This window comes from Perissodus microlepis, chromosome 1, assembly GCF_051167445.1.
Source record: "Perissodus microlepis isolate ML-2025 ecotype Zambia chromosome 1, ASM5116744v1, whole genome shotgun sequence".
In the NCBI taxonomy this organism is placed as follows: Eukaryota; Metazoa; Chordata; class Actinopteri; order Cichliformes; family Cichlidae; genus Perissodus; species Perissodus microlepis.
Window position 1 is genome coordinate 34,217,038 of NC_140461.1, and position 144,179 is coordinate 34,361,216.

Genomic DNA, 144,179 nt, shown 5'->3' on the forward strand with positions numbered 1-144,179 from the left:
ATATATATATGTATATATATATATATATATATATATATATATATATATATATATATATATATGTGTGTGTGTGTGTGTATATATATATATGTATATGTATATATATATATATATATATATATATATATACATACATATATTTGGATAACATCTGTTCTTTCCTTAAAATGTAAACAATGTTTTTAATGCCTCTGGAGGAGACAGAGCTGATGCATAACACAGGTATCTACTATCTACTTTTGTTTACAGTAAGCAGTAAGTTGAATTTACTTCCAGGAATAGTTTATTGTACTTACGTTGGCTCCATGGTGTAGTGGTTAACACCTTACATGTGACAGATGCTTAGTTAAGGACCAGCAGGAGACACAAACCAAGCCTCAGGGGCTCACAAGCTTGTGTACTCCTAATGCTGGATATTGTGGTCTAAGTCTTGTACATTTAACTTTAATTTTCTGAAGTCAAGTTTATGTTCACACAAGAAACAGACAGAACAGTGTTTCCCAGTCAAGTGAGGCTGTGGGCCTCTTTAGAAATAAATAAATATTTGTGTAATGTCAATTTTTAATGTGTTATCAATCACAGGGTTGAATTTCTACAGAAATTCACACCCACATTTACTTTTAATACATCAGACAAAATGAAACATAATTACTTTTCAGTTTTATTTGTAATTAAGTATTTTCACTGTGTTCAAAAAAGATTTTCACCTTGTGTGCTGTATTTTATAAATTGGTCGTTTTTCTTCTTTTGAATTATAATAAAAACTAAACAAGCAGCTCTCCAATACTGAAGCGAATTTCCCTTTGAAGTACAGTTGAATACACGTACAGTGCAGTATGAAATTAAATAGCCAGTCATAGATAGTTGAGTAAATGAACCGTGTTACATTCTGACACTTAATAGAGTCGAGTCTGTCACCTAAAAATAGTTTCCACGTCTCCCTGACCTACGAGCTAAAACATTCAGCATCGTTCCTGTGTGGATGTGGACCTCATTAACTGTGGCTTTGGAAACATTTCCTTTTCTTACATTTTCTTGTAGTTTCGTCGCTGGTCGCCCCCCTAGACTATATCTCTCTCTCTATTTTGGTGCTTCCTCGCGCTGCCAAACCCCTGACGTAATGCTCTGCTGTTAATGATTAGCATGTGGAAACGGGCAGAGCGAGCCCCCCTTAAGTCAAGGCGGCCGAAACAAGGCCGGATATCGACTGCACCGATCTTCAAAATAAAAGCAGAATGCCTATCACAAGCGTCCACGAATGTGCTAAGTAACTAAGTACAAAAACTGATCAAATACTATTCAGAGGCATCTTTCAGAGAGTACTTTAGCTGAGTATTGCGTCTTCATACTTGTCCTTAATTACATTTCAGAAGCACTAGTTTTTAACTTTTAATCCCAGTACATTCATACAAAACAGGTTGACTGTCATGGAAAAAAACATCTGATAATTATGAAAATTAAAGTCAGGATTTTGGCAAACAAATCAGTTTTTGAGGGGATAAACGTCAGATTTCTAAAATAAGCAATAATAAAAGATATAAGCTAAGAGATAATAAAAGAATCAGAATTCTGGGGAAAAAATCTTGAGAAAAAACAGAATCCAAAAATTCTTACTTTTTCTCTTTGAATTCTGACTTTCCTCGTGAAACCTATATTCACAGTTAATCATAGTATGCACTAAAAATACACGATCTTAAGTTGAAACTACTGTAGTAGTTCAGTGACGTTTTCTAAAAAAAAATGCTCACCGCCACTGCTTAGCTTTATTTTGAAAAGTGTTGAGGGAAGTCGGTGTCACAACCTTACTGCTCACTTAACCGTGGAGTTTTAGGGCAGTGGAGCCCGTCTGCTGGGGGAGAGACAGAGGAAAAGTTAGTCAAGATGGCAAATCCCACAGACCGGGAGTAAAGGGGCACCGCTCCCCGAAAAAGCCGAGCCTGCCGCCCGTTCTGAGACAAACCCAACGATGCGAACAGCGCCAGCAGGTAGGAACCTTAAAGTTCGGTGTGTGTAATAACCGCTTTCCCCACAATGATTAACACTCAAATTGAAGTTTTTAGCTAAGCTGTTTCCCTCCGTTGTTTTATCAACTCTACCCCAGTCTTTAAATGAAAATTACACAGTTTTAGCGGTTGACTAAGGACTTTTCAAGTAATGTCGCGGGGAATGTGGAATTCCCAGCCATTAAATTTTATTCGCGGGGCTAACACTGTTGGGAAATTTGCTAACGGTAACTTGAGTTAAATTTACAGCTGATACGCGGTTATTCTATGGAAACGTTCTAGATAGGAACGTGGATAAATGTACGGATCTGTTCCCTAGTTTTCCGTTTCACAACATTTTACAAACTCCTCGTACACTCTAACACACGCCGACAGTCATTCCCTGTGTGCTGATGAGGCAAAGTGACAGTTTTAGACAGCGGTAAAAGCTCGGGAACCTGGAGTCGGCTCGTAGCCTGCTCTGCAGGGTTTTTACAGCTGAAAGCTAGCCTTCACTGCCGGATCTCGGTCTCCGATACGAAGTAACCTGTCATTAGAATAACGGAGGGAAGTCGGTGCTATCGTCTGTGCTGCACACAGGCGTGCCAGTGGCCGCCGTCGGTAACCCGGCGTCCTTTTTGGAAAATTCCGGGATGTAGCTATACTAGTACCGACAGCTGTATTTTTAAGGAATGGGTGGATACCAAAAAACGCAAATTATTTATTTTTGTCCCGGTGGTGAATGCCACAAGCCTGTTCGCATAGCGACGGCGAGGAGGAGACCTATAAAGTATGAGGGTTTTTTTTCTCTTTTTTTCTCCCTCTCTTTCAAACTACCCCACTGCAGCTGCAAGGCTGAAGCAACAGGGACACCGTCGCGTTTCTAACCATGCTCAGTGTGCTGTAAAAGTCACCGTAGAGGTCTGATAAGAAGGGAGAGACCTACTTAAGTAGAAGCTGAGAGCAGCGTGGGTTAAATGTTCCCTTTATTCCCCTCCCTCACTTAACATCTGACACCCTCTTGCAGGGCTGAGAGGGATTCCCTGAAGAAAAATGCCTGTGAGGCTGAAGCTGATGTGACACAGCCTGTGCTGGAAGAAAGCTGACTCATCAAATATCAATCGCTCCGAGAGTGACTAAGCAGCAGCAGGAGTTCGTTTCACCTAATGGCCAGCAAGAAGAGCAACTAACACCCCCCTCCCATCTTCTCTCACCCTTACAACCCAGAGATTATCATACAGGAGAAGGCTCCACCAGGAATACTGGCAGAGACCGCTGACCTGACTAATAATAATAATAATAATAAAAAAGCTTAGAATGGTAACACAGCGCCACAGCTGAACAGAGACGCCAATAACCGCTGTAAAGCTACCGTTCAGTCTTAAGAGCAGATACGCTTCAATCCACCAGCCTTCAACCCCCCTGTCTCGCAGACCATGATGTTTCGTGATCAAGTGGGTGTGTTGGCCAGCTGGTTCAAGGGGTGGAACGAGTGCGAGCAGACGGTGGCCCTGCTGTCCCTGCTGAAGAGGGTGAGCCCAACCCAGGCCCGCTTCTTGCAGCTCTGCCTGGAGCACTCGCTTGCCGAGTGCACCGAGCTGCAGGTCCTGGAGGGGGAGGCCAATAATCCAGGTAGGACTACCACATGCTTGGTTAGATGCATTTACAGGCACTCACGAACACTACGATTACTTGTTTGTTCTTCACACTGCACTCTTCTCCTTCAGCAACTTCACTCTTCTTATCATAAAGGAGTGAACTGCGAAATTGGAAAAAAAAAACAACCCAAAGTAGATTTTGTGCTTTTAGATTTATTCAGGCATATTTCTGAAATCTGGGAGTTGGCAGCAGTTATTACAGAAGAGGAAAGAGTGATGCATCTTCTCCACTTACAGAGCTGGAATCCATTGATGCAGCAGTTATCACAGTCACTGTGACAGTTTAGCTGTTTCTGGTCAGGTTTTTCACTTATTTAAAACGAAATGTGTTTTTTCCATTGTTCCATTGTAGTTCTCAATCTTGTAACAGACACTAGACAATCATGGTGCAGGCATCCCAAGGGCATTAGAATAAACTTCCTGTGTGAGGTGTTCCTGTAGATACATCAGGAGTGGTAAATTGCTGAATCATTGATGGTGTTGTGCTGCACCCTGGCTGGTCAGTAGATGAGAGTGAGAGGAGGTTGAGAACTCGCACACGTTACCTCAGCTGGCACCACGAGTGGTTGGAGATGGCAGTCGGTTAGTGTGCCAGCTTTTATTGCCATGGTGGTCCCTGGGCGGGTACTGGGCCAAGACAACTGAGGTGTTGGGGAGCGGGTGTGCGTTCTGGTTTGGTTTTTGTTCCATCAGACTGCAGTGTGGCCATGGAAACTAAAACCCTGGCAACCGACTGAGCTCATGAAAAATAGAATGAAGCAGTGCTGCTGCTGCTGCAGCAGCAGAGTGAAAGCGTCTCCGTGCACCTATGGCAACAGCTGTATGCGGTAACACTGGGCCATCACAGCAAACCTGCCTGAAGTGATACTCACAGATATTACAGAGTTTCTATCAGGGTGTACCACAGTCAGGGGCTTCGGTTAATACTGGTCTTTGTTATTGTTGAGTAAAACTGGAGACATCAAAGTGCAGTTTATGAAATTCTCTTGGTCGACCCCTCCCAAAGTCAGGCTTGTTTATAGTGTCAGAGATCAGAGCAAAATGAGGACAGAGGCGATGGAGGAGGGCTGATGTCTTCTAATTCATCAGCTGTTCCTCTTTTATTTTTTTTATTTTTTTACTTTTCAGAATGTGCTCCATCATGTGAGATAGACTTATGGTCTTTGTGGTGATATTTAAGTCAGTTATGTTCAGTGTGGCTCCTAATTTTACAGCTAGCAAGACATTGATTTTATTTATTTATTCTCACAGGACAGTTGAATTCCTAACAAAGGAGGCTGGAGAATTTTTCATTTGATTAATTTTCTTAAAATTAGTCTAGTTTAGCATTATGATCTGTTATATTTACCAGCCAGTGTAGTTTTCAAGTAATCTTCATCCATGTCTGTGAGTGTTGGACAGGAGACCCCTGCAGGAGCTACCCCAAATACGGGTATTTGTTAGAGGTGTGACAAAAGTGCACAGTATTGTGTTGTGACTCTGTCTTTATGTATTGTGAGACTCTGACTTATCCTAATTGGTCATGTGGAGCTGTTAATTCCTGGTTAAAACATCCAGATCTAATGGAAGCTGACCCAGCTAAGAACAAGTGATGATACTTGTTTTATTTCTCATTTGTTTGTTTTTCTCAACAAAACAAAACATAAAAGCCATACAAAAACAGAGGTAAATGGATGTATAAGTAAAAAACATTGATCTGGAGAATTGTCACGTCCCACATTTTTAATAAGTCTGTGTATAAACAGTTGCAGGTTCAAATCCCCGAACTGCTGATTGAAAAAACTAAAACACATATTGGTGACAGAGTGTGGATCTATGAACCAGTCTTTTCAGATCAGTTTTTTGTTTACTTCAGCACTTGACAGTGATAGGAGCAGGTTGCAGGAGAACCAGTGTAACATTGAGGAAGCTAGCAGCAAAGTGTCATTAGTTTGGGAATCAAGCGTTAACATCCCCAATCTCTTCCTCACAGTATGCACTGATATCAGATAAGTGAACAGTATCGACAGATACTCTGTGTGAGAGAGGGATGCTGAGAGGAAGCATGTTGTGTAATAAATACTCACAAAGAAAATGGCGGCCATTACAACCTATGTCTAAAAATGCAGTTTCATGCATCGGTCAAAACATTCTACTCCAGGTTCATGACGCCCAGCTCAAAACACTAAACCCAAGTCGAGTTGCCCGAGATTCACAGAATTTACAGAAAATGTAAAATTTTTGTGATATATATCGTTGTCGGGATGATAAATTGTCTTATATCGGGATATGAGATTTTGGTCCTGTCGCACAGCCCTAATTTGTGTAACTAGGCAGGGCAGTAAGGATTCAAGGAGCTTTATTGTCATTTGCATCACATGTTAACATGAGGTGGAACGAAATTATGTACACACGGTCCTGGAGCGAAAAGAAACAAAATATTGAAGAAACAGAGTTTTTTTCTTAGAAAGTAATACATAAATATTTGGGGTTTTTTGGGTTGTTTTTTTTTTTCTTAACCAACAGAATAACAAGTAATAAAACAATACGATAAATAATATGATAACTAGAGTCCAACAACCTGAGTACCAGTATGGATATAGAGTGTAGGTATAAATAAATACTTTAGCAGCAAAGTGCATGATGACCAGCATTGATAAAGTGACAGTGTCAGTAGTGATGAAGGTGCTACAATAGCAGTTCTTGTCCATTTATGCATTGAGAAGTCTCACAGCTTCTGGAATGAAGCTGTTTCTCAGTCTGGTGGTTTTGCATTTAATGCTCCTCAGCCTCCTGCCTGAGGGGAGCGGGACAAAGAGTGTGTGTGCTGGGTGAGTGGGGTCCTTCATGATACAGGTTGCCCTCTTCCTGCATCTGGAGCTGTATATGTCTGTGATGGTTGGGCGGCTTCACCGCCCTCTGTAGAGCTTTCCTCTCTGCCACAGTGCAGTTTCCGTGCCACACGTTGATGCCGGAGCACAGAACACCAGTTACAAAGAGAGGAGCTCAGTCCAGAGTCAGTAATTTATCAACAAGTGTCTGTGGGATCATTGTGTTGAAAGCAGATGAGAAGTCCACGAAGAGCAAACGGACGTAGGAATTCTTCTGCTCCAGGTGGGTGAGGGTGGTGTGAACCACAGAAGAGATGGCATCTTCTGTGGAGTAATTGTCTACCAGTCACACAAACCTCTCGATCAGCCTCTGCCTAATTATAATCTATAGTAGTTCAAGAGAGTTGGTACCTACCTCTGTACCCAAATATTTGATCTACTACTACTACTACTGATGATGATAATGATAATAATTTTTTAAAAGAAATATATAGAATACTCGTTTGATTGTTACCAAAGTCTCCTTTAGAGTGAGGCACACACCTCACCCTCCATTCTGTTCACAGGTGTTCTAGCTTATGTGCTCTGTTGATTTTACTTCATTTAGTCAATAATGCTATAAATGTAAGGATTTCCTCAATTTTACTGACATCTTAGACAGATCAGGGACAATTGCACTGTTCAGGTTTGGTGATTCAAAACTGAGTCTGTTTATCTCAGTGTCATCAGGTCAGGAATTTACAAAGTGAAGTAACTCTGTGGTTTTGCTACATTTACAGAAGCACACACATTTGAATAGTAACTCAAGAAAAGTCTTCTAGAATTTTCTTAATGCTTTTAAACTGATCAGTTGGAGTAAGTTTGTAGTTATTAGTATAGAACATGTCAGAACAGCTGCATTTTATTTAGATTTCTATTAAAACAGATCATTTTTCACCCCTTTTCCGGTCAACATTAAAGGTAATGATGCTTTTATTAAGAAAACATATCATACTATTGTGGAATGACTTGGGAAAATTGGGTAATTTGGAGTTTCTTTCTTGACAAAGTCCTTGGTCTGAATCAGAGTATTCTGAATAGTTAGAAGTTATCAATTTGATATATGTCAGCTCTGCGTGTTCAGTTTGCACCTCTAGTTCACTGGAATAATTTTAAAGTTATTAAATGAGTTCCTAACTTCTGTAAATCCTGGAATTTGACGTCGTGCCCCTCAGTTTTGTCACACCTCAATCATCTTGTGGCCATTTCTAATCTGCTGATTCAGCTTGGTAACATGAAATCCGTGGCCCATTTCAGCTCTGTGGACCTAGCTTCAGAGCACATGCAGCTGAAAAGAGGGAGACTGGGAAGATTGTCTTGTTACATGATCCCTCTGGTATGTTGTGGTAGCTTGTTTGAGTGCTTATGTACTAGGGTAAGGCTGGTAGATCAGTTAGCTGTTTTCTTTTTGTTTGTTTTTTTGTTTGTTTTTTTCTGAGTTGGTATGGGCAGTTTATTGGTTTTTGAGTTTCTCAGTTTTAAAGTTGTTTTCAGTGACTTAAAAGCTGCTTCCCCAAAAGCGTTTTAGCACATAGTTCTGTGAGATCTTTTTTTCCCCTTCATGGATTTGACTAAAACACAGAGTACACTTTTGAAATTAAAACAAGCTATTATATACATACAGTGTGGGCAGGATAAAAAGCAAATTCACTAATCCTAAACTGAGTCAAAACTTCTGAGTCAAAACACTAATTACAGACTGCTTGTGAATCAGGACAGTGGGATTTTATGCTGATACAGAAATGAGACCTGCAGGCACTTAAAGGGTTAACATACAGCTGGAGGTCTTGGGCTGAGTGGAAAAGCGCAACTATTTGGAAAGCGCTGTACAACTGAATGGAATCCTCAGTGACCTACTTCTCCAAGCGGCTCAGAGGCAGGGTTTTTTCGGGACCCTGGAAGTGACTTGAGATGTGGCCCCAGTCAGTGGGATCGCTGAGACCTGCAGAATTGCATCACATGTGATTTATGATTTATTCCTCTTTGTTATTGGATTAACATGATTTTATCACTCTGGTTTTGGTTACTTTATAGAGTTTTTGTGTTTTTCAGCCTCTTTACTTTAACAGTCCAGCACAGATGTGTAAAAGGAGTCCTGCATCCACTGAGTTTTCAAGTCAAGCTTAACAAAAGTCAACAAGTGAAGTGCCAATTCAAATCATTCTTATCACTTCACCTTGCAACTTTGGTGGCTTTTGGTGCAGAAATCATAGGGGAATTTGGAATACTGGTTTTACTGTTTTTATTAGCTGTCTGCTAATAAGCAGCCAGCTGCATTTTTGTTGTGATTAGGAAAGAATGTAGCTTCCTGTTTTTCCTCCCCTCCTAAAGAGAACAAAACTTCTTTTGAGGCAACCTCAAGAGGGACAATATTGGATTAAGTTGAGAGGACTTGAATAGTGTGCAGAGCACTATCTGAAGGATGACATATGCACACATGTGTAGGGGTCGTGTAAGAGGTGGGGTTAGGGCAGGACAGTGGGCCTGGTGTTCTGAATGACTAGCTTCATTTTTGTGTGGTGTGGTGTATTGCTGACCTGGCCTGCACGGCTGTTTGAGCTGGAAGGAGGCCGCCGGGGATTGAGAACATACAAGCAGCAGCTGTGTTGGAGAGGTGGACAGAAGTAGAACTCTGTACTTGAGATGAGTTGCAGCAGCCAGCACTTAGTGACACTGTTTTTATATGCAGTTCTTTTGTTTTGGAGTCCGTCTTTGTTTTGGTTTTTTTTAATGCTTTTGCACTGGTTGTTTTCTTACTGCTCAAAATGAATGTGATTTGAAGGTTGAGCAGAACAGTACAGCACAGACTATAGTAACCACAGTGATGGCACATGTAAAGTAGCTGTTAAGTGTAATGGGAAGTTAACCACTTCATTTACAGTTTCCAAGATAAAATACCCTGTAGGGGTTTGTTTGTTTGTTTGTTTTTTTAAAAACACCTGTGAGCTTCTCACTCTTTGTGATCTGTGATTATTAAGCTGAACTGTTTTTAAGGAACTGGAGAAAAACTGTTGCACATGTTAAAATTAATGTAAAGGGAGTTAGCAATGGACACCGCTCTATTTTTAAAAAAAACAAAAACAGTTTTCATATATTATCTTTGAAGGAGAGGCGAAAATTCATTCATATGTGTGGAAGGCAATGTCAATCAAAAAATCTCAGCCAAACACAGTCAGTCAAGTCACAGTCAAGTCCTATCAAAATAAATGATTTCACCGTGAGCTTCTATGCACTATTTGGAGATCCAAATGTACAGTTTGTGCTGTTTTTGTAACCAGCTGCAAGAAGAATGAAAGGTGTTTAATAATTTTTGTTCTGTTATTTTCTGAATTTTAATGTAGCATTATCTAAGATGGGTATAGAGAGCTGATCAGTCCAGTCAAGCTTGAAATCAGGTATGTGAAAGCTCAGAGATTTTCAAACCTGTTCCTGCTACAGCCAGCCAACCACAGCGGCATATACAGTACTCTAAGAAGTCACATGGCTGATCATGTCCCAGCCCTACTCTCTGTGACTGAGTAGAACATTGGTTAGATGGTCATGCCATTGTGTCACAGCCTAAAGTTTACCTGTGTTAGATTTGGAGGGATGTAAATGCTCAGAGTTGTAGTATGGATATGAATTTAAATTTCCATTAAAGAAAATATGTAAAAGTATTACAGGAACTTTCCCAGCCAAATGGAAAAAATACCTACATTTGATAGTTTTCAGTTGCTGTTTAGTTTGTGAATGGCAGAAGTGCAAAATGGAAAGAGACGTGAGTTTCTTGCGGCTTTTTGGTAATTTGAAAGGATTAGGCGAAGCAAATGGAAAAGCACTTTTCTTAACACCTTTGAGCCTTAGATCAGCAGAATGTAAGAATTATACAATGGATGAGGGGATTTAACGTCAGTGAAGAATTTGAATTCAAAAAGCTGTTTGAATCTAGGTCAAAATATGGCTTCTGGCATTAGCCTTGTATCTGTTATTGTAGAGAGAGGGAAAGCAGAGTCTCTGTCAGTCTGTCTGCAAGGTGAGTGACGGGGGGGGGGGTCTCCGTTTTTATTTTTTAATGGCTAGTATTACTCAGTGAATTCCTGTTGCACTCTCTGCCTAAACTAGGTCTGATGAAAACCTGTACTGGAAATCAGCATTCCTGACTGAGGCGGTAAACGGTTCTGGTGTTGGGGATACTGTCTAGGAATGTGGGCACGTAGGAGCACACTTGAGTCAGTAGCTCAGTGTGAGTTGAACATGGGCTTTTCGTGTGTGTGTGTGTGTGTGTGTGTGTGTGTGTGGCGGGTAGACAGTGGAAAGAGAAAAGTGATTCCACTCTCACTAGAGCTAAGGTCTCCTAAGTACACCATGGTGTGGAAGAGAGGAGGGGGAGGGGATGGGATGGGTGGGGCAGAGAAGGGAGAAGATGAAGACTCAGGAATACTGCTGCCATTTACAGCTGCCATTCACTGCTTTCTCTGTCTGATATGGCTTTCCAAAGGCTTTTAAAGTTATGTTATTAACTTTATATTAACAGACCTTATGGCTTCCAGCCTCAGTTGAAATGAACAGATATGTTGATCAACACCGTTTAGCAGCCCAAGATGTTTTGGAGTTTTGTGGGGGTTTTTTTGAAGAAGACTTTCAGGGTTTGTTTAATGAGATCTAAAAAAAACATGCCTGAGTAAGATGAAGATGATGAGTAATGTTTATAAGAGCTATAGCATACATTTTAAAAACAAAAAAAAACATGGATGTCAATCTAATTTGAGCCTAATGTAGCTGGCCTGTTCTGCCACATGAGTATCTATAAATACGGTCTCCCACAGAGATAAAACTTAAAAGTGGAATTTTCTTTTTTAATACACACCCATAGAAGCTGTGTTTGTCATCAGCCTTTTGTGCCTTTTTGAACGTCTGTAGAGGGAGAGGGGAGAGAGAAAAATCTTGTCTCTGGTTTGAGAGCCAAACTATTTCATCGCACCCACGCATGAGCAAACAGTTTATTTCTGGAGGTTGACGGCGTGTTCTGTGAACTCGTACTGAAACTCAGGAATGGGGACAGACAACCTGCCAAAATGACCAGAGGGGGAAATAAAACTAGTCTTTTCCACCAGACCTCTACAGCAAATGCTTTTCCTTGTTGCTTGAGTACAGTTGGGTGTGTGTGCGTGTGTGTGTGTTTATTTGTATAATTAGTATTTTTATAGTTTACGTTTTACTGTATGTATGTGTGTGAAAATAAGGGGATTTGCAACTGCCAAACAGACTCCAGTGGCTAGTTTGCTACTAGCCTCAGACATGTCAGCCTGTTGATATTATCTATGAGAGAGGCAGATGTGGTGTCAGTGATAGCAGGGATTATGCAATTAAGGGCTTCATAAAGGCTCAAGGTTTAGTTTCTCACTCACCCTTCTATGCTTGCTTCTAACTTTGATATCTTAGCTTCACCTTCTGTAACATGTTGGATTATTGTGCCATATGCGTATCTACGTTCATCTAGCCCAAACCTAAAGCACATGCTCTGATTGATTGTGGTTGAATGTGATTGAATAGCCAGTCTGTTAGTGCTGAATGTTTTGTGCTGAATTCATTCTTAGATGATTAGAAAATAAATACTTTTACATATACTTTGGTCTAAAGACAGGTATTCAAACTTCTGTAAATGATAAAGTTTAAATAACCTGCAAGTTCTACTATATTTCCTAGTACAATTACACTATGAAATAAACAACATTGTCATCCCCTATGTAGCCGGTGTATCAGAAAAACTTAGGAGAGTTTTCTCCAAGCATGACATCCCGGTGCATTTCAGACCCAGCAACACACTCAGACAAAAACTGGTTCACCCGAAAGACAAAACGCCAAAACACAGACTTAACAATGTGGTGTATGCTGTACAGTGCAGCGAGGAATGCCCAGACCTCTACATTGGAGAGACCAAACAGCCACTTCACAAGCGCATGGCACAACACAGAAGAGCCACCTCCACAGGACAAGACTCAGCAGTCCATCTGCATCTTAAGGATAAAGGACACTCTTTCGAGGATGCCAATGTTCACATTTTGGACAGAGAGGACAGATGGTTTGAAAGAGGAGTGAAAGAAGCCATCTATGTCCACTGTGAGCGACCATCTTTGAACAGAGGCGGGGGTTTACGACACCAACTCTCTGCCATCTATAATCCAGTTTTGAGATCCCTTCCCAGACGCCTTAACGCCCACTCACATCCTGGGCCATCTGACCTCAGGAATTCGCATGATAAGGTGGGGCCAGGTTTCACAATGAACACACCCGAAACTCTGGCTGATTGGGACCCACACCCAGTTTCACACCTTGGCTCAGGCGATTAGAGGATCATCAGGGGGTCCTTTTGTCCCTCTGTGGGGGGATACTCCCACTAGGTTTATATCTGGGACTCTCCACCATTTGACCTTAGAACTGAAGAAGCTTCTCGGATGAGAGGTGAAACGTCTTCAAGTAACTTAAAGAAGTCCAGACGCTTTTCTTTGCAAGCTCCTTTGACTACGATGACCTGGATGACTGAGAACCTTCACAGACACTATGAAATAAAGTTAACAACAACTGTTTGTGTTTTTGAATGCTTACTCACCAAACCTGTTGAAGATGTCTCACTCTCCAAGCAGAGAATATGCTCTGAACCAAGGTCTCTGATCCTTTTTTGGATTGGAAAAAAAAATCTGCAACAAAAAATAACAAGTAAACAAACAAAACACTTGAAGAGGAATCAAGCAGCAGCGATACGATGTGGTGACCAGAGACCACAGAAAGTCAATAACAGTCAGCGACTTCAAACAATGAAGGCGAAATAAACAGCGTTGACACAAAGTAGGAGGGATTCTCGGCTTCCAGTCAAGTTAAGGAAATGACTATCAATGAGGGTGATCGATATTTGACAGGATGGTAAACACGACAGGCAGCTAGAGCCAGGTATGTCCATAAGAGACCAGGCATCAGTAACAACGTGATTGCAACAAGCAGATCGCTTCATAAAGGCTCTAAGTTGCAACAATGAGGTGGACTGAAACATAATTGGTGTGTGTGAGAGGGATGTCATGCAGTCATTTAAAAATATGAATAACCTGAATTGTTATGTAGCATAAAAGTACAAGTTATGCATTGTCAGCTGAACCTTTTGGAATGGTAGGTGGCCTGTGTGTGGTATATACAGTCTGAAGGTTTTATATATCAGGACAAATGTTATCCAGTTCTTGCCAGGTTTTAAATTGGGTCAGGAAAACCTGAGAAGTACACCCCATGTAGACATGGCATGTAGAGCCACCTTTTAATAGCAATAATTTCAAATAAACATTGTTTTAGTTCATTGAGGTTTGCAGGCATTCATTTATACACAGCTCTGTAAAGGACCCATCACAGCATTTCACTCAGATTGAGGTCTGGACTTTAATCAAGGTGTTGCCATGACCCAGTTTTGTTTTGTTTTTCAGAGAAAATGGGCTTTTGCCCGGCAACCTTTTCCAACACGCTGTACTGTTTCTAGTATGTTTCTAGTTGTTCTGGCATGCTGCTTTTCCTCTTAGTTTGTATGGAATCATTAAGGGTGTACTCAGTTTTTCACAGGACTGCACAGAGTCTATGAAATCTTTCTTTTTCACATAACTGTATATACAGTGTAACTGTGGTGTAATTAAATCGTGATCCATTTAGCTTATTTAAAATGCCCTGCTGGGGATCACATGCAGATCTACCACAAACAGTCTGTCCTCCTAAATTCTAGGTTTAAATTCAAACTGATCATGATATCAGTGCTTACATTTTCCCCTTTGCCTGCACATGTTCACATAAGAAATTAGAGCAGTTAAGTTCCACCTTAGCTAAGAATGATGGTTAAATAAGAATAACTTTATTTATCCCGAGGGAAATTCTTTTGTCATGTACATGCTCAAAGCAGCAGGAGAGACAGAGGAACAGATGAATAAGATATACAATAAGAATGGTAGTATACAGTAATATACAGTAGGATAGTGCAAGACATGGTATCAAATAACTAACGAAGTAATATATATAACTATATCCTGGAGAATAAATAACTTAACTATCAGTGCAGGCGATTCTAGAAAGTGACATAGTATTGTGCAATAGAATAAAGGGAGTAGCATATGATGGGGGGATGAAACAAATATTCAATAAGGTACTGTTGGGTAATATTGCACGGTCTGAAAGGGAACAGAATAACATTGGTAATAGTCTCAGGAAAATCACCTACAGAGTGAGGAAGAGTTATACAGTCTTATTGCCACCGGCACAAAGGATTTATTGTGGCGGTCAGTTCTGCATTTCGGGGCAATGAGTCTTTTGCTGCGTTTGCTCCGATGGTCCACCATGGGGGCATGCATGGGGTGACAGGGGTTGTCCATGATAGAAAGAAGCTTTTTTTTAGCATTCTCCTTTCAGACACCTCTTCCAGGTTCTCATGTCCGAACTCGGACCGAACTTCAGTCAGGAGAACAACTGAGATAATCCATCCACAATAGGTTAGTCATTAATATACTGCAACAACATGGGAATAGAGCAGCTGTGATAGAATACAGCATTAATGACTCAATGGTACAGAAGTGGAGGAAGCAAGAGTTGAATAAAGTTTGATTTATCTGACTGCTTTCTTTCACTTAATGCGTATAATCCCGTGCACCTTATGGTCCGAAAAATACGTATTTGACTTTTTTATTTGGCACACTGCAGTTTAATGTTGCAAAGCACCTCTTTTTAACTTCAGTGGATATTATACATGGTTATGCTCAGGATATGTCAGCCCATTTCTACTGGAAATGTTTTTTGGTTAAACTTTCAGCAAGGAATTTGCATTTGCACTGTTAAAATTTTATATAGCTTTAATGCATATAAAAAACAGCTGCTTGTTTAAGTGAAAATAAATGGATGGGGTTTTTTTTGTTTGTTTGGTTGGTTTTTTTGCGCTAGTAAAGTTGTGGAGTTGTATTTTGTCTCGTCAGTTATATCGTTATCACAAATTTTCAAATCTATGTCGTGATAATTATTTTTGGCCATATCACCCTGCTCTATTATATAGTAAACTTCTTTGGTATGGGGGCTAGGGCTGGGCCATATCATACTGTTCACGGTAATACCGGTATAATGTTGGGCAACGATAAGAAAATGAAATATCGCGATACAATATGGGTAAAACGCGCATGCGCAGTGCCTTTGTTTTCATACGCACATGGCGGAAAAAGCATGGCGGCGACGGAGAATGAGAAGGGCGAAAGCGGAATGTTGAATGAAACGGATGAATCAGAATTGGTTTGTAAAAATGCTGCAACTTCAGTGGTGTGGAACTGGTTTGGCTTGCGTCCGTCAGATACACAACAAAGCACTATTTTTGGTAGAGCATGCTAGCGGGTCGTCGTTATTACCGTGTTGTTTGGAAAATACGGCACACTTAAAATCAATGCTTTGATTTTTCTGAAAGTCGACAGTGCCCCTTATAATCCTGTGCCTTATGTATGAATTCTGGTTGTTTACTGACCTCGAAACGATTTTATGTGGTACACGGCGCTTGAAAATCTGTCAAATGTTTTAGTACGACTTTGCTAAGCTACGAAGCCGCACCACTTGATGGATTGTCGGAGCATTACGGCTATTGTAGGCAGGAGCCTCGCGGAGTGATACGTACTGTGCTTCAACATAATATTACCGTATTGTGTGTGTATAACCTCTTTTTAAGCTTTGTGGATATTATACATGGTTATGCTGAGGATATGTTGGCCAATTTCCACTGGAAATGCCTTTTGGTTAAACTGTCAGCAAGGAATTTGCATTTGCATTGTTAAATTTTTATATAACTTTAATGCACATAAACAGCTGCTTGTTTAAGTGAAAATACATTGATGTTTTGGGTTTTTTTTTTTTTTTGTTTGTTTTTTTTTTTTTTTTTTGCAGTAATAAAGTTATGGAGTCGTAAAGTATTTTGTCTAGTGTCAATTATATCGTCAGTTATATCGTTATCCCAAATTTTCAAATGTATATCGTGATAAATATTTTTGGTCATATCGCCCTGCTCTAATGGAGGGTGTTTAAGGTTGGGAGCAACCCAGTCTCAAGTGTACTGACAAGCCAGCGCAGCCATTACTATAGAAACCAATAAAGATGCTTTTAGACTGTACACTGTCCCACTGTATTAACTAGTTTATCTAATAATTACAAGGTGTTTGTATAAGGTATATGTGCAGTTAATTCACTGTACATTTTAACAGCAGTTGTAGCTTTAGTTGTTCGGTTTCTTACTCTCCTTAGAAACACCTGAACTTTCTTTCCTGTTAAAAACAAAAGTTATAGATTCAGATAAATTCATTCATGCCCTAAAATGTAGCAACTCTTGTTGATGCTTACAAAAACACCTAAAGAAAAATACTGCATCAGTACTTCTTTAGACATGTAATATTCTCTGAGATTAAAGGGTTATATTTCAGAGGAAAAAAATATTCTTAGATTAGTCAAGAAATCATATCTCTTGACTTTGGAAGGTTTGATTAACCTTATCAAAGCAGTACATACTAGATGGATAATATTTATTTATTTGAAATAAAGCAGGTGTTTCTTTTTCTAAATAAAAGAACAGCTCATCACCCCTCTACTCCAAAACTTAGATTTACCAGTTCTTGCACTAATAAATTGTGCGGAAATAATCATTGTATGCAGGTTTAAGTATACACATTTATAAGATAGTTTTACGTGTAGTCAGATTGCTTTGTACTTGTGTGTATATTGACTCACGTCCTTGTGACTCCTCAAACTGAATTCATTAAAGTACAATGGCAAAATGTGATTACTATGTCTGTTCATTGCAGACATGGTACTCAGCAAGCAGCAGTCTCATGTATGACAAAGGTAATCCAACCTTGCAAACTTAAGAGATGTACTACTATGAGGAATAAGGTTATTGTTTAGAGTTCATCTCTGTTAGATTGGCAAACCTTAAGTGGTTTCAGTCCATTTACAGTTCGAACACCTTCAGTAGCTTAATATGTCTTTTTCTCTGTCAGGTCTTATTATAAATCAGATCCCCCTTGTAGCTAAATTTTCTATTTGTACCAGATAAGTAATTTAAACCTATACACAGTTTGTGAATCAATGTGGTGTCAAGTGGTGTTTGACAAATTATTACCACAGGGGGAAAAAAAAGATGTGTGATGAGGCAATGTAAGCATTGTGATATAAGCATTAGATTGAGAGTTTTTTAACATAATAATTCCTCTTACTCATAAAACAGCATTAATGAAAGGCATAGACAACTTAATATGTGATTGCTGCCAGAGACATTTTTAGTTTTCTAGCCAGGGGCAGTTGAGTGTGTGACTCCACTCCGGTCTCAGCTGTGTCTCTGATTGTCCTTTCTGTCCTCACATGAATGGACGATGACAGTGGAGACACAGCAAGGCGCCGCCGGCTGAACCATTTATTTTGAATTAGTTGACACACCGTTGGCTGCGAAAGACTGAGTGACATCAGCAGAACCCGTCGCCATGAGAGCCCACCATGGCAACAGTTGCTGTGACGGCCATACAACAGGACTTTTTAAGTCTCTGGTGGGTGGAAATGACCTCACCCAAACCAGATTCCTCCAGGAAGCTGTATCTCCCAGATTTGCAACCTCAGTCCAGGTGTCACAGTAAACTCACTTTGACTCATCCTAATAGGAAAAACCTTTTGAAACGGCTTCATTAATAATGGTCCTGTCCCACTGCGTAGCCCAGGAAGGCACTCCAGCAATCCAGTGCATCAAGTATAAAACCTTGAATCTGGCTCATTTAAATGGAATTGAGCCTTCAATAACGTTAATTATACCTGTGCTCGTCCTTTGATATTTCAACCAAGTGAATACAACACAACTTTTCCATATAAAATGCAAAGATGATTGTAATATATGTTGTCAGCAATAAACCTGAGGGCAGAATGCTAAATAGTATCCAAAGAAAGTGCAAACTTTAAGTTTTCACACGGGTTTTCCAATAAATGTTTAGCATTTTCATGCACAGTGCCCCATTTTCAAAGGTTTAGAAGTAATTGAACAAACTGCCAATTTTAAACATCAGGATTGTTTAAAATACTTAAAAGGAAAATCAATCACCAACTGAAGTCTACAACCCATGGACCTCACTAAATGTTGGGCTTCTTCCCTTGAGATACTTTGCTTTACTGCAGCCACTATCACCTGCTGCTTGTTTGAGGTTCTCTGTGCATTCAGTTTTGCCTTCAGTGACTGCAGCTTAAAACCTTTAAGCTTTAATACCTTTCTTTAACTGGTGGCTTTTTTCCCCCTCTGCAAGTAGACTGTTGTTTAACAGACCACAGCACTAAAGCACTTTACAAAGCTGCATCCCTATTAAGGTCACAAATGTACCGGAAACAATTACCCAAACCACACCACCAGTGAGTGGTTGGTACATACACTTGTCTGCGTGTGTGTAAATGTGTGCTACTTCTTCCAAGCAGGTATGCATATAAACCTTTCTTGCACAAAGGAAAATAATTGTATAAGGAAAGAAATGTGGCATTGACCAGCAGAAAAGACAGAAACGAAGAGGCAAAGAGAGCGGCTGATGGGCCCCTCACTGCCATTTCCTTAAATAGAGTTGTGGGCTTCTCCAGCCCAGTCCTGGCAGAGCAGAGGCTCACATTCCCAGCATAGCTGCGGCTGCCACATTCAGAGCCTCCCCAACACTGTAGTGCTACGTACACATCTACAGGTAGACTAAAAAGTCACTTGCCCTGCTTTCAGCCGCCAGCCTGCTTCCTCCAGACCTATATCCACTTAATACATGTTGGGAAAGACTTGAGAGGAAGTGTGAATGGAGGGGGGTTGGAGTAAAGGATGGCAAGGAATTGTCTCCCATTCATACAGCAGCCGTTCTATTTCCAAATTTCCCCCACTGCTGGGGACAGAAATCATCACAAACTAGTCTTTACCAAAATAATTGCCCGAATAAAGAATAAATTGAACTTGTGATGAGGTCGAGGAGCACCTTACAGTCCTGCCACCACTTGGTTTTCTTTACTTGGCACACTTTTTAATTGAGGGTCAGCGCGACTGTGAAATAATGTCAGACAATGTGAGCTTTGCTCTTCTCTGATTAAGCCGATGAAGCAGGATGTCTGCATCTGAAGTAATCACAATGATGCTTTTCCTTTTTCCGAGGAAAGGAGTCACAGCGCACACACGCCCACACAGACACATGCACAAACGCAAACACACACCAACAGTCGGGCAGGTGCTTCCCGCTTTAAGCACATACACGCATACTCACATCAGCTACTGTTTAAAACATTAAGCAGTATAAATAAATAAGCACCAGAGAGGAAAAGACATACTTTACACTTACTGCACTCCAGTGCTAGTGAATACACACACAGAGACTCGCACACAATGTGCTATGTGATAACCAGATGAGAGCAGTGCTTTGTATTATGTTCTATAATTTGACCAGGTGTCCTGGCTGTGTCAATTTAAGACTGCTACAAAGGTGATGCTCTTCCTGTTCTATTGTGAGTTACAGGAACCTGTCACAGCTTCTTTCTCTGATTGTTGAAGCACATTGGAGGGAGAGAATAATCTTTCATTCAGGAATAGTGACCTGTGTGATCTGAAGACAGGAGCTCTAAGTATTTCTTGTGGTCTGTTTTCTAGAGTTAGCCTGTGTAATTATTGTTATTGTTTTTATTAGTCTTATTTTTTTAGGGAAAATTTAATTTGGAATTTTTTAGTTTTGTTAGTTTTTTTTTTTTTTAAATCCTTTAGTATGCATTTGTCATCATTTCATCACCAGTCTTTATTTGTAAATGGAAAAAAAATCTGCTTTTTTTTTCTTACATCAATTTAAATATAGTGTGTAATCACTGCTTTTTACAGTGTTAGACCATCTATTCACTCGTGGATTGCAGACGTAATGCAGAATGCCCAAGCTGACAGTAACCAACACTCCTGTTGTGTCTGATTGATGGAAACCAGGCTGCATGTTAACATGGAGCGGATGCATGTCAGTCATGTTTTTATTTTTTTGTTTTTTTGTAAAGCAGTCTATTGTTCAAATACCCAGATCAGAGGAGCATGTATGCAAGCGAGAGTCAGCAGTGAGAGCGGTGTAAATCACCTGCCGACTGGTTTCCTGACAGTTTGACTGCCTGTTTCCTCTCATTGAGCCTTACGTGTCAGGCACAGCAATTATTTAGTCCCCAAATCACGGCTGAAACTGAGAGGAGACCGAGTGTTCTCTATCATGGCTCCTAAGCTTTGGAATAATCTTCCTCTTCACATTAGGCAATCGACATCAGTGCTGGTTTTTAAATCCAGATTGAAAACGCATTTTTATTCACTGGCTTTTGACTCAGTGGTTAACTGACTTGTATTTACTTTTATTTTATTGTTTTCGCTATGTTTAATATTTTATCGTATTTATTATTCTTATGGTATCTATTATGTTTCTATTGTTCAGCACTTTGGTCAGCCTTGTGTGTTTTTTAAAGTGCTATATAAATAAATGATGATGATGATGATGATGATATTTAGACGGACAGGGATAGATCTTCTCTCTCTGCTCTCTTCTTCCTCAGTTTCAGCAGTGGACTTGTTAGGTTTCAGTTCTGAAGTTGAACCATAAGTGATTATCCTGAACCATCAGTCTGTGTGCTGTCAGGTGCAGCTTTATCCATATACACCAGCCTTTCAGTAGTAGTTTAGCCGCAAAAAGTTCACCATATCATTAGTTTTAAAAGCTGGAAGATGTTTTTTCCTACTGTTGATTAAAATCTGTAATACATCATGAATGTGGGCTGTGAGGCTTTCCTTTTGGGTTATGAAAGCCATTGTGGGTACTGCAGTAAGAGGATGCCTCCTCTGATGCCCTTATTCATATATATGTCAGTAGGTCAGGCTAACCCCTGGCTTATCCCTAGTTCTAGCTTTTTTTTTTTTTTTTAAATTTGCACTCAGTTCTTTTGTTTCTCTCACCCCTTTGATCATATATGAGGGATAGACCTGTTTTGTTTTTGTTTGTTTGTTTTTTTGTTTGTTTTTTTTTAAAAGCCAAAATTTATTTTTAGTTACCATGATTTCATATGTATGCAAAAGGCAAATGTCATCCTCCAATTTGTAAAAGTGGAAGTGAGCGTCTGCTGTTGTTTGTCTGTCATTTTTAGATGTGTTCTATAATTTGCTGATTTTTGTGAGACTCATGGCCTAAAACAAACATAAAATTTTTAATTGCATCACCCATCATTTCTGCCATGTTTCAAACATTCTCACATGATGCTCACTGGTGAATTACTCTGTGTGAACAAAGTGTATCTTGCGCAGACTTTCCAAAAATTCTTCTTGAAAGATTTCTTGCTTTTAGCTTGAACGTCACTGATGTGTCAGGATGTTCTTTGTGTAGTCTCCTTGTCTGTTGTGGTACGGCACTTGGCATGATGTTTATCACAGTTACCAGGTTGGGTAGCTTGGTGCTCTATTTGTCACCCTCTTCCTTTTCTTTCCCCGTGTCCTGTCTGGATTTGGGATTTGGGAGCTTGCCTGCTCTTTTTGTCACAACATGCGCTCTCTCTCATGCAATTCACTTTGCTTTATTTGCATAAATTTTAGGTGAGCAATATTGCCGGGGCATCAATGATACAATTTAGAAATATAATAGCGGGAGTCAGTTCTATAATTTAAAAGAAAATAAATGCATACAGTACTGTGTTCATGTCTTGAGCCAATTCTTTGTATTTTGCTTCCAAGGAGCATTTTCTTGTCATTTTTAAAGTGGTCTTGATTGATAGTTCTCCAGGATTTCTTAAGGTCTTTGGCTGCTTTTTCACTCATTTATTATATATATATATTATTTTATTTTATAAAAAACACAAAAAAAAAAGAAAAAAAAAAAAGAAGACACATTACAATCTCTCTCTATGTATGTGTGTGAGTATGTATTCATATCATTGTGGGGACCAAAAATTGGAAGTTTATTATACTTGTGGGAACCAACAGCCCTTATTGGGACCAAAATCCCAGTCCCCACGAGTCTGAAGGCATTTTTGAGACTCAAAATCTGGTTTTACTGTCAGGGTTACAATTGGGTTATGGTTAGGTTGTACTTGTGTTAATAGACATACTCTGTCATTATTTTAAGATTGAGAATAATTGCTTTTTAATTGAATTTCATACATATTTTTGTGCTTCACTGAAAGTATACAGTGACACGAGTACTTTAATGTGTTTGTATATTTTTGTAGACACTTGGTATTTCAAAAATCCCATTGTTTATTAGGGGTGGGGGGAAAAAATCGATACTGTGTAGTATCGTGATATTTTGTTTGCTAATAATGTATCGATACAGGGACGGCAGAAATCGATATTTTGTTACAAAAAAGGTTTTTGTGCTCTGACTTCAGAGCATGTTGATCCTTTTTCTGAGCAAGAATCCTGACATTCCTTCACTGTCCAAATGTGTTTAACTTTTTTTTGGCAGCAATAAACATGACAGTTTACTTATTTTAATTTAAGACATGTTTTATTTTAATTAAGTTTAAAACTTTTTTATTTAATGTAAAATTATATTTTGTTTTAATTTACTTTCAAATTCTTCAGTTGCTGAATGGGCTGCATAGTTTTCATAAACTGCATAGTTCAGAATAGCTATAATTGTACCAGATGGTTGCGTTCAGTTAAGTTGGACTAGACTGTAATACAAACCGTTCAGTTTGTCAACAATAAAACTGACTGAAATGAGAGAAAGACTGAGTGTGAGACTTTGATATTAGAGAAAATGAATATTGATAAAGTTTACCTTTACGTACAGAATCTGAATATCGCAAAATATTTTAAAAAATTGCAATAATATTGTATCGTGGGTTAAGTATTGTGATAATATCGTATCGTGGGATGTATGGTGATTCCCACCTCTATTGTTTATGCTTGTATGTGCTTTGGTGCTGAAGCACGGTGAAGTGTCATAGTTATGATTTTGTCATGTACAGTAGTGGTAGTGCTGACCATATCTTATGTAGGTCTTTTGTGTAAATGACTGGACATGGTGATATTGCGAGTGACTAGAAAGTGGAAGCTTTGGTGTGAGTAGGGAGAGGTCTGGGGCTCGGTCTGCATGTCTGTTTGTAAGAGAGAGAACTCAGATCCATTAGAAATTGCTGCATTCTTCAGCAGCAAGCCCTGTGGTATGCCAGCACATTCCCCACTGCTGAGCTGGAGAATCCACCCGGAAAGCAGGAGCAGGAACTTTTCCTCAATACCCCCCACCCCTTACTTCCAATATCTACTACTCAGCCTTTCTTAACATCATTCTCCTTAAGTAACCCCCACTAGATCCTTTCTCAAGACTGCGTTTTATACAGATTATTTCCCTGGACACGGAAATTTTTGTGAATCCATATGTGTTGTTTTCTGTCCAGGATTTAATTTTTTCATGTGTCTGTGGTTTAAAAAGTTACTGTAGGACTTTTCACTCAAACATTTCTGTCTCCTCCCATCTTTTGTCTCTTCCATTGTTTAATTTTTAGCCCTCTTGGTAGGTCCTTTCCTAGCTAAGTCCTGTTCTTTTTATTGTTGGTAAGCTCTCTCTTGTTTGCTGTGCTCTTGGTTGGTTAAGGAAACATGACGAACAAGACTATGTGTTGGATCAACAGCAGCTATAGCAAGCTGCCAGAAATGGGACAAAGTGAACCAGTCTTGTGTTCGTTTTGCTAACAGGAGAAGCACAGGATGGAGGTTTAGAGGCCAAACTCGCACATAAAGTCTTTAACAATGTGAGGCTTGTAGGATTTTTCTTAAACTAGATGCATTCCCTAGCCTAGTTGCTTACACATCAGCTGTATCTGTGTTATCATTCCATCCTAAATGTAATCCTAATTTTAATTTAAAACCTCAGACTCTTTTTATTACAGAAATCATCAGACACCCACCAACTCATACACAATGTTCTTTTCCTCCCTTTCCTCACCGTTAATGCACAAATACAAAGCTGGTGTCATTGTAAGGATGATTGGGATTTTGTGTCCCTTTACTAACCACTAATATAGGCTTATCTGTTGTGCTAGCTGCCTCGTTGTGGCTTTGTATGCTGTTGACCCATCTATATTTAGAATGAGTTGAATCATGTGCCTTCACGTGTGTGTGTGTGTGTGTGTGTGTGTGTGCTCATTGGGGGGTGTTTGCACATAACCAATGTGTAACAAATGAGCTAAATCAATCACATTGTTTCCATCACTGTTGCCTGTGTCTTGTGATCAAAGTTGGTTGTGAAGAGGACACACTGTGTCCAGCCCAGGGTCAGAGTTAAACTCCCCTTTCCAGGAGAGCCAGTTTTATTGGTATTAATTGAGCTGACTTCCTGTAGTTGTTGTTGCTATCCTGGCTGTTTGAAGTGTTATTTTCTTTTCTTTTAGAGCAGAAAAACTGTGCATCTCAAAGTAATGAGCCAATACTACCTTCCTATTTGTCAGTGATTAGAATCCTATAGTGAACTACTCAGTCACTGGGCTGAAACTTGTAGTGCAGATGTTCAGTTTTATACCTTTTTAATTTGGACAAACTGAACCGAAGCTATGTTAGCAGCATAATGCGGTTGTTTCCTGGATGCAGTTTTCCGCTTTACCATTTATCTCGTCCATTTGTGCGATAAAAATAAATGCCCATATCCATTCTCTAGACTGTCGCTATTTTCCTTCTCTGACACGCAAACTAAAATCAGCTGATTGTAGTGCGAGTGCAAGAACTGATAAGCGGGATTGATAGGCAGGCAGACTAACAATTCCAAGGAATTGGACTACTGGGAATCGGTTTTCTACAAGAACTGGTTCTTAATTCCCATCCCTATTAAATAGGCTGACATGCATTTATCTAAAGAAGAAACAAATACATTTTGAGTGGAATAAGTGGTTAATTAATTAATTTGATTAATTATTAACAAATAAATGTCATGTTTCATTGGTTAAACTGTGCAATTTAAATGGACTGAAATCTCTCTAAAAGGCCTAAAAGCCTGTCTACAAGAGACTGCTCTGCTTTTCCACAAAGATTTTTTTTTTTTCTTGTGTTACTGTGGGGTTTTCCAGGGCTGTGGCTGTGTTGAGAAACATGTTCATGTCTTATTTTGTGAAAAGGGGCTTTAAGTTTCTGAAGTGGATACATTTACTCACAGAATTGGAGTTGAACAGTCTTCTCAGAACAAGAGAGAACTTGTTGCATTCAGATTTGTGCTGTAGCTGGACAGTGTTGTATTGATAGACTTTGCTGGGGGAGATGTTTGGGGAAAAAATGAGTCACACCCCTTACTCCAAACTGCTTTATTTTTTTTATGCTGGTTCCAGCCTTTCGATTTGCTGGTTATTGTTCGTTTACCATTCTTTAAATATGGTGGAACAGCCACATTAAAACATGAAGACAGCCAAATGTCTTCATGTTCCGCCATATTTAAAAAACACTAGCAGGATCACCAAGAACTTCACGTACTATATTGTGAATGGGAACAACTTCTTTGTGGCATGATTACTAACGATTTTTATGTAATAACAAGAATGCGATTGCAGGCTAACAAATAAAAACTGGTGTTGCGTATGTAGACAGTGATCTTGTTACAGTGATCTCCTGTTTTTCCTTTCTGTGTATCTGTTGTACCTCCTGTGCCAGCACAGTGGCTGTGTTGTGGGAGAAAGGTGGGCAGTTTGATATGAGGTTGACAGTGGAGAAATTATACTATGAAGCAGGGCTGTGTTGAAAGCAGCACCTTTGTCTTGTTGCCAGAGAGGGTGTCAGAGGGCAGTGCCAGGGCAGGGATGGCACACAGAGTTCACATTGTTCACATCTGGGAAATGCTGTGTCAGCCTCTCTCCCTCTGAGCTTTCCCTGTGTGTTTGTGTCTGACTTTCTTTTTCAGCATTTCTTCGCAATGATTCATCATCTCCCAGCATGCCCACGACTGTGCCTACTAGTATAGGAGCAAAGCTAACATACCTATGTCTCATTTAAAATGACACAATGCGCTTCTATCACTTTGTTTTGTGTTGTTTTTATTGGTTGTCTCATTCTGATTGTCTCACGCCTCTCACATTTTTATTTTGGCTCTACACACACACACACACACACACACACACACACACACACACACACACACACACACACACACACACACACACACACACACACAGTAGGTTGCTATTCATGGAGCTCCCTTGCATCTATTTACAGAAACAGGTGTTTGAGGTGTGTTTGTAGAGGTGAAGAAGTTTGTCATAGTTCCAGTGAAGCTCTCAGTGACTCTATAATGACTCATGTGGTGAGAGAGCGTGGATTCACTGTGGGAGGAACTGACCTCTTGACCTTTTTAACCTTGGAGTAATTGCCCAGTAAGCTTGAAGTGGGATCCTGATTTCATGGTGTTAAGTTTTCCAAGCTTTGCTCAGTGTTTGTCTCCTTCTTTAGCCATGGAACACAAAAACACACACACACACACACACACACACACACACACACACACACACACACACACACACACACACACCAAGCTTCTGGCTAGTGAATCGATCTGACAGTATGTATGTGTTAGTGGCATCCATTCATTGCTGATGTAAAACTCATTCTAGGTGTAGTCATCTGCATTGGAAGCGGGTTCATATAGTTATATCAACATTCTTCCAAACATTTGAATGATGTAAAAGCTTCTTTATATACAGATGTTTTTCAGTGTTTTCTTTTGTTTTGTCTTTATGTTGTAGTTTGTGGGAGAACAGGAAGCTTTTTGTGTTGTGAAGGGATGCGTGGTAAAAGAAGCATGTACATCATTTTTAATCTCAAACAAAATTACTCTAACAATGTAGTATTTTTGATTCGTCTTTGACATGTTTGTTTGACACATTTTACTTGCTGGTGGTTAGTATTGCTTAGTCAGGCCTTGTTATGGACTCGTTATGTAAATTTTGATGGTTCTCTTAGTCTGCCCGAGTCAGTTCAAATATTTGACAAAAGATTACATTTATGTAGTAATTACTTTTTAAGCTAGCTATGCACCACTACTTCTGTAAGTTTAACCAAAGTATTCAGGATTTCTGCTTTACATCTTAATGTTTTCCAGTCATTTGGATATAACTGAGTTTTAATCATGGAACAATTCCTGTTCCCAGATGGAGTAAGGCTTGTCTCATTCATAGGAATGAAAAATTACATCATCCTTGGAGCAGAGTGGAGTAACTCCAAGGCTCCCTTCACACACCTCACTCTCATTCCTTCCATCTATTCCCCCACCCCATCCCAAGTTTCTGCCTCCCTCTTACCCTACCTCCTCCCCCTTAGCTGTCTTACTCTAAGTGTAGGCTGTCTGTTTCTAGACAGTTTGGTCTGGTGCAGTATTTATTTCCATTCATGGCATCCATTCACATTAGCTGATCTCCTTACTAAAGGCATCTGAAACCCAAATCACTAAATCAAGCACTTGTGAGTGGGGCCAGCTTTGCTCACAGATGCAAAGAGAGAGTGTGGGTGGGGTTGGTCTGATGAGTGGAACAGAAAAATCTGAAGAGTCATTCATTTTTGATAGATTAGAATACTGATGGTGATCTACCAAAACATTAGGTAATTCACACACAGCAGTTCTCCTGCTGTTGAAAACATTGTATTAATTTTTAGAATAAAGAGTGATAGTGCACTCGGCTTCAAAACTTGAAAGGACGTATAGTAGTGGTGCAATGGATCACGGTTGATCCGTAATCCGAACCGATCCCACTCCACGGTTCGGCACGCACGTGATCTGAAGATTTGAAAAAGAAGAAAAAAAAAAAAGTATGCGTATGGTACGCGTGGTGGGTCTGTCAAGCGATAGTTATGGCCAGCGCTAGCGGTCCAAGTGGAGGAGCAGAGGAGTTTGTGGTATTTAAGCAGCCCTTTGCTGCCCAATCCGACCGGGCTAAAGCTATTACAAAAGCTACTGGGGTGTTTAGCTGCAGATGGGAGGCCGTATTCCGTTGTGCAAAACAAGGGGTTTAAGCTATGATGAACGTGCTTGAGCCACGCTATGATATCCCGTTCGCGCCCACTTTAGTGGCAAGATTGTTCCAAGCATGTATGAGCAGGAAAAGATTTAAGTTGTGGCTGAACTGTCCCAGGCATCTTCTGTTGCCCTAACTGCTACAAATGGGTGGACCTCCAGGGCAACGGAAAGCTACGTGACCGTGACAGCTCATTATATCACAGCAGAATGCGATATAATGAGCGGTATGTATTATTGTAGGGTCTACCTTACAATATAAAGCGCCTTGAGGCGACTGTTGTTGTGATTTGGCGCTTTATAAATAAAATTGAATTGAATTGAGTGGTAGATACAAAGACTGTACTGCCCTATATTGTACCATAATTTTTTTTAATAATTGTGTGGAATGAGTCTTGAGTTTAATGTTTTTAACAGGCAAAAAATACTTCAATAAGTAAATGTTAAATTTTTGTCTTTTTTTTTTTTTTCCTTTTTTTGCTGATCCAAAAATTGATCCGATCCGTGACTTAAAACCGTGATCCGATCCGAACCGTGAGATTTTTGATCCGTTGCACCACTAACGTATAGGGTGGCCAGTATAGGAGAATATGGAAAAGAAAGAGCACTGGCTTACCTACATTTATTACATGACAAAAAGACCAACACACTAGGGCTGGGCGATATGGCCTAAAATTCATATCACGATATAATTTGAAGCATGTGTGGTAACGATATATATCACGATATATTCTTTTCTTCTGTATAATGTATTTTCCACACTATAAGGCACACTTAAAATCCTTTTAATTTTCTCAAAAATTGAGAGTGTGCCTTATGTATGAATTCTGGTTGTGCTTACTGACCTCGAACTGATTTCTGCGTGCAGAAATCAGTTAAAAAATGTTTTAGTACAACTTTGGTAAGCCGCACTGCTTGCTTGATGGATTGTCAGAGCATTACGGCTGCCGTAGTGAAAAGCTTCGGAGTAATCTGGGTCCAAAACTCCGTCCAGTTCAGATCCCAAAGTCAAACGAACACTAAGAGTTAAAAACTGTCTAAATTCTTTCGTCTTTAATTAAATCATCAGCGTTGCTGCTTTATCGGGTGTAACAATTAAGTTTTACATCCATGCATCCATGAAAACAGAATTTATTAAATTTAACGGTTTACACCTAAACATTTCATACCATGTTCTGACTGAGAGATTTTTGAAACTAATTCAAACGTACAGCTCTGCTACCACTTCCAACATAAATGAAGACAGAAAACTAAACAGCAGTGCCGTTTGTAGGGTTACTGAAGTTGGACTAAATGGTATATAGTGTTGTGCTATGTGATTGCTAGCGACACAGCTCTGTTAGCATAACATTAACACAGTGAAGCTGGAGGATGAACACCAACTTTTTTTTCCACTCGATAAAAGTTAACGTGAGGGATTCTGGTGGTCAGGGACAAATGCAATCGCATAGCAGGATGCTATACACGGGCCAAACTTCAGTCAGGAGAACAACTGAGATTATTCATCCACAATACGGGGTTAGTTATTAATATACTGCAACAACATGGGAATAGAGCAGCTGCGAGAGAATTCGGCATTAATGAATCAATGTTACGGAAGTGGAGGAAGCGCAGTTTTTGGCTTTCCCCATATTTCAAAAGTGCTTCATCTCTTTGCTATGACTGTCGCCCGGCATAATTTGCAGATGATAATGGTTTTAGCTGCTGCGATGCTTTCGACCAAAACAGGCGCAGCTTGATGGCATCATCAACATGCGCTATCGCGATAGAGCGGTATAGTCAAAATCTCTATCGTTGGCCAAATTTATATCGTTTCTATCGTATATCGTTTATATCGCCCACCCCTACAACACACCCTCATCAGACTGTAATTTAATCAAATGGCAGTCTCAATATAAGAAGGATTCAAACACGGTGTTTGCCACCACATTTTCTCCTTTATCTAAAGAATTTGAGGAAAAGGTGGATTTATGTGCTACATACAGAACACTCTGAAGTTTTGAATGTGAAGTTGTTGTTTTTTTTTGTTATAGGTGCTTCTTTTTGTGATATTTCATAAAACATTTATTTCACTTTAAAGAGCTTTTATTTGTTCTGTGTATATTTTTCTATGTTCCTGTTTCTAGTAGTTTTGATATGCTGCTGGTTGTTACTATTTTGTTAAATTATGACAGTATATTATGATGGTGATTATGCCCTCTGGCACTGGAGTCTCACCTGGGTTTTATGTTTTGATTGTCGTTTGTCTTAAACTACACTGATGTTGGCTTATTGCGGAAACATGTCTGTCTTTTAGCCTTTGTTTGTAATTGAAGTCTTTATTTGTTTTTAACATATAACCAAACAAAATAACAACAAAAAACAAACAAAACCCCCCAAAAAAAGACTGCTTCCAATCCCATGGTTAATTCACCTTTGCATTTTGGGTATATTTTTAATAGTTACTAACATTCAGTACTCAAAAAAAAAAAAAAGGGACAATAAAATCAAATTCTTAAGTTATTCCTTTACTGAGTGCCTAAACAAACATACAACACAGCAAGCATAAAATTTAACAAAAGATAATTGTATAATTGCCCAGACAAAATAAAATCCATCAATCTCAGCCAAAAGCACATGCCCATGATTTGTCAGAACCCTCCATATTATCATTAATCCTAGCTAAGAATTTTTCATATGAAGCCATTTTCAGCATATTTTCTTCTCACCTATTATATTCTGGAGGAACCCCTACCTTTATAACCACAAAATCATATTTTGAAACCCCAGGTAACACAGGCCGATCCCCTAATAAGCACAGTCTTGGTGACAAGGGTATTGTCAAACCAATCCACCTTTCTATTTTGTCCAATACTTTTTGCCAAAAGGGATAAACTTTCCCACATTCCCAAATAGCATGCATAAATGTCCCTGGATCTGAGCTACATTTCCAGCATATATTATTGGGACTGATTCCCCATTCTATAAAGTTTAAAGGAGTTAAGTACCATCTGTGTATTAATTTGTACTGAGTAAATTTACCCCTGGCCTCTCTCATATATTTATTGGAGAATGACAAAATTCTACACCAATCTTCTTTAGAAATTACACAACTCAAATCTCTCTGCCATATACAGGGAGTGCAGAATTATTAGGCAAATGAGTATTTTGTCCACATCATCCTCTTCATGCATGTTGTCTTACTCCAAGCTGTATAGGCTCGAAAGCCTACTACCAATTAAGCATATTAGGTGATGTGCATCTCTGTAATGAGAAGGGGTGTGGTCTAATGACATCAACACCCTATATCAGGTGTGCATAATTATTAGGCAACGTCCTTTCCTTTGGCAAAATGGGTCAAAAGGAGGACTTGACAGGCTCAGAAAAGTCAAAAATAGTGAGATATCTTGCAGAGGGATGCAGCAGTCTCAAAATTGCAAAGCTTCTGAAGCGTGATCATCGAACAATCAAGCGTTTCATTCAAAATAGTCAACAGGGTCGCAAGAAGCGTGTGGAAAAACCAAGGCGCAAAATAACTGCCCATGAACTGAGAAAAGTCAAGCGTGCAGCTGCCAAGATGCCACTTGCCACCAGTTTGGCCATATTTCAGAGCTGCAACATCACTGGAGTGCCCAAAAGCACAAGGTGTGCAATACTCAGAGACATGGCCAAGGTAAGAAAGGCTGAAAGACGACCACCACTGAACAAGACACACAAGCTGAAACGTCAAGACTGGGCCAAGAAATATCTCAAGACTGATTTTTCTAAGGTTTTATGGACTGATGAAATGAGAGTGAGTCTTGATGGGCCAGATGGATGGGCCCGTGGCTGGATTGGTAAAGGGCAGAGAGCTCCAGTCCGACTCAGACGCCAGCAAGGTGGAGTACTGGTTTGGGCTGGTATCATCAAAGATGAGCTTGTGGGGCCTTTTCGGGTTGAGGATGGAGTCAAGCTCAACTCCCAGTCCTACTGCCAGTTTCTGGAAGACACCTTCTTCAAGCAGTGGTACAGGAAGAAGTCTGCATCCTTCAAGAAAAACATGATTTTCATGCAGGACAATGCTCCATCACACGCGTCCAAGTACTCCACAGCGTGGCTGGCAAGAAAGGGTATAAAAGAAGAAAAACTAATGACATGGCCTCCTTGTTCACCTGATCTGCACCCCAATAAAGTTGAATTCTATTCTATTCTATTCATTGAGAACCTGTGGTCCATCATCAAATGTGAGATTTACAAGGAGGGAAAACAGTACACCTCTCTGAACAGTGTCTGGGAGGCTGTGGTTGTTGCTGCACGCAATGTTGATGGTGAACAGATCAAAACACTGACAGAATCCATGGATGGCAGGCTTTTGAGTGTCCTTGCAAAGAAAGGTGGCTATATTGGTCGCTGATTTGTTTTTGTTTTGTTTTTGAATGTCAGAAATGTATATTTGTGAATGTGGAGATGTTATATTGGTTTCACTGGTAAAAATAAATAATTGAAATGGGTATATATTTGTTTTTTGTTAAGTTGCCTAATAATTATGCACAGTAATAGTCACCTGCACACACAGATATCCCCCTAAAATAGCTAAAACTAAAAACAAACTAAAAACTACTTCCAAAAACATTCAGCTTTGATATTAATGAGTTTTTTGGGTTCATTGAGAACATGGTTGTTGTTCAATAATAAAATTATTCCTCAAAAATACAACTTGCCTAATAATTCTGCACTCCCTGTAATCCTCAAGTTTTCACATATCCCTTTTTTTAGATTGTTAAACAGTTTGTAGAAAACAGCTGCTCTGTGCTGTTCTGGACAATTATAAAAATTCCACCACCGTATTTGTGCTTTGAGTAAATTTTCCTTTGGTAATACAATCCCTTATTTGTAAATATTTCCAAAAATTATTTTCTTTTATCAAACCATATTTTTGTGTTAATTCAGCGAATGACATAAACGCTCCCCCTGAGTAAAGATCACTTATCCTGTGTATGCCTTTGACAAGCCATTCCTTCCAGTACACTGTTTTTTTCCTAATTTGTACAGCAGTGTTGTGAGGTATAAGGTTGTCCTAAATGAGATGCTCCACACATTTTGTGCACCTCTACCCAGACAGCCTTAGAATGCCTGAGCACTGGGCTATCATGAAAGTCTTGTCCATTAATAGCTGAGCCCTGTGAGAGAACATCCAAGGGTGTAAAAGGGCTCACTAGTTCCTGTTCGATTTTAATCCAGCTCAGCTCAGAGTCTGATCCTGTCCAGTGTTTGCCCAGTCTTGACATTTCAAATGCTAAATTATACAACCTCACATTTGGAAGGGCCATTCCCCCAGTGTCTTTAGAAGCCCACATTTACTTTATATTCACTCTTGGCTTCTTGTTATTCCACAAAAAATCTTTAATTAGCTTCTCAAATTGACTAAATATGTGTAAAGGAATTCTTACAGGTAACATCATGGAAACATAATTGAACTGCGGGGCCACCATCATTTTAATCACATTAATTTTACCCCATAATGTAAGATTCAATTTACCCCATTTATCCAGATTTGTTTTTATCTTTATGAGGGGAGGATCCATATTTGAAAGCATAATATCCTCTAAATACATTACTCCATTCAATTTTAAGTATCTAGAATGACATGATGCTGATAGTGGCATGCCTTCTGATTTGTACCAGTTTATCTTATAACCTGACAACCTTGAAAATGACTCAACTCATGTGAGTAGCACTGGTAGAGACTCCATGGGATCCGTTAATACTGCTAAGATGTCATTAGCATATAGAAATAACTTGTGCTCCATACCCCCTGCGTGAACACCTCTGATATCCCTGTTAGCTTGAATAGCTAAGGACAGTGGTTCCAGAAATGTTGTGAAGAGCAGCGGGGACAAAGAACACCCCTGCTGGGTCCCGTGAGTGAGATGGAAAAACTCTGACACCAATCCATTTGTCAAAACTGCTGCCCTTGGACTTGAATATACAGTTTGACCCAGTTACAAAATCATAGGCCCAAACCCAAACTTTGCATGGGTTGGCATAAGGAAGCCCCATTCTACCCGGCCAAAAGCCTTCTCGGCATCAAGAGAGAAGGCCGCAACCGGGGCTAGACTAGATTTGCTTTTGTGCATGAGATGAAGAAGTGATGATATCTGGTAATATTTGATCTAAGCGGAAGGCCAAAACCTTTGTCAAAATTTTGCAATCGACTCCTAAAAGGCTTACTGACCGGTAATTTGCTGGGTCTGATATATCCCTATCCTTGTTAGGAATAAGGGAGATTAGTGCATCATTAAATGTACTCGGTAAGGAGCCTATTTCTAGTGCCTCAAGATAAACTTTATGCAAGACTGGAGCTAAAATATCAATATATTTCTTATAATACTCAATCGGGAAGCCATCCAAACTTGGCGATTTCCTATTTTTCATTGATGAGATTGCAGCTCTGACCTCTTCTTCATCCAGTCTTGTTTTTTGTTCATCAGAAAGAGTAGATAATTGTGGACCTGGAAAAAAATGTCTTCACCTCCTCCTCATTAAGTGCACCAGCAGAAGTATACAAATCTTGATAAAATGATTTGAAAATTAAATTTATTTATTTTGATGAGGAGATTTATTTCACTTGGCTGTCTTTCTTAACTTAAATAATATATCTATGATTATCTTGCTGCTTCAGTTGCCTCGCTAATAGTCTACCATTCTTTTTGCCACCTTCATAAAATTTTGGTTTAAGCCTAAATACGGCATTTCCACCTTTTTGTTATAAGTGTCATTCAGCTGGTATTTTAATTTACAGATAGTCTGGTATTTATCATTTGAGTATAGTCTTGCTAAATCCTTCTCTATTTCATGTATTTCTTTATCTAAAGTTTTTTCCCGTTCTAAATCACTTTTCTTAACTTTTGTCGCATATGCAATTATCTTTCCTCTTATGTATGCTTTAGACGCTTCCCAAACTGTGGCTACTTTATGTGTGGAACCCATATTGATTTTGAAGAAAATTTAAGATCTTTTGTTAATTCCTCACTAAAACTTTTGTTTTGCAACAACATCGTGTTAAGCCTCCAGCGACCCCTTTTTGTTCTATCCGTGTTTAAATCAATTTGCAATAGGGCTGGGCCATATTATACCGTTCACGGTAATACCGGTATAATGTTAGGCAACGATAGGAAAATGAAATATCGCGATAGAATATGAGTAAAACGCGCATGCGCAGTGCCTTTGTTTTCATACGCACATGGCCGATTGTTGAGTGAAACAGATGAACCAGAATTGGTTTGTAAAAATGGTGCAACTTCAGTGATGTGGAACTGGTTTGGTGTTTGTCCGTCAGATACACGACAAAGCACATTTTTTTGCAGAACATGCAAGCGGCCGTCGTTATTGTCGTATTTGTCGGACTAAGATGCTCTTAAATCTGGGAGTAATCTGGGTCCTAAACTCCGTATGCTTCAGGTCAAACGAACACTGCAGCATCACTGAGAGTTAAAAACTGTCTCAATTATTTCATCTTTAATAAAACGATCAGCATTGCTGCTTTACCAGGTGTAACTATGAAGTTTAACTTACAGGCATCCATGAAAACAAAATTTATTACATTTAACGGAGTTAGAAGTTAGCAGGAAGCTAGCGGAAGTTAGCTCGCTAGTTTCGCTAGTTACCTAAGCATGATATTGCATGTTCTGACTGAGATTTCTGAAAATATTCAAACGTACAGCTCTGCTATCACGTCCAACATAAATGAAGACAGGAAACTAAACAGCAGTGACGTTTGTAGGGTTACTGAAGTTGGGCTAGCTGGTATATAATGATGTGCTACCTGATCGCTAGCGACACAGCTATGTTAGCATAACATAAACAGTGAAGCTGGAGGACGAACACTAACACTTTTCCACTTATAAAAGTTAACGTTAAGGTTCCTGATAGTTAGAGACAAATGCAATCGCATGGCAGGATGCTGTAAACGGACCAAACTTCAGTCAGGAGAACAACTGAGATAATCCATCCACAATACAAGGTTAGTCATTAATATACTGCAACAACATGGGAATAGAGCAGCTGCCAGAGAATTCAACATTAATGAATCAATGGTACAGAAGTGGAGGAAGCAAGAAGAATGAGTTTAATAAAGTTTGATTTATCTGACTGCTTTGTTTCGCTTAATGTGCCTTATAATCCCGTGCACCTTATGGTCCGAAAAATACGTACTGCACACTGCAGTTTAATGTTGCAAAGCACCTCTTTTTAACTTCAGTGGATATTATACATGGTTATGCTCAGGATATGTCAGCCCATTTCTACTGGAAATGCCTTTTGGTTAAACTTTAAGCAAGGAATTTGCATTTGCACTGTTACATTTTTATAAAGCTTTAATGTACATAAAAACCAGCTTCTTGTTTAAGTGAAAATAAATGGAAGGTTGTCTTTTTGCGCTAGTAATGTTGTGGAGTTATATTTTGTCTCGCATCAATTATATCGTCAGTTATATCGTTATCGCAAATTTTCAAATATATATCGTGATAAAGATTTTTGGCCATATCGCCCTGCTCTAATTTGCAACTCTACCGTGGCGTGATCACTAATGGCAATTGCACCAATCTCACAATCTACAACTGAATCTACCAAAGATTTTGATATTAAGGCGAAATCTATCCTTGAATACATTTTATGAGAATTGGAGTAAAATGTATATTTCCTTGAACTAGGATTAACTAACCTCCAAATGTCTACTAGGCAAAGATCCTCCGTCAGCAATTGAATAGCCTGTCTGTCCCTGGGTGTAGACCTACCCCTTGGTTTGCTCTTATCAATTATCCCATCCATCACCTGGTTGATATCTCCGGCCAATATTACCTGCCCCTCACGATCACCTATTATCTTGTTAATTCTGTGAAGAGAGGAAAAAAAAAAAAAAAAAAAAAAAATCTGGTTCATTCTTTATTAGGTGCATAGATATTACACAAAACCATTCAAACCCCATTGATTAAAGCTTCCAAGCATATAGTGTGCCCTTCTTTATCATTATATTTTTTCAGCAACACAAAGCTTAATTTTAAATTAATAAGGTTCAAAACACCATTTTGTTTACTTGAGTATGAATTATGAAAAACGGAGCCCACCCAGTCTCTTTTAAACTTTTTTGCCTCTTCTTCTCCAGCAATGTGGGATTCCTGAATAAACGCTATATCTGTATGTTTATGTCAGAACCTTCCTCCTTTAATTGGGTCCCCACATCCTTTTATGTTCCACGATATTATTTTGGTATACCTGTTCATCTCTTTCTAATAAAAAATGGGGGAAGGACACTCCCTGTGCACTTTACAACACAACACAAATATATACATAGGCACTCAATATTACAAAACCCATCTGGTCCCATCAAACTAGCTGTCTTAAAAAAGACAAACCTGAACAAAACGAACACCCTTTGCATAACAACCCAGAACAACGTTGCTAAGCAACCCCTCCCTCCCATTCTATACAAACCCTAACTAACTTGAACTTGAGTCACTAAACTTTCCTTGGTCCGTGAGACACGTTAACTGTCCGACAGCAGCACAGCCGCCGCAGCCCCGTTCTACCCATTGTTTATTTGTTACCTTAGTTTTTTTTTTTTTTTTTTAAATTCACATACATTTCTCCAATTTGTTACATTATGCCCTGCACTCCTAAGTCGACTCCTGCAGAAATTTCTCAGCCTCCTTTCCGTCTTTGAATGTTTTCTTTTGTCACGTAAAAATAAGTGTTGCAGGATACACCAGCCTATGCTTCACTTGTAGCTCTCGGAGAAGCTTCTTCACCGGGTTGAATGCTTTCCTCTTCTCCGCCAGCTCTCTTGTAACATCTTCAAAGAAGGAAAGCTTGGCGCCTTGCCAGTCGATTCCACGCTTCTCTCTGGCCACCCGTAGTACTTTCTCCGTGGCAGATGAACGTAGAAAGCGGACATGTATGGCCCTGGGAGGCTCGTTAGATTCCGGCATTGGTACAGGGGAACAATGCGCACGTTCAATTTCAAATTCACTTCCAGAAAGTGCTTTGGCCAGAATCTCTGTTACATTTTTATCCACTTTCCCGGGTTCCTCCACGCCTCCTTTAAGTCCAATAATCTGTACATTGTTTCTCTTACTACAGTTTTCAAGGTCCTCCACTCGTGACCACAACACCTCCAACCTTTTCTCAGATTTGTCCACTGTTGCCTCAGTAAGCACGCTGGTATCTTCCATGTCTAATATACGTTGTTCCGCCTCTCCTAACCTCAATTTTATCTCTTCCACTGAATCTTTTAGTTCTTTAGTCGCTTCTTTAATAGTGGTGACATCTTTTGCTACGACCTGAAGAGTAGCATTCATTTTCTTAATTTTGTCCTTTTAGCTCTCGCTCCCCGTACCTTCCTCCGCTGCGGCTGGAGAGGCGGCATCAGATGCAGGTGTGTTTTCGGGCAGCTCCGAAACGAGGCTAATGCTAGCTTGCTTCTTCCTCGTGGTAGCTTCTTTGGAAAAAGTTTGCTTTGTTATTACCTGCCTTTTTTCAAAGGCTGTAATCCTTGAAAAACTTCAAAGTCGACAAGGGGCGTCCACTTTATGACTACAACTGAAGTGTATGTTTCCAAATTCAGAACATTAATCAACAGGCTTTAGGAGCAGCCATCTTCCTCGGCGGTCCCACGTGACTCCTGTCTTTTAGCCTTTTAATAGATATAGGGAGGTTTTTGTTTTTTTTTTTTGTTGTTGTTGTTGTTGTTGGGTTTTTTTTCTTTCTTTCAGAGAGTGCCAGTGGCCTATTTGTTTTCTATTGTAGAAACATCCCTTAAGGTATTATTGTGTTTCTGTGGCGACTACAGGTCACCGAGGGGTTGCAGAGGTGGGATTTCCTCTCAGTCAAGCAATTGATTGCAGGATTGGAAAGTCTAAAGAACTTTTGACCATTGTGTTGGGAGAAATTTTTGCCACCTACAGAACTCTGTTAATTTGAGTTTGGCAACAGAGCACAGATTTAGTTTTCAGAACAAATCTTAGATGAAAAGATGTCTGTCCAAATTAAAGGTATAAACTGAATAGTTGTCTCTCATGCATATTTGCCTGTTCAGGCACAAAGGACGTGGTGTTTAAGAGTTCGTTGCTGTTACTGTTAACTTGAAATGTGAAGGTGCCGACGTTAACAGTGACCTTATATTTGGTGTCTCTTTTTTGGATGCTCTGCCTTAAATCCTACTAAATGTCTCATTATCAGGTAAAAATGAAAGGTTATAGATTATGAGAGAATTTTTATAAACCTGCTCTGTAAATAACAACAAGGAAGTCTAAAAGCAAACTAAATCGTCAAAATACATACCAGCCTGGAGTAAATGTGTGTATTCACCTGGTCATCTTTCATTAGGAGATTGTGGCGTGGGTGTGGTCTCTGGCCGGCTGCAGAGGAGGGGTGGCGCAGTGAGCTCCTGGGGCGGCGCAGAGGTGGGGTGAACAGGTGTGCTGGGATGTGAATGTGATTGTGACTCTTTATATGTTCACAGTGACAGTTGGAGAAAGGAGAGCGGACGTGATAGAGGAGCGGGAGTGTCTGTGTCCCATTGCAAACCACAGTATTTTTACTGTTCAAATAAAGAACTGCTGTCACCACGTCTGTGTCTTGTACGTGTGTAAAGGGTCCAACTTCACAGAGATGTAAACATGAGCCTTGTTTAGGGGGCTTCAGGGTTTACGGGTCTTCCATCTGCCCAGTCAGAGCTGCATCTGTCCACTTGACAGGGCAGAGAGAGCTGTACATCACCACAGTAAGACCTTGGGATGTCTTTGAACAGGAGGATAAGCTGATGGATTTTTTTTTTTTTCTTCTTCTGTTTTTTCCCCCCCTAGCTCATGTGTGGGATTTCAAAGTAAGACATGTTTTGTTAAGAATTACTACTGTGGACAGATCATACAGACGTGTCTCACAAGCCGGAAGTGAAGCCGGCCTTCTTAGTGCCTCGTGTCTCTATTTGTGTGGCTGTCAGAGTTGTTGCCCTGACCTGTTTGTATCTATAGCCCTGGTCCAAGATGATAGGAATGGACCTCTTATGGCCTACTGACTGGGACAACAATAGAGCTCCATGACCTCCACGTTATGTCCAAAGCTGTATTGCCTCCGTTAGCAATCTACAGACCTGGGTGTTTTTAGAAAGAACAAAATAGAACGATGATGGTGCAGGGTCTGACATCATCTTGGTGTCTTCTATTTTCAGTCATACATGTGTTCACTAATTCATCTGTCTATCTATAAATTACATTCCCCTCTGCTGCTCCTTTAGATATCATAAAAGAAATCTTACTTTAAGCACTGTTCAAACTGGTGAATTTTTCATTTCTGTTCCGTGTGTGTGTGTGTGTGTGTGTGTGTGTGTATGTATGTATATATATATATATATATATATATATAATTTTTTTTTTTTTTTTTGTAATTTTCTCCTTCATTTTGTCCTGCAGGTATAATTAGCCAATGGCAGAGTGAGCCCAAGGAACGTGTCATCTCCCTCGTCCTTACCCATCTTCCGCTGCTCAAACCGGGAAACGTTGAAGCTAAGGGAGAATACATGCGCTTGCTGCCTCGCATCCTGGCCCACACGATCGAGCACGGCCATCACCTGGAGGAGTCTCGGCAGCTCCTTTCCTACGCCCTCATCCACCCCGCCACCTCCCCTGAAGATCGCGCTGCTCTGGCACTCTGGCTCAACCACCTGGAGGAGAGAGAGAGAGACTCATTGGAAAGGCCTCCTCCTGCCGGGCCTCACCATCACCACCAGTCTACACCTCCTTCGACCCTGACCTCATCTGGATCTTGCTCTTCTACCAACACCTCTTCATCAGGCATTCCCTACTTGCATCACCACCAACGTTATGGCTCAGATGACCGCCTCAATGGGTGGCAGAGCTCCAGGGATTCAGGAATAGGTGGAGGCTGGCATCAGCATGGCTGCGAAAACGGACACCTCCCTCTCTACCCATCATCCTCTGTGCCTGCAACCATCAATACTGTTGGAATTGGCGGAGGCAGTAACGCGAGTAAGTGAAAACCTGTCCTGTCTTTCCTCTGTTTCTTTCATAGGAGCCACAGACTGGGGCATTTAATGATGTAATAAATATTGTAATACAGTGGGTTACATTTCTGCAACATCCTGTAAAATCTTTGCTAATTTCAGATTTCAACTGATAACTTATTATTCATTTCCTTGTAATCTGTCAGGTAATTATTAAAATTATAGATGTTCATATTAAATACAGCAATAGTTTAAAATTATGAGATCAGCTTATATTCCTATGAGCCAAACGCTGAGGTTTGAAGCTTGTCTAAACCCTCTATTTAAATCAGAGCCTGACAGTTTTATTGAGAATAAGTGCCCATATATGGTCAATGTGAGCATCCACTTTTCCTCTGAAGACAGAAGCCCCACCCACCTGTTGTCCAAACCACTTGTTTGGTAGGAGTGCCCAGTCACAAGAGAGTTGGTTTAAAAAGATGGGGAAGGGAGCTAAAATTGCTTTCTTTTTCAGAGTTGATGAACCGAGTAGTTTCATAAGGGCCCACTAAAGAAATCGCACAAAAAGCACAAAAGCATCTATAACAAGGCACAAAAAAGGCAGTCCACATTTAAAAACAGTGTTTTTAAATACTTGTTTCATTATAAATAAATTAAACAAATGTATAAGAAACACTCTACACTGAACGTAAACAAGTACTGACCAAATAGTCACAGCAGTTAATACACCCTGACCAGACCGAGTACACTCTGAAGAACCCACACAGCAACTACAGAGGCTGAGTGTTGGCTGGAAGACAACACACAGGGAGGGCTGGGCTGTTGGAATTGAACATAACTATGGTCAGAGCAGGATATTTCCAGACAAGAATGCAAGAGCTCTGTTTTTTTGTTTTTTTTTCTTTTTTCTTTTCTTTTTTTTCCTGGGAGATGAAAGAAACAGCTGAAGGTTTATAAATAAAGGCACATTTAAAGCTCTGCTTGCTGCTCCAAGAAAGATCCTCTTGTATGTTAGACTGCTAACAGCTTGGGTCCCAAACAAGATCATAGGATTTCACAACTGATAAAACTAGAGTTACCCCAGCTACCAGTACAGGATTGGTGGCGACAGAGAGCATAGGTATATTTTCTTGTGTGTGTTTGTTTTTTTTTAATATAAATGTAAAACGAATAGAAGCATTGGACACACTCAAAGCAAATTGGTATTTATGTGTTGGCATTTAGAGTTATAGAATGATCACGGGGAGGTGGTTCTGGCATCAGAAAAAGTCAGTGTTTGGCTTAGGTATTTAATTTGAGTTATTAAAAATTATTTTTACATTGTTGGTCAACATGTGGTTATGTCTTTATCTGGTCACATTAAGGGCTATAGGAGTATAATGGTCCAATCACATCAACCTGTGTTCTACTGAGAGAACACCCTGATGACACCCCACACATACTCTAAGCTTTAGTCCAAACCACAGCAGCACATACCACCCATCCTTTCCCTTGTAAGGCAGCCTTTGTGGCAGACTGTATTTAGGGAAAATGGCTAATATTTAGGGACTGGAACTTGAAATGTTAGCTGGGCACCTATTTTAAACGGAGCCCATGAAGTCCTATACATAGCGCCAACAGTAAGAGCACCACATATAGGAGGAGGAGAGAGAGCCTGGACAGTTTACCCTACCAGACAGGCGACACAAAAAAGCTGTTTGCTCTTCTCCACCTTTTCATTCTCTTCATCCACTTCAGCAGTCTCAGGAAAATGTGTGATCCTAGAACTGTTTTGAGATGAAAGTATTGCTATTTTAGTAGTAATGGTAACCTTGGTTTGACCCCGTAAGAGTAGACTTCACTTACTAAGATGAAGAAATGAAGAGGAAAGGCTTTTCAAGCAAATGGATATCTTGGTCGATGGATTTACTTAAGTTATTTATACAGTGGAAAAATATTTCCTCAGGTCATTGAACAGGCATTGTTTAGTATGTTGCTTGGAGGTTGAAACTTCAGATATTAAATCTAAATAACTACTTATGTCACAGATGAGCTGTAGTTTATAGTGAGCAGGAAATTCTGATTTTGAGTACTCTAATAATACAAGATGATTATGATTAATGTAAGCCCTAAAGAGGCATGTTGTGTGCTACTTTTTTTTTTTTTTTTTTTTAGCCAACTATGGAATTTTTGAGGGCTCTATATAAAGGATAAATTTACACACTGAGAATGTACACTTGGATAAAATCCCAGGCAGAAAATGCAGTGCATATATTAAACAGGCACAACATCATTTGAGACGCAGCACAAAGGGGAGATAAACCTGAGAGTCGTATGTATTTTCTGTTTTGCAAATGCAGCCGCATTCTTCCAATAGCACAAAAAACACTTCATTTTACTTTAATGTCTGAACTACTTTGTGTTTGGTCGCTTATTTCTTTGTTGTAACAATGCTTCTTGGCAATAACTGGTGTCATATTTGTAAGGAAAATGCATTTGGCGATTGAGTGGAGTACATGGGTTGTGCCAATGGAAAAACTTGCCAAATCTTCTCTGCCACTGCCAAACAGCTTATTCAGCTATTGACTGTTGGTTTGAGATTCTGGAATCCCAGGTGCTGAGAAACAGGTGTCCAATTAGTCCCTGATAAGCAGCACCTGTGAGCTTCGACCTTGCTACAGTGGAAAATTGGTGTCTGCTCCAGGCATGCCAAATTTGACTGATCTGGACAGGGTGTGTGCCATAGGGGAACTTCAAGCTGATGTTCTGTAAAACAAAGATGCAGCACGATTTGAAGTGAGAGCTAGTACCGTCTCCCAATTAAAGTTCCATATAACAGGAAATGTTGGAGACAGGCTGCAAATTGGGCGTCCCAAGAAGATGGCAGTCATCTACAGATTTGCAGTTAGGATGATATGGCCGATGGGTCTCTACCCAGACAATCCAGAACAGACTACACACAGCCCGTCTCATAGGGTGGTCAGGAGGCCTGCTATGACAGCCAGCCTGCGGAAGGATCATTATTGGGGTGGCTGTAGCTCAGGAGGTAGAGCAGGTCACCTACTGATTGGAAGGTTGGTGGTTTGATCCCTGGATCCTCTAGTCTGCATGCCAAGTATCCTTGGGCAAGAGACTAACCCCAAGTTGCTCTCTGATTCATCCATCGGAGTGTGAATGTGTGTGAATGTCGTTAGAAAAGCACTCAGTTTAGAGTCAGTGCTTGTGAGATTGGGTGTGTGTGGCATGTTGTATAGAGCGCTTTGAGTACTCCAAGAGAGTAGAAAAGCGGTCAATCAGTCCATCTGTCACTGTCGGACCCATTAGCGCTGATGTCGGCAACATGTGCACCTTAACATGTCAAGGAATATTATGTTCATCTATGAGTACAAATTCTGCCTAAGACAATTGGAACTAAGAAGCAAAGCTTAGAAAAGAAGCTGTTGCTCAACATGAGGAGGAGGTGCCATGGGGTTGTGGCTGTTCATGGTTCTTCCACATTATACTGAAGCACCTGGTTGCTACATGAATAAATTCTTAAATTGCCTCATTTCTTCAGACTTCAATCATCCATTCGAATAAACGACACCAAAGAAGGGTCAATAGCACAATAAACTGTTTGACAGTGGCAGAGTTAACAATTATCTGCATTAACTGTTCAGGATCTGCAGCTATTTTTATACACAGTCCCCCATTTTTAGAAGCTAAGACATAATTGGGCAATTGACTGACCGAGGAGTTTCATGGTGTTGGTCTTTTATTTGGTAGCTATTTACTGGAACTCTCAATATGAGGTCCAAAGAGATGTTGATGCAAGTGAAGGAGGCCATTAATAGGCTGAAAAACCAAAATAAACCAATCAGAGACAGCAAAAAGTTTGAGTTGCCCAATCAGTAATCTGATACATTGATTTAAAAAAAAGAATGCACACACGAGCTCAGCAGCATCAAAACATAAACATTTAAAATGTTAGTTTGCCTAATTAATTTGAGGCACTGTGTACAAAAATAGCTGTAATTCCTAAACAGTTCATTAATTGTTTTTTTTATTTATTTAAAAAAAAAACAAAGAACAAAACAAACAAACCCTTGGATCCAACCTTAAGGTCTGGGCTCAAGTCACATATTGATTCAAGTCAACTGTGGTGGTGTACACAGTCATTGTCATTGTCCAAATACATATGGAGTAGAAGCCTATAGATCGCCAAAATGTAAAGAAAATGACTTCATGTTCAGTGTTCTTGAACACAGGAGTGCGTGAACTATATAATGTTCCCAGTCAGTCTGAGTGACTAGTGGTGTTGTTGGTTTACAGTCCTTACAAGTGGAGGTGGCAGCCAACAGCACAGTCCCTTAAAGCGCTCAGTGTCCCTCACACCCCCCATGAGTGGCCCCAACAACCAGCCTCTGGGTCACGCATGGCTTTCCCAGGAAGATCTTCGGACTGCTAGAGGCCCAGCCCCAGACCACGCACCTCTCTCTCCACAAAGCAGCATCGCCTCCTCTGGCAGTGGAGGCAGTGAGCATCTGGAGGATGCTGGTTTAGGAGGAGGTTCAGGTCTGCATCGCAGTTCCTTTCATGAAGAGGGCAGTGGCATGAGGGGTGAGTAAGAAAGAGACCTGTTCAATATTCGTGACCTACTGGATTATGGCAAACATTGGAGTGAGGTGGCTGACTCGCAGTCGAAATGCGCATAGATGGATAACAGTTTCAAGGGAATAAGGAGAACTCCCGAAATAGCAATGCCAACTCTGGGACAGAGTCACTAGATATTGGATTTTAAGATAACTTTATAGATTTAATTTCCAAGAATCAAGAGACAAATTAAGATGTCGGAACTAACCACTGATTTTGAAGTCCACACTTGCTTTCACAAAAATGAAACATGAAAACAATTTATCAGTGAGGTTAAATGGGTAATGACAGGCTCCCCTATTTAGATCAAAAGTACTCTCCTAGGTTGACTGATTTGGTGGGAATGAGTATTGAGACAGACTAGGTTCAATACTATAGTCAGCCGAGCTTTCAGACATTCACTACTACCGGTAATTGGATGTGATTCAGGTGGAAGAGCAGGTTGTCCACTAATCAGTCCCACTATATTACAATATTAAAGTGTCTTTGGCAAAGAAACTTTCTTTATTTACATCACTTATTTTCTTTTGGTTCCTCCATCACTGATATGGACCACTTCTATGAGGAAACTTATGACTGTCTGCTGTTTGTGCTTTACAAGCATTCAGTAAAAGGGCGTGGCAAGTTGTTAATCCAGTCGTGCAGTTTGTGAGAGGAAGCAGAGGTCAGAACTAATGACCTTATTGACCTTACTCTGAGGCGATCACTGTCTGCACAGCATGAAACCCTTTCTGGTCGTCTGGTCTTTTTTTTTTTTTCTTTTGAAATGCAGTCATTCAGATAAATAGGAATGCAGTTCTGACAGTTTTCATTGATAGTTCTAAGAGAACAAACTGTCATTTGTAAAATCTGTTTTAGAGGGTTTTATTTTTCAGTTGTCTGTTGTTGTTGCTGTCATAGTCTAACAATGAAATACTGCATTACAGACTTGGTTTTGGACTCTTTTATCACATTATTCATGATTCAGCTAAATCGAAAAGTGCCAGTGATCAAATGCTCTCAAAGACCATCAAACTTTGTGTAATCACAAGCCACATCACACCAGGCAGGGTAGGTGGAGATTGAGGGTGGGTTTTCGGTGTGCCTTTTTGGTCTCTGAACTTCTGCAAATCAGTCCTCAAAACAGGCAAAAAGTATTGCATATTTTAGAAAAGAAAAAAAGCTAAGCCAGCAGCCCTTATTATTCTACGTTAGTACAAAGATGTGTCAGTAATAAGCTTAACATCCTCTGTAGTTTGACCCATTTGTTTGGTTGTCTGCAGCAGTGATTATGTGATATGTCTTTGTCCCTCAGATGTTCCTGCTTGGCTGAAGAGTCTCCGTCTCCATAAGTACGCCGCTCTCTTCTCCACAATGACCTACGATGAGATGATGGCACTGACTGAAGAGCAACTAGAAGCACAGGTAAACACATGTGCACCCACGTACTTGTAGACAAAGTGAGCTGATGTAGTAATAATTTCTACAATTAGTATAGCTTTTATTCTGGACACATTTTATACAGATACCAACTTTATATTTGCACAGTAATTCAGAAATTGCTATTTGTATGCATGGCAATAAGTCTGTGTTTAAAAAAAAAAAAACAAAAAACAAAAAAAAACCCCAAACAAACAAACAAAAAAATAGTAGATGAGCATGTACCTCTGGGACATAGGGCTCAGAATTGCAAAAAGAGAAACATGTTAATATCCTGGACTACAAAATCAGTGTAGTCTACGTCAGATCTACTCAAGTTGAAACCTGATAATGTTGTATTAAATGGTACAAGATATTTAGTTCTTGATGCTTGTGTGTAAGGACATGGATAGGCTATTCTGAAACAGCGGATGTAGCTAAAATTAACACAACTCCGTCCACTGGGAAGTTGCGTACTTCCTCCAGGTGCTGCTAATTCGTTTTTAGGCTGAACCTAATGAAGTGCACATTTTCACTGAGATGTTGTGAACAAAATGTCCAAGAGGAGTCATCATCAACAAAAATTTCCAATCTCCAAATGAAAGGCTAATGTAGTCTAAACCAACAGAGCATTTTAAGTAATGAGAATCTGTCCTAAAAAGACAGGCCTAACTCATGTTTATTTAAAAAATAAGCACAAAACCTCTTTCCATTTGGAAAAACCTTATCACACTGTGTTTGTAAGAGAGCTATCATTGCATTAGGCCTGTATTGTCAATGAGAAGAGATGTTTGATGCCAAACTGTTTCCTCCAACAGAAAGTCACTAAAGGAGCACGGCACAAGATTGTTATCAGCATTCAGAAGCTCAAAGAGAGGCAGAACCTACTCCGGAGCCTGGAAAAGGTCAGAAGGACTACATGTTCCATCCAGTCCACCTCAAAGCTTGTTGGTGGTGTTGGTGTTATGTATCTGAGATGACAGCTAAGGGAACACCTAATCCAGGAAAGAGACTTTTAGGCTCCTAATTTAAACCCGTCTGCCTCCCCCACCCCTGCACTCTTTCATTCAGCCTTCAGAGCAAGACAATGACGCTCAAGGGCACGCCACAACTTCTTGAGGCAGCTAAATTCAGGCTTAACCTTTCCATTAATGATTTCATCAATGACGAATCATTTTAAAAGCATGTTACTGTGCATTTGAAGAGCTTGGGAAACAAGACACCTGCTGCTTGGTATTTTGAGTTCACACAGACTTGTCTACTGTTTTGAAGTGTGTAGTGTGGGAGGTAGGCTGATATGACGTGTGTGAATATAAGTGAAGGAAATTAAGCTGTATTTTTCCCTTTTTTGTACAATTTTGAACAATTTGTTGTGTGATGATATGGTGGAGTAAAGCATACTTATCAGAGAATAAAGTCACACTCCCTCTATCTGTGTTGTAATCTGAGCTTCTGTGTTTTGAAGCCAGACACGCCTTGCGTGCGTGTTGTTGCATGTGAGTCCTTCTGTTTGAAACGGTTGGCTAATTATCCTAAAAAGAAGAGAGTGAAAGTGAAAGTAAAACTGAGATGGCAGGGTGCAATCTGGAGCATTTGGTCAGTGCTCCTGAAGAAGAAGAGCACTTATTAGTCAATTGATTTATCCAAATCTAGGTCATTGGGGTAGGATTTTAAGCAGCATGTTTGCTCCATCTCCACCAGCTTGTCTTCTCTCAGCTGGCTTCAGCTGAGAGATGTGATCTCTTCAGCGTGCTTGGGTCTGACCAGCGTGTCAGAAGCTTTCTGATAATAGCTTAAATGAAACGTGGAGGGAGGTGTGTCTCTTTGTTTTTGCTTGAGATGCTCATCTGCTTGTGCAACATCTTGTGATTCTGAATTTCACACATTACACCTTAAATATTCATTATCTAGGTTAGAATTGGCACACTTTTACATAAATGTTTTTACATAGATGTGGTCCCCGCAATGATACAATTCTTCTGTCACTTCATTAGATTTTAGGATCTCATCTGTAAAGTAAAAACCATCTTTACCTGATGTCATTTGCTGCCACCAGGATGTGTTGGAGGGCGGTAACCTTCGTGCCCCACTCCAGGAGCTCCACCAAATGATCATGACTCCTATTAAGGCTTTCAGTGGTGGCGAAGAGGCCTCTTTGCATCGCCCTCTGCTGACCCCGGAAGGCAAAAGCGCCGCACCTGGCTCCCACCTGAGTGGGGGAAGTGGAGGAGAGGCTGAGTCTGGCACCAGTGTGATCGCTGAGGGGGATATACCTGGTCAGTTCACTCGTGTTATGGGCAAAGGTGAGCTCCTCACAACAACACGCAATTGAGATTGATTTCTGGGGCCAAGGGATGAGTTGGATTTAATGTCTGTGTTTTCATATCTGTGCCGTCCACAGTTTGCACACAGCTGCTGGTGTCAAGGTCAGATGAGGACAACATCAGCTCCTACCTACAACTCATTGACAAGTGCCTTATCCATGAGGTAGCCACCCACTCCTTTTGATGTTTATATCTGATAGTAGTATCAATTCAATGCAATTCATTTCCCCCCCAAATACCAAAATAAATTGTCAGTCAATGAAATATATCAGCAAATAGATTTTATAGTTGTTCACAGATAGTTAAAATAATGGAAGTTAATTTTGTGTATTACCAATATTAATGTTGTTTAAAGGGATTAGCAGCACAGGATATTATATATTTGATATTAATACATTTGAAATTTAGGACAGTTTAACTAGTAATAATATGTCTAATTAAATGAAATGCAGTTGTCCAATTAGTCCCTGATCTGTTATTTACTTACCATAAATAACAGATCATTTCTAGCCACTCTTTTTCTTTGTCTGTTAAATGTCTTGTGTTTTTTCCTAGCATCATTGTGCTTTGGTGTAAATGTGCAGTGTGACATGAGCCACACTGAGCCATGTTCTTCAGCAGTAATGCTTCACTTCACCCCAGATTTTATAATCCCCATTCTCCCTTGTTCTCAGTCCTTCACTGAGACGCAGAAGAAGAGACTGTTGTCATGGAAACAACAGGTCCAGAGGCTGTTCCGGTCCATTCCGAGGAAAAACCTGCTTGACATTGCAGGGTACCGGCCGCAGAGGAGGTACGCACACAGATGAGCAATAGTCTTAATTTTCCAGTGGTATTTCCTGTAATAAAGACAGTTGAAAAAGTTTGACGAACTTTGTTAAAACAATTTTTTAAAAAGACAGACTTCTATGTGAAAATTATTAAATAAGTGGGAAGCAAAAGTTAAATGTGTTAAAATTTAGTGGCTAATTTTTACACAAACTACTTTATTTACGTCTAACAGTTAAAGAATTCATGTAGACAACAAAGAAGCCAGTTCAAGTTAGGTTTGAGGAAAAACTGTTCTGTATTCATGTGCAGTGTTGTAGCTTTGGGATGATTATACTCTACTGGACTGAATTACTTTCAAACTAGCATATGCATTAAATGTCAATTTAAAACTACTTTAGTCAAGTGAAATTTGCATATAATGGTTTTTTTCTATCTATCCAGCAGCACAGCTTCCTGAAAATGGAAGAAAATTAAAGTTGGCATAATTATTTTACAAAAAGATTCTTCTGTGCTTCATATTATTTAAATGCACAGCTGCTGTTCTTTTTAACATCCAAACACCTTAGACAATGCTCGCCTCTGTACAACTTTTGTTTTGTCCTGTCGCAGCCGCTTTGGCCAGTCCAACTCTCTCCCTACCACTGGCTGTGTTGGGGGCAGTGTGTCAGCCAGGAGGAGCCTTCACCAGTTCCAGATGCCCTCCCGGAGTTTGCCGGGTGCCAGGCTGGGCCTGTTGGGCAGCGGGGGGCTGCTGGGACCCACACCTCGTAGCTCCAGCAGCACACCCACCGGTCCCAAGCAAGGAAGACATGTGAGTTCAAATAAGCAGATTGTTTGAACCAGTTAGCAGATATGAGTCATCAAATAGGAAGAGCAGGACGCTTGAATGTCCAGTGGACAACAATGACACATATAGGAAGACCAGCATATAATAACCAACTTGTATTACCAGTATTGTATAATCTGCAAGGTTATCAGCTAATTTGTGGGTATTGATCATCTTCAGTTAATCTGTCCTTATATTGTGGATTAGCTATTACAGTTTCAAAATATTTGAAAGCTTTTTTTTCTTTATAAATGTAGAAAATGCAGGTTTAATGTTTTTGTTTCAAAAACTAAACAAAATATTAATCAGTTGTCTCATCCCTAAATTCTTCAAAGCAATTTTTTTTATTACTTCCACACACTGGGCATGTTGAGGATGTTTTGGTGAACTGAGAGGTACTTATATAGCACTATTCTACTTATTCTGAGCAATCACAGCGCTTTCTACTACACTTCTTATTCACCCAATATAACACCTACAATGCTTTTATGTATTCCTAAGCCCTTTTTGTCTAACATTCACACAAACTCCCACTCCAATAGATGGGCGACAATCTTGCCCAAGCATACTTTGACATGGACTGAACAACAGGGGATTGAGTCGCTAACCTCAGCATGCACTACCACCTGACCCACAGCCCCTCGCAGTGTTCCCTCTCTTTTCAGCAGACTTGGTTTATATAGATTCAGTCATATTTATGTTTACAATATACTACAGCGTGTACTGATTCCTTAAGCCTGCTTCAATAAATACTAAATGGGAGTTAAATTGTGTGTTTAAAGGGACTGTGGTGAATGGCAGTGGTGTATGTGACTGTACAGAGGAACATTTTGTAGTGCATAATAATACATTCCAGGATGTTTACAGTACCTCGGGCAGCAGAATTCCTTCTTCAGCATGTATTCTGCCTGAAATAGTCTTTTTATTCCATGACAAAGAAATGCAGGGTGAGGAAGAGTAACAGTGGTGGTGGTGTCTGGCAAATGAAGTGAGGTGGATGGAACTCTTAGGCAGGTCACCCCACATACCAGAGGCTCTGCGTCAGTGCAGAACATTGAAACAGGAGGAGCTGTGGAGCTGTTTCAGGCCCATCCTGGCACGCTTGTGTCTGGGCTGACCCAGTTCATTGGAAAACTTTCTGTCCCTCCTTCTCTTTCCCTCCTTCTCTCTCGCTCTCTCATCCTTTACAATGGGAGGAAATACCTCAGTTCCTCCTCGTCACGCTGGACCTTCTTGTGTGTGAATGTGCAGTGAGAGGAGAAGGAGGGCGGGTGGGGAAATGTGTGAGTCATATTTTGGGAGAGGTAGCCGTGCCGTTGAAGGAGGAGGGACAACAAGCGAGAGAGGGAGTGTTTAAGTGTGTGTCTATATATATGTGAGAGAGAGGGGGCCAGTCAGAGGCAGTGAGAACAGTGCACAGGCATTTCCTGTTTTTCCCTGGCCTGCGGCGCTGGAGGGCCGGGGGTGGGGGTGGGTGGGGTGGATTGGTGAGGGGAGGGGCATGTGGCAGTGCTGTTGGGGGTATAATGGGCAGGTTACAGTGAGGAATTCACGTGGTGAGCGTCTGAGACTGTCATTAGGTGTGGGCTAGACATTCAGACAGGAGTGTGGGGAATGAAACTATTTAAGAAGTTGTGGTCTTACATGAGTTTTTTCAAGCTCGCACATTTCATGCATTCATGTTTTTGGTCAGTGAAGGTTTTAGCCAAAGCGCTGATGTGGGGAACGGTAGGGAAGTTGGAGCAGAATCTTTGGTCTTGTAATTTGTGCATTGAATCATAATGAAGAAATGGGATTTTGCCTATTACATTTCTCTATTTAATCTTAACTACGTAATCCACAGGCCAGTGTAAGTTCTGAAGTCCATGCTTATGGTCTGGTACTGTTAACTTCAAATAACGCAGGAACTTCTCAAAACTAACTTTCCTTGTATCACAAAAAGAAAAAAAAGAACAACAAATATTTGTCGTGCACCCCAGCTCCACATTCATTCGTAATAATGTGAAGTTATAAATAATTTTTTTTCCCCTTTTTTTTCTGGCAATGTCCTGATAGTGATCAAGCAGAGTTTTGGTGAACATTTCAGTTTACTACATTTTGAGAGCAGAAGCAAAAACTTTTGTACAAATTTTAAACCCATTTTCACCAAGACTGAGACTTTGGATATCATTGCACATTCTCTGCTATGTAATCTTGAAATGTCCTCCTCAGGGTCCATGGTTTGCTAATCCTGGAGGAAGTAACAGCATGCCCAGTCGGACCCACAGCTCCGTGCAGAGGACACGTTCCCTACCAGTTCACACCACACCACAAACCGTGGTCACGTTCCAACAAGCTGGTAAGTAATGCCGGGACACACTTACATTTACTTTAACACCTTGGAACTGGCAGGAATGCCGGCTCATTAATTCATCTGCATTGATGGCGCTGACATCAGAGTGGTATCTGCTGACAGTGGGGCAGCTAGAAGGAGTCACACTTCAGGGACGGGCTGAATAATGTAGAATCCCCCAACTAAATTATATGTGTGTGTTAGAACAAGACAAAGCTACATAACCATCTTCAGGCTTTGAACATGCCAGCTAAGTGCTGAATGTTGGCCTTTATGCAGTCGTAGATCTAAACAGCTGTACATGCAGCCTGTTAGATTTTTTTTTCTAGCCATTTCCTACTTTTTATTTATTTTTTTCCCCACACTGTTGCTGCTGCTCAGGACTTTCTGGAACTTTGCCATCTATGCCTATGCTGTTTGTGTTTTGTTTTTTTGTTTTTTTTAAATGATGCTATTACCGTCTTCATTTAAACATCATACTGTTGCCAAGCAAATCAACACTCAGTTATTTATGCCACAAACCAGCAGATTATATGTATGAGCAGGAGAGCAGAACAAGAGCTAACATCTCAGCAGAAGTTCGGGCAGGTTCCTCTGTATAGGCATTTGTCTGACTCCAGACCTCAGAGGCTGTTGAAGAGGGGACACGCATCTCTTGTTTTTCCCTCATGGGGTATCAGAGGTTACTAGAATATAAAACGGAGTGAGAAACTAAGTAATTTTTTCCTTGAGCATCGAATATTATGGGTTTCACAAAAACACTGCTGCATGAAAGACCCTGGATCTCATCATTACCACTCACTGTTTTCAGATGCTTCCTGGCAAACAGAACCAAATTTAAGAGGGGCAAGGAAGGAGGGGCAGCACTTGCTGCTTTTATTAACAGCAAATGGTGCCACCCTGGTCACATTACCATGAAGGATCATTTCTGCAGCCCACATATTGAAGTGTTAGTAGCAGAGTTGCATTATATTACATACCCAAGCAGTTTTTATGCTATTTTGCTGGTTGATTACATTTCTCCTTTCACATGCTTGTCAAACATGGCTTATATCATCAAGTCTGTTACTGTAAGACTACTCTCTGCACCTGTGTACTTTCCTCATGACTTCTGGGGACTGAAATGAAGTGACTTTGTTCCAATTTCACTCAGTTTGTGGACTTCGCTACCAAGGGACACGGGTCCCTGCTCTGTGCTGACATTAAGGCTTGCAGCTCTCAAGGCAAAACCTGGTCCGCCATCAGCCCAGGCACAGACCAATGTAAATGCTTTCACTTGGCACAGCTGAGACTGTGAAGAAGTGGTCTGAAGGCCCATATGTTTCTTCGGCAAAATTGTTTTTAATGCACGACCATAGCTGGACTGGCCATCGGGCGTACCGGGAATTTGCCCGCTGGGTCGATGGTGATTTTTTTGGTTTTATGGGCCGATGATTTATTTATTTTCTTTCATGTAACGGTATAAACAATGAAAGGTGGTGGATTGGCCAGATGCTGGCCGATGTGTAAAAATAACTCAGTTGTTTGGTGGTGGCTATGGCGGACCTTCCACAGAGGCCAGCAGGTGGATGAGGGAAAGGGGAGGCAGGAGGAGGAGAGACTCGAGGCGGCCGCCAGTCCGAGTGTCAGGTGAACTAAACTTCAGGTAAGAAGTTATGACCTGCAGTCTATCTGGGTCAGATATAAACCAAGTTTAGATGTAGTTTATTTTCGTTGTGCTGACTTTTTACAGTCAGTTACAGTAATTCGTACTGCGTACTAGCTAGCATGATGGAGTTTCTACAGCTGGGTGGGTGCTATGATGTTACTGATAGTGAACTTTATTTTATTCATAAGGTTAGATAGTAGAGTTGCCAACTGTCCCGTTAAAAAACTGAATCGTCCCGTATTCAGGGAAAATATTACGCGTTTCGTATTGAGCTGAAAAGAAACACAGTTTGTCCCGGACTTCAGCTAGAATGAAAAAAGACACAAAGCTGGAGTTATTCTGTCGTTACGCTGTCAGCTGCCTCTTCTTTTCTCATTCTCTCCCCCTCCCTCTCCTGTTGCTACTTCAGTCATGAAACTGATCAATGATCAGCTGATTGGCTTTTCTCTCTTGTTTATCGCCCACTTTGCGCCAGAAAGCAGAAACCGGCGGATGTCGCGTTAAACAACAGCAGCACGTTTAAGCTTGATCAGCTGTTGTTAGAATTTATTTAATATTAATTTCTAGTATCAGCTGATGTTTGCTGGAGCCACAGCTGTAAAAGCTGCTGGTCATGATACCGGTTTGGATATCTAGTGAGAGGGAAACATGAAGACGAAACCAGGAGATGTCCTTACTGAATCATCAGAGCTGAACAGGTGATGGAGAAACAGGTTTACCTTTTAGGTGACATGAATGAGTTGAAGGGAAGTTATGAACTGTTTCTGAGAGACAAATAACACCAGGATTCTTTTCTAAGCAGCTGACAGCTGGTAACGGTGCAGGGGCGGCTCTAGCAAAGTTTTGCCAGGGGACCAGGTAGGGCATTAACATGAGAATAACTTTCTTATTCTCATTTAAAATGTCTTGCTTTTAATAAATAATTATCTGAATCTTACAACCAAAGTTTTTATCTGATGTAAAATGTTGGTATATGTATGATTTCATACATATACCAACAAGACAGTGTACATCACTGTCACAACAGCGTTTGTTTTCATTCAAAGGCTTTATGGCTTTTCCTATAATACCTGGTGGGCCGGTCTCTAGTCAAAATGCCCGGGCCAATTTTTTGTCCCAGTCCAGCCCTGGGCACAACACGCAATGAGTTAATCTGAGAGGGTGCATTAAAAAATAAATGGCCGGGCCAGCGGTGCACATCGCAAATTAGCTCACATACACACATTAGTTGTGCCGCTTCTTAATGACGGTATCTTAGCTAACAACCCCAACTACCAGATTCAACTTGTAATTGGCTAAAAATAACTTAGCCTACCGGTGAGAGGGACGTTGCTAGCTGGCAGTTATTTCAAGCAATGTTGAAATTTCCACATTCCAACACTTCAAATGCTTCAGCAGCTGTCCACTCAGCGCAGCATCAGCACCGCGGAAATACACGGATACATCTGTAGACTCAAGACAGAATTCACAATGCGTTTTTGGGACTTTCAGGTGTATGGACCAATGTTTTCCTTTCTGATCAAACCAGAAAGCTTTAATGAGCAGCTGGATTTGTCTCGCATTAACTGGCTGAGTTAATGCAACATTGAAATGCAGCTGATAGAAATGAAAACCTCGACTCTGTGGGGGTCAAAGTTTGCAGAACTAAGAACGCAGCTGGAATCCACAGCTGTGCGTGTTCATGGAGCTTGCATTTTCACCTGCTGGACATCACTATCTGACAAGTTTAACTGTCTTCAGAAAATTGCAGAGGCCTTATTGACAGTATTTGGCTCTACATATCTCTACATATTTTCTCTCACACGAAGAGTGTCCTCAGGTAGCCGTCTGAATGCTGGACACTCAGAGACCTGTGTCTCTGAGTTGGAGACCAGAGATCACATTAACATGTGTATCGCTGTATTAACAAACATGGCATATTGGCCCAGTTTATTTTTCTTATCATTGTTGTGAGGAGACCATAAATAGCATTTGCATTTTTTGTTGTACAGTTAATTTGCTGTTATGGAATTCTTGTTATGGATGAAGTGTCTTTTTTTGTTTCAAAATAGCTGATAACTATTCGCTGATAGCTGCCAACATCTGCGAACAAATATAATTCTACAAAGTTATTCTATGTAAACTGTTAATTTAGAGTGTTATTAAATTTATTGCTAATACAGTCATATGGCACATTGACTTCTGAGGAAATTTTAGATGGCACTCATCAAAAATCATCAAAAAGGTTGCCGACCCCTAGTGTATGCCATCTTCTTGTGGACACCTCTGTCGTTGTACAAACTATCCGCTGTTTTCTGAACTATCCCTGGGTTACCAAACACATCAAGAAACTCCTGAGTGAGACAAAGAGGGTATTTTGTTCAACTCCAAATCTATCCAATAAAATGATGCTCCTAACACCACAAACCCTCAGTGCCCCTCAGCTGTGTGTCATACCCCAGCACTGCTTTAACCTAAGTTAACAATCTGAGCTGGGACCTGAAGGCCCGCCTGTAATGTCCATGTGTGCACCAGTCACTGTAACCACGGGAGCCAAGCAAAGTGACCTGTAGTAGCCTCTGCTGATTGCTACTTGTCACTAACAGTGGACAGTAAAAGGAAGGGCCATGGCTAAGCTTTAAAAGCACTATCCAAGTACAGAGTATTTACCATTTCTATGGACAAGCTGTGACAGAAATATCCCTATTTTAGAATGAAGAGGAAAAACAGATTTTAAAAAGACCAAAGGAGAGGAGCAAAATTAGGTGGAGGGAGAAGTTGAGGCTATGTGAGAGAGGAAGAGATGGAGGCTGGGAGGGAGGAAAGAGTCAGAGGAGTCTCACAATGAGGCTCTTTGTGCAGTGAGTGCGGGGCTCCCTGGCCTGCTTTCCATCCCTCTCTCACTCATTCACTTTCTTTCTTAGATTCCCCTCTCTCTGTTTTCCCCTCCTCCCCCCTTCTCTCCATCTTTGACAACTCTGCAGAGTCATGCACACATAAGTTGCTCTCAAGGGTGATTTAAAGCTGTGTCTGGCCAGGGTAACTGATGTGAAAGGCTATACGTCCCTCACCCCTCCAACCACACTCTGTCTGATGTGCCTTTCTGTTTACCGACATTTGAATAAGGTTCCTCATTAAATGACAAAAAAAGTGGTGGAGGATAAAGAAACAAGTGTACGTTAGATGATTGGATGTTTTTATTTTTTCTTGTTTCCAGCGTGTGTTTGTGTAGCTGTAAGTTTGTACACAGGGGGGTTTGGTGGGGTGTGGGGGAAGAAGGGGTGATGGTAGGGATTTGGACCCTATAAATAGCCCAGTGCAGACTACTGGGCCTAACTCTGTCTCTCTTTCCACAAGAGATTTTCACTGCCCAGTCTGTGTTGGAGACTCAGCTAGCCTGTTAAGCCCCAAGGGGTTTCTGAGCTTCCTGCTCGAAAATGCAATGCCCAAATTTAATTGATTATTTCTCTGCAATTACAAACTCTGTGCTTACAATCTTGATATCAAAATAAAGCTAACACTTGTGAAATTTCATCAGAGGTGTAAATATTTAAGCAGATATGACTGTGTCAAAGTTACTGAGACTGGAACACAGAAAAAGTAAGTAGATTTTATCCTCGCCTAATTTATTTTTTTATTTTTTTATTTTTATTTTTTTTTAGCATATAACCCTTTTAAAAATATACCTCAGTTCACAATTCATTCCAGAAATTCAGTAACCAACATATAAACATCATCTATGCAAAGATTTATGTTTCTACAGTGAAACAGTGAAAAATTACAGCACTGTCAATACATGAATATCCATACGTTGTACAAAAATGTCCAATTTTGGCACACAATTGGACACCATGCCAGTTGAATTTTTTTTTTAGGTATTTCAGAGCAGAAATGAATTAATTTTATTAACAGGCCTAAAAATGCTTTTTTAAAAAAAAATATTTGTGAAGAATTAACCACACATTTACATGGCAATGGCCCTTTTCTGCCGTGCGCAGAAAAGGGCCATTGCCATTGCCATTGTCAGGTAGTGATGAAATAGCTCCTTGACCCTGTGCACGAGAAAATGCTAACTTCCTGGTTTGAGACCGGATGTAGAGTTGTACATTTCCGGTAGCTTTACTTTGCGGTCAATCGCTACTGCGAAGATATACTCCAAAATCATGTCCAAAACTCAAAAACGGAAAGATCGCGTTAAGTTACAAAGAGCAGAAGGTGGGAACACTCACCACTGTTGTGTCATAAAAAAAATCTAATGATCAATTTTGACGTTTAAACAGTTTAGATCGATCAGTTGTTTACATCACTCAACAAAAGCAGAGCTGCATTACAAAACACATCGTCCACATTCAGAAGCACATCTCTGTATAATGACTGGTCTTATGATTTAAACAGGCAAATGTTCAACATTCAAACTACAGGTGAAGAATAGTCAAACTAGATGTTTCCCCGTTATGTCAGGTAGACAGCCACACAGCATGTTAACAAACTGTGAAAAAAAAGCCACACAAAAAATTAATGATTGCTGGTAAGGGTTTCTATACATTAGCATTTACGAAGGGTATGTTGTGACTTACCTTCAAAATTACAGTGGTCCCTCGCGGTTCACCTTTCACCTCACTGTTTCGCAGATTTTGTAGTCCAAGTTTGCATGCTTTTTTTTTTTTTTTTTTTTTACACATCACATTGTGTCCTGCGTCCTGATCGGCTGCAGACGATCTCCTCCGTCACGTCTCTCCTGTACAGTACAGAATCGCTGCATCGATCGCTAGCAGTGTGACTTTGAAGTGCAGTAGTGTATGTCGACCATGTCGACAAAACGTTTTGCACCGTCAAAAAATAAAATTGGCTACTTGATTTCACCTATCGCTGGTTATTTTTAGAACATAAGATAGATAGAACATAACACCCGCGATAAACGAGGGACCGCTGTTTACAGATACTGAGAAATATAACATTTGAATCTCTTTTCTCTTTTGCTCTGAGGCGCAGGGGAAAAATATTGACAAGTCGATGAACATCATTTACAGATATGTTAGGTAAATGCCCAAGACATCTATAGAAATGTAAATCGCCGCTTGATTCATTCATTTGCTTAACTTGTTTTGGACCATAAACAAGGCGCTAATAGGACACCGGAAACAAAGCTCCCCACAGGCGTTTCCACACCGGAAGTAGCATATGCTATTGGCCTCTGGCCCTTTAAAATCTGAGGGGCTGTAACTTTGGTTTCTTTTGGTCAATTTGCATGATTGACACCTCATTTTAATCGTTTGAGCCAATAGGATCACAGTAACAATGCCACGTTCACATCACTTCAACCAATCAGACGTTGCAAGGCCAAAAACCACGTCGGCCCGAATTTACTGCATATGACGTCTGTCCAGTCACATGTCTGTAGGTGGGTCTAAAATGGAGGTTGTCAAAGGAAAACAGCTGTGATGCGGCTAGTTAGGCTTGGTAACTGCTGATAATCACGTGGCTACCGGCGAAAGTAACGGAGGAAATTGGGATGGTAAGCCAATTTCTGTCTTATAGCATTTGCGCCGCTGTGTGGGTTTTTTTGTGGTCTTCTTTTGCGGCTCATTCAGTGAATTTTGGTCAGAGTGTGGTGAAACTTGGTGTTTGGAGTCATTAATAGCTCTGGAAGATAGCTAGCCTTTCTTTAGCCGGTTACATGAAGTCTGAAGAATTTCTTGTTCGGTTTCGTTTGTTTAGGGGACTTCTGCGCATTTACGTAACTGCTCGTTTAATCATGGTTTGTTTTCGGTGTGTTTGGTGGTCGTAGAAATGGTTTATATGACATTTTAGCTGAGATTCGGAGGTTTCTGTGGATACCACACATGTCTGGACTTATATTTCTCACCCCGTGTTATAACTGATTAAACCTGATCTCCTCCTTTTTGCCCCCGGTACCGGGGGCGTGGGGCTTAAGTGGCTAGGGACTAAATGGTTTGAAGTGGTTGCTAGGTTCCTATTTAGGCTGCTAGACACAAAATTTGCTAATACACAGGCCCTTGGGTTGGCATGCTAAATCTGCAACATATGTCTTCTTTTTTTTTTTCTTTTTTTTTTAATAAATTGCTTCCTTCAGGAAGTCAAGTTGTCATCTGTTTGTGCTCGATGTTTTCACTGTTGTTCTTGATTTCAATATGTTTTTGCATCTGCACAGATCTTCAGTTACCAGTGACAGAGCCAGACATCAATAATCGCCTTGAGTCTTTGTGTTTGAGTATGACCGAACACGCCTTGGGAGGTATGTTTTTCACCGATCCTCATATTTAACTGTAAAATGCAATGCTGTGATATGAAAAGCTTAGTTTGGCTGAGGACAAGAAGAAGAGCCTTTTATAAAGAAGTGCTCTAATAAGCTGCATAATCAATAATATAACGTTGCCCAATGAAAGCTGTGAAATTTCCAGCGCAGCATTATGAGCTTTAAGGGAAGGTTTAAAGTGGATTGTAGTTGGTGGATGCAGTGGCTGTCAAAGTTCCCTGTTTCTCCTGTGATCTAAAGAAGCGCTTAATGAATCCAATCACAAATTTTCATGAAAGACATTTTAAGCGGCTCAGTTAGCTGGTGTTGTTATTTTCTTACTATGTTCAGGTCATGTTCTGTTTTTGACACAGGAAGCAGTAATCAGTAACCTGTTTGTGTGCAATATTATCTATTCTGTTTCTATCATATGAGAATTGGAACAAATAGTAAGCAGCACACTTTTGCTCTTTCTCAGATTCTATCAAAGTCAGATAGCTGGTGTCTTACTATGGCTTGATCTCCTCAATTGATTTTAACATTGATGTAGGACCTGATTGACCCCTCCCAACACTGTTAGCTTTTAGAGCTTTAGATTTTGACTCCAGACTTGTTGGAACACAACAAGGATTTTTCAGATGCTTTTGATTTTGAAGTTTAAATCTGGCAAGATAGGCCCAAAAAATGCTAAGTTGGGAAACTGACAGCGACTCTGCAGTAAAGTCAAGTTCATTTAAGACGAGGGAGATAAATGGAATAACCACAGTATTTACAAAAAAACCAAGTTTTAGCAGCAGCTTTCGGCAGTATATTATCAGATATGAGCTGCTGAGCAACTTGGAGCGATGTGAGTTTTTGATCCAACTCATTGATTCCGGAACTGTGGGCCACAGCCTCCTAGTGGCCTGCTGAAGTAACACAGCTGTGCTAGAAAATGTTTTTTACCATAAATTCTTATTTTTTATAAGGTTTCAACATTTTAAAATAAAAAAATAGGACTACATAATTAATAAATAAACAACATTTAGTTTTAGTGAGTTGGCAGTCTGAAATTCAGGGATGGCTGATCTAATCAATCAATACTGTAGTTTAGCATGCCGGAGTGTTGCTGTAAACATTATTTTTAATTGATGCCTAATAATACATGTAAACGCATATTCTAACGATATGAACAGCTTTAAAAAATAAAAAAAAGTTTATAATGATGTGGTGCTTAAAATGCTGATCTTAAAAAAAAAAAAAAAAAAGCCATGTCTTGTACATTAAATGAGCTTGTAAATGTGTCAGTACTGTACAGGACTGTAGTGGATGAGACCTTAATCGAGTCAGACTGTTGTTGACCTGGTTGTGGAAACTATACTCGTATGTACAGTGAGTTTTAGTCTCGTGGCCAAAACTCAGCTGAAGTGAAGACAGTGCTTCTCAGTCCTCAGCACAGAACGATGAACAAGTGTTGCTTTATGCTGCTGTGTGTGTATGTGTGTGTATGTTTATGTTTAGGTATAGCAGAACTGGTTATAGCAAAACAAACGAGTGCATCGACCTTTAAAAAATAAAAAAATAAATAAAAATGCCCTGTATATCAGAATTTTTACCTCTTTTTTCCCTGTTTTCTGAAACATAACTTGGTAACTCAAACCACAGGAAGTGACCTAAAATGTTTGATGGCATATGGAAAAATATGCTGACTTCTGGCACACAGATGGCCTTTTTTAGACAGCCTGGACTAAAATGAACTTTGATTAAGCTGCCTCTCGACAAGTGTTCCTTCTCCATTTGTCATGATGTATATTCCCAAACTGCACAAAGTAAAATTGGACTGAAAAAATGCAAAAGTGTACACACTTCCATCAAGCTGCTTAAGCCAGTGTTACTTTAACAATCCCAGGCTTAAAGGGCTTTGGGTCAATTATAAAACAAAATTCAAGGATAGCTTCACCGTCATAGTTTTGTTTAATGCAGTATATTCTTCCCTTTGCGACACTATTAAACAGCAGCATGCGAGGACATTAGCCCTAACCCTTTTTCTCCTTTTCTTTTTTTCTTCTCGTGGAATTAGAAATCTCCATTGGTGTGCAGCTTGATAACGTTTTCTTCCTCAGCCAAACCAGCAGCAGCAGGTGTCAGACTGTTGTTTTCCTCTGAAAGGCTCTATCAGTATTTTGACAGATGTGTTGTTTTCTCACCATGACAGTGTGAGCCCTAGCCCCCTTGCTGTTCACCGAGTTAGCAAAGCTTCATGCTTTCAGTTCAAATGAGATGACATCATTATTCATATTATTCATAGCCCAGAGTCACAAGCTCCACTACACAAGTAGCCGGATCAGAATTAGATTTGGTACACATAAGAAGTCAAATGGCTGTTTTGTTTTTTGTTTGTTTGTTTGTTTTTTTTCATTTAGTAGAGGGATTAACAGGATGGAGGGGCATAGCTATGTGTTCATAGCTAGCGTGGTTTGATTGTACTGATTTCTATGGTGTCACGTTCAGAAATGATAGAGAAATAAATTCTCTAGAATTCTGTAGACTTGTGTGAACTGTTTTAGAGAATGAAATATATAAATATATGAAATATATATATAATATATAAATTTCCTCTTCAGTCCTTTCCAGGGTTCGTATGGATGCTTGAAATCCTTGAAAATACTTGAATTTTAATGTTGTCTTTTCAAGGTTTGAAAAGTGCTTGAATTTCAGATGTGGTGCTTAAAAGTGCTTGAAAATGTAACTGTATTTCATTCACAATAAATAACTATGTGATTGAATAGTTTTCTTATCAGATAGAGAAATAAAATGAGTCGCAAAATATAAAGCAAAATCCCCCCCGGGCTGCCTTGCGCCTCTGTCTGTTTCAACGTGTGACCCCCGGATGAGTGCGCTAACATACCTGTAGGTTGCTGTTTTAATGAGTGTTGATGGAAAACAACAATGGCAGTTTGCGCTCTCCAGTCGCATGATAGGTGAGTCCTAGTAAATAATTTTCCAGTATCGTACGTTACACATGCTATTTTTTAAAATTATGATTATTATTTTGCTAGCTATCAAACTCGCTGGAGAAATGATTGAAATGCACTGAGTGTGATGCAGTATGGCAGCGCTATTATGGAATAAGCTGTGAACTTAACTCATATCACTGCTAAGTAATGTTAGCTAATTTACTCAAGTGAAAGCTTTAAACACTAGCCTGATACATAACTAGCTAACTTAAGGCTTTCTGATTAACCCTCTGGGGTCGACGGACCCAGAGTCTCCATTTCAACTTGGGTTGAACGTGCGGACTTCAAACTATATACCAGTTTTAAAATTGTGTTGATAGGCCACGTAAAACTGATGGGTTTTTTTTTTTTTTTTTTCTGAATAAGACAGCGGCGTTTACTCCGGGAAGAAACTGCGTTTTCTAAGGAGAGCGCTAGCAAACACTTTGCTTGTGAGTGAAAAAAGAGAAAGAAAAAACACTCCTTCCCTATTTGTGGAAAAATGTACCATGTCGACCAATCAAAAAATGATATGGCAACATGTGGCATTTGGTTGTTTGGGAAGAGGGGGAAGTTTTAGGAGTAACCGGCGAGAGAGAGAGCGAGTGAGCGAAAGAGAGAGAGAGAGTTTTGATACGTGAGAGATTTGTGATGTTTATCGTGTTTGGAGTCTCAAGTTAGTGTGTTGTCTTGTGTAGTTAGTGTGTAGTTGTTGTTTTGTTTTGTGTGTCAGTTCTACTAGTGAATGTCACAGTTGCTGCAAAAAAGCCACCAAAGGCAGATTGCAGTGTAAACGCTGAGTGACACACCTGCTGTCAGACCTGCAGGTTTATCCCTGTGCTGTTCTCATCTGTGTTATAGTGACACAAACTATTTTTTTGGAGTTGCATAAATAATTTGTGTGCTTTCTTATTTGACGCAGAGCACCTGATTGTTCTGTAAATAGTTTTAAATGGTTATATAAAAAACGTCTGAGCCTTGGCTGCATTTTTAGGTAAATAGTACCATATAACTTTGTTTGCAAAACTTGTGCATATTTTTAAAAAATGTACAATTTCTATTTGTATTTTAAGTTATGAAAATGATTCGTTAAACATGCTTGTGGTTTTTACAGTCAAAAATATCACTTTCTACTCGTATTTTAAATTTTGTCTGAATTTAGATAAATTGTGCTGATACAGTTTGTCAAAATGAGTAAATAACAGATTGGCAAGATAAACAGTTTTTAAAGGTGAAATATAGAGGCCAAATTAAAAGTAGTCAACAACGGCCAATTACACCCTGGACCCCAGAGGGTTAAAGGCTAAAAGCAAAGTTGTCACCAAATACTGTTTATATTTGTGTGTATTGCTGCAGCTTTTTTAAGTATTAACTTGGTGCGTTTGGGTGAAATAATGGTAATATGAGGGACCGAGCCATATGGTCACAAAGAATAGCCACTTGTTTCTGTGCTACCAAAGTTCCCCGGCTTTCATTCAAAATGTGTTTATGGTCAGCACCTGCACATTAAACTACTTAAACAGTCAGTGCTGTTCTCCATGCCTGTCTGACATGATGTTATTAGCACAAACACTTTAAAGGTGATCATTTAGGACTTCAGCAATAATACAGACAGCAATGTAGTTAGCAATAAAACAGTTTTATTGGGAATTAACTTAAAAAACAAACAAAACAACAAACAAACATCTGTCTCCTATTTTAAGAAGCATCAATATCTGATGAGAAGACTTATTTATTTCTTTTTTTTGTTTTTTTTTTCAACAGGAGAAGAATATCTCTAACAAGTTGATTTGTTCACATTTTCACATCTTAATTTTTAAGTGAAATGTGCGTTTTGAGTTTATACACTATGTATATAAGGCAACAGTTTCCTTTTGCAGTATTTTTGTGTGGTGCGTTTTTCTATGTCTTAACAGAAGGGGAGCAAAGGTGTCTTTTCACATGGTCTTACTGAGGTGATGCGAATTGAAACATGCATTGCGTGTGGGGGGTGTGCTGGAAAAGCTTGAAAAGGGACCTTGAAAGTGCTTAAAAAGTGCTTGAATTTGACCCTGAAAAAGGCGTATGAACCCTGCCTTTCACACTTACTTTAAATTTTATGCAGGAAGACAACTGAGACAAGTACAATGAAATTACATCAGCCCGTCACAAGATACTTCTGTCCAATCACAAAGAAGAAAGTTTCCCTAATGGTTCCTTATTAATGTAATGTCATGTTTATTTTTATGTTATGTTTATTATTTAGTTTTGTGTTTTGTACTTCAGGGTTAGAAACTAATTGGAACGTAACAGCTCCTAAACCCCATCAGGCTCTCTGTTATTCAAATCAGTTTCATCTCCAGTTACTTTATATTGCAAAGACCCTACACTGGGGCTGGGCCATATCATACCGTTCATGGTAATACTGGTATAATATTGGGCAACGCTAAGAAAATAACGTGATAGAATATGGGTAAAACACGCATGTGCAGTGCCTTTGTTTTCATACGCACATCGCGGAAAAAGCATTTCGGCGACGGACAATGAGAAGGGCGAAAGCGGATTGTTGAATGAAACGGATGAACCAGAATTGGTTTGTAAAAATGCTACAACTTCAGTGGTGTGGAACTGGTTTAGCTTTCGTCTGTCAGATACACAACAAAGCACTATTTTTGGTAGAGCATGCTAGCGGGCCGTCGTTATTACCGTGTTTTTTGGAAAATGCGGCACATTTAAAATCAATCCTTTGATTTTTCTGAAAATCGACAGTGCCCCTTATAATCCCGTGTGCCTTATGTATGAATTCTGGTTGTGTTTACTGACCTCGAAACGATTTTATGTGGTACACGGCGCTCGAAAATCTGTCAAATGTTTTAGTACAACTTTGCTAAGCTATGAAGCTGCACTGCTTGATGGATTGTCGGAGCATTAAGGCTATCGTAGGCAGGAGCCTCGCGGAATGATACGTACTGTGCTTCAACATAATATTACCGTATTGTGTGTATATAACCTCTTTTTAAGTTTTGTGGATATTATACATAGTTATGCTGAGGATATGTCGGCCAATTTCCACTGGAAATGCCTTTTGGTTAAACTGTCAGCAAGGAATTTGCATTTGCCCTGTTAAATTTTTATATAACTTTAATGCACATAAACAGCTGCTTGTTTAAGTGAAAATACATAGATTTTTCTTTTTTGATTTGTTTTTTTTTTCTCACTAAAAGTTGTGGAGTCGTAAAGTATTTTGTCTAGTGTCAATTATATCGTCAGTTATATCGTTATCGGAAATTTTCAAATGTATATGGCTGTTTTAGTTTTATGTATTATGTGTTTTATTATTTATTTATTTATTTATTTATTTTTGCTGTTTTCTGTTATTCTATTGTTTTAACTTATTTTCTGTACAGCACTTTGTTCCTGTGCTGGGTATTTTAAAGTGCTTTATAAATAAAATTGGATTGGTATATCGTGATAAATATTTTTGGTCATATCGCCCTGCTCTACCCTACACTAATACAGAACAAAACCAACAATCAACCAACTTCCCATGAGCAAACACCTGGTAACAATGGGAAGCAAATCTTCATTTCAACAGGAAGAAACCTCCAGCAGAACCATGCTGAAGGAGGGGCAGCTAGCTGCAAGCAGAAAGTTAATATTTAATTTTCTCATGTTTCGTTTTGTGTCCAATTCATAAGCTGAAGTTTATCTTTGCAAACTTTGGTGATAAACCAGGAACAGGAAATGGTAGTGGTGGGGGCCTGAGGAGTCATGACTGCCTTCATTTGCACATTTGATTCCACAATCACTCTCTGTCAGGGTTAATAACGTAATTGCTGACTTAAACTGTGATGCCTCTTCTTCTCTCTGCTGTTCCTCTTTAGATGGTGCAGATCGCACATCAACAATATGAGCTGAGGACCTGAGTGAGAGCAGCAGGACGGCGCAGGTTTGGGGAGCTCTCTCACAATCACCTTGAGGTCACCAGCCCTTTCGTTCCCTCTCCCTGTAGCCAATGGTAGAGCTCAACCAAAGGACCGGGCGGGATCCAAGATACACTAGAGAGCCGACCATCAAACAGCTCACACAAGCTATCACACTGGCACCGTCCAACGGGCTGGAAAAACACACTTCCTGCTCGGGCAGCACACTCACAGTCACCTGTATGTGAGTGAGGAGAATGGAAAGCACCGAACGCGGCCTGGAAAGTGTGTGCAAACTTTCCCCCTTGTTCCCACCCCCCACCCTGCCCTTCCCATGGAGAGGCCAGAAGCAGTCCAGTTAGCCTCAGCAGAAGAGAGATGCTGGGCTTTGGATCAGGGCTCAATGAGACTTTCTCTTGCCCACATTGTCTGGTCCCTGCACATTGACCACAGTTTGTGGCATCTTTCAGATCATAACAGTACCTCAGACCCAAAACACGATGAGATGAGCAGAGCCACAGGGATGCAAAAAGGAAGCTTGGGATTTCCCAGACTGGTTTCAGCAGGATCAGTGTCCAGGACGGTTTCTTGGGGAGCTCAAAAAGGCCGCTTGCTCAGTACTGGGTGGCAACAAACCTTTTTCTTTCTATTGTATGTATTTATTGTTTACATTATGATGCTACTTTCAGAGGGTACAGAGACATTTATGAATTTCAGGTATGATTTACATAATATATTCTGTAGAGCCTTGGCTTTCTACAAGCTTTACTTCCCACGAGTAGCCATCACATTAGTTTACAACCAACATACTTATTCTTTATTTTGGCAGCCAACAACAAAGATATGTTGGCCTGAATATTAATGGAGAGAGAACGAGATGGGAACTTGAAAGATATGGAGGTAGCACAGAGAGGGATACGAGGAAGAAGGGGGATGTAGAGAGAGACACAGAAAGTAGTAGAAGAAAGAACCAAGCTGAAGTGATATTAGAAAGGGAAGAGGATGTTTAAAGGAGAGAGACATCAGAGGCAGGACCTTTGATTAGCTGGAGACGACGGAAGAAGATGATGTCACGTCTGATCGTGCCCTTAGTCTGTTCGTGCAAGTGAGTGTAGCAGGAAGTGGATTTGGCACCGTCAGTTCATCCACAGCATGTACTGTATAAATGTATGTTTTTATACATATAAATATATATATTGGGAGATTAATAAGTCAGTGGGATCTGTCTGCATGTTCAGATACTGGGAGTTGGTTATTTTTCTAAAGCAGGGGAATATGCTTAAGCTGCATGTTAAAACTAAAGGAAGATTGTGAAATTTAGAGTGGAGAAGGTGTTGGAAGCAATGGGAGGCGGATTTAGTTTCCACTCAGATCTTTTTTTCTTTTCTTTTTTCCTTTTCATGAGAGGATTGCAACATTGGAGAAATGAAACACTGTCAATCCATGAAGGGAAGTTTTCCCTGAGATCTCATTAGTGCTTACCTCCACCTGCTGGCCAGTTGCAGTCATGGCGGGACAGATGCTGAAGTCCAGGGAGACGCAGGCACTAAAGATGCCAGCAGAACAATAAAAACTCATCAGTGAACATTTGGGCAAATATCAAAGCTGGTTGGTTGCTTGTGTATCTTGGCCTTCTGTCAGTGCAGGCCTCCATCATATGAAAATATTTTTGTTTTTATTCTAATCTCATGGTTATTCTGTGTCTTAATATTTATCCTTAGTTGTTTTGTGCCTGGACTCTAGACTTTATAGGATTAGGTTTATATTGAAATAAGCTGGTTAGGTTAACTCCTGTCCGTGCTGCTTTCAACCCAGCATGCAAGTCCTCAACCTGAAAGGTCAGCTTTGAGGTTTATCATTATTATTATTATTATTATTGTTTAGTTTATTAGTTTCTTGCAATTCTGTCATATTTCCTTTGTATCCTGCACTTGATATGATAATGTGAGACACTACAATCCAAATGTTCAAGGCTCAAGCAACGATGCTTTGCTTTGGAGTCTGATCAAACAGAGCAGACTCGTTCTCGACTGTAGCATTACAGCCTTGCTGGACAGACAGACTGATGTTGAGAAGCAAAGCACAAAAGGTGGCAACGATGAACCCAGAGACAAAAAAAAAAAAGCTTCTGATGCCTCTCATTGACCTGTCTAAAGGTTGGAAATACCGCCTGATCTGAAGTATCCCACACACACAGTTCAGTGGCCATACAAGACTTTGTGCATGTTTTAGTTCTTCTTTCTTTTTTTCTTCTTTTTAAAAAAAAATCACTTTTCAAATGTTTCTCAAACTTTCTTGGAAACATAATCTGTTGATTACGATGGCATTAGAATCAGAATGACCCGTTTCTGGCCAATAACAACTAGCAATTTGAAATCTTCAGACTGGTTTCTGATTTGATTAGTTTAACTAATTAAACTAACTAATTAAACTAATAAAAAAGGTTACTTTCCGGGCTTTTTAAAATTGCTGTCCATTGCCATTAGTTATATCGGTCACTACATAAGTAGAAATTACTGGTATGTTTGGGAGAATGGAATTTAAAAACACTCTCTGAGTGTGGGACTTTATAAAGACAAAAACATGCATAAATTCTGATGTGGTACCTCTCTGCAGCCCATCCCCATCCTGGCCAGCTGAACATGGCTTCAGATCTCGTGATGGCTGCTCAACACTGCAGTCTGGATCTGTGCACACACACATGATCAAGTGTGTGTGATGGTATGCATGTAGTCTGGTCGCTATGACCCTGATGGACACTTCAGGTTTTACTCGGTGTGGATTAAGAGTGTGTGTTTTGCTCTTGCACCCTGAGTCATGTTTGTGAACAAAGGTTCCACCAAAGCGTGAGTGCGTCACAAACCTGTTTCAGCCCCGCGTGGATGCCGCACCTTTGACATGGTCATTGTTTGTTGGTGCCCCTCGCTGACGGGCAGCATCAGGATGTCATCATATTCAGACTCTTTCAGTGTCACTGCCATATGAATCAGTACTTAAAGTAGAAACTACTATTTATTCTTTTTTCCTTTCTTTTTTTTTTGTTGTTGCAGAGGTGATGCTCATGTGGGTGTAATATTATTTAAAATACCATATGTATTAACATGTTATGGCTGGTGACCATAAGTACATCTCAAATATTAACATAGATATTGTGGACTGTTTTTTTGTTTGTTTGTTTGTTTGTTTTTGTTTTTCTTGCTGTTGATGAACTACGATATTATTTGTATCTGTCATGTCATGTTAAGATGTTTTGGGTTTTTTTTGTTTTGTTCTCTTTTTTTAATTTGAAGCCGAGATCAAGAACTGGTCCTTCAGATACACCAATCCATGGTCAATTAGAAAGTTTCTGTTGTTTTTAGCATACAAAAAAAAGTGTTGTTGTAGTGTGTGTGAGATCAGGAGGTAGATGGGTCCATTGCGGGCCTTGCAGGCCATGTCTTTCTTTGAGTTCTGTTTGGGAGAGCGAGGCTTCAAAGTTTCTGCGTATGCCGCTTGTAAAGGTGGCATTGCTCTACAGTTTTCTCACTGTGGACAAATCTAATGAAAAGACCCGAGACCACATTCGACCATGTATCAGTCCAATCATCAGTGCTTTCTGGCCATTTCCTGTCTGTGGAACACAACAACAACAACGACAACGTACACACACAGTAAGATGGTATACTTGGAGTGGGGTGCTACTTTTATGTGTTACATGCATTGAGTGAAAATGAGTGGCGTGTTTGTATTCGTGTTGGTGGCTGTGCAGTAGTGCGGCTTGCTTTATGGCACAGAGGAGGAGGCTGTGTGAGGATTTGATGGTCATTGCTGGGGGGGGGTTTTGTTTTCTTTACGTGAGATGCGTTCATAATGAGAAAAGTTCTGCAGTCAGTCATGTAATCAAAGGGATTATTAGAAGGGTTTTTTTGTCAGTATTTTTATGTACTTTTATATCGCTGTGCATTATTTTTTTCCAGAGTTATGGTTTTGAATTTAAAAAGTGCCATATTTATATGAATACTGACTGACAGCAAGTTCGTGTGATTTTTAACAAAGTTGCGCGGATTGTATTTTGAGCACAGAGCAGCATGGCAGGCCTCCACTTTCTGCTCAGCGGTGGTTTCTTGCAGCGTCTGTGGGTCAGAAATACAAGTATGAGGACAGAGGGGCATACCTGTGAGGGATGATGGCTCTTCACGTCAAACCAAATGCTTTTCCTACATGCATATCAGCTCTGTGGGTGTCCAGGAAGGCTTCTAGCGCTGTGCCCACTGCAGTATTAACAGCTAGATGACGCCTTGATATTCCAAAAACATTTAATGTACTTTTAAGTCAAGACACGTATGCTGTTTTTGTATCTTTTATTTCTGTCATAGATTCTGCAGTTTAGTACGGTGGTTTTTTTTTTTTTTTTTTGTAAATTCAGCAGCATCCATTCTGTAACAAATTGTTACCGCTTGATTGTGCGCCTTTTACTTCATTTAGTTTTATTTTATCAAAGAGCCGATGTCCTGTATTGACTGCAGGCTTACGTATATATTTGACAAAAGAATATTGTATGTTTAATAATGAAAACAAAAACCACACGAAAAGACAAAAAAAAGGAAGGAAATACAGGAAGAAAAAAGAGGAAATGGAGAAAATTGAGGGGGGTGTAATTTATATTTTAAAACTGCATGTACAAGGCTGGGAAAGTCATATTTAGAATAACAAAATAACAAATGGCAGTGCCTTTTTCTTTTTTTTGTACTCGAGACATTTAGCCCAAATGTAAATGGTTTTATATGGACTTTAAAAACTGTAATGATACAGGATGAAACGCGCAGCAGGTGTGTGAGGTCACGTTCACACTGCAGCCCTGAAATGTCAAAAGTTCACATTAAGCTCCACTTATATTCATGTACAGGTGGGTAAAAAACAAAAACAAACAAACATTAGCTTGATTAACTTGCGAAATCATAGTTTTGTTGTGTCCCAAAACCCTCTTATATTTGACACTCACTGAGGACTTTTTGGTTGTTAAAAATCAGATTTTTACCTGGCTACAGCACTGATCACTGTCCATATCTGTGATATTCAGTAACGCGTGTATGTAGAACTGCAGCTGACTGCTAGTTTTAACGCCACTTAATTATATCATTACTTGTTTAAAGGGACAGAGTACAATATCCAGAATAACGCAGTGATTTGTCTCACTGTGACTAACTATGTAAAACCAAAGACACTCTGTTCACTGTAATGGAAGAGCTTGGTGCTTCCTGCTACCTGAGGCATGAGTTCTGATGCTCACTCATGCAGTGATCCATCCCATAGACTACCAATATATATAAGATGTTATTTGCTAGATTCCACCTTGCAAACCCTTTGTCCTGGTCGAATTCCTCCTTTATGCATTTGGTCACATTGGGCCAACCTACTCTCTTCTCTCCTGACATGCTCTGTTCATTTGAAACACAGCTGCAGTCTGAAGTGCTGATGCATAGACTTTGATTGGAGGAGGGAGACCGCTCCACCTGATTATTAAGTTAATGCAGCTTCCTAGATTTAAGCTGCTTTCTTAAAATAAATGTGAGGCACGCAGGGTGAACGTGAACTCGGCCGCTCGTCTTGTTTCTGTACTCTGTAGGTACTTCTTAATGCTGAATGAAGTTAAGAATTATTCTGGTCTCAACAACAACAAAAAAAACGTGTGAATGGCTGTGTGACAGTGAGAGAGAGGGTGTGTGTGTGAGAGAGAGAGAGTTTTAGGATACATTCAAGTATTTTTAATGTGTCTTGCTGTACTTCTGTTGCGATGTACCAGAATGATGTGACTTGGCATGCCCTGTTATACATTAAAAAAAGAAAAGAAAAAAAGAACAAGCTGCAAGTTGTCCAGTGTTTTTGTACAAGTGCTGGTTAATTTTAGAGGGGGGGGGGGGGAAGAGAATCTCTCTTGTCACAGTGTCTTCTACAGCTTCTACAGAAACACACCATCTCAGGAGTCCCAAGCTTCATCATTTTCTCTTAGTAAATCTGATCCGTTTGCTAATGTTCCAAAAAGAATGTCAGTTTTTCTGTATAAGTGCAAAGGCAGTGCAACAGTGCGCACATATATGATTACTGTGACCATTACATGTTGCCAAAATGATAACCGTGACATTAAGAACAGAGTACAGCAATTCAGTATTTGCAGTATGCCATATACAAATGAACATTTGTATTACAGTCTGTGGTGGAGGTGTGGTCTGCAGCTCGGCTGCAGAGGAGGGGTGGTGCCGGGGAAACTGGCAAGGCAGCTGGAAGCAATTCAGTAATTATGCTCTGTGTCAGTGATGCCGGGACCTGGAGGAAGAGGGGACAGGTGGAGACGGCTGGAAAGCTGTCAGAATGAGGGAGTGAGACACTGAGAAACACACATTTTGTAAATAAAAACATGGTCATAACCACGCCAAGTGTCTGGGGTCGCACAGCTCAATGCTGTCCTGTCCAACTATGAGCACTAGGAGCTGGTTTGAAGCTCTACTGAATTTAGACCTGCGGTCAACTCCATCAGATAACTCCTCTTTACAAATGGGTAAAACCTCAGTGAAAACTCAGAGACCTGCTAGTCTGCTGAAGCATGGTGCGCACACACTCTCTCACGCACACAAAAAAGCATTAAGCAGTTCAAATCACTCAACCACAAAAATTAAAACTGATTCATGAAGTTATTTTAGTAACTTAGCTATTTCTGTCCACAAAGTAACATGGGCAGCCATCTGGCCTGACTGGTTGGGGGTGAGGGGAGGAAGACGGGACAAAAGAGAGATGGGAGAGAGAAGACAACACCTAATGGCATGGTGGAGAAGAACGCTCAGTGCATCACAAGATATTCCCAAACAGGCTGAACTTAAAGCGTGTCAGGCATCCCCTGACACAGCCCTGTGCTTTATTATAAAATGAAAGTTTGTTGTCTAATCTTAATTTAATCTGATCAGATTTCTGTAAATGAACGTTTGTGTGAATCAAACCAGTAGCTACATGTAAACGACACTTTCTTCAGTGATTCAATTTCCTGTTTGTGATTGTCGTTTTTAAATGCAGTGAACAATAAACATGTTGATATGTTCATTTGATTTATTTGAAGTTAATTTTGAAGCAAATCTCAGCTGTCTTTAAAAATCTGATATGTTAAGTCATGTTTATAATTTCTATATATAAATTGCCTCTACTGTACCAGTGACCAAAGCTTCTTGGATGAGAGGTGAAACGTCTTCAAGCAACTTAAAGAAGTCCAGACGTTTTTCTTTCCAAGCTCCTTAGACTATGATGACCTGGATGACTGAGAACCTTCACAGACGTTAAGTTAAAAGTTTGCGTTTATGCTGTATGTGTATATGTATATGTTTGAATCTGTACTCAGATGACCATAAAAACATTGTGTGTTCCATTAGTTTATTCAGCATTAAGATCTCCTCAGTTAAAAATCCGACGTACTGTTTACCAACTTGAGTTTGTCTGCATATTTCTGCACATTATCTCTCAGGCTCAGACATTTACAAACCTCTCTGGAGAACATAAAATGCTGCCTAGATTCAAGTAAATGTCACCTGAACTTTTCTCATTTGTGAACACAACTTTCACACAGTAGGTCACGAGAACTTGGTTATCATCTCGAAACAACCACCAGGGGGAGCCCAAGTTGGGATATTTTGCATCCAGCACACAGTAATGGAAAAGAGTTGTGGTGGTGCAGTGTTAGATTTACTTTAAATTTTACTTTAAGATACTTGCTTTAAAAGTATTGAAGGAAATATGATGATGACCCAGGTTGTGTCAATAAACAGCTGACTATTTTTTCATGATAACAATAACAGCAGTGTGACCCGGCAGCAGTTTAACAGCATTAATTCTAAAATGTTATTTGAAAAATAAATAAACAAATGAAATGGGCACTTATACTTTTTATATTCTCAGTTTCAACATTCAATATGTCATCTCGGTACTATACTCAGTTAAATGTAGGCTTGTATCAACATTACAACCAACACTTGCTCCTCTTACTTTTCCTGCAGCACAGCAGTCCTGCTGTTGATCTGTAGGTGTGCAACCTGCAGGAGCCATCACCATCAAAGAGATGTTTAGGATTAAGCCTTTGAATACTGTCAGAAACTTTTTAAAGGGAATTCAATCTGAAGCCTTTAGTTCCACATCACGAAGCAGAGTCAGTGTCCAAACTGAGAGTAGAGCTGCTGAGTCCTGCTCTGCCAGACACCCAGACCCCAACCAGCTCCACCTTCCTGCTGCTCTCTCTGGGCCCAGGGCCAGATTAACCCAGTAAGTGACCTCAGGGCTAAAATGAGCTCTGGGCCCCATTTTGTCTGTTTCCACTTTAGTTCAGCATTTTCTTCTTTCCCTTTCAGACCAGAGTTATATGAACTTCTCACTGTTCTTTTTACCATTTCCAACATAACTCTGTAATGGATCAGATGGCAAGATGTAATTTTTTAATGGAATAAATAAACTAGCTTCCAATTGTCCAAAAGCAAATCTATAATATACTTACAATCATTTAGTTAGTGTGTCTAACACAAGCTTGCTGTAATGTAGCAGTACTTCACTTTTTTTACAGTAACAAATGATTAAATTACAGAACAAGAGTTGCTCAACCTGAACGTACAACAAACTGTAAGCTGGATCTACAGCTCCCCTAAGGTTAATCGACCTTTAGACTGTATATAAAAGATAGTCTTAGCCACCGTGACATCACTGAGCTCGTGAGGTTCCCGTATCAACACTGAGGTGAGCGGTTTTATCTTTTTGAAAATAGATATGAAGTGCAGGGGATGGATCTGACCTGGAATCTGAAGAGCAATTTATGCTAGTTGGTTATCTGTACCCCAATTAGATTTTCACTCAGGATTATGTGGGGATCTACTCACTTTTGGAGCTTTAGAGGAAGTGCAGCTCCGTAGGTCATCTCCTGGTCAGCACTAAACAGTCACATCTGCAGCTGAGGAACCAGACATGTACCTCTGAGGTTAGAAGAAGCAAAGAGCCACAACAAAAGCAGTTGGTTTGCTTGTTTGTTTCTTTAGCACATTGCTGAATTAAAAATGATGAAGAAAAAAAAGCAAAGCTAAGCTAACTTGTTGGCTTACCTTGGTCAGGAAAACAAGTTCATTTTAATTTAAAGATATATCAGTGCCAAAGCTTTAACCCGATAACTGCAAATGTTTCGTGGAAGAGCAGCACAGCACGATAAAACGGATGCACAAAATAGCTGATAAGCTACAGCTGCATAGGTCTGTTTTGGAGCCTGTTATCCCGCAAAGGTTGACATTGTGCGTCCATGTCTGTAAGTTAAACTCTTCACTGAACACTGCAGTAAGTGACCTGCAGTTCATGCAGCATTTACCTACACTGAACTTTTTAGCAAACAGTCGGTTATTTACACATGGTGCAGTTATTAGGAAGCATCACTGTACATTCAGAGTCATATTTCTGTCCACACGATGAACCGAGTTCATTCTCTTTTCTGTCTGTTTTTGGTCTCCACCAAGAAAAACAAAGACATTGAAGTTAGTATCGATATTGTTACAAATGACTATTTAATCCAGTAATCATTTTTAGCATTAATTAGTATCCAAGTATCACTTTTTGTTTTGGCCAAGCCTACTAAAAGCCACACCTACACAGTATGTCATGAGCAAGACTGAGTATGCCCACAACCACCACAGTTGTTGTCTTCAGTTAAACAATAGTTCTAATCAACAGTTTCTTTTCTCTTTTTTTCAGTCAGTGATGCTTCACCCTGTAATACCAAACCTCGTGTAGTGTTAAAGGACAGAGAAATGTGACAGCAGCTAATGAAATGTGGATGCTAGTCTGAATCTTTGGTCTTACTGCACAGGACTATGCAGCTGCAATATCCAGGACTAGACACATTTGAAGAAATGTTGCTCCAGAGGTTCCTTGGACAAATATGGTTTCTGAAATTTGACTAGTTGAAAGTATCTGTTTCTGTGTGTGGCAAAGTTAATGTAGACAAAAGACCATAGATATCAAATGTGAATTTATAAAATATGGAAACAATATCACCCAATACTATCTCCCTTAGAGATAGGGTGAGAAGTTCAGCCATCTGGGAGGGGCTCAGAGTAGAGCTGCTGCTCCTCCACATTGAAAGGAGGCAGTTGAGGTGGTTCGGGCATCTGACAAGGATTCTTCCTGGGCGAGGTGTTCCAGGCATGTCCTTCCCACCGGGAGGAGGCCCCGGGCAGACCCAGGAAATGCTGAGGCTGGCCTGGGAACACCTTGGTGTTGCCCCAGACAAGCTGGAGGAGTTGGCTGGGGAGAGGGAGGTCTGGGCTTCTCTGCTTAGGCTGCTGCTCCCGCAACCCGGTTCTGGATAAGCGGAAGATGATGGATGGATGGAAACAATATCAAACTTCCTCACACATGCCTACATTGTTTTAATAAGTGTTTTCTTGTAATTGTACATTTATTTACTTGTGTATTTTAACATTTTGTTACTAATCAAAATTCTAGGGAAACAACATATCCATAGTCTGAGGTAATAACTGGTTACACACCATGTTTCTGAGGTTTTGATAACAATTACAGTGAAGGGCAGTTTTGTCTGAATTTCAGGGCAGAAAATTACAGTTCATCAAATAGTTTATTATGTACAACATGCCTGTAGTTTGGCTATTTGATTTGTGCCATCTGGCGTCATAGATAAACATAAATGGGTATCATCTACAAAGTAATGAAAACGTATGCAGTGTTTTCTAACAATATTGGCGAAGTAAGCTCGTATAGAATAAGAAGGTCTTATGTCACCAGTACAGTCATGAAGTTCTGTCTGTGTGTCCTAGCACAGAACTTTATCACTGACTTTTGAATCTATCAGATGGATACGATCTTTTTCTTGATTTACAATGACTTTTTAAACAATTCTTGAACTAAAGGTAAGATTGGTAATCAGTCTCTATTTAGCTGAGACAGCTGAATAGACTGAGGGCTTTTTAAGGACTGGTTTAATTACAGCAATCTTAAAAGCCTGTGATACATACCCTGTTAATCCTACTAATACACAAAATCTCTATCTGCCCTCCTACACAAACAAGACAGGTGCAGCCAAACTTGGCACACAGGTACATGTTAAGCTTTTATTTAGATTACATATTATAGTGATTGGTGGTTACTAGCAACCACCTACCAAAGGACAAAAAATCTATAGCATTTATGCACCTATAACTCCTTATAAAAGCACAGTATAAAAAACATCCATTTTATATCCACAGAACATCAATATTAAAATATACTTATATACCACCATTAAAATTACATTTTTACAGTATGCAAGCACTCAGGGAGACACACAGAAAGGGAGCTAATTAATATACGTAATCACAACACACCAAACAAAACTGTACTTAGGATAAATTGATTTTATTAGCTGCTTTAGTCCTTCGCCCTCTCCTCACCACCAATCAGTCACGGCAGGTGGCTGCCCCTCCCTGAGCTTGTTTCTACTGGAGATTTCTTCCTGTTAAAATGGAGTTTTTCCTTCCCGCTGTCACCAAGTACTCACTCATAGGGGGTTGTTTCCCTGTACTATTGTAGCGTTATGAAGCGAATGTTTTTGTGAAATTGCATATTAAACTTTTTGTAGCTTTTGTACTTTACATAGTAAAATATTGTTCATAGCTACTTAAAAAGCAAGTGGTGCATGAACACGAAACTTCCAAAGTCAAACATTTTCCTTGTCTGCTAATGTTGCATGAATTTACGGAAAGCTTTAAAGGAAATAAATTTACATGTAAACTTATGTGTGTGCTGTGAATAAAGACATGGGCGCTGCTGTCACACAGAGGTTTATTTTCTTTGATTAAAAAGTCTTCAACGTGAACACAGTACATGATGCAACAATGATGGCGAAGGGGCCAATGAACAGGCTTTCCTTCTCGACAAGGCCAGAAAAACAACATCAGAGCTGTTTGTTAGCGCCCATCTTCACTCCAACACACACACACACACACACACACACACACACACACACATATCCAGTCATCATGTTGCACGTCACAAGTTAAAACCTCCCAAAATCTGTCTGAGGACAATTGTGATGCATTGAAATGTAAAAGTATGAACAGCACACACACCTGTCACCATACTGTTCATCTGCTGGGATGCAAACTGTATGCACAAACAAACGCACTAACTCACACACACACACACACACACACACACTTCATTTGCCTCTCATGGAAATGACAAATTCCAGTTTGGTTGATAAAGATTGGTTTTGTTGTGAGAAGCGAGTTGGCACATGAAGGCAGGCCCTTGCAAAGGACCTTAAAACAAATGACAACGAAAAAAATCAAATAAAACTCAGAACACTGGTGTAATGTAAAGATGCAGTCTGAATGTTTCCATTGATGATTCCACGCAATTTGATATTAAAATTATGTTAATACAACAACAACAATAATGTCAATAATAATAATAATACATACGTCATGGTAAAGACTCTAATTTAAATTTGAGTTGTAAATTAATTTTTAAAAAAATGAACAGACTGAAGGGCTAAAAAGTTGTGACAGCAAATTTTAGAAATTAGGTTTTTAAAGAGTGACACAGTGTTAAAGTGCCAAACAGCATGTTTAAAGCTCAAACGCATGAACCAATGACACAAAAAATCTTATCCAGGGCTACAGCTGTTTGTAATTACGTTTTCTATTTATACTTTTTTTTTTTTTGGGGGGGGGGGGTTCAAATAAATGTAGTTGGAAAGGCCCCAGAGTTCAGAGTGATACTGTTAAAATGGTTGGTCAGTCTAAAACCTGGAGATACATTAATATATGTAAAAATATTATATTAAAAATTAGTCAGCAGGTTTGCTTTCAAGCAACTTAAAGAAGTCCAGACGCTTTTCTTTGCAAGCTCCTTTGACTACGATGACCTGGATGACTGAGAACCTTCACAGACGTCAGCAGGTTTAGTTTATAAAGACTTTATGAAGCCTGAAAAGAGAGCCCAGAGAAGGTTCAGACCACTTGAATTATAATATGCTGAGAGGTTGTTGGTTTTTTGGATGTTTTGACCAATGGCCTTCAAAGCTTTGCACTGAACCTGTTACACTTGGCCTTATTTTATGTCATATATATTGTTCGACTGGTGGACACTTACATTAAACACGGCCATTTTCACTGTATGTACAAGCTCAGGATATAGGCTGCTCTAAATGATTGGCTTCAGGCCCTTTTTTCTACCATTGGCTCTGTATGATGTCACAAGGAGGGGAAATCCTAAATATGGTCGTCTCAGGCACACAGCTCTGAAACCCGTGTTGAACCATTACTGGATCAAACAAATGACGAGTTAATGAGGTAATTCTACCTTTAGCACCAATCTGTTAAGAGGAATGGCCACAAAATCAGGTTTATCTACTTACTGAGGAAAAAGTAGACAGACAATAGCGAAAACTAGTATATTTGAGGTCACAACAGCAGTGAGAAGTAAAATGTCCAGACTACAGTGCTACAAGCAATGTTCCCTCTAAGCTGCGCGCGTGCGCAATTGCGCGCTGCTGGCACGGTCTCTGCACACAGAAAATCCGCGTTGTGCACAAAAAAAAATCTAACCTGAATTGAAATTAAAATAAATACGTTAACAATTCTGTTTTGCAGTGTTAGTCAATAAGTGACTGGCTGCTCCCGTATAGGATTATAACGATGCCACCTTATCCCATAGTCCAGCCAATAATGCGATTCACATTCGTATATACGCAGCTAATCAACGTCATTGACAGGCTATGACAGCGTCCTTATGTGCCGACACTGGTGTTTTAGCTAGCAAAGCAGTGTGGCTGATGTGGAGTGAAGCCACGTTAATGACAACGTGTACAACCATTGGAGATGTGAGTGGGACAGACGGAACAACTGACGGAAAAAGTGTGGACTTTGTACCAGTTTTTAAATTGTGTTGATAGGCCACGTAAAACCAGAGTTATGATAAAAAATATCTGCAATGTTTGTTTTTTTTCCTGAATACTATCATTGTTTATATTTACTGCGGGAAGAAACGGTAAAAACAGCGTTTTATAAGGAAAACGCTCAAAAGCACTCTCCGCCTGTGAGCAAAAACAACTCCCCCCTCCCCACCCCCTTCAGCCTTTCCTATTGGTGGAAAAATGTACTATGTGGACCAATCAAAAAATGATATGGCAACATGGCATCTAGTTGTTTAGGAAGGGGGAAGTTTGAGTGACAGCCGTGTTTTGAGATGTGAGAGATTTGCAACGTTTAGCGCAAATCTTGTGCACTTAGTGTGTAGTGTAGTCAATAGGTTGTGTGTGTCAGAACAATGAGGCGACTGCTGAATGTTACAGGTGTTACAGGAGTGATACATCTCCTGTTGTCAGGCCTGCAGGTATCAGGCTTGTGATGTTCTCCTTTATCTCATAGTGGACAGAAATTATTTTTTGGAGTGGCACACATAATTTGTGTGGCATCAAATTTGATGCAGAACAGCTGATTGTTCTGTAAATATTTTAAAATGTTTATTTAAAAAACCGCCTTGGCTGCATTTTTAGGTAAACAGCTGCAAAAAACTTTGTTTACAAAAGTTACTTTTTTGAAGAAGTAACTATATAATTAATTGCCCAACATTTGTCATTATATACTGTATTTTGCAGACAGAGAGTTACAGGACTCTCTCCCAGACCACAGACTCATACTCATAATACAAGTCAGAAAACAAAAGAAAGTTGTGTTTTCAAAATTGGAGTTCAAGTTATTTTTACTTCCAATAGTGTTGACATACTACACAGGTCATGAACAAGATTTTAAATTTTCATTGTAAGTGGGCTAAAGCACTTAATTAAAAGTAGTCTAACATAAATGTAAATGCTGTAATTTGATTATTTTGGATGGATTCGATGCTGGCGTGACTACAGTGCACACGTCTAATGTTGCTCACAGTGGTCCAAGGGACCGCTCAGGGAGATTGTGTGTTCGCTCAGACACATGAAAAATTAGAGGGAACATTGGCTACAAGTATCTGAGTTTGCACGTTTGACCAAGTGCTACCACATTAATAGACAGATGAAGCCGTTAATTTAAAAAGGGCTTGTAGTGACACAGACTCCTCTGGGCTGTTAGACTGTAATGAAAATATTTGATGTTTTTCTAATGCACTTTGGTCAGGGTTAGCTGCCAAGTGTTGCTTGATGTTCTCTCTGAATCTACTGACTTAACATAGGCACCGCTTTTAGTGAGGACATTCTTTGGATTCTGATTCCTTAGTTTTTCAAACCTAAAAATATTTTTATTTTGTTTTTTATGGCTTTCAGTCAACAAAATCTGAACCGCTTAGTGTCAAAATTACAGATAATTAAGGAAATACTGGTGGAAATATTTATGCTGTTAGTTTGTTTTTGTCTTTGTGTTATTTACTTGTGTCAGTGAGTATCCGGAGGAGTTAAAAGGACCGGTTACTTTTACAGGGAGGGAATTCTCTCCATAAACTGTCCTTCCATTTTTCCTCGAGGCCTGTGACTGATATTTGAACGACGAGCACACACACACAACACAAAAGAGCTCAAAGTCTGTCCCGTCGTCTAAAAGCAAACAACGTGTAAACCAGTGGCCTCGCACTAAAATCACAGAGGTAACAGTTCACTTTATCCGATGAGCACAATAACACAGAAAACACTCGCCTCTGCTTTTGGTGAGATGGAAACAAACACACGCACACACTCGTACAAACACACTCACACACACACGCAGGTAGCACGGCAGCTGGTTCATGTAGGTTGGAGGTAACCCCAGGCAACAGGAGGAAGACGAGAAGCTTCATCCCCCTCAACTTTTGATGAGCCTCAGAAACTCGTCGCGGGTTTTTGGATCCTCTCTAAAGTTCCCCAGCATGGTGCTGGTGACGGTTTTACTGTTCATCTTCTGAACGCCTCGCATCACCATACACATGTGACTGCAAAGAGGAAGACAGGAAAGATAAAAAGATTTGATCCAAAAGAAGAGACAATTGCAAAGACCAAGTCATTTAGTCGCAGAGCAACTGAAATGTTTTTAAACGGTTAGAACCTGGAAATTTGTCCAAGAATTTGCGACAATATCATTGAAGGTGAAGAATTTCACATTCAGCAAGCAATTTTTGATTTCTCAGGTCACCTGGTGGGAGGAAACCGAAACCGAAATAATCTCTAAACAGTTGTGGTCTGACTTGAGGTCCCTCTCAGACAGACTGAGAAAGTTTTGCAAATAATTGCCATCATGTTGGAATCAATCTGAGCCAGTCTGTACCGAAGAGTGCAACTCGTCTGCAACACATTTTGATTATCAGCCGGTTGTATTCTGGTTATCTCATATATAACTGTTAACTTTGCACTGTAGGGGGATCTTTGTGAGATTTGCCACATTGTAATAATCGTAGTGTGGAACTAGCTAACAACACTGACTCCTTAGTGGCTTTCAAAGTCTCTTGCACTGTTTTTCCTTGGCAGTGCTTGTCCTGTTGTTTGTTGAAAGTCATCCTGCTACACTGTAACAGACAGATGGTTCATGCAATTGCCACCCAAGTGTTTGTTTAAAGTTCCTGACCTTTTCCAACCCTAATTCTAACTTCCTGTCCATGTGACAATTCATAAAGGGTTTCAAAATACTTTAATGCCTATACCATGACAACATTATCATTTAAGAACTCTTAAGTGGTAATAAGCCATGTTTTAATACAGATCCTGGTTCCTTCTGGAAATGCAGATTTCTCACATTACATTTATTTCCCCTGAAAAGTTCATGCAGTGACAACAAACCTTTACAGCTGGGCAGAGAAAAGAAGACGAATGGAGAAAGCAAGGGAAAGGAACACAAGATAATACATTTTAAAAGTAAAAGGTCATTTCACTTGTTGGTTCATGTACGTACGTTGCCTCGATGACAACTCCGACCCCAGTGGGCTGCAGTGCCTCTGTAATAGCTACAGCGATTTGTTTGGTCAACCTCTCCTGAACTGTGGACAGAGAGTACAAACAGACATACGGCCAGAGCAAACAGTCAGGGATCAAGGGCAGTGCTGGTAGAAGTATTCAGTCCTCACAGGACCTCTGCTAACAAATGATCATTTACTGTGTTCGTGAGCTTTAATGTGGCTACATCGTTGTGTAAACATCGCCACAGATGGAGCTAATAAAGCTTTAATTACATTACACACCGTCAGGTAGTTTTTTTTAATTTAATCAAAGTGTCAGGGCTCTCAAAAGGGACAACACATAAACTTGAGTATTTATGAGTTGGTCTTTGTTTTCATGCAAAATGTTTAAAATTTTTACCATTTTGGGTCAAATCAATATCTCGCACAGCGGTGCTGAAGTGGTTACTCGAAGAAAAAAAAACAACTCAATTTTTGTTGTTTTTAATTGAAAATCATTAAAAAAAAACCTCAAACTCAAACATTGAAGGCTCACCCAAAACCATAACCTGCTTTACTGTGCTTTCTGTACTTGACCCTGTAGGGCTTGACTTTATATTTGGGAAAAGATGGATGGTCACACACATTTTTACATCCAGCCCTTCCTGTCAGATCAAATGCAGTAAACCAACAGAATATTTCCCTGTGAGATGTAAAATAAAAGTGAAATAAAGCTAGTAAAAATCAAAGTACAAGCACACAAAAACTGCACGTTGACAGGAGGAGTTTATTTATTACCTTGTAGTCGACGGCTGTAGATCTCAACAATCCTGAGGAGGAGAGGGAAAGCATTAACACAGCCTCAGGGGAAATATGAGAGCAGTGAGTTTTAGCAGCAAAGATTAAAACTGTAAAAATAAATAAACATTTAGGGCTGACTAATGAATATAGGAAGGAAGACACAAAAAATGTGTTTTTTATGAAAATCTAAATGAAAGAAGGACTCTGTCAACCGATTTTGGTTACTTTTCACTCAGAATAACTTCACTAAATAGACAAGCAAAATGCTATTCTAGAAAGGAATCGCCACATCCTGGCAACCGAGCATTTTTTCAACTAATGTGTTGTCTACAGTATTAAAAAATCCTCAATAATACCATTATTTAAAGCATGTAATCCTTGGTCCTTTTAATAAACTAGTGCCAACTACTATCTACAATGAGCATATAATAATATACATTTGTATTTTTTTAAACCTGAACTGACTGGGGCTAGAAAAATAATCAGTTACCAAGACTTTTTAATCTTAGCATACGCCCCCTCCTGTCATTTGAATGGACATACACAATAAACTAGCTCCATTCAGTAATTTTAGAAGCAGACGCAGCTCTTGTAGATGTGCAGAATCCACCCGGTCTTCCCCTTCAACCTGTTGCTCTTCTCGGTGAGCAAAACCACTTTGGACAAACTCGACCCAAATCACCTTCAGGGAAATGTCACAAGAACAAACAGGCAGGCAGCATGCAGGAGATAACCCACTTTTTTTTTAAGGGAGATGGTGGTGTAGCTAAAATCTTATTGGAGTCTTCACTGCAACTGGAAATTTTAAGCAAACAGCCTGCTTACATTCAGTGATGCAGAGAAGACTTTGATGGTTGACAGCACCAAGAGATCATTATTTTATTCCTTAAATGATGTGAACTTGTTTGGTGGTTGTTGTAGGTCCAGGAGTCATTTAGAAAGTGCAAGCGTCATGGCTTCCTTATCCTGACATCAAATGTGATGCGAACAAGTCTTCCCGAGTGTTCTCGAGGCTTTAGCTGGTTTGGGCTCACTATCCACTGAGAGAAGTGAGTAATGATGACAAAACGATTGCCTGGCTGTTTTTCTTTTCACCTAAAGATAATGTGATAATGGACACAATGTGCTTTGTTTTAAAGGTGCAAAAGGGTCTGTATCTGTATAAATACACTTTATAATCATTTTTAATCATTTGATCATGACTGTGAAGCAAATTTGATGACTCTCTGACATGTGTAATAAAGGAATAACAAAATTATAATAAAATAACATTGGATGGAACAAAGCGCAAGGCAGTATTTTAAAGGTTATTCTTTGCAGGTCTGAATGTTTGTTAACCAAATTTGAACTATATCAGCAGGCTGATAATATATTAGCCATTTGCTGATATACTGGTATTGGCATTTGTAAAAGCAGATAAATGAAAATTTAAAAAGTACAGAGGAGACAGCAGAAACAGAAAAAACAAGTCATAATTACTAAATATCGGTACTGACATCTGTCTTAAAAACTCGTGTATAATGATGTGAAGCTTCACTGGCGATCTGCCTGAAAACAAAGCCAAACTTTATAAAGAAACCTTAAGACTGCAATCATGAATATCAAGAGCTGTCACTTTTATGTCTGTATATTTTTTATTATTTTAATTATTTTGTTAGGGAAAAAAACAACATTGTGATGTTCTCCATAACAGAAAAATAACTATATTCTCTTGAGATAATCTTAAAACTCAATCTGAAAGTGTAGTTTACTGATTCCACGTAGGGATTTCACTTAGAGATGCTTTAAGTGAATGGTGTAGCTGCTGCCATCGCAGTGACTCTCCAGTACTGCGTTAGTAAGGGGTGTTAGCCTGTAAGCCTGAGGGTATTGGGGTCAGTGGGTAGTACACACACAAGTTTTAATAATCAGCTTAAACCCACACACACACGCAGAGATAATGTGACAGTTATGACAATAGAGTAAATGTACTTACCTGGCTAGCTTGCTGAGGCCCAGAACTCTCTTGTTTGGGAGGTATCCAATGTGAACCTGCAGAAAGTGACAAGCTCAAGGTTAACCCTGCTCTCATTCTGGCTTATGATGCAACTCACTAATGGTATAATTATGAACTGAGGTGTTACTGATCCCAGCTCAGCTCAACGCTGCACGGACAGCTGTTGCTGAACGTGTCAGCCAGTATAGCTAAAGCTCTCGACCTCATTAGCCTCAGTTCTGATCGTTTCACATACTAATTTGACTACGTTCAAATCTAATCTTCAGCTTCTCGTAACATAATCAGAGTTTCTCAAAACTCATCACCAAGTAGCTGCTGGGCTCACAGCAGATGTCTGCCCCTCCCTGGTTTCTTCCTGTTAAAAGGGAGTTTTTCCTCCCCGCTGTTGCCAAATGCTTGCTCATACAAAGTTGTGTGCTTGTCGGAGTTTTTTCTGTATAATTGTAGTGACCTTACAATATAAAATATCTTGAGGTGACTATTGTTGTGATTTGATGTTGAATACCACCTTTTCACAGAATGCTCTGTCATATCAGGGAGTGAGCTTCTGGAATAGTCTTCCACTGTCAGTGAGGGAAAGTACAAGTCTACCCATCTTTAAGAGTCACTTAAAAGGGCGGCTGAGGGACACACAAACATGTAATCATGTTTAATGATCATGCTTTATATTGGACGGGAAAAAGAGTTAGTGTATTACAAAAAGGGAAACAACTGTTAGTGCAATGGGTGAACGCAATATCACGACGGTCAGGGCATGTACAATACTGGGGTTTGTGCAATATAATTGCTGTGTTTCCGTTATTGTTATCTATACTGTCCTCTGTGTCCACTCTCCTTGTCATTGTTTGTTCTGGTGTAATGTGATCACTGTTTTTGTCCTTGTCACATGACCTGTAAATAGTGTCTCTGTATGTTTTTACTAGCTTGTGTTTAACACCAACCTGCCAGAGGGTCTGCAGGTGGAAATTAGCCCAAGGCTATAATCTGGCATATTTACATTTGTTAAAATGTTCATTAATATGTATTGCCCCTCTTTCTAAAAATAAATAAATAAATAAGTAAAATTTAACTGACTGTACAGGATACTGACCCTCCCCGTTTTCTTATTAGCCGTGCTTTCATGACACAATTCTTTCTGATACTCCAATAAATAAAGATTCAGTTGCACAACTAAAACAAGTGTGGCCACGTTATTCTTAGCAGAAACCTTTATCTTGACCCTGATGGGCCTCACAGGCCGCTGGTTGCGCTGATCATGTAATAAAGCTGTTCTTTTTGCTACAAGTGTTCCTGAAGCGTCAACCTTTCTCAGATTCATCTTCAACACGGGCTTCTTTTTTTCATCTTTCTTTGTTTTCTCATCACACTGGTGTTTGAAGCTACAACTCTGATCGATGGATAAGCACATCTTTGGCAGAAACCAGTGTTTTAATCCAAGAACATGGCCATGCTGTACACACACCTTCCAACCCTACTGGATCTCTGGTCAGACATATTACATCTTTCTTCACTGACAGCTCAAGAAATGCATCCACCCCACCCAGCAAACTGGAGTTAGTTAAAAGCTTTGCCATCAGGAGTAATAGTTTAAAGAGAAAACAGAATAAAGCCACAGGTGTACACTAATTGCCAAGTTTCGCACATTAGGTATGAAGTGAACGTCAGGTTGATACGAACAACAGGAGGGAAAAGGAAGGCAACGAAAACCGAAGAGGCAGGCGGACAAGACGAGAGAAGCAAGAGACAGAGTCATCAGCTGGAAAATCACTGCTCGATGGCTGCAGGCTCCAATTCTCATACACACACATATACACACCAACACACACACTGGTACGCTCCACTCAAATGTCAGACACAATTTTTTGACAAGACGAGAGAAAGGGCAGTGGCAACATACGTGTGGAGATCTCTTTTTCCTTCAGATGTTACTTTTTCTAGTTCTCAGCTGCAGCGGCCTGATAGACCGACATCAAACGGGCCGAGCATGGCGGCTGCTTTTTTCACTTATCTGTCCCCGTTAGTCAGATTTACTGCCTCACGCTGTGAGTGAGGAGGGGGCAAGGCAAACAAAAAAAACCTCCTGAGGTTTACAACAGCTTAAGTGTAACACAATAACACTCCAACTCTTTTTCTTTTAATAGCCATATTTTGTTCATAGTTCTAAATATTTTGGCATATTTACTATTTGGAGGTTTCTCACTTATAAATGATTAACCTGCCGGCAGCTGTTCTCAGCATCAGGCTCCGATTAAATAATTTTATGATACGAGGAAAATTTAGTGGGTAGGTGTTGAAGTTTTCTTATTTTGTCCATCTTATTTATAGCACTGAGGTAATGCTAAATCACCTGAATGCACAGGTGTAAAACAAAAAGAAAGTGGTAAACTGGGCGCATGCGTCTGTCTGTGTACAATTTCATTCACTCTCACGATGAATGATTTTTCTCTAAAGATACGTGAATTTAAATGTTGGTGACATTTTGCTCTGTTCCCAGTCAGGATGATCCCACACTGGTTAAATAATGTTGAGGTCCAAACTCTGCAGAGCCAGATATCGTTCCATTGTGTATTTTTCCATCCAGGTTTTTTGCTTTTACTGCATCGGCAGTGTGTTTAGGATTATTGACGATGATAAGCTGTTGCTTAAAAATGAAACTGTTGCAATAAGATCCTTTCGAGTACTGAAAAGATGGCTGTAGATGTTCACTGTTGTGCTGCTGCACAACCTGCAATGATTTGAAATTCAATTTTCAGATGTGGATTCATCACATTATCGGCCCACTAACTGTATGATATGGAATACCTCAGTCTTTTCTCCCTCTTTCCCTCCCTCGAGAGTGGCTACTTGACACATGCCCTTTTAATAAGACCTTTTTTGATAAGGCTTAAGTAAACAATAGATGGATGAACTGAAGGGTCAGGTCACTGCAGGGTTTGTTCCTGTTTCTTAAGGCATGACTTTTATATGCTGTTCGCCTGCTGCAGCTAGACTAGCAGCACTTTGAGAATCCCTTTGTTAGTGCAAAAACAGGCTTTTTATTTTTGGCATTTTTTGTAGATTTAAACAAAAAAATCAAAGAAATTCTGGGTGGCTCAAGCGTTTTGCACAGTACTGTATGCTGATGGCATTTTAATATAGAAGTATCAAAATAAAATCAGGTATTTAGTCCTTGAATTGACTGATAAAAGTAATTTTTGTAATCATTCATATTTTTAGGACACTACTGAATATGTTACCTTTGTAAAAGAGGGCTGCAGATCATAACACAAGTTATTAAATACAATATTTGGAGTGCCAAACGTCCTGATCAAACCAAACTGCTTTGTTTGTCCACAATTCATAGTTCTTTGGTTTTCCCAAAGCTCAGTACCCGATTGCTTGTTTTCCACAGGAAACACATCGCAGGGAAGAAGCAATTATGCCTGAATACAAGAACAAAGGACACGTTTGTTCCAGTGTGTTTTCTCTTCAAACGTTTTCTGAAGAATTGACATGATAGCATCTCTGCTGACTGCAAATCAGTCAAATGTTTTTAAACAGCTTATTCACTGAACAGCTGGCGACTACCTGCCCAGCAGAAGAGGAGGACCGAGACACCGCAAACAGACAGCCGGAGAGAGGGGCTGGATAAGAGGAAGTGCTGCTGATGATGACAAGAGGGGTGGGGGGGATTGATGCACATGAGTGGACACACTGCGAGAGGAGGCGTTTGTGTGATTCACTGCTGTCATCAGAACCCATTTACACCCGGTGGAAAAAGATCAGCTGCCAGCCTCCATTGTTTTAAATGACATGCACCTGCAGGTGAAGACGGAGGGAGAAGGGAAGCAGAGGAAGAAAAGCAGAAAGAGGGACGAGGCCAGTCTGCCGTTTGGTGGAGAGTAATGATATCAAAGGGGCAGAGAGGAGGCTGAAAACAGATCTCAGCTAATCTGATTGCTTCTAGTGTTCTCTGATGTCCAGACAAACGTCAGAGAGAAATGGTTTTTGAAGATACACATCTGGTTGCACGGCTTGATGTTTGTGGCAATTTTTTGTGCACTAAATTATGGGAAAATATATATATAGCGAAGTGGCTTGTGAGTAAAGCAGAGTGTTTGTTTATGTGTCTCTTTTTGCAGTCCAAAGATGCAATGAGATGTCAGCCACATCACATGGACTGCAGCTTCCTTTCTGCCCCAGCGGTCACCTGCATCTTTAGTCATTGTCCTGTTCCCATGGATGTAATTACATTTGTATCTAGTTGGAGGAGAACATAACACGTGTCATTCTGTTTAGAGAAAATAAGTATTTATGTTGAATTTCATAATTTAAAATCAGGTCATTAAACAAATTATGACATTTAATGATGTCATTTTTAAAGAAAAGGTGCTAATGATAATGCTAATTCCTCCCGCCCTTAGAAAATGAAGAGGTCACTGAACCGTTTGATGGGTATAAAAATGATGATTCCAGTAATGAAGCTTATAATGAACAGCAGCGATAAACAGGAATGTAGCATATTCTGCTATAGGAAAGTTACCAGGTTAAGCATTCAGCTAAGGAGGCCCACAGCAACCCTGCCGTGTCTCGTGGCCTGTTTATGTAATCATTCACTCAGGGAGCATGAAGTCACGTGCTTTACTAATACGAGATGGTGCGCACTGGTAACAGGTTCATTAGAAGGACTACTGAGCTTGTTCTGCGGGCCCCAAATTCCTGAAATGCATGGAATATCCTCATACACCATCAAGTTTGTGCTTTCAGAATCGCTCTGTGTGTGTGTGGTTTCTTTTACCCTGCCAAAGATGGGCACCAGGTGATGTTCACACATGGAGAACATGTCGATGTCTTTGACTATCACCATCTCATCGTGGTCTTCATCGAAGATGGCGTCATTCAGTACATCTGAGGAGAAAAATGGGAGAGATTAAACATAAAGGAAAAGTCTTTTTGCCTGAATTTGACTGTTACCTGAATTTTTTGCAGCATTCCTTGTTTGATTGATTGATTATTTACTTTTTGCGATCATGCTGATCTATTCTGCCGTTCCTTATTTAGAGGTTTTTTGTTGTTGTTTGTCTTAAATTAAAAAAGACAAACACAATGCAGGATTATTTCTTCTTGAGGGCAGACAGACTGAAGTGAACTAGCCATGCTGGAGGATGCCGGGTTCGCCTTGACCATTCAGCTGCCACGCCCTTTACGATGGACTTCAGTGTTTCTCTCTGGCAAACACCACTGTCTAATTATAGCTCTGCATCCTCCTTCGTGCGGTTGCCTTATTGCATTTTTTGGTTGCCGGGGTTCAATAAACTGTTTTATCTTTTGAACGTGACGGCGCAGACGCTTCTCACTCTCATCGCAGCAGTTTTTAATTTCCTGACTTGCTATCTGCAAGAGGGAGAGGACGAAACACGGAGGGGTGAGGTCACCAAAACAACAGAACACACTGACTTGTTGCTTCGGCTTCTGCTGCTTATTTTATCACTGTGCACATAAAGGGAGAGGCCTGTGGGGTTGACAAGACCGATACATATTTTTCCCTTACCATGTTTACCAATTTTGTAGCCCCTAATTAAAATTGACCCTAACAAAATACATACACACTGTACATTTAGTCTCGTGGCTGTATTTTGACTTTGGGCAATGTTGTGACTGCAGATAAGGACGTCTGCTGTGGGAACAAATCACAACTCTGACCTCAGACGATGCTTAGGGCTGAGCTTTATTCAGTATTCATTTTAAGTCCATTTACTGAGACAAATCTTGCTTCCGATTGATTTGATAGCCGTTGCTGTGACTGTCATACAGCAGGGCATTAACAGTCAGGTTATCTCACCAACCCCTGCAAAGCAGAGACACTTCAAATATCGACGTAAACACATAAGAATGGTTGTTTAGCCCGTTTCTCATTAATTCAGTCATGTTACTGTATGTTATGCATTCATACTAAAAGTTATGGCAGCATTAATTGCTAATACCAGGATACTGTTATGCACAGAGGGGCATCCATAACAATAAGTGGTATCATTTTTACTGTCACCACCTTTTTTTGTATTTTAGCAAGCTAACAACAAATTAGAGCAAACCACAGTGTTCAAATGTTGACCTGATCACCAACATTATTATAGCTCACACTTTAATGTCTGAACCATTCATTCTTGTAATCCTTTTTCCAATAGACTAGAGTTGCAATGGTTAGTTCAATAACTGCCAGTATTTTTGTTGTTATTTTTCCAGTTCAGGGTTGAAGGGCCGAAGCCTTTCTCAACTGCCACTGAGCGAATGGCAGGATACGGCCTGTACAGGCTGCTGTTCCATGAAACTGCCAATATTTTAAAAAAATCACTGAAATCCTTCTTCAAGTAAAAATAAAAACAGACATTTTTAGCCCCTTATATAGGAAGAGTCTCTGTTTTGCTCTGTTTTATTTATTTTATTCTGTTTTATAACACAAAACTCAGGAGTGGAGCTTTGCACTGTTGCTCATACAAAACAAGACTTTTAGAAACATCATCTGGGGGGATAGGAAACCTAAGAAGTGTATTTTGGTCTTAAACAATTTTCAAACCTCAGGCAAATTTCAGTGCACCTCATATTTCATTGCAGGGTGATGATGAAGCCATCTACATCCACATGCCCCCCAATTTATAGTGACCATCTGGAACTATATGATTCTAGCTTTAGAACAGACAGAAGACATCCACAGGAGCAGGGCTTTCAAAGCTTTGCAGTCTTTTAAACACTGGTTTTTGGTTTAATCTGGGGATGAGCAGTACTGCTGGCTTTTTAGGTACTTCTACTGGGATCAGCAAAGCTGGATATATATTTTAACCCTGTGGATGGAGGCTTTAAGAATTCCATCTATCTAAAGTCTATGTGGTGTCTCTAAGGCAAGACGTATTGACCTACAAACGAGATCCGGAATGAGTGCTGCCTTCAGGTCGACACGGTAACAAAGCGGTAATCGTGTTTGAAAGTTTTGCAATCAAGAGCAAAGTTAAAATAGTGTGGGAACACAGCAAAGTCAATAAAGTGCTACACGAAGCAACCAACAGTTTATTCAACCTTTTATTACCGTCAGACAAAAATCCACTTTTGAATAAATTTAATATGGAAAAGACTACTTTTTCCCTAAATTTGGCACCATTCAAAGTATTCAGAGTTGCTGTTTTCAGAGACCCTGTCAGATCATGCATGACTAGATTATTGTAAGATCCAAGAAAACTTAAAACTGCGACTATATCCAGGAAATTTCTACAAGCTAAAGTCAGTCATTTTTAAGGTTTACTGGATCTACAAATACCAAGACTGTGTGAATGAATTAGGACTGTAAGAAAAAGTGTGAATGCGACACAGTGCTAAGGGGTTAAAACCTGCCTGATCCACTTTGTTGCAGCAATGTCCTCAGATCGAGCTGTTGTAGTGAAGCACAATCATCCTTTAAGGTCATTTCAGTCATTACAGCTTCTGAACCTCTAGTTCCAAGTAAAGTTTCATTTCTTTCAGACATAATCAAGTGTGCACCCTGAAGGAAAATAATGATAATCAGCATTAACTAAGCAAAGCCAACAAAGGTTGGCTTGGACACCCTGTGGCTGCCAGAGAGAGACCAGGCATTTATCAGGTAATGACAGTGTTACTCATCATCTGTGCTTACAATAGGGCTGCCTCCTGTGTGTGAATGAATACCACAAAGACGCACGCAGAATGAAGAGGCCACATGTTATCACGTTTTGAGCGAAGCAGGAAATGGTGCCGTGAATGACAAAAAAAAGAAGCAAATAATGGGGACACAAACTCACTGCTCCAGGTTATAGATAAATAGGAGTTTGTGCTGAACAGTCAGAAGGTTTAGATGATGACTCAGATTCTCAATCACCATGCAGCACATGCAGGAAGCTTTCTGATTATTCCCAAATTTTTTTAAGCTTGCTAAGTGGCCAGGCTCATACGTAACTGTCTTCAGTGACGAGAAGAACAAGGAGTTTTACACAAGATGTTGTGGCCCACAGCTCACACGCTATTGATGTCACATTGAGTGGTCATTCTAATATTGGCTGTAGGTTTGGATACAAGGTAGATAAAGGACATCCACCCAGCATTCCAATAGGATGATGCTGCCACCACCATGCCTCACTGTAAGGATGGTAATAGCAGGTGATCGGCAGTGTCATTCATTCATAACAATTCATTATTCACATTAATTAATATTTTCACATCCAGGGAGGATTGTCCTGTCTCAAGATAAAATGATAAAATTAAGATGGTTTAAACACAGATACATAAATTCAGACTGGAGCAGAAACAATTTGTACATTAACTGTTTAATAAATTGGCAAATAAAAAAAACTGTTGTCTTCTTTATTTATTAATCAGCTGGGTGTTCTTCTGAGTTATGATCTTGTAAACCACTCTACAGATGGAGGCATAACCAAGATAAAGGGAATTACTCAAACTTTGTTTGACTGATTTGCAGTGACCCTTTTCTTTTTTTTTTTTGTTACAATGAGTCCAATCCATGTCATCAAAAAGCACCTTCAACACAACAGAGCTGCCAGACTCAGTCACTGTGTGGTTTAAGCCCACATCCTTCTATCACTGCATGCCTGAAAATGTGGTGGAAGATCTAACAGACCAGCGATGACAATGCTTAAAATTAAGGTTTAGATTTCACTTGTTCATGTTTTGTAAGACATTTTTCATGAAGAACATGCAACCATTTGGTCAGTCTAACTTATTTCTCTGACAATAAATTAAAAAACAAACAAAAAACAAAACAAAAAACAAAATATGCTTTGGTTTTTTGTTTTTGTTTTAACAATTCTGTAGAAACCAATTTGAGCGCCTTGAGGTGACTTTTGTTGTGATTTGGCGCTATATAAATAAAATTGAATTGAATTGAATTGAATTGAGCGTTAATAGGCTCATGGTTAATGAAAACATTAGGTGCAAACTCCATCTACTTATGAATTAAAAGCATGACATTTGCACTAAACAGAAAAACATCTTCCTTTAAATAACAGCCAGGGAAACATTACAGATCAGAAGTCCTGTTTAATCCCTGCATAACTTTTCTTTACTAAGGTTGTGTTTGTCATGTGCTCGACAGCAAGAGGATTTTAGGCTCAGGTTGTGATGAAAGCTGAACCCATGACCCGCACACACAAACACATAAACGCACTGAGCAAACAGTGCGATACTTCTCTCAAAATGCTATAACTCTCCACAAACATCCAGCTGCGACCTCCAATACATGTGTTTTTTGTCTTCTCTGATTTTCAGTAAGTCAACGGGGAGGCTCCTGCAACAACCAATCAGCAGGCAGATGGTGCAACGCCACCGCCTGAACAACAACGCATGCAAAGCCATCATTGTCCATACCATCATCTGAGAAGAGCTGAGAAGAGCTTCAGGTAGATGTAACCATGCTATGAGTTCAGTCAGGCTAACATTAAATAAAAAAAAACAAAAAACAAACATGAATTAACTGTCTCAACTGGTGCCCACACATGTTTCTCCATTGCATTCCTTCTTTTTACAGCTTCATAACGCGCACACACACACACACAACCCCAACACCCAAACTACCTCCAGATGGAGTTCTGGAGGGGGCAGATCCCCAAATCTAGCCACTCCAACACGCTGAAGGATGGAGAAAAAAGCCCATGTGGAACTGACACTGCACAGCCCTTCTCGCGTTTACCCAACGTGCTGCAGTAAACCTCCTCACAGCAGCAGGCCAGCCAGCCGGCTCAGCTGGACCAAACATGACATAAATCTAGCAAAGCCTCGAAGAGTGGGTCGTTTCCACGACGACTTTCACCTAAAAAGTTTTAAAAAGAACTGTCTCATCACATTACCTGATATAAAGGGCTGCAAGTGATGATTATTTACTTTTAGGGATGTATCTAGAAATTAATCTGGCAATTTAGTAGTCATTGGTATTAAACCTAAAGTTTGACGAGAGTCCTTGCACACTAATGGATAAATCCTCAGGAAGCAGGACATGGTGCTTTTATCAAATGTTTTATTAGCTTCAAACAAGCAGAAACAGCACAGGTGAAGTAATGAAAACATTATGATAAGATTCTTATATTTGTATTTTAGACATAATTATTGTTTGTTTTTGTTTTTTGTTTTTTTTCATTTGACAGGAAACACAAAATTAAATCCATCTTTCCACTGAATTTGTGTTTCAGTTGTGGGGGGGCTTTTGTTTATTTTTATTGTTTTTTTTTGTTGTTTTTTGTTTTTTGAGGGGGGAGGTGGTCTCCCAGCATTAATCAGTTAAACATTACATGGCTGTGAGCCAGCTTCTATTATATAATCAGCTTGTGAGGCAGATGCATTGTGCTTATGTGCTTTATTTTACGCTTAAATTACTTGAATATATTTTTACCACACTTCTATCTGAAAAGCAATAAACGATGATTTGCTGTGTAAAGCTTAAAATTAAAACATAAAAGATCAAATGCTGCTTTCGCATGAATGATAATTCATGATAACACTGTTATCCGCCTTTCAAACTTAAATCTGCTTTTCCTTTTAAAAAAATCACGTATCCTGTCCCACTACTACTGTCCAAAGCTTTACATTATTAGCGTTATTTATTCACAAAAATATGACGAAAACCGGCAGAGAGGGGGAATTCTTGAAGTTTATAAAAGCCGTTTATAAATGATGGTAATTACTTAATTATGTATTTGTCAGAGGTCTCGTCTCATTTTTAAATTCTCCCCACTCAGATTGGCACCTGTTAAAATACTTTATAAAGAAGCCGATGACCTCGATCACCTGACTTTTTTTTTTCAAAACCAATAGGAACAAAGTACACCCCACTAAAACAGTCAAGTATCACTAACTGTGCTATATTTCCCTGTGATGCCCTGGTGAGTCCTGACGGAGCACATGTGCACTCTCGGCTCTGTGCGCACTGAGTTTTGGGACGTGTTCTTTCTCCTGTCACACCTGTTGACCGCGGCGCAAATCCCCGGCACCTCTGAGCGGCTTTGTAGATTTAAAAAACAAAAAACAAAAACACAACTCACCGATAATTTTCTCCTGGTAGCCTTTAGTGAAGAACTGCATGGCCGTGGCAGCCCTCCAGGGGGTTTTGAGGAGTCCCTGCCGCTGCGGGTTCTCCCCGAGACCCCGCAGGATGGTGGTGTAGGCAGCGGCCAGGGACGGCAAGCTCATCTCGTTGTCCTCCAGGCTCCTGGTGCGCTCCTCCTTCCAGCTCTCCATCACAGCAGAGGTCGACCGGTGCGGAGCGGATTCTGCTCCCGGTGCCTGAGGACCGCCGGCTGCCCGCTTCACCATCCCGTCAAAGTGGCCGTTGAGCACGGAGCCGCCGTCCCCGTTGTCCTTCTTCTCGTTTGAGCTGTACTTGTTCTGCTTGGAGCGGTCCATCGCTGCGGTTCTCTCGCCTTCTTAGTTGAGCACTTGTTGTATCAGTTTCTGACGGGTACTTTAGTTTGAGTTCAAGTGGGCGACACGGTTGCAGCCTCAGCATCCTTTATAACAGCAGGATAATCCAGAGCGAGCTCCTATTGGCTAGCCAGATCTGAAGGGGCGGGGCCAGACCCCCCTTTGACCGCTATCTGCTTTGACTGTGACCTGCTGCTTGGAATCATTCTGCAGTTTGTGGAAGGTAAAAAAGTGCATTCAGTGTGTTTATTACTATGGCCGGATTACATAACAGCGACCACTGACCTCTCTTAGACAGGAGCACGGTTCTAACTGTACATCATACATGTATCAGTGTCTGAGTATATTAAAAAGCCTTTCGCCAATCTTCGTTTTCTGTTGATTTTGTTTTTTCTTTAGACTTTTAAAACACAGGCTCAGGAGGGCTGTGAGGCACTCTCTGCACCACTGTTGGGGATATGTTATTGCCAAGTAATAAGTACGTAATAGTGCACTAGTTTTCCTTTTCAAACAGACTGTATATAAAAGATGCCTGTAGCCACTGTGCCATGCTGTCCTGAGTGTTTTTATAGTCGCCATGTCAGTGTTGACTCTTCACACATCGAATGAGGGGTGGTTCTGTAAAACCAAGAACTCAAGCTCATTGATTAATAACTTCTCTAGTCACTGCCGCTGCCCCCAGGTATACCCTGGTTTGTCCTCCATTCTGATTCTAATATTGACAAAAGTTTTCAAAATGAACTAAAACACTGAACCCAAACGTTTCCTGAGCTCACAGAGCTAGGGAGCCAAAGACCATTTCTCTGACTTCGACAAAGAGAAGGCTTCGTGCACATCCACAGCACTTCTGAGACAGTCTTTTCATTTAGTCATTTCAAATTAGGAGTTATTTTGTTTAACAGGGTTGTTGCTGGTTATGTCACAAAAGGGATACCGCCGAGCACCTTTACAGAGAGCTAAAGTCAGTATATTCAAACGCAGAGGTAAGGTAGGCCCTCAAACTTAGAAATCCTCTTTTGATATTTGAATTGATTAATAAGCTGTACAAAATGAAATCACAGACTAACATGTGAACTAACAAACATTTACATTTATTAAATTGTTAAAATACAGTAAGTGTAAAAAACAAACAAACAAAGAAAAAAAAAAAGAACCAAGCGTACTTTTTTACTGAACATCACTCATCAGTCTCCAACACTGAGGGCAGTTGTTGATATACATGTGATCTCCGTCCACTGGAGGTTTAGTTTTGGTTAAACGCAAACACTGAAAGCTTGGAAGAGGGATCCAAAGACTTCTTCTTCTTGGCACTACTTTCATCAGCTTTGGCCTTTTCATTTTCATTTTCCAAGCCTTCTCCTCCTTCTGCTCTTTTCCTCTTCTTCAGATCTGCTGCGTCTCCGCTCTGGCCTTTAGCTCTTTCTGTCCATGACTAAAAGAGAGGGGGGGAGGAATAAAATAGACAAGGACCGCACATGTTAATTACTGCACATTACAAAAACAAAAAATTGTATTGTTGTTCCGTCTCTATACAGGCTCCAAACCACCTACGTGATGATGACGAAACGCACACATGGCACTCGGGCGTGCAGTTTGAAATTGCATCCTGTCACGTATAATCACTATTGACAGCATGCATCTCTTTGGCCTGCTGGCTCTTTCCCTCCTCGAGCCCCTTCCTTTTCTCTAAGCCGACACAAAAGGAAGCGCTTTTCTGGACATAATGGAGCCAGGATGAATCATCAGGCCTGGTGTGTGCAGTGCCAGCAACACACACACACACACGTGCACGCATACATACATACACACACACACACACTCTACACCTCCAGTGCTTAATGAAACACTGTCATTAACCCATGCATATTCACACAAGCAAACACACACACACACAAATGGCACCATTACAGAGCTGGTAGATGGTACAAGCTTTGACAATCAGAATCAGCTGCTGCTTTATTGAATATGGACTGAATAATTTTATCAACACACACTCGCACACACACAGACACACGCAATGGTTGAGCCGTTTTAGGCTAAAGTTAAGCCTGCAGGGCCATCACCTAGGTTCTTTTTCTGTAAACATACAGCTGAAATGCACTTATACAAGCTAATAAAAATCATATCAACTCCTTTGGTTCAAACTTGAAAGAAAATTTCATTTTTTTTTAAAAAATGTGAATGTTTAAATAAAATAACTGGCAGGTATGAAATGATGTCTTGTTCATGCTGACCATATTTTCCTCTGGCACTGGTCAATATTTCTTTTTGTTGTCTGAGTAATTTTAGCTAATACGGTCAAATGCTAACTAATGTGGTCAGCGGCTAGCCCGCTAACTTTAGCTTTGGGGCTCGCTAACCCTGTTGCAAACAAAATACCATGTTAACCCACAGCTACAGTCTGTGTTGTGTTGGGAGCCGGTTGTTTTTTGACATTTGTGGTAAGTGGACTTTTCTAAGCTACTGTTAGCTAGTTTTGCTCACTGTTGACACTGTGAGCTTAATGGTTTCTTTATGGTCACTGCATCTTTTGTGTCAGGTGCCAACTGTGTAGTGGTGTTCGATTCGTGAACGAATCGTTCAGTACTCGAGAATCACTTTACTGACTCGTGAATCATGATTCACAAGCCCAACTGACTCACTGACTCACCCCTGTTGCTGTTAGCAAACTAATTCCATTAGTAGAAATATATCTAGCTTATAATTAAAATTGTGGGGGGGGAAACAACAGCCAGTTTCTTAACAAAAGCATTTCTGCTCTGAACTGGAAGAAAAAACCCTGAGTAGAAGCTCACATCAAGAAAATAGCTCCTCGGTTCACAGTAGCATCGCTCTGCTAACATGCTAACAGCACATTTGAACTACTCACCCCCTCCCTTCCTGTGCTGAATCGTAAGCATAAGCTTAAGTCAGGACTCGCTCACCCCCTCCCTCCTATGGAAGCCCGTTTCCGCCACTAAATAAAAACAAAAAAGCTAGTATCCATAACTCGAAATTTCGAGTTACTTTTCTCAAAATTTCGAGTTAGCTCTGCCAATCAAAAATATACGTGAATGAGGTCGCTTTCTTGTTACCCGGAAGCATATGGCGCAGAGGAACGCGCTCTCAAAAACGGATCCCAACAAATTGGCGCTTTCGCGAGTACGTTTGCTGATAGTAACACCATGTGATTCAGTTAATAACACAGGGATTTCATCATTTGTGAAGCCAGGCTGAAAACACTCAGCAATCTGTGCATTCACGACTGGATGTAATACCGGTAGCTTAGCTGTAGCATTTGTAGCTGAGGGCTTCAGCTTCCGGGTAACAAGGAAATGACATCATTCACGTAGATTACTGATTGGCAGCGCTAACTTGAAATTTTGAGTTACTTTTCTCAAAATTTTGAGTTAATAAATCTAAATTTCGAGTTAATATGTCGAAATTTCGAGAAAGTAACTCGAAATTTCGAGAAAATAACTCGAAATTTTGAGTTATGGATCCTTTTTTTTTTTTTTTTTTTTTAGTGGCGGAAACGGGCTTCCATACCCTCCTGTGCTGAATCATAGAGCGAACGAATCACTCACTCACTCACTAACCCCCTCCCTCCTGTGCTGAATCGTAAGCATAAGCGAATCACTCAGGACTCACTAACCCCCTCCCTCCTGTGCTGAATCGTAAGCGAACAGAAATGAAGGAGAAAATCTTTTGTTCATTTGTTTGTTTCTTCCTACATGAGCTTTGATCATTCTCTGTAATATTAAGCTCAGCTATTGAACGGCGTATATTTTAAAGTAAAGGCTTTAAAACCAAGTTAGTACAAACGTCACTATTGTCACATAACTTTGCCGACATGTGGCCAACAGTAATGTTTTAATGTTCTTCGTTATTAAACATTTGCACATAAATAAGTGACATAATATTCAGTACTTAAAGTTTACTCTTTGGGCGCCCCTCATCCGCCGTTTTTTTTCGGCAAAATTATCCACACCCACCGCCGCGCTATGCATTCTGGGATATGTTGGGCCACGAAGTCTACACTGCCACAGCCTTAAAATTCAGGGAAATGAAGGACGCATTTCAGGGCCGCATTTCGAGCAGCCTTTGAATTGGGACAGCCTTCGGCGCGCCGCTGTGCCGTAATCGGCCTTGAAATGCGTACTTTAAGGCTGCAGACCCTGAATTGGGATACAGACACTCACTCACTCACCCCCTCCCTCCTGGCTCACAGCTTCTCCTTCTTCTTCTTGGTTGGCAACCAATGTTAAGGCGCATTACCGCCCCCTGGCTCACAGCTCAGTGGACATTTAGATGAGAAAATATATATTTGACACATTTAAGGAAAATACTAATAAAATACAAATAAACAAAATAAATGTTTATTAAGCAATTTTGATAGGAAATTGCTTAATTTTAGAAATGTTTTTGCTCTTTTTTGCTCTATAAAATAGTTGTTTTTTTTAGAATCATTCATCTTAGCAGTGGGATTTACATGAAAAGAGAAACAAATTAAGTTTGAGTGAAAATTTACATTTTTTGCACTCTCTGGTCAACTCACTCAGTGAATCAAATGACTCAAAAAATCCGATTCACTTTGGTGAGTGACTCATTAAAACTCGATTCAGTAGAAAGAATCAAATTTACCATCACTACAACTGTGATGTCACTACAGCTACCAGTCTATACTGGTGCTCACTTGTGCCGGATATGCTTCAGTCTTCTCCTGAATGGTAGGTGTTGCTTCTCAGCAAAAAAAACAAACCCCCCGCACCCCCCCCCCTCTTAAGTATCAATGAGGTAGAAACAAGAAACAAAGATATTGCGTTTTTTTTTTTTTTAAGTTTTCTACAGTTAGTCTCATCTTTTCAAACTGTTGCAGCTGTGTTTGTTGATGTCAAACGGGCTGGCCCAAGTACTTCAGAAACTGCTGATCTGCAGTTTTCCTAAACAACCATCTCTAGCGTTCAAAGAGAATGGTGTGAAAAACAGAAAAGATCCAACAATATTCAGCTAAGAACAAGAAAGTGTGCAATTTCACACATGCTTGCCAAAAGAGGACTGGTGGATTGGAAAAACACTGCCTGGTCTGAATGAGTCTCAATTTCTGCTGCATGCTAGGGTCAAAATTTGACAGGAAGAACAAGAGAGCGTGGATATAACCCACCCAGTATTTAAACAGTTTAGACTGGTTACAATCGTGGTGTTCCGCTGTAGGAATATTTTCTTGGCACACTCTGGGGGTCGCTTTGTATTAACTGAGAATCATTTAAACTCCACAGCCTACACGAGCATTGTGGCTGGCCATGTCCATCCCTTTATAACCACAGTGTTTTTCTAATATGACTACATCATTTTCTGATGACTACATCTGGCAACGTAACGTATCATGTCGCAAAGCTCAGATCATATTAAACTGGTTTCTTGAACATGGCAATGACTCTAATGATCTCGCATGGCCTCAATCTAACAGAGCACCTTTTGAATGTGGTGGAAACTGAAATGTGCATCATGGGTGTGCAGCCGACACTCTGGATTCATCTGTCAGAACAGCTGAAAATTCGGATCAGAATTATGCTCCTGCTGATTGACCAGCCGATCGTCTCTCATGCATCAATGCTTTGTGCCCTCAGTGCCCAAACACACTTGACTGGGCTCCCAGGCAACAGGCATCCCCTCACCCCCACTTCCTCGTCATCCAGCTTTCTGCTGAGAGTCTTGATGTATGCAGGGTCAGGGCCAGTGTACCACAGAAGCACTCGGCTGGATGAAAGGACGAGGCGTGTCATTAGTGGCACAACCACCCTCATTCGCTCACCTATTGACTGACCACAGCTGAGACACAGCATTTCAGAGAAAAGTGGTTGAAGCCAAACCCTGGATTTCTTTTTTTTTTTGTTAATGTACAACTTAATCGAGTGATTTTAAACTTTTGAATACATTTCTTTATATTTAGGAATCACTTATCTATTTTATTCAAATCTGTAGACCTGCAGTCATTTTTAAAAATAAAAAGCTTCAGCTGGTTGGACAGCTCAAGCGGTACTGATGAGACTATTCGAAGCAGTTATGCTGGTTAGACTAGTGAGGGTGAGTTTTCAGATGATCTGTTGCTGGGAAGCGGTACAACTAGCTCCCATGTTCTCAGCTTCTCATTAAAATGCAAAAAACATTTCAGTGCTTGGGAGGAAGAGAAGAGTACACGTATGGATACATTTCTCATTTGATGTGAAAGAAAATAAGACACGTTGTAAACAGTGTGGAGCAGCTATCAGCACAACACACTCTTACATTTTATATGTTATTCACCTGAACCAATTTCAGATCGAGTTTACTATAATTTTATGATATTTTCTCAACTGAAACTAGACTAAGGCTAAAAGAATTTAGATGGTTAAATTATGAGTAACACTAAATTCTAATTTGCTGAACACGTGACCATCTTTGATTTCTGAATGGGAATCAGCTTGGACTAGAAATATGGCTAAAAGCTGAAGTCAGCTTATGAAAACTGCAAATTGTGCACACCCACATAAAACTTTAAAGAATCCTTACAAGTGGAGGGCTGAAAATGGGATTCTCTGCATTTACAATTTCAGTTGGGTTACTGAAATTATAGACAAGGGTGTCAACGGGGGCTCCGGGGGTTGAGGATCAACCTGCCAAAGACTCCAATCACTGGACAGCTTTGAAAATTTTTGACATCACTGTTTTAGCAACCCCCCTCCTCTCTAAAACCCTCGATGTGTTATACCAGTCTCTCCTCCGCCGACAGCGTCCTGAAGCGTCCCATAGCCTCCTTGATGACGTCGGTCTCTTCCAGGTCAGGGTTGTCGGCTAGGATACTCTTCCTGTTCTCCTCCAACCAAAGCTGGAAGCCTGTCTTTGGCCTAAGTGCACAGAGAAAACGAGAAATGCTGCCCTGTTTAAAAACGCTCTACATGTAGAATCTGTTTTTGAACATCCCAGTGTTCGAAGGGTCTAACCGTTTCTTTCTTTGAAATCTTTTACCTCTTGTTTTCAGAGTTATCTGCAGGTGGTCCTGGAGGCGGGGTGTCTGGTCGTTTCTGCAGATTTGCAGCTGGCTCTGTGTTCTCCTGAACCTTCTTATTAGCTGTCTTTGTGGCAGCCATCTGCAGCAGAGTAGACTGAGTCTTCACAGGAAAAAAAAGGACATTTTATTGTTTTGAAAGATGCATTATCTTTTCCAGGTACTATCATTTTGAGACCTCGGCACAGCTATGTGGAGACATGCTACAGCTTTAATTTCTGAGACGGTACCTTGGTTTTTGGCTTGGGGGCCAGAGGTTTGAGGATGGGACTTTTGCTGGGTTTCCCCCCAGAGCTGCTGAGCTGAGCCGACTTCTTGCTGGACGTCATGTTGTCCAGGATGTTTGTTACTCGCGGCTGACTGGATGAAGCTGACATTTTCCCCGAACCAGGAACCTGAACACACCAAAGCAATAACAAAATTTAAAGAAATATCTTAAAGATATTGTATATGTTCCTTATAGTCAACAAATCACATGAAAAACAGCAACAACAAAAACACAGTGCGTTTCTTCTTCTTCTTTGCCACTGACTCCAAGGTGACTGAGCCACACCCGGTTGCTTACCAGGTACTTTATTAAGAAGAAAGCCTGTATATAAAAGATGGAGGCAGGAAAGTGATTTCACCCATCGTTTTAGTTTTTATACTGTACTTAACTGAGCCTTGAAGGCTAGCCAATACTTAAACCCTGCCTTAGTGTTTATCTCACTAAAAAGAGAAGGAAAGAGAAGTCAGTGTGCAATGGGGTAGCTTTCTTACAGAGTTGTGTACAGATCTTTTTGCAACCCGAGTCAGCTCCTGCTGGCCAACAGAGGCTGCTGTTCAGACTCCACACGGTGCATTTAAAAGCAGCTCCACAGACAGACAGGAGAGATGAAAGTGATCTCTGAGGAATAAGCTAAACCTTCTTAAGAACCACTTCTCTCTCTTTAAACCTCTTACAGTCTTTATTCATATTCAAAACCAAAAGAGTCCTTTGTCTTTTATTAATGGTTAAACATCAAAAAATGACAAAGCCTTTTTCCATTAGTACCTACTCGGATTGGCTTGAGCGAGTGGACTTGTTTTCTATTACAATCGAGTGCTACCTAATGTGTGTGGGGTCGTTATTGCAACACGGCCGAACGTCCTGTGACGTCATCTGTGTGCACCACAAATGCCACAACAAAGGAGTTGGCAGTCTCATAAGACCTCATCAGATCGCCTGGAACCCCAGCCAAGCATGTTGTAAAAAAAGCACCTGGTACCGAGTCGCGTAGGTAATATTGGAAAAGGGCTATAATGAGACCACATCCTTGATTTTGACGAAATGAAAATCTAAGAAGTCACAGTTCTTACCTTAAAAGGATTTGCACGTCCCATTTTACCAACTGAAAAACAAGAGACACATTGGGAAGTGATTCAGATAAAATTGGCTGACCAAATTCTTCATTCAACACCTAATAACAGGTCTTGTTTCATATTTGAATATTAAAATGGGCTTGGGTGATGGGAGCGGCTGTCCCACTTTAATCTTACTCTGAAAACCTTCCAACAACTGACAAAGACTTGAAATGAAATCAAACCCAGCTAAAACTCCACTGACAGAGACACCACAAGTGTACAACATGAGGAGGACAGTACATGGCCATTGGGTTATTTGGGTTATTTGTCCTGCATCACGCTAAAGTGACTCACCATAATACTGAACATCTAAGCTGACTGACAGATATGCGTTTACTCACTTGGTGTCGGAGACGGCTTGATGGGTGAGCCGGCTTCTTTAGCAAACGGGTTCACACCTGACAGACATGGAGGAGGCGTGTTAGCATGTTAGCAGCAGCACTGGCAACTTGTGCAAAGTAAGAGGTGGAACTGACGTTTTTTTGTTTCTGTCGCCTCTTCCGGCTCCATCTCCTGTCTGTCCTCTTCCTCCATGAGCTCTTCTCCTCTTTCCTCCTCATCCTCTTGCTCCTCCTGCTGATTCTGTCTTCTGCTGTAACGTCCTCCCACTGTGACGTCGGTGTGGCCATATCTGTGCAAAAAGAGAGTGAATACTGCTGTTTTTAATCTGTTTGTAAACTATAAAATAAATTGGAGGAGACTGGTGAAGGTTTTACACTTAAAATGCTGCAATAAATGTTACATGGTTGATATTTGTTCTTCCTTCATCCATATAAAAATAACATAAATAACCTATATTTAAAAAAAAATTGTTCAAGGTTTCACATCATAAAAGAGCTCTGCTTTTTTTTCTCCTTCTCTCACCCCAACCGGTCGCAGCAGATGGCCCCGCCCCTCCCTGAGCCTGGTTCTGCCAGAGGTTTCTTCCTGCTAAAAGGGAGTTTTTCCTTCCCACTGTCGTACAAAGTGCTTGCTCATAGGGGGTCACATGATTGTTGGGTTTTTCCTCTGTATCTATTATTGTACGATCTACTGTACAATATAAAGCGCCTTGAAGCGACTGTTGTAGTGGTGAATTGCTTTTTTAACCAAGTAACCATCTCGTTGAAGAACATGTATCAGTTGACCTGCTTTGATAAAGATAATTTTATTGAAATGACACACTCGTTGTGTGGTATCTATGCTGCGCTCAGCGGTGACGTGAAGTCGTCTGACACTGCTATAGGGTAGTCACCCATAAAGGGTGAGGTTTATTATTTTGGCCAAAGCCAGACAGTCCAGATTAATTTACACAAACAGTGAAAGTGATGCATGCTTTTTGACATTACCCAGAGCTCCGTCTCGTGCTGGAGTATTCAGGCTCCTCTTCCTGCTCCTCTTGCTCTTCTTCCTGCATCTGGTTGGATTTCTCCAGAGCAATCTCACTGAGCCGCTGTGCGAGGGCCATGCGTCTGGATCGGGATGCGTATCGTATGGCCAGAGTCACCACATTCTGAGTCATCATCTCTGCCAGCTCCACACAGCGAAACTCTCGCTCCAGTTTGCAGGACAACTGTAAGAAAACAACAACTCTAAACAAATCTGTACTTTGGGAGTGTCTCGATCACCAAGTGTTTGCAGCGTTCACACTTACTGCAAACATCTTCATGAGCAGCTCCTGCTGCTCCTTCTGGGACTGATTCTGAGCGTCTTCATCTATTTCGTAGCCGCTGGAGGACAGGAAGCTGTAGTGGTCGTGGAAAAGGACCGAACGCCAGAACTGCTCCTGAATAACAGAGGAGGATAGGCTCAACTGTTACTGGATCCATGACACCACTGAGCCACCTGAAAAGATCTGAGGACTGGATTACTTCGATAACCCATTGTCCAGGTGCTCATTCTTGTGTTTATTTACCTCCATCTGCCCCTTCTCTGTTGTGGTCTGACACAGGGGCAGCTTGAAGGGTAGGATGGCCACGGCCGGTCTGGGCAGGGTGGGAGGATACCTGGAGCCTTTACATGGAATACACCTAACAGGACGAGGACAGAAGGAATGTCAGCCTCTAAGAAGCAATAATTAACCAGCATCGAGTATCGGCTCATATGCACTGAATGCATTAGTTTAGTCAGTCACCACTCAGTCACTTTTTATTTCCTGTTCAAACTGCTAAATCAATGAGCTGTGATGCAGATGAAAGCTCACCTGAGCTGCTGAGGATTCTCGTGCACTCCAACCACCCAGTAGTGATCTGATTTGCTCTTGCAGGTCTCCCTGGTGTTGCACACTGGAGTCCATGTGTTGCCCAGGGAGCGGTTCAGCATTCGCACCACGCCGTCTGAATCCACATAGCACGGGGTACCTGAAAGACCACGAGATGTATTCCAGGACAGGTTGTTCCAAATCATCACCAGCAGCAAAGTAATGATGCTTCCCATGAGATTCTTTCACATTATAATATCTTGACATACTGACCCTCGGCTGTGAAGCCGAGCCAAGACAAGTACGATTTTTGAGAGAGGGGGAGGGGTTCGCCACTGATGAGTTGCCTCCTCTTTCGACTGAACTGCAGCAGCTGGACACCCAGAGCCTGTTCTCCATCGAAACCTGTAGCTGGTGGTGGAAAACGAGACACATGTAAAGAGCTGGAAGATAACACTGCAAACTGCAGTACTTATATTTGGAGAGAGTGGAAATTTCCAGATCATAGCTTAACAGTGGGGGGTGGCCTTTACTCTCATCTCTTGTGCTTCACATTTTACATTTACACTCTGTGGTGACTCCATGTGGTGGAAAGTAAACTGAATGAACGGAACTGACATGCAACAATGACACACCGACAGTTACATCACAAAGCTAAGAATAAATAAATAATTCCTAATTTTATTTTTGAACCATACAAGCACATGCAATGTGCTGATTATCACAGAAGAGTGTGTGTGTCTCTAACCCCGATGGTAGACGACGAGCAGCTGCTCTCCATGTCCTGCCATGCAGACCACAGGCCCTGGCAGGCTGAACAATTCTCTCTGTACTCCTCCGATGGAGAAGAGCCTGATCATCAGCGTGCTGGTGGCGACTGCTGCCCAGCCTTGACCCAGACAAAGCGCCCTCACGTCCTCCCCTTTAGGAAGGTCGACCATCCACTCCTTGTTGGTGTCCCACGAGGAGAAGTGAAGGCACTGCAGCTTACTGGAGAGAGAGAGGGGGAAAATACTGAAAGGGGAGAAATAAATAAATAAATCCCCAGAAGCAGGTCAGGTGGAAGTTTTACCTAGCGAGCTCTTCTGTGCTGGGGCAGGCCAGCAGCACGGCCTCCTGGGAGAGATCAGCCACGGTGTGACCCAGTGAGTTGGTGAGGTGCATGGCGTGGTGCACGGCCGTGTCGTGAAACTCCACATCGATGGCGTTGTCCTGCTCGTCGTTGTAGCCTCGCACTATACCCACGGAGTTCCACATCTGAGGCACAGTTTGCTGTTATGACATGCGAGCAACTCAGATTTACAGTGTAATGACTCTCAGTGTGTCCTACCATGAAGCGGTGTGTGAGATGTGCAGGGGTGGAGCCCGGCTGGAAGGCTTTCTGGGGAGGAGTTGGCACGGGCCCCTCGTAGACAGGACGTAGGGGCACCACTGGGGCTGCTGCAGGCGCCACAGAACTGCCTGCGTCATTGTCGTCGTCCCCCAATTTGTCCTGACCAAGCTTCAGTGATCCTGTGTCTGAATGAAAAAGACAAAAACAAAAAAATAAATGGAATAATTTCAGGTGATGTCTCCATTCATGTGAGATGTATGCTGAGACATGCTGTGATGATCACAGTTTCACTTCTTCTAAAATCTGAACTTTAATCACCTAATTATTTTTTCCCCCCATAGATTAACATTACCAGTTAAAGACAGCAATAGGCTAACCTGCACAAAGACAAACTTCACTGCCTTCTCCACTAGATAGTGCTGACTTTAGGAAACATTTGCTTTGCTTATAATGACGACAAACATAACGATAATTAACAGGTTAAACATGGACTGCAGGTGGTGGAAATTCATGCAAACAGTTGTAACTGTGCCTCTTGAGTCTGAAATCCAAGTTCATGCTACAGACTTTCTGATCAAAATTCAAATAAAAACTCTAAACACTTGTTTTGATGTTGAACTTTTGCAATTGAGCTCTTTAGTTAAGATTTTTTTTTGCTTCTTTCACAAAGTTGAATCTGTTTTTTTCTGCACACAGAAAAGCTTTTAGCCTCCCTTCAGCTAGTGCCATCCCTTCTTCGCAAGAATTTCTAATTTCCTAATCTCAATCTTTGAACGTTGTGTTTCCTGTGTTTTGTAATACACTTTCAATTATTTCTGACATTTTAAGGACCAAACTATTGCTCGAGAACATAACTGCAAGATCAATCAATGATGAAAATAATAGTTAAGTACAGCAGGAGTTTGTGATGGCCAGAGCACCTCGCTTTTATCTTCCATCTGTATTCGCCCCCTCAATGACCCCATCTTCACCCACCTAGTGAGTTCTCGTCGTCCAGGAACGCTCCTCTGTTCTTCACCCGCCCAGTCGCAGGCACCAGGAAATCGTCATCGTCATCGTCCCAGCCAACGGCTTTCTTAGCTGGAGACTTTGTGTCACTCAGTCCTTCATCCATCAGTCTGTCGTCGTCATCATCATCATCAAACAGGTCATCATAGTCTTTTGCAGGATTTTTTGCAGCGACCTGCTGAAAGTCCATGACAGATTTAAGCAGCTTGAATTTAACTGAACAAAAGAAAAAAAGGGAGACTTTGAAGCTGGGCGTGTTTACAGTTGTGTTATGAACTAACCGCAAACAACGCTCAAAAAACGCTATAAATGCAATCCGGTAACTTAACAATCTATGGACGCTGTTGTTCCTGAACAAAGAATATGCAATAACACTAAAAGGCATTAAAAAACTCTGGGGCCTCTGGATGTCTGGGGCCTGGATCTCCTCCATACCTGCTTCATGCCCTGGGGGACGGGGCTACGGCTCCCCACACTCCCTAGCAGATCGTTACATGGAGAAACCTTTGGAATACAAGCATGCTGATCCACACAGGTGTGCACACGGGTGTTCACAGACGCGGACTACACCTTTCTTGGCTGCTGCCTCAAAGCACATTGTGCGCTGTCCATCTTGCGTGCTGCACAATAGCGTTTAATATTTAGTATCTACTGTTATCTACCGCTAGCTAGTTTATTGTGATGGTGCTGTTTTTTATTATGTTGCTCTTTTTTGTTTGTTTTCTCTTCTGTTTTTTTTTTCTCCATGCAGGTGATCCAGGTGTTTTGTTTGTTTTTCTTTCTTTCTTCCCCCCTTTCTCACCATCTCTTCTCCCCTCTATTTTTCTTTCTCTCCCTCTCTTTCTTTCATTCTTTCTCCCTGTCCTATCCCCCAGTCATGTCTGTCCCGTTTGTAGCAACCGAAAATAAAATAAAATAAATACATAATTATAATAAAGGTCAATCAAATGGACCAATATGGCAAGGCCATGATGATCGACTTGGTAAAATAAATCCGCTTGGCATCTTTCTTGGCCTTAAGACAACAATTCTGATGGCTAAAGATCCAAACGGGACAACAAAGAAAAAAAAAAAGGCTTTAAAAAAAGTAGTGATAACTTCCTGATTTTAAAGGTTTGACCTGTAAATTTATGTTTTACAAGTGACTTGTCTGTAGTTAGATTTCCTTTTATTACGGCAGAGATCTATCCCAGCTAATCTAATGAAGAAAGATAACCTGCAGAGCTGGATGAGTCTCAAAATCTTACTTCATGGTACAGGGATGTACAGATGGGGTACAAAAAAAGGTCACTTGAGCAGTACCTTGGTCGTATTGTTATTAGCTGTGGAGGTGCTGAGTCCGTCCAGCAGGCCCAGGCAGCCCTCTGTGTCCGTGTAGGCAATATGGCTGCCTGATGGATGCCAGGCCAAACTGCACACTGTGAAGCCTTTCTCGTGTTTCTGCCTACAGCAGAGAGCAGAAAGCTTAAACTTTAGTGATGAGCAACATCTACTGTTCAATGTTGCTTTTGGCAGAGACTACAAGAAGATTGACATCATCTGTGCACAAACTATATAAAGAGACACAAGCCCAAGAAAGAACACACGATTTGTTTAATACAAATACTGGGGGAGGGGGAAAACACATAATAAACTATTCCTTTAATGATGACACCAGCCTTTAAGTCTCGGTTATCTTTAGCCCTCAAGCACTGGGAACCAAGGTAAACAATTTCATCAGCATCAATCTCCTAAACTGGTTTACCCTTTACCCGTCATATATATGCTTTTAAATTCACTCAGCGTCTGCACAGCTTTGTTTCCTACCTTTCCACACACAGCTTGCTGTTCACGTCCCACACTGTAAGTAAACCCCCCACGCAGCCAGCTGCCAGGAAACGCTCGCAAGGAGACCAAGACACCACGTTAATGGGCTGCAAAAATTAAGGAGGGGAAACCAAATTTAAGAAAAAAGAAAAATAATGATTGAGTTGTTTCGGCTATTTAATATCTAAATAACTCACTCACTGGTTTTAATAATAAAACAAACAAACAAACAAACAGTAAAAACTCCCACAAAGGGGTTTAAAATAAATTAAATAAACCTTTAATGAAATAAAACTACCATTCAATTCTTCTTTAAGGTCAGACTAAGAAGTGAATAATATATATACTAGGAACAAAAGTACCCGGCCACACCTGCTAAAAGGTGTAGTCAGTATTTTTTTTTAAGGTTATTTAAAACATAAAAGAACATTGTACTCAAAAATATATCTCTTCATTTGTAATTACATCTTCCAACAAACTGATGTGTTCTCATAAACCTAGAATTAATCAATTAAAAATTCATACAAGGTGAAGAAGTGACTCATAAACTCGTATCAGACTCCTTTCACAAAGTTTTGAAGAGTAAATAGAATGAGTCCTGCTAAAGGGTGAGGTGCTGCAACAGGAAGCCATCGTGGCAACAATGCAGTTAATTAAACTTCTTCCCTCCCAGATATTTCAGGATCTATTGTAAATGATATTGTTGCAAAGTGGAAGGGTTTAGGAACATGTCAAGTTACAGAGCGGGGTCACCAAGTGCTGAGGTGCACAGGGTGTAAAAGCCTCCAGCGCTCTGCTGACTCAGTAACTGCAGAGTTCAAACCTCCTCCTGTGGTGAGAGCTTCATGGTGTGGACTTCAATGGCTGAGCTGCACCTATACACAGTTAGTACTTTGTCCATATAGTACTTAAGCAGTCTCAAGCTAAACCTTCTTCAAAAAAAATAATTGTATCTAGCCTTTTATCTAAGTGCTGTAATCACATGGTTTCATACAGTGATTCTCCCATTGTATCAAACAGACCATTAACATTTTTACTTTGTATTTCTGTAGTGAATACTTTCTTTCTAAACCCAGAACTTTATTTTAAAACCTGTGTTTGCACTGTCTGTGCCTTTTGCAATTATCCTGCTGTGTAGTAAAGGCCATTCAGGTGGCAAGTCCAGTTCTACTATTTTATTAGCCTGGTCCTCAACATTAAATAAGTAATGCATGTCTGCGTGTTTCACCCCTGCAGTGTACGAATTTAACTTGCATCTCAAGCTTGGTAGTGCTAGCTGATAACTTAACAGTCCACCCTTCAAACTAAATGTATTCATTTTTAATATAGAAGAAACATCCCAGTCCAACCAAAAATGTGATGTCCCAGATGCTGCTTCCTTCTTTAACATACAGTCTTTGGTCATGATGCCAAAAGTAGTGCTAAATATTGCTGTACTACTTAGCATTAGCATACAAATAGATCAGCATATTGATGTCCTAGACAGGATTGTGAGGCCATGTACACAGTTACAACAAATACTGCTTATACTGAAAGTCAGGTGTACAATGTGCACCACGTCGACAATACTGGACCTCACCTGTGCGAGCAGATCATCGGACAGAGTGCTCACGTGGTCCCAGGAGCCTCGCTCGTACAGGTGTACCTTGGTTTCAACAGGAACAGCTAAAAACTGACAAATGCAAATGTTTTGTTATTTTAGGACTGATGTCTTTCTCGCTCTCATTCAAGGCAGCAAAGAGACGTGTCACCAACCTTTCCCATCCCGGGCTGCCAGGCCAAACGACACAGAGACTTGGCGTTAGTGACGTCATTTGACTTCTGCAGCAGAGGCCAACTGATCACCTGAGTCTGAGAAAGAAGATAAAAATCATGTAGAAAATCAGAATTATGTGCATTTTTCTAATTCAAAAGTGCTGAAATGCTGATGTACCTGCTCCTCAATATTCCACACCACCACAGAGCCATCACAGCTAGCAGAGGCCTGAAAGACAAAGGCGACAGTGATGTGATGTAGGACAGGTGTGCTCAGGTTATAAATTCTCTTCTCTCCCTTTTTTTTTTTTTTTTTTTTTTTTTTAAAAACACTGTGGTTCTCTTTTGTATTTATACATTTAAATTAAAACTCTAAATGGAAGTAACCACAGTAATATGATGAGGAACAATGGGGCGTGGGTTCATATTAAGTTGCAATGAAATGAAGATATTGTCCCATTTGTAACTCAACACAAATACTCACTTCAGCCTCTGTGTTGAATTTCTGCTTTCAGACACAAGGTTCACTCACCAAGAAGTCATCTTTGGGGTCAAAGGTGACGCTGAGGACAGGTGCCTCGTGACCCCTGAGGGTTTTCTGTTGACTGCTGTCTGACACCTCCACCACCTTAACCATGAAGTCACTGTGGAAAAAGGAGAAAGGTAAGCTGTGTTCACACGTCACCGACTGCCTGCCAGTGAGCAGCGGCATAGTTGAGAGGAAGGGTCCATCAGCTGTGACCTAACACAAGTGCAAATTGTCAAATCAATGAACAAGAGGAGCAAAACATCACAGATTTCCTTCACCGTCTACCAGAAGGTAGATGCCGAATCTGCCCTAACAGCCACAGATGCCCGAATCTGAACAATCAATCCCACTACTGAAATTACCAGGGTGAAAATAGCAGCATCAATACGGCACCTTGCTCTGTGCTTTTATTACTGTCATAAACCTGTTTAGGGCAAATCATTTCTGGCAGCAAACACACGTTTATCTCCAATCTGGACTAATCAGAAACCAATCCGCCTGCGAGCTGGAAACATCACAGCTGTGTGGAGCTGATTCTGCACTGAAGGAACAATAATGAACCTAATGGGATCACCTTGTGCTGTAGCCATAAACACGCACACACACACACACATAAACACACCTGGGGGGGGGGCAATCCCGTTACGCACGACTGCCTCACCAGGTGCCACGGGAGAAATTGAGGCAGAGTGGACGTGCATGGTTTAGCAAAGCAGAAGTGACATTTGTTCATCTTTCAGCATCATTGGTGGAAAATATCACAGAAGCAACACACTAGTGTGTCTGGTCAGCTGTAACTCAATTAATTCTGAAGGTTTGCACCTGACATCAGGTCATGTCAGGTGTGAGGTCACAGGTAGTCCAACTCTTCCAGCACATCAATACATGCCACTGCCAGAATGTTTGCTGTGTCTCCCAGCACAGTCTCAAGGAGACTCCAGTGCTGGGACAGTTAATCTAGGAGAGCTGGACAGAACAGTTTCTGACCAAACAATCAGAAGCAGACCTCATGAGGGTGGCTTGAGGATCCTAGGTCCCCGACTGGGCCCTGTGCTCACTCTGTACTCACCATGGAGCCTGACTTACATTAGCCATTGAATACCAGAATTAACAGACAAGAGCAGGTACGTGTGAAAAGGTCTGGAGAAGCCGTAGAGAAAAGTTATACATTATTCAGCATGACCGATTTGGTGGTGGATCAGTGGCATATCCATGGAGGGATGCACAATTCTCTACAGGCTAGGCAACAAAACCATGACTGCTGCGCATCCTGGATTCCTCCCGGTGCTCAACAATGTGCGGCCTCATCTCATTTGAAATGTCCAAGCTGTGTAAACACTGGGCAGCAACAAATTCGGACCTGGACTGGGTTCTAATGGAACGTGAACTGGCCTTTCCATTTACCCCCATTGAGGTGTTGGCTCAAAAACCGTACATTAAAGGGAATAGAGCAGATAACCCTATTTTAAAGTTTTAAAAAATGGTGTGGCAAGAGGTTCACAAGAGCTGCAGTCTGTCCCCATACTTTCAAAAATATACACCCCTGTGGCACAACCCCAAAATAAAAATAGGTAAACAAGCAATTTATTGGCCACAGTGGCACAAAAAAGGCATAAGATTAATAAGTGATTTATATGAATATAACACACTCATGTCTTTTAATGATCTGACAGTAAAGTTTAACTTGGAAGGACCCGGCCATTTCTGGCGATATTTACAAATTAGAGACTGTCTGAAAGATATAATAAAGTTGTCTCAGGAGAAAAATCTCATAGAGAATTTCCTTCTACTTCCACCCTTACTTACAAAGGCAAAACAACACATGTAGAAGTCTTAAAAGTATTTGGGAGAAAAGATCTGGATTGTTCCTTTGACGAGGGAACATGGGATTCAATCATCTCTGAAAATGCCTCATGTGGCGATAGTAAGCAGGCAGCTCCTGGAGCACGAAGGAACTGATATTACTGACTGCCCTCCAGAGCTCAGTGATGCCCTGGTCCAGATCAGGGAGAAGATCCCCTCCCCCATCATTGTCTCATTAGGAGCAGGACCCTACATTATCAGGCACACATTAAAGTACATATTATTATGAGAGGGGGAAAAAAAGGCGGGTGGGGGACAGGGATAGCTCAATAGGTAAAGTGTTGGCCCCGTGATTGGTCAGGGGTTCAATTCCCCTGAACGGCTACCCTGAGGTACCCCTGAGCAAGGTACCGTCCCTATACACTGCTCCCCGGGTGCCCAATGGCAGCCCACTGCTTCACTGAGTGAATGGGTTAAATGTAGAGAGGAATTTCCCCACGGGGGTCAATAAAGTATACATTATTATTACATGTAATATGCAGGGGCCATACAAACTACGAAGTACCATCTGAGCTGGAATGAATGAATGGACTAATGATGTGGCATCCTTTCATTTATCCTGTTTTCATTTATATCATTTCAGTTCAGCACAAGCTAGCCAACTATCAAGTACCTGGACCCAGCTGCAACTCTTGAGCCAATGCTGTTGAAGGCGACGTGTGTGGCATTGGTGGTGAAGCGGGTCAAGATGCCGTCTGGATCGCCGTCAGGAAATGTGTGGATCTGCACGGTGTTGTTGGAGCTCGCCGTTACCAGCTTGCCATTCTGTGGAGCAGAGAAAACATTGGTCCAAACATCATTTGTATGATGCAGAGTGTCACCGAATAATGATGACATCTGTAGAAAAGTCAGAGAAAATCCAACCTTCAGTGCCAGAGAGTAAGCCTTCTCCCCGACAGTGATAAACTTTGGATCATCATCATCCAGACTCTCCCAGATCCGAACATCTCCATCATTTCCGCAGGTTACAATGAACCTGTGGACAATTTGATCAGGCTAGTTTACAGAAACTTTGTGAAGCATAAGATTGATGAAATGGTTTAAATTATTAAGTATACCAGAAACCAAAATCAGGACTGTGAACGATTTCAGTTTAACGTGGCATAGAATTTAAACGAATCACATTTTACTCAGTTTCAGCCCATTGAAAGACTTGTGTTGTCATTGATGTCACTGTGAGACTGATGCGCTCAAGTTCATATGTCCTTGCCTGGTCTGGTCTGACTAATAATTTAAAGGACATGTTTGTAAAGCAATACTTTCACAGGCTGTGGGCCGATCATAGGTAAAATCTGAGTCTTAAACGCAATCAGATCACAGCTTTACTTGTACATTAGCTGTCACAGTCAGTGCTCAAAGGGAGACACTTTTTTGTTTTCGGACTCACCTCCCAGTGTCATCAAAGCACACCTCGGTGTGTCCTTCAGAGTGGCCGTAGCGCATCGGCTTCCTTTCACATGGCATTTTGACAAAGCACCAGACTGAAGAGAGGAGAAAACACGTGAAAACCTCTTCTTCTATCAAGTAACACAGTCTACACCTGCTCCTCCGCCACTGCTGCCTTTTTAACCCATGGAGAGCTAACAGCAGAGTTGAGCTAACGCTAACAATAGAGCTAAATATAGCCGACCACACTCGTACAAACTCCACGGTGTTCACGGCATCAGACACTAAACCACTGGAGGCAGTTTTACACTGAGCTGTGAACAGAGTATTTCGTTAGAAATCAACTTACACGTTTCTTGGGTGGACACACTCGGTCCTCTTCTCCTGAATCTCCCGCGCTGCGTTGAAAACAAGGAAACGTCACGTCACGACTCCCGCCAGCAACGTCATGACGCAAATTTTGTAATCCCTCCCAAAACTTAGGAGAGTTTTCTCCAAGCATGACATCCCGGTGCATTTCAGACCCAGCAACACGCTCAGACAAAAACTGGTTCACCCGAAAGACAAAACGCCAAAACACAGACTTAACAATGTGGTGTATGCTGTACAGTGCAGCGAGGAATGCCCAGACCTCTACATTGGAGAGACCAAACAGCCACTTCACAAGCGCATGGCACAACACAGAAGAGCCACCTCCACAGGACAAGACTCAGCAGTCCATCTGCATCTTAAGGATAAAGGACACTCTTTCGAGGATGCCAATGTTCACATTTTGGACAGAGAGGACAGATGGTTTGAAAGAGGAGTGAAAGAAGCCATCTATGTCCACTGTGAGCGACCATCTTTGAACAGAGGCGGGGGTTTACGACACCAACTCTCTGCCATCTATAATCCAGTTTTGAGATCCCTTCCCAGACGCCTTAACGCCCACTCACATCCTGGGCCATCTGACCTCAGGAATTCGCATGATAAGGTGGGGCCAGGTTTCACAATGAACACACCCGAAACTCTGGCTGATTGGGACCCACACCCAGTTTCACACCTTGGCTCAGGCGATTAGAGGATCATCAGGGGGTCCTTTTGTCCCTCTGTGGGGGGATACTCCCACTAGGTTTATATCTGGGACTCTCCACCATTTGACCTTAGAACTGAAGAAGCTTCTCGGATGAGAGGTGAAACGTCTTCAAGTAACTTAAAGAAGTCCAGACGCTTTTCTTTGCAAGCTCCTTTGACTACGATGACCTGGATGACTGAGAACCTTCACAGACAATCCCTCCCACGTTTGAAGCAAGGAACGGGATTTGGGGTTTATTTATTTATTAATTCATTCATTTATCGAAAGGCTATTTACGACAGATTTTGGACAGTGGTTGAGACACACGCTGTTATTATACTATTCCAGTGTTATCTGAGGAAATGTGCCTTAAAGCATTGAAACAGTATTTAAATTTTTCTGTCGTTTTCCGACAAATTTATTTTACACTACAGTTGGATGGTGTATGCAAGTGATACATACATTATATAATTATATAATTAGGCTCTTGTCTGTTAGAGGACTTTAAAATGTAATATTTTAATGTACACATTTTAATGTATTATCATTATTATTATTATTATTATTGTTAGTACTAGTAGTATTATTATTTTAAGTCAGACAGGAGTCTTTCAGTTCATCTCACATTTATGATTTGAACAATACACGTGTTGTAATTTTAATTTAAAAAATCATTTTTTAAAGAATGAATGAAAGAATATAATTTCACTTGATTCTCATTTGTTTGGATAATGCACATTTTATTTTTCAGACTGACGCTTTCCACTGTAACACACATGGAAACATAGTTTCCATAGGGTAAATATTCACTCAAAAAACCTTTTTGTTTAATTATTTATTTATATGAACCTTTTAATATATATAGATTATGCACCCCTCAGTGTTTTCTCAGGGGATACTTTGATTAGTGGAACAGGAAGTTCTCTGCTGGCAGACATCAGTGTGTCTGAATATTATATCATTGATGTGTAATATTGTACCAGGACATGTGAAGCAGGCCTAAAGCTTAGTTATGTGTTTTAGTCTACACAGGGCTGCCAAATGCAGTCCTGTACTAACATAAAACCTCAAAAGCAAAGTTCTTGAACTTGGAAATCCACTGTATGATGCATCCAATATAACAGCGCATGATGGCTTCGCGTTGCTGAAAACCTAAGCTCCTTAATCAGCTCCTACGAGACAACATTAATACTTTATGTACATGGGTCAGGAAGATCAATAGACATGGCTCCTGAGTCTCTCCATTGCCTAGCTACTGACTTGTGTGCAATCAGGGTGATGAAACATAAAGTTTGCCACATGAAAGAAAAACAAGTATGAGAAAGTGATCAGCAAGTGTCTGGTTTATTTCATGTTTAAAATGAAAACTGTAATTTTCTGGCTTTTATCCCATGAAGGATTAAAAAATAGTAGATGCTCAATTTCCTGTGCTACAAGAATCCCACAAATATTTCATCTGACAAACTGAGTTTAAGTCAACACAGAAAAAAAGGAGCATTTTCTCTGTGGTACATTGGTACTGAACCCAAGATTGCAAGGGGACGTCCTTAAAGCTGAACTAAGATGATTTTATAAATAAACTAAGAAGCTACAGTTCTGTGCAAAAGTCTTGAGTCATCCCCTTTTTTAATATCTGTTGCTGGAAAAATGGGAAATAGATGCAGCAAAGTATTGGATCATGTGAAAACATACATGGAAATACAGTAGATGAGGCAAAAAACAGAGTTGGTACAATTCTAACAAGTCTCTCCCGACTTCCTCCACATATACTGATGATTATTTCAAATCTGGATTCATCACTCTGTCACACTTGGTGCCACTGTTTTTTATTTCAGTGATAGTGTCATTTGGTATTCCTCAGCCTTTTCTCCCTTCTTCCTTTTCTTAAGAATTGCTTTTTGACAGCAACTGAGTGCTTGACAGCACTGAGACCATTTCTGACAAGGCTTCAGTGAATAGTAGGGTAAAATTGAGTGAACAAGCAGCCAGTGTCTAAAGAGAAACTTTAAAAGACCTCCAGGGTTGGGAAAATGGTAGAACCCAGAAGTAAAGCCCACCGTTCATTCAATAATACTGTTTTGTTTTGCGCAGACACACACACACACACACACACACACACACACATATATATGTATGTACAAGTAAACGGAGCCCATTCCTTGTATGTGCACACATACTTGATGTATATGTGCACAGCAGAGTTGAGCTAATGCTAGCATCAGAAAGATGATTCTGATTTGCAGGTAAAATGTATCCATTGCGTTTGTGTGTGTGTGTGTGGGTGCGGTCTTTTTCATGTCCTTATCTCCCAAAGAAGCGCTGGCATTTAGAGGTGTCCTTTGCCAAGACCAGGATGAATTGTTTTCAGAGTGATACTTCAAAAGCAGCATTTTCCGTACCATTAACTTGTCTAATTGTGACACAGCTGCAGCGTGAACACGCAGGAATACACATGATGTACTAAAAGCTATCCTAATATGACAACAAATAAATAAATAAATAAATAAACTCAGACACACAACAGAGGGCGTATAAATCAAATTTATTGGTGTGTGTATGAATACAATATATGCTTATGAACAGTTTCTCAGTCACAACAGGTACAGGTTGGAGGCACGGCTGATGTTAGGACACATTTACAGAGGCGCTTTCAAAGACAGGCAAACGGAGCAGATCGATGTAGTGCTGTCGCCACCTCGTGGCTGGAGAGAAGAATGCAACCCAAATGAACAAGCTGGACAAGAGGCTGACATTTCACTGGCCTGTATCTGCATTCAAAGAGACAAGAGCACATCAGTCCACTTTAAGCCGCCCTTCATCATCAGCCACGAGTTAGTTTCAGGTTTGATTGTAAGCTGCTTTCACTGCTGTCATTACTTTGATGAGTTTGGTGGTGGTGGTGGATGGGGGTTAGTTGTTCTTAAGCCCCGAATTTGGACTAAAGAGGATCTTTTTTTTAATGTCAGGTCAGCAACCCTCAGTGACTGTCTTCAAATATTGCTTTCTTTTTTAAATTTAAAATTAAAATAAATACAAGCCTTCTTTATATAGCTTTTATTTTGGTCCTGTTTGGGCATCTCCTCTCTGAAGCTTGTTTTATGTTTTATCGTATTACATTTGATCAGAAATTTATAAACCACTTATATATAAATAACTGTGATTTGCGTGTTTCTTTTATGAAAAGCTGCAGATTTTATTGCTGCCTTTCAACACAGCAGCTGAGAGCTGAAAGGCAAAAGGAACGACATTTGTGCTCCTCGTAGGGTTTTAATTAAGTCTCCTTTCCTGTCATAATGCATCTCTAATTTGCTTACATGTATTGATTGCCAGCAGGGTGTTTGAACCCATTTTGTGTAGCAGATAAAAGCCCAAATTAAAAACAGCATCCTTGTTGTCAGGTCCATTTGCCTGATTCAGTTTTCCTGTGCAGGATCGAGTAATCCATCCGGCACAAAGCAGTTCTCTCCAAAGAGATTCAGCTGGAATTTTGTGTTATATTACATCAATGTTTAAAGATGACCTTATATACTCTATATATATACTCTTGGACTCTGCTAGTAGCTTTCCATTATTCATTTCATACTGGGCTTGGGTACAGACCTGTAGTTCTTCGCTCTCTGACGTGGGTTGCTTTACGTCTTTTTGGCCTCTCGTTTAGTCAGATTTGTTCTTGCTGCTTGTTCATCGCAAATACAAGTCTTGAACAGCAGCTGGGTGGAGCTTTGCTGCTCACATACAGAGCTACATACCTCAGATGGACATATTAAAGATATCCCCTTTCAGTGACATCATAAAGATCCAAAGAATGGTCTGAATGTTCAGAGCAGACAGAAGCCTGAGCCTTTGGCTCTCAATGATTACTTGCACATACGCTGACCTCGTTATTTGACCTTTCGGAATGAATGTTTAATGAGTAACAGTGCATAGATGTGCATGACAGAAAATAAGAAAAGCATACTAAGTACTTATGTAGATATATTGCAAGGCTGGGATGAAATATCATGAAATGTAGAAATTTGTTCGGTTATGCAGTTAGTGAAAAATCCATAATGCTTGCATATTACTAGATACCCCCAGAGTTGCTTTACCTCAAACATTTGACTGCACTAGCTGTGTTCAGGGTTCAAGACCATAACATTTCTATGATCTTAACATCTTCTGTAATGGAGTGTTGGCTTGCTTAAGTCAACACTCAGGCTGTCTCGCCACAGTCCCCTTTAGTGGTTGTTTTCTTGTTCTGTGAGGCTGTCACTCCTAAATATTGAAAGGCTAAAAAAACAGCAATTGCCATTGTTTGCTATCACAGCAAATGGAATTGCAGTGCAGATGACAATCCTTGGCTCAAGATCGAATCTTTAAACCTCACGTAACAGCAAACACTGTTAGAATTTAATGGCAGTACTTTTGCCAAGGTGAGCTTCTTTTGCTTGTCCTTAGTATGAGGCCTGATTTGGTTAGTCACACAGCACAGGCCGCGTCACACTTAATATGGTATTGTCTGAGATAGTCCCTGAGCTGAGGTGGCAGCGGCAGGCTGTCTATGCCTCGGTAGGTGGTGCAGCTGCAGATCACTGCCCTGCACAAGTGCTGGAGGGAGAAAGGGAAGTTCCTTGGCAGAGGTCTGGAAAGGAGTGGCTCAAAGAAGAGGCAGGTGGCTGGGTCGCTGTAGTGCCTGAGCAGTCCCGTCACACTTGGATCACGGTACATACACGGGTCACGCACATCAAAGCTGAAACGCTTGCCGTTTTGTTCAATACGTGCATGTAGGGAACGGCTGTAGCGCCGAAAGCTCACTGAGAAGAGAAATTCGTCCTGGGCAGAGTCCCGGAGCAGAAACGTGCCCTCGGGCTGGCCCTCCAGCAGCTCCTCTGCCTCAAAGCGATTCAGCACGCCCCAGTAGCATGGGTTGTTGTTGATCTGTAGGAGATCTGGGACCAGGATGTAGTCCGTGTGTCCACACCTACCTTCTTCATGCCCATGAGCACAAGAAGGGTCCCAGTCCTCCAGACTGGTGCATCCAGGCCCAGGGGAGCAGCATATGTCCTCCCACGAGATGGGGGTTTGTGGTGGAGAGGTAGTGGATGAGACACTAGGTTTGAGGGGAGCCTCCATGTCCTTGAGGGCACTTGGGTGGGTAGCATGATTTTTAATAAGGTGCCAACATCGAGCCAGTTCAGACTTGGGTGAGAATGGGCACTTATCCTGCATGAGCTCTGACACATGGATCCTGCGTTTGGACCAGAAGAGCACCGAAAAGGGTCGCGAGGAGCCCGATGAATGATGGTGGTGATGGTGGTGGTGATGGTGAGAGCGCAGAGGGAAGCACTGGCCAACAGCATCCTGAAACTTCTGCCGCAGAGAGCGCCGTGACAAGGCCTTCCGACACATCACATCGATATCTCCAGACGTCAGCGTGTCCCCTAGAGCGCTGCAGCTACATTTCCTCTCTCTGCGCCTCCTCGAGCAGGATGATGACCCCACACCCAACTCCTCCGTCCCGTCCATCTCCATGCCTCCAGGGCTCGACCCATTGCGAGAGCTCCGGGAGCGTTTCTTCCCCTTCCAAATGTAACTGTCTGCGCTCCAGCTGCGGAAGCCACTTTTGGGCCGAGTGTCTGAGCCCCGGGGCTTCTTCTCTGACATGCCTGCTTCCACCTCTCAATCTGTGACGAATGCAAAAACAGAATACTCTGTGACAACTGTACTATGTCTTAGGTTTGAAATATGCCAGAATATGAGTATGAGCATTTAAAAGGTGTCTTTGTTTATCTAAAAAAAAGTTTCTTATGATATAGGGGTGAATAAGTTAATGGGCTATGAGATGTAAATGTAAAGCTCTATTATCTAACTGGCACCATTAGAAGTGCTTTGTGACTAACACAGAACCCTTCGAGAACTTTCTGTAATCTAGGCTGCTGTGGACTCCCACTGCTTGTTCCTATACTGATCATCATCTCCAGTGGCAATAAATCTAATTAAGGCTTCAGAAACATCCTGCAGACAAGAGCGGACTTGTTCACACAAAGCTGAAGACTTTTCAAGCTTCATTTAGAAATAATTCAAGAGCAAAGTCACTTCGAGACGTGTTAGTTTAATACCTAACATTTCTATTTGCATCAGTTTGCAAACATCATCACTGACAATCCGACTATGATCTAATTAAAGGCAACAGATTGTATACAGCAGGAGATTTAACATCAGACTGGTAATCGCTCTTTGTTGCTATTATCTCTTTGAAGATTAATGCATGAGATTATCTTACCTTCCTAACAGTGTCAGAAATAGAGCTCCACATCCATGTTATGACCACTTGTCCACTGCACACTGGTGTCCATGCACGAGACCAGCCTGCAGCCTTTCTTTACCTCTAACAACCGACAGACTGCTCTGCTTCCTATATAATTATGATGTCAAGTCCCTGAGGGGGCAGCAGTTTCCTCTCCGCCCTGGACGGGTCTGAATGAATAAGAAGAGGTGGAGTGGGGTCGAGCCAGCAGAATGGTTGGGGGTAGCGCGGCAAGGAGAGGGCGGTCTCAGATTCAGACTGAAACATCCTCCTTTCTGTCTTACATCCCTTCTTACATGTCCATTGATAAATTCCATCTCCCAAAAAGATCAAAGATAACCACAGCAGTGAGAATTTTTTTGGTCCATACACAAAAGATATATATTATCCGTGCTCATAATTTTTTCTTTATGTTGCTTTGAGTTGCTTTAACCTGACCAGGACCACAGCTTAACCTAAAAGATCAAAGCGCATTTCATGAAAAGCTTTAAGTCTGTCTGTGGAGGAGGTTATGCCTCAGATTTACAGGCAGTCTGTATGCCTGATTAATGATTCAGCTCTGTGGAGGAAACAAGGAAGCATTTTAAAAAGCTTTACTTATTGATTGACTAACCTTTGAGTTTCCCAGTTAAAACTTCCAGAAAGTGCTGCTGAAAGGACTCATCTGTCAGCATGATGTCATGTGTACAGTGTGCGAGTTGGAACATGCCTCTGGCTCTGCATGACATTTTGGAAGATCTATAATTCATGAAACAAATAGACTACATCTATCAAACAAATAATATTACTCCCAGTGGTTTAATGTGTGTGTGTGTGTGTGTTTCTGTGTGCCCTTTCTGCTCAAAGAGATAAAGGATAGTCATCAATAAATCCCTGACATCTCAGATAATGTAGTGACACTCGACTTCCTCTTAACTGAATATTTAATGCTTTTCACATTACCACACAGCTGAACAGGGTAATAACACCATGTGTTGTGGTCAACAACCGGATCAATTTATTTCACTCAAAACTTTGAAATGAAACATCTGAACTTTACAAAGATGACAAAACCTTAGTAAGGTACTTACTCTCTTTAAAAAGTGTCATGAGCTAGGTTGGGAATCCATGGCCGGAGTAAAAGCCAGCAGCAAACTCCAGGTTGAAAAAGGAAGCTAATGTGGACAAGCAAAAAACTGCAGTTCACTAGAGACTGGCACCAAAAGAGGGTCAGTAGACTCCCATATAAATATGCTGAACATAACAGCACTTAAAATCATATTTAACTCATTTTTATCATGCCTAAAGTTCAATTCAACTCAATTTTATTTACATAGCAACAAATTTATAACAACAGTTGCCTCAGGGTACTTGATGTTGTAAGATATATATTGTAAGATGCTACAACAACAGAGGGAAAACCTCAACAATCTGGCAAACCTATAATGAGCAAGCACTTGGCAAGAGTGGAAAGGAAAAACTTCCTTTTAACAGGTAGAAACCTCCAGCAGAACCAGGCTCAGTGAGACGCCATATGCTGCAACCACAGACAAAAGACAAACTGTGGAAGAGAGCCAAGGCAGATATTAATAATAATTAATTATTAAATGTGTTGTATAAACACACAGTGAGTGAAAAACGTGAGTGAAAAAGAAAGCCTTAGTGCTTTGTGGGAAACCCCCAGCAGCCTAGCATATTGCAGTGTAACTAAGGGAGGTCACCTGATTCAGCCCATATATAAGCTTTGTCAAAAAGTAAACTTTTAACTAGTACTAACCTCTACTAATTCAAGTTACCTAACTGGACCCTTCTACTATAGTTTGCTGTGTTGTGCCTTTTGAAGCATTTTTAATGGAATGATGGGTATATACTTGTACCCATACAGTTGCACATACAGCTTGCATAGTCCCTTCTGAAAACAAACATGGCAGGAGATAAAATGCTAGTGGTAAAGTCTTGATGCACGCTCAATCATCCCAGGTAAGGAAAAAATTTGATTGTATGATGCTAGTGTTAAGGTATCAAAATGTGTCCAGTACAGAAGCCAGGGTGGGGGGGTGGAGCCTATCCCAGCTCTCTTAGGGCCAGTCTGTCGCAGGGCATATTCAAACCTAATACATTTTGGGGATTCCTAAAACCACTGAAAGTTTGTTCTCAGTTTTGTGATGCCTACTTTACAATTTTACACAGGGCCATATCAGGTTTCACCCCTCAGTTGATAAATAATTGGTAATTTCACAAAAATAAATTGGGGGGATACTCTCACTTGTACTTTGACCATATTTACTGTTTTTTGACCCTTTTGTGCTGTTCTGATATCTCCCTTCATTCTGTAATTTTATAAAGTGTGTCAGTGGGGTGTGGTGCAGAGTTTTGTGAAGGAAGTGCCTCGAGCAGTGGATGAAATCGAGTCTGCCCATTAACTTGCTGCAGCCAAGACTCGACCAGGGGCTCATATCAGTCCACATTATAGAGGCATCGATCCCTGGAGTCGGAGCATTTATGAATAATTGATGCAGCTTTGAATGAATGGAGAAGTTACTGTCCTTGTATATGTTTTATGTGAAGGCTATAACAGACATTTGTTCGCTGCCATTTGTTCAGTAATGGGGGAGGAACTGTTAGGTATGTTATAGCCTGAGTTACCTTGTTTCAACCTAGTCTTGGAAGCATATACAATATGTGGTTGCATGTTCTGTGAAGTGAAATAATAGACTTTTGATTAGTTTATATTTTTAAAATCTCCACTGAGATTGAAAAGGTCTTGGGGCATGTTGACACAGACGCATACATTTTATGGGTGAATTTGACATTTATAACAAATATAAATCTGCTCTGCAGATGGAATGGTAATTTAAGCTGAAGTGAAATAAGAAATTGCGTTAATAAGATCGAGATCATCGTTAATGCAGGTTTAAGTCCAACAGCTAATCAAGAAACAGATGGATGGATGGAAATTGAAACTATAGCTCTAGATATCCAAAAAGTTGCTTTGCCCTAGACTTTTCGGCAGTCAATCTTTTTTCAGACCCCATGGGAATGGCCTACTTTATCGTAGATTTAAAATGAAATTGATATAACTGCTAATTTAGCCCATCACTTTATAGTTAAAGCTATGACCACAAAATTACAGTTCAAGAAATTTAAAGAAGTTCAGTCGCTTTCTTTCCAAGCTCCTGCAAATAGACTAAACACATTTTTAGAAAATGTAGTAATTAAATTAAAACTGCAAGATTTCAATTCACTGTGGTGTAGTGTGTTACTCATGGTATTCTTGGTGACTGTGGTCCCAACTAATGAGCTCCTCCCATGTAGTTTTATGCTGGTCCACCGCCTTTCTCTATGATCATCCTCAAGCCATGAGGCAAGATCTTGCATGGACTTCCAGTCCGAGGGTGAATTATGTTTCATTTCCATTTCCAAATAATTGCACCAACAATTGTCATCTTCTTGCCCAGGTTCTTGCTGATAGCCTTGTAACCCATTGCAACCTTGTGCAGCTCTACAATCTTGTTCCTGATGTCCTTTGACAGCTGTTCGGGCTTGACCGTAGTGGTGAAGAGGCTGGAATGGAAGAAACTGACTCTGTGGACATGTGTACTTAATAACATGAGTTGAAACCTGGAGTATCTACATTTGTTTGATTGACTCATGGTCAACCAAAAGATGCCCAGGTCCTGTGGCTGCAAACTAAGCCCAAATCATCACTGCTCCATCAGTGCTTGATGTTAGTGTGGGGTGTTTGTTTTGATACAGTGTGCTTAGCTGTCCTAAGGACATTGTTCCAAAAGTCTTGCAGGTTTTATTTAATTGCTTTTTTTGTTGGCACTTTACAAAATCTGTTTACATTTTGTCTTTACAAAAATTCCATACAACCCCTACTCGTTCAGTGTTTTTACTACTTTTATTGTTATAAACTTTAATATTTCACTATCATGTTAAAGTTTATAAGAAGAATATGAATTTTCATGAGGGTTGTAGAACCTGAGATGTCGCTCTTGGGATTTTGCATTTTTTTCTGAGCATTGTATGGTCTGGTCTGACCTTATGTTGAATTTGATGAAATGCCCACTTCTAGGAAGATTGTTGTATTGTGTCAATATACACCTTTATTCCTCTGGACCAGCAAAGTGCCCAAACGTCTGCTTTGATAGAGATGGTAACACCTGATGGCAAGGCTGCTACTAACCCTACTCTTTTTAACACATCGAGGTAATTTAAAAGACAAACTTCCTCTCCACGCTGACAAATCTTAGACTCTTATGTTCTTGAATACATTTAGTTATTAAAACTTTAAATGTTATTTCTTCCACTCTGATACTGCTGTATTTCCTTTTTTAGTAGTTCTTCCACATATAAAAGTGCAGATTTAGGTGTATTATATACACAGTGCTTTGTAGCTATTAAGATGCAGACAGGCTTGGATATTCATCTCCTAGACATGTGAGCCACAGTATCGACTTTCCTCCAGGGAGATTTATTTATGCCTACCGCCGCTCTGTTTCCCGCAAGTAAGGTGCACACAGAGAGGTTTCTCTTCTATGTCATATTAGAAAGCGCGTAACTTAAGCTAGGCCGGTCATTGGACTTAGTGACTCAGTGTATATACATACACAGATACTGATATAGTGCATACCCTATACTGTTCATGTGCAGTATGCAAATCGCTAATTAAATACCACAGATGAGCTAGAAAAAGAACTCTGACCACTATATCCACAGTGAAAAAGTATCTTATAATCAGTAAATGTGAAAAAAAAAACCCCATCAAAGATACCTTTCTACAGGCAGACATCATTGGAGCTATGAGAATATAGTGGTGCTAGAGTGTAGCAAGATTTCTTTGGTGTCCCTTAATGGGAGAACGGTCAGAGCGTCCTGTATGTTGAGAACCTTTTCACATCATCAGCAAGTGTCTCGCTTTTTCACTTTAACCTGTATGGTTTGCTTTAGCGGGGTAGCAAAGGGCAGTCTGCCTTCATCTACAGAAGGTTTCCATCTGTGAGCTCTCTTCAACCACAGCCATCTTGAGCTGGTCTCAGCTGCCAAGGCTGTTTCCATGATGGCTTTCTTTAGGTGCTTCAGTTCCAAAGGAAGTGGTGCATAGATGTTGCAGGGAAACCTCTTCCAAAAATCATTAACATGCTGCTTATCTTAAAATATGCAAGTATAAAAGGGTGGCTCTGATTCAGAAAGTGGAGAGAAACATTTTGGTGGGTCATTCTCTATAACCTCCAGTTGAATGAGACAGCAGGATGTAAGTTAACACTGTTTTACACTCCACTGGCCCATTTTGTAATGACGTCCTGACAGGACATTGTAGCAGTGATCAATATTAAGAGGATGAAGAGGATGGGAATCCAACTAGATAACCTAATTACTTGTTATTACTGCCACATGCATCTAAATCCTGAGCATACAAGAAAGCACATGGCAAATGGAATAAGATTCATTGATCAGCAGCCTCGACAGCATAGCTGATACTGTTTTCACTCTGTGACTATGTCTGTCTGTGTGTCATCATGGCAAAATGTGATCGCTGAGAAACCCACTGTAAAGGGCATACCTAGTGTAGTTTGAAGACGGACATGGCTAAACCCAGGAGCACTAAGTAGAAACAGTCAGATGCAGGGAGAGTGAGCACTGGCAGCACTAGTGTAAGAGTGGCTCAGTTTCACAGGCAGCCCATCTTCGTTTGTAGTTCACAGAATTCACCCTCGCTGTGAATTCATAGCATTTTATGGAAATCTTCAAAACTGAATGACAGGTGTTTTGTGCCAATTGGGTATACCTTTCTCATTCATTGCATGGTGAACTTACTTGTCTTGACTGTTACAGGCATTGCTGCATTCTCCCTTGGTGTCATCATTGTGTGATGGAGTTTATCAGTTGATAAATGTCATCAGTAACAGGCTTTAAAGTGAAACGCCAAAAATTTGAGAGTCCTTCTTTTGATAATTTTTTATTCTTCACAAAACCACACAGCAAAGACTCCAAACTGGCCCACAGGAGGACTTTAGAAAATGTGGAGGGCAGCATAAATGTTATAATTTTTTGACTGTATTTTCATATATTTTATAGCTTTTTCTCCTGATAAAGACCTCCACATGTCCATTGTCATATAATGTGAAGTAGAGAGAGATTGAAGTGTCCCCCTCCAACCATCACACCTGAGGGGATAAAAGAACTTGACACCCAACCCTTTAAAAAAAATGATCAGAGTGCTAGAACAGAGCTTTTCCCTATCTGCTAGTAAGTAGATCATCTTTATTCTTAATCAAAACTAAGTCAAAAATGCAAGTCTGAGTAGTAAAAACATATATTCTAATGTCTAGATTTCGCGTGTGTAGACATGATCCATCCTCGACCTTTTTATTCATGTGTGAGTTTGACAAGATAAGAACTGTGTTGCCAACCCATCCTTATACTTTTGAACAAGAAAAATAATGTTACATGTTGTAAGGGTTAAAGGCAATATTATGAATCATGTGTGAATTTTCTGATAGTTAACTGTGTTCAGTACTGATCAGAACATAATCAGTAAACATATAGATGTTTGAGTTCGGCTGAAATGATGAATGAAAATAAAAGTAAGAAATTAAAAGTAAAACTCAAAATGTGGTTTTAGTGTCAGGGTTACAATTAAGTTATGGTTAGGTTTAGGGTAAGGGTCAGGGTTAGGCATTATGTCAATGAGATGTCCCCACAAGGTAAAGTAAAAAGTAAAAATATTCTTGCTTATTGTCATTGTTAGAAGTAATTACTGAATTTTGTGAAACACTTCTGCTTTTTTTCTGTGTCAGTCCATTATGCAGTTGCAGGAAGAAAAACTTCCTTCCTACGATCAATACAGTGTCACACAGTGTCCAGCCGCTAAACAAAAACAAACAATGTATCACTTTATTGATCTAAGGAAGGAAGTTCTTCCTTTGAAGGGGGGGATGGGTCAGAGATCAGAAGACAAGTTCAGCTTAGGAAAATCTTGTTGACGCTTGTGTGTTGATTAATTATTGTATGCACTTTAGTTCAAAATGTCATCCTTGTCCATTTTCTCCAAATATTGTCATTGTGTAGACTTGTCAGGGCTCTGTGTGCGGGCAGGCGGAGAGGAGGATCCAAACGCAGGACTCAGACACTAACTTGAAACTCAAAAACCTCAGCTTTATTGCTGGTACGAAATCAAAACATGAAGTGAACACTGAAAACGGAGAACAGGAACACACAGGCATAATCTGATGGTACGACGTGACACCGAGCATGGGAAAACACAGGGCTAAAATACACAGGGTAGTAATGAGGGAATGGGCAACAGAAGGGAGACACAGCTGAGGGAGATCAGGGCTAACGAGACGGGGGAGCTAAGCTGCACACACTAACATAAGACAAAGACTTTCACAATAAGACAGGAAACAAGAATTACTAAACCAGATGCAGACAAGACACTGAGAGACAGACTAGACACTGAACAGAAACTGCAATACACATGAGAACCCAAAACCTAAGAACTGATCCCTCACCAAGAATAACAGAAACAGATCTATAATGATAATAATAAACAAAGCACCAGAACATCAGAAAACAATCCGTAATGCAAAAATAAACCAAAACATAATAAACTCAAAATACTGGGTCCAACGGACCCAGAACCGTGACAAGACTTTCTTCATCTTATTTTGTTTATCTATGTCCAAAAGGAGCCATCTGTATTGTGGGGAGTTCTCTTTAAAATTGGCTCAAAATGACCAGAGTTCTCAAAGGAAATGTGAAATACAAGTCCAATAAAAAACTTACCAACAAACAAAGCTGTTAGCTGATAAACTTATAACTTATTATAACAGCCACCACACTGACCTACTGGTCTACAGGAAGTGGACTCATTCAACCAATAGCAGTACTTTACAGTCTTTACAATCTTTCATAATTATACAAACAGGCCACCATTAGAAGGTGAAGCAACAGTGTTACTTTGTGGTTATGGCTGTGTGTCATTGAGTATTTGTTAACTGTGAATTGTTAACTGTGGATTTAGTTATCTGAAGCAAGGGTATAATCATACCCATAGATCTGCCATCCTGATTGATTGTCCTGAAATTTAACTGACTTGATGATCAAGTGTTCCCTTCATTTTTTGAGCAATGTATTTACAAAGAATGCACTCCAGAAACAAAAAAAGACAGAAAAATATAAATAAAAACATAAATAATAAAATCTTAAATACCCAATATGTTATTTATGTTATATGTAATATTTGAGATGAGAGAAGAAATGTTATTTTATAAGTGTGGAGTGGGGGCAACAGAGAACACCTAGACTTAGATTTGAATTAGGATATTATGTCCTCCTATTTTGGATGTATTTACTTTTCCCTCTGTTCAAACAGCATGGAAGTGTAACTCCATCAGTCCTACCCTCCAGCATCGTTGTTAGAAAGTGACGAACTGACCACCAGGGAAATCTTTGACAGCCTTTCTGTCTCTGCAGCTTATCAGACGGCTCACATCCTGCCTGTCTCCTGACCTCTAATGCATGGAGGAGAAATCAGGGGAGGGCATCATTTGAAATAGCTTGTATGTCTTTTCCTAGTTGTGTAAACATTTGCAAACCTCACTAAAAATCAATAACAGAGAGGAGAAATTCCAGTAACTCAGTCTGTGCACACAGCTTATCTTACAGTGGAAGTTTGATCCACGGTGATACAAACATGAAGAGCTATGAAACACAGTGTGAGTGAACATAGTCGTCCCTCAATGAGGGTTTAAATTTAGCTGTTGAACAGTTCTGTGTGAAAAGAATCTTCTCAGCTTAACCCTCGTATAGCTCACCTAATCAATAATATTCCCGTTACGAGTGAATCGAATGTGCCTGGAGTCACTTGAACTGACAAATCTACAGAATTTGCAGCAGCACTTTATTATTTGATGTCTACAAAGCTTTCTGCTTTGCATTTTCCTCTCCAAGCTCAGACACCTACCTCTACCTTATGGAAGTTTTGTCAGCCAAAATCAGTAAACTTAGCAAACAAAGACCTGATGAGCCCAATTTCTCAAAATTTTGCTGGAGAGAATAATCCCTGCAGGGGCTGGGATGGGTTTGCTATTCATGTTGACAGTACCAATTATTTATTGGTATATTGGCTACAGAAAATTAAGAAGAAGAAAACACCCTGGGTCTGCAAGAGTGGGGGTGCAAGATATCTTACAGACAGACAACAGACAACTACTAGACCTTGGAGCAGTGATAGCAATGATTCAAGCTTTCAGTGCAGCAAGCAATGGAGCATCATTGGCACAAGATGCAAAGCTGTGTTTGTGGCTAGAAAAAGACAACAATCTTCTTGGCCAGGAAGAAGTGTCTAAGAGAATGTAACGATGGGCCTTGAGGGGCCACTACTTCTTTAGACGTAGGGCAATTCAGTCAGGGGAAGAGTGGCAAGAAAACTATCACCTACAGGGAAACACAACCACAATCAGCCCAGAGTCCATCCAGCCACAGCCAGCATTAGAGAAGAAGAAAGCCCCAAATCTGGAGGCCCAAGTCCTGCCGGAAAAAAAGAGGGCAGCCATCATTACAGCTACCTGGTACCTGTAATGATGGCTGGTACTTGGTACTTGGTTCTACCACAAGATCAGAAGAGAGATGTTGAAATAAAACTGGAGAAGGTGAGAGAGATTTCAGCTGTGTGCCACAGAGGTATGGGCTGAGGAGCAAAATCCCAAGGGCACAAAAGGCTCCTTTAGCCCAGCTCAAATTCTGCAGCCAACAAAAAATTTAAAAAAAAAGGAGAAGTTGGAGGAATTTTTGGAAGAATACCACAGAAGCGAAATAGAAAGTATTTGAGTCATTGCAGGGGGATATCAAGCAGTACAGTGCAATGCTGCAAGGGGTAGAACATGTGAGGAATCAACATATGATCCCTTCAAGTTTATGAAAAACCTTTTTACAAGGAAAAAACAGACACCCTTTGATACACGCAAATTACTATCCCAGGCGACATACTACCCAGAACCAAAGGACTAAAGGAACCAAAGGATGGAAACATGGAAACCTCCACATGGAGTGGTGTTAGAGACACAGTCAAGCGGACAAGATCTGCATCAACCACAGGCCCATAACAATTACATACAAGTCACATGAAAAACACATTCAGCTTCCTGAAGTACTTTTGGGAGCTAGGGGGAAAAGAAACCTATACCAAGACATGGCAAAGTGCAGCTGGGATACTGATTCCCAAGTAAAATAAAGCTCTTCTACCATCAACCAGTTCTGCCAGATCAGTCTCATAACCATAAAAGGGAAGTAACCCTTCAGCTCTGTAGCCTGAAGGCTTTGGCCCACTCAGGGCATGCTGACGGGGATTATAACATCTAGTTTTATTATTAAATTAAACTTACAAACAACAATATCCAAGCTTTAATTTAAGGGCTAAGTTCATATTAATTGAAAGACAGTTTTGGGAAACACTAGTACAGCCATATAGCATCTACTAACATTTATATGTGGGATAAAGTTGAATAGAAGGCTTATTGAAAAGATCTAGGTATTTCTATAAGTAATAGTGCAATATAACACCCTAATTAAAAGTCATGGGTCTCTCATTTAATAAGCAGTCAGATTTCTCAAATATTAACAAACTGCTTTACAAGTGGGAGGCTGCATTGATGCACTATGAATGAAATTTGGTTATGTTGCCTATTTGCAGAAGGTTTCATTTTACAAGGTAAAAAGGCAACACATGTAGAAGAGGATAAACACAAGCTAAAAGGATTTTTCACAACAAGGAAGTCCACAAGTTCCCTTTTATAGCTTGGTTATGGTGCAAAACAGTAATAAAAGATTCATTCCCTACTTATATAACGAATAATTTATAACTTTTTGAAAAGGGGTGGTTTAATAGAGACTTGTCCTCCTGAAATATCAAAGTTTCAAAGCAAAAATTCAGCACATTTCAGAGATTTTGCAGTACATGACTGGAGTTTTCTCCATTATCAATTATTCATTATATTAAAATTTGTATTTCATCTCTCTCGCTTTCTTTGCATTATAATAATAATAATAATAATAATAATAATAATAATAATAATAATAATACATTTTATTTATAGGCTCCTTTCAGACCCTCAAGGTCACCTTACAGTAACACATAAACATACCATAAAAAACACAAGAAAAATGTATATATAGCAAACATGGTAGATAAAATTTAGACATAAACAGTCATAAAAGTATAAAAGCAAATATAAAAACTGAGCAAGGTAAAAATGGCCTAAGACAGATCAGGTGTATGCAATTCTAAACAGATGGGTTTTGAGTAGTGATTTAAAAGTGGTGAGACAGTGTGTGGTCTGGAGAGCAAGTGGAAGTGCATTCCAAAGTCTCGGGGCAGAACAGCTAAAGGCTCTGAGTCCAATGGTAGTCAGGCGAGCAGGTGGAACTGACAGAAGGGAAGCTGAAGAAGAGCGGAGTGTACGAAGGGGCGAGTATGTATGGAGAAGATCGGATAGATATGGAGGAGCAAGGTTATGAAGCGCTTTGAAAGTGAGAAGCAGGATCTTGAAATTGACAAGGAGGTGAATTGGGAGCCAATGGAGCTGTTTAAGAACAGGTGTTATATGTTCAGTGGATCTAGTTCTGGAAATAATACGAGCAGCTGAACCAACTGCAGTTTATGGAGGGATTTATGAGGTAAACCATAGAGAAGAGAATTACAGTAATCCAGACGAGATGTGACAAGAGCATTGACAAGTATGGCGGTACTGTGTGGTGTGAGTGAGGGACGAAGTGAGGCACTTACTGTGGCTGTATTGCAGGCTGGCGAGGATCTATATTTTGCTCTAATTCAACCTGCATGCTCTCTGCTCTCATATGGTCTTGAGGATGGATTCAAGCCCTGACATGGCAAAGGAAACCCACTGCAGCCATGGGCACATTTATGATCACAGGCCACAAGCTGTTAATCACCACTAAAACCATTAGCTACTGTATCGCAGGCACCTGATAGTCCTGTTCCATCTGTTATCGACAGGCCGGGGACGTTTACGTTTTAAAGGTGTAGAAGATCTGATGATTACTGTCCCTGGGCAGCATGTTTTAAACTTTTACAAAATAATAAACTGCTGCTTCATCTCTACGTCATTGTTTATGCTTGACATGAATTACATTTCTTTAAAAATGTTTATTATCTGTTGGAGCTGTGCTTGGCTGCAATAGACAGCAGATGGCAGCAATGATTCATTACCAAGGCAGTAAAAACTTGGCTTAGTTACAAACAATATCTCCCCATCTTAAATGATTAATACTCTGTACTTTTCGTGGCATGGGCCATATTATGGAGTTGACTAATATGACCTTTTTAGACCTTTATTGCTTTACAACTTTATGAATACTCGTTGCATTAATGTGCATGATGGATGTTCTACTATTCACTCGTCCTTTTATTTTGCCAGTATAAATTTGGTAATAACTGTTCTCCATTTCTAGCTTGCAGTTTTAATTTGCAAGCCTATATGACCTTATAATGATAGAACCAAGTCTAATTTTTCAAACAAGTGTACTTAAAATGAGTCTCTCCTGTTGTGCACAATAGGAACAGGCAAGGTTAAGCCACTCCATTATACACATCACGCCCCAAAAAGCACAGTGTATTTACAATGTAGGATGGAGAAGTATTGATTGTTTTTTTGCAAAATTACCAAGAAATTAAGTAATAGCTCACAATAACTTTGCATTACTTAAAATTACTCATGCAGCATTTAAATTTGTTTGCACCTAATCATTTCCTTATATTCTGCTAAATATATTCTTCTCGTCCAACATCAGTTTCTGACCTCACAAATGTGCTTCTGGTAGAATGACAAAAAAATCCCACAAACACCCCTAAACCTTGTGGAAAACCTTCACAGAAGAGTTGAAGCTTTCACAGCTGTAGCTGGGTAGCCCAACTTCATACTTAGCCCTATGGATTAAGAAAGAGATGTCACCCAAGTTCTATCTGTGTGAAAGCAGACAAGCAAATACTTTTGGAAATATGGTTGTGTGCCTGAACACACCCTATTAGGGATGTCTGCTTAATGGCATTGTATGGAGCCATGAATATACAAAGCTAAAACGGAGCTGTAGAGCAGTCTGAAGCATTTGGTTTTCATGGATTACTGTACTGACTTTATAATGCTTAATATGAAAATCCACCACTGAAACAGTATATTTATCACAAAAAAGCATGGGTTCCCTTTGCTTTTGTTTTAAATTCATTTAATATGTTCCTTTTGTGTAAATCAACTAGTAAGAGTCTGAAGAAGACGTCAGGCGTTTGGTAGTAAAGATAAGTAAAGCTCCAGTTAATTTTACACTTAGACAATCATGTACATATTACTAAAGGACTTGCATTGTCTAAACAACCAGAAACACATCTGCATTCAGATATTCATAATAGCTCTTTTAGTACATTTAACTTCTGACAACAAAAACTAAAATGTATATTTAAGGAATTTATGACTCTGCATGCCTGTGTGGGAATACTTACTGCCAGCTCTCCACCCACACTGATGCTGAGCAAACCTCACACCTACTCACAGCCAAGCTGTTTCAGCCAGTTTCATCATATATCCTGCCCTTCAACACAAAGTAAAGTTGAAACTGGACTGATTCTGAAAATGTTAGGCGCTGGCAAAAGACGTGTAAGTGAAGTGTCCCTTACAATCAATGAAACAATTGAAAACTAATTAGAAATTTGAGGCTGTTTGAAGAAAGTGTCAGCTTGCCCCATTCATTCATTAGTTTTACATTTCCAGTGTTTCATTTGAACCCATGGGGGATAATACAGTCCCAGCATGCACTGGGGGATAACCTCTGTGACTATCTCAACAAACGAGAAAATATATCATTGCATGCTAGCAAATTTACAGTCTTAATCTATCTACATTGGGTATCTTCAAAACATCATATAACAGACCCAAGGAAGGACCACAAAGAGCTCACTATGCTATATAAAGCAATAGATGCTATATTAAGGTTTACTGAAGCCAGCAGCACTTCAAATTCTGTTCAAATTGGGCATGGAGAAACCTAAGCACAGATTTTGGCTCCAGCAGACCATAAATGCCTGTTTTTAATGTAATATTTTCAATGTCCCTGATTCAGCAAGTAAAAATTCTACAGTTTGCTGCTTTGACTTAATTCAGCCCTATGTTTACATATTTAACAAATACGTATGAAACAAATACTTTCTGAGTCAACTTGGGTTTTCCCTCTAAGGCTGACAAACACAATTATCAGACAGCACCCAACTACCTGCAGTTACTTTGTATTACAAAGTCTCAAGCATTGCTCATATCTAAACAACAGGTAAAGAACAGGTAAACTCAAGATAAGTCCCAGAAAAACATTCACGAGTGTTTGCTGAAACAGCATACAAAATACCAAATTTGCTGATGTAGCACCTTTAGAGAAGGCTGACGGCAGTACGATGGTGAAAAGGCAGAAGTGCTAATCACCATGGAGGCTGGGATTGCTGTTCAATGTTTGACCTTTGAAAAAAAAAAGAGAATAATATATTTATCAGACTTCTCTTATTGTCTTGATTAACAAGATGAAGTCCTGCCCCATATAAAACTATATCAAATGAGACACAGTTTTTCTGTAAAAGTTAATTTATTAACATTGCTGAAAGTTGCCGCCTACATTTACATCATTCTGATCAACAGCATAAAACAGCTGATCAACACAGTCATTTCTCTGGTGAGGTTGGCTGGCTATTTGGTTGCCATTGCAAATTCATTGACTCCAAACAATACTGAATATCGAATCTGTGAGTAATTGTGCTAAGAAAATATTAAGGTATTAAATCATAAACATGTAAAATAAGATTATAATTCCCGCCTTTTCCAATTTTCTAGTGTCTTACAATATTTGTTCTGCTTTTGTTGTTAAATTTCATTTTGTATCTTGGAAAAACTAATTTGTAATCTTTCAATTTATTTAATGCTGACATACGGTGTAGTGCAGGTATTCCCTAATAACACTTGCTTTTGGAGCATCAACATCTACTATCGCACAATTTCATGTCCTGTTTTAACTAAGAAATAAAAACCTGACGAGTCCTAATGTTCTAATGAGTCACATTATTTTAAATATATTTTGTAGAATTTGAAAATGACAAAACATTCTGGAAAAGCTGGGCTTTCTTATATAACTATGTATAACCATTACAACTGTGAAACACTTTTCTCAGTGTTGTTTATTGTAAACTCCTCTTTTGATCTCTTGTTTTTAATCTCAGCTCTCACTTACATTAGAATGAATGAATTCTAATCTCTTTATTTTGAGATTATATTGTTACATTGTAGGTGGTTGTGTTGCATGCAGAGATCTCGGGTTTGTGTTAAGTCATGCTCTGACATTTGTATTGACCTTTGTTACCTAAGTGCATCATATATGACCAATACTTCATAAATAAACTATGTGTTTTCCTTCATTTTTATTCTGTTTTGCAGCTATTTCAGAATTTCATTTCAAAAGCCTGCACTGCACATCTTGAACACTAACTTTTTTACTTGCCACAGTTCATACTGAAATACAGGCCCCATCAACAAGAGGTACATAAATACATTTCCCACATGGCACTGCTTCAAAAGTCACAAAGCTTGTTTTTGGATGACGTCCAGCATCATACTTTTGCTGCTTGGAGATGAAACTGCAGTCTCCTCTTCACTAATGATCTCTCTGACATTCATTAATCAGTGTTACTGTATCAGGTAGAAAAATATTTCACATGCATTTTCCTTCTTTAGCTTCTTATCCATTTCAGATCTAGCCCTGGATAGTTTGGTGGTTGTGACAAAATGTTTAAAAGCGTACTATTGGTTTTAGCAGCGCTTTCAACACTGTTTGCTTGTGGTAACTGGTAGTTAGTAGGTAACAGGTAGTTATCTCAGCATGTACAATATGAAATAATTTTTACAATGAAGAAACATACATGCAAAGCTGGATTTTATTTCTCATTAAAAAGAAAATGCTGTACAGTCAGAAACTTAGCACACTGAGCCCAATATAGTTTTAAGTCATTGTGAAAAATGTCATTATAAATTCAAATTCAGCCTCTTAACACAGCTAAATGTCACTTTGCAGCTGGGCCATGTCCGGTTTTATTATACTTCCATGGACACAGATAGCGTCACTAAGTTATACACTTCTCAAGTTGATCTATCCCATACCCCCTAACAAAATGCACTGCTGACAATATTTTTTATAATACTTTATCTTAAATGCCTCCTCAGTGAGTAAACTCACAAAGGGCAGTGGGCCTACACAATATACAGCAGCAGTACAGCTTTATTCATTCATACTCAAATCTAAATGTGTGCATTGATCCAATTCCTTAGGAAATAATTATTCAAACTACAGTGTAAGAAACATTAGCGTTAGCAACCAATATCTTTAGGCTGATCATTAAAAAAACACTCTGCTATGACAAAACAACCAAGAACCAGCCCACACTGCATGAAATCCTATCTTATGCTGTAAAAGTGCATTTTGTACACATGGTAATGTTTACAAAATATGAACATCACTCCATTACGCCACTGTGATGCCACTAGCATGTTTTAAAACTGCAAAGCTGTTAAAACTGACTTGTCACTCGCATAGTAGGCCAGCCATTAAGGATACCTTTAACTACCTTCATTTCTCTAGTGGTGGCTACCATTTATAAAATGAGCATTATATTGGATTCAATGATACTTGAAATGATCAATTTGCATCATAGATTTATCAATACAATGCTTATTAAGGTCAAAAACTGGGACCGGAGAGATCTTTTCCCAAAGTCTTCTGTATAACTGGATTTCCTTTTGACACCAGAGGAGTTACCTGCTGCTGGCCCTCAGAAAAAAAAGCAGGTTAAAGGCATTTCAACTGGTTTCACTTGTCAGACCCGGAAGCTGCATCTATGTGTTTTATACAGTTGATATTTGTAGACATCAGTGTCCGTTTGAATTGCAGCCTTTATTATCGTGTTAGCTGCTC

At 40.3% G+C, this 144,179-nt stretch overlaps 4 protein-coding genes across 6 annotated transcripts; 1 reads left to right on the top strand and 3 right to left on the bottom strand.

The window, feature by feature from the left end:
• Positions 1–1,816: 1,816 nt before the first annotated feature.
• On the top strand, positions 1,817–74,350 carry samd4a (sterile alpha motif domain containing 4A). Of its 2 annotated transcripts, XM_084910339.1 has the most exons (13): positions 1,817–1,985; positions 3,010–3,614; positions 40,916–41,491; positions 45,757–46,044; positions 47,372–47,481; positions 48,294–48,380; positions 49,532–49,778; positions 49,877–49,962; positions 50,474–50,592; positions 51,180–51,381; positions 53,608–53,734; positions 61,528–61,611; positions 68,450–74,350. In XM_084910339.1, the coding sequence occupies exons 2-13, from the start codon at positions 3,419–3,421 to the stop codon at positions 68,476–68,478; spliced, it is 2,151 nt and encodes a 716-aa protein (XP_084766465.1). In that variant the 5' UTR covers positions 1,817–1,985; positions 3,010–3,418; the 3' UTR covers positions 68,479–74,350. The 2 variants fall into 2 exon arrangements, with proteins under 2 accessions (XP_084766465.1, XP_084766548.1); XM_084910422.1 differs by lacking the exon at positions 45,757–46,044.
• A 5,944-nt stretch (positions 74,351–80,294) lies between these two features.
• On the bottom strand, positions 80,295–99,652 carry gch1 (GTP cyclohydrolase 1). Its single transcript, XM_084910539.1, has 6 exons — positions 99,194–99,652; positions 92,938–93,047; positions 88,140–88,195; positions 86,162–86,193; positions 85,381–85,465; positions 80,295–84,427 (listed from the first exon to the last, which is right to left on the bottom strand). Exons 1-6 carry the CDS (start codon positions 99,552–99,554, stop codon positions 84,301–84,303), a joined length of 771 nt encoding a protein of 256 aa, XP_084766665.1. The 5' UTR covers positions 99,555–99,652; the 3' UTR covers positions 80,295–84,300.
• Positions 99,653–100,688: 1,036 nt separating this feature from the next.
• Positions 100,689–120,277, bottom strand: wdhd1 (WD repeat and HMG-box DNA binding protein 1). 2 transcript variants are annotated; one of them, XM_084910711.1, is made up of 26 exons: positions 120,191–120,277; positions 119,843–119,936; positions 119,320–119,431; positions 119,069–119,220; positions 116,596–116,707; positions 116,242–116,292; positions 116,064–116,159; positions 115,888–115,980; positions 114,309–114,415; positions 113,805–113,946; positions 112,470–112,677; positions 111,492–111,679; positions 111,234–111,418; positions 110,910–111,151; positions 110,435–110,572; positions 110,165–110,321; positions 109,877–109,991; positions 109,616–109,747; positions 109,311–109,534; positions 108,459–108,613; positions 108,324–108,380; positions 107,938–107,969; positions 106,830–106,994; positions 106,560–106,702; positions 106,303–106,438; positions 100,689–101,004 (listed from the first exon to the last, which is right to left on the bottom strand). In XM_084910711.1, the coding sequence occupies exons 2-26, from the start codon at positions 119,917–119,919 to the stop codon at positions 100,816–100,818; spliced, it is 3,408 nt and encodes a 1,135-aa protein (XP_084766837.1). In that variant the 5' UTR covers positions 119,920–119,936; positions 120,191–120,277; the 3' UTR covers positions 100,689–100,815. The 2 variants fall into 2 exon arrangements, with proteins under 2 accessions (XP_084766837.1, XP_084766777.1); XM_084910651.1 differs by having other exon boundaries at positions 100,690–101,004; positions 112,470–112,680.
• A 4,642-nt stretch (positions 120,278–124,919) lies between these two features.
• socs4 (suppressor of cytokine signaling 4) lies at positions 124,920–126,544 on the bottom strand. The gene has a single exon (XM_084924710.1). It carries the CDS (start codon positions 126,536–126,538, stop codon positions 125,354–125,356), a length of 1,185 nt encoding a protein of 394 aa, XP_084780836.1. The 5' UTR covers positions 126,539–126,544; the 3' UTR covers positions 124,920–125,353.
• Positions 126,545–144,179: the final 17,635 nt, after the last annotated feature.

Excerpts from the sequence above, each read along its gene's own strand:
- samd4a (XM_084910339.1), top strand. The coding sequence starts at position 3,419 with ATGATGTTTCGTGATCAAGTGGGTGTGTTGGCCAGCTGGTTCAAGGGG. Across the intron at positions 46,045-47,371 it reads AGAGGGCAGTGGCATGAGGG|ATGTTCCTGCTTGGCTGAAG; the intron begins GTGAGTAAGAAA and ends TTTGTCCCTCAG. Across the intron at positions 61,612-68,449 it reads GACCGAACACGCCTTGGGAG|ATGGTGCAGATCGCACATCA; the intron begins GTATGTTTTTCA and ends GTTCCTCTTTAG.
- gch1 (XM_084910539.1), bottom strand. The coding sequence starts at position 99,554 with ATGGACCGCTCCAAGCAGAACAAGTACAGCTCAAACGAGAAGAAGGAC. Across the intron at positions 86,194-88,139 it reads GGCCTCAGCAAGCTAGCCAG|GATTGTTGAGATCTACAGCC; the intron begins GTAAGTACATTT and ends TCTCCTCCTCAG. Across the intron at positions 85,466-86,161 it reads CTACAGCCGTCGACTACAAG|TTCAGGAGAGGTTGACCAAA; the intron begins GTAATAAATAAA and ends CTCTGTCCACAG.
- wdhd1 (XM_084910651.1), bottom strand. The coding sequence starts at position 119,919 with ATGCCATGTGAAAGGAAGCCGATGCGCTACGGCCACTCTGAAGGACAC. Across the intron at positions 113,947-114,308 it reads AGCAAGCTGTGTGTGGAAAG|GCAGAAACACGAGAAAGGCT; the intron begins GTAGGAAACAAA and ends TCTCTGCTGTAG. Across the intron at positions 108,614-109,310 it reads AGCACGAGACGGAGCTCTGG|ATATGGCCACACCGACGTCA; the intron begins GTAATGTCAAAA and ends CTTTTTGCACAG.
- socs4 (XM_084924710.1), bottom strand. The coding sequence starts at position 126,538 with ATGTCAGAGAAGAAGCCCCGGGGCTCAGACACTCGGCCCAAAAGTGGC.